Source organism: Chiloscyllium plagiosum, unplaced genomic scaffold (assembly GCF_037043375.1).
Source record: "Chiloscyllium plagiosum isolate Xiang-an unplaced genomic scaffold, Cpla_swu_hap1 HiC_scaffold_4, whole genome shotgun sequence".
Taxonomy (NCBI): domain Eukaryota; kingdom Metazoa; phylum Chordata; class Chondrichthyes; order Orectolobiformes; family Hemiscylliidae; genus Chiloscyllium; species Chiloscyllium plagiosum.
Window position 1 is genome coordinate 13,590,550 of NW_028270142.1, and position 124,562 is coordinate 13,715,111.

Here is a 124,562-nt window from a genome sequence, read left to right on the forward strand (position 1 = left end):
GGCTAGTACAATTGCAACACTTAAAAGGCATTTGGATGGGTATATGAATAGCAAGGGTTGGAGGGATATGGGCCAGGTGCTGGCAGGTGGGACTAGATTTGGGTAGAATATCTGGTCAGCATGGACGGGTTGGACCAAAGGGTCTGTTTCCATGCTGTACATCTCTATGATTCTAAGTCAATGTTTTGGGTATAACCCTTCTTCAGGATGGCAGTTTCCTTCCCTAATGAACCAGATGGATTTTTCTATCAATCATTAATTAATTCATGGTCATTATTAGACTCTTAATTTCACCATCTGCCATAGCAGGATTCAAGGTCCCTAGAACATTATCTGAATCTTTTGCCTCATGTGTTATTTTTAAAAATGTTGCTGATTTACTGCAAAGAAGAAGAACAATGGAAAAGGACAAAACATCCTCTGCCACCATTATTGACAGACAGTGGTACCTGTGTGAACAATATATTAGATGCATTGTAACAACTCACCAAAATTCTTCCGATAGCAACTTTCAAACCCCTGTCCTCTACCACCAAAAAGAACAAGGGCAGTCAAGGTATTGGTAACATCACTGTGCAAGTTCCCCTTCAAACCTGACTTGCATTACTTTTCCTTCACTGTCAGTGAGCTAAAATCTCTCAGGTGTATGTATCTGCACCACATGCATCTGCAGCAGTTCAAGTAGGTGGTTCACCACCAGCTTCTCAAGAGAAACTGCGGACTGGCCATAATTGCAGGCTTAGACAACTACACCAATATCCTGCAAAACAATTTTTTTTAAAAATGTGCTTCTATTATGTCTTTCACAATGCCACAAAGTGCATTTTAGCAAATGAAATAAAGCTATAACATGGAGAATTTAGTTTTGGTGTGATGAAGAAAGGTGAGCAATTTATATATATTAATAAAATTTTGCTTTTAAGAGTGAAGATTTTAAAATCGTGGCAGATGGGTGTTAGTCTATTTTTATGAAGGGGTTCAAAATTGACTGGGTAAGGCTTTCCACACCATAATCTTTAAACCAGTATGTAGCACTGAAGTACTAATGGAAGTTTGTGTGTACTACGGGGACTTATGATAGAAGAGGGAAAACATCGAAAGACATCAGATTCCCATTAACTTTAGAAGACTCAAATATTTATTTTATCTTAGAAAAACCTAGGGATCGAAGGCTGTATTAAGAGGTGTGAAAAGTCTATACTAGCAGCTCGCTGTATAAATGCAGAGATTCGGCAAGCATACAGCAAAGGCCTACTTTTGAGAGCAGTAATTAATGTTGGGTTGATGGTCTCACAGTTAATTTTTTAAAATCTTATATCCATTTATCAAAGGGCCAATTTCTGATGCTGGAAGCCTTGAATTGCTACAATCCATGTGGTTTAAGGATGGCCACAATGCTGTGAAGAAGGAAGTTCCTGGATTTTGTTGTTGCAACCAGGAAGGCATGTGGCTTGGAGAGGAATTAGCAGGTGGTGGTCCTACCCTATCCTTGTTCTTCTAACAGGCAAGGGTTTGGAAGATTGGAAGATGCTGTCAAAGGAGTTGTGGCAAGTTGCAGCAATGCATCTTGTGGCGCCTTTTGTTGCTGCTGTGCATCCTTGGTTCAGAATGTGAAGAATGCAGGTAGTGGATGGAATGCTAATTTTGCAGATTCTTTATCCTGGTTGGTGTCAGGTTTCTTTATAATGGAGAAAAGTTCAGTCGAGGGATTCACGAAGGAAATGGATTGTCAACTGAAAAAGAAGAATATGCAGAACTGTGGGGAAATAGTGTGGGCAACAGGTGAATTGCTGTTTCAGAGACAGAGCATAGTGGTCTCTCTCCGTGCTGTACCTACTTTCTGATGAAGTTGGTTTAACTGAACCTAAAACATGGGAATCTTAAGTCACATACTTTGAAGTTTTAGCTTTCACTGAATGATCTTGAACCGCTTTTAAGGGCTCTTTCATAAAAGTGAATCAAACTATCACTAATCCAATATCTGAAACTAACATTTTTCTTCACCTGTTTTAACAGACAATCTTTTGTAGAATAAGATTAAACATGTTGGAATTGGTGCAGCTTATACAGGCATCTAATTCTACAAGATATGAAATAGAGTCATAGAGATGTACAGCATGGAAACAGACCCTTTGGTCCAACCTGTCCATGCCGACCAGATATCCCAACCCAATCTAATCCCACCTGCCAGCACCCGGCCCATATCCCTCCAAACCCTTCCTCTTCATATACCCATCCAAATACCTTTTAAATGTTGCAATTGCACCAGCCTCCACCACTTCCTCTGGCAGCTCATTCCATACACGTACCATCCTCTGCGTGGAAAAGTTGCCCCTTAGGTCTCTTTTATATCTTTCCGCTCTCACCCTAAACCTATGCCCTCTAGTTCTGGACTCCCCAGCCCGAGGGAAAGGACTTTGCCTATTTACCCTATCCATGCCCCTCATAATTTTGTAAACCTCTATAAGGTCACCCCTCAATCCGACGTTCCAGGGAAAACAACCCCAGCCTGTTCAGCCTCTCCCTATAGCTCAAATCCTCCAACCCTGGCAGCATCCTTGTAAATCTTTTCTGACCCCTTTCAAATTTCACAACATCTTTCCGATAGGAAGGAGACCAGAATTGCATGCAATATTCCAACAGTGGCCTTACCAATGTCCTGTACAGCCGCAACATAACCTCCCAACTCCTGTACTGAATACTCTGACCAATAAAGGAAAGCATACCAAACGCCTTCTTCACTATCCTATCTACCTGCGACTCCACTTTCAAGGAGCTATGAACCTGCACTCCAAGGTCTCTTTGTTCAGCAACACTCCCTGGAACCTTACCATTAAGTGTATAAGTCCTGCTAAGATTTGCTTTCCCAAAATGCAGCACCTCGCATTTATCTGAATTAAACTCCATCTGCCACTTCTCAGCGCATTGGCCCATCTGGTCAAGATCCTGTTGTAATCTGAGGTAACCCTCTTCGCTGTCCATTACACCTCCAATTTTGGTGTCATCTGCAAACTTACAACTGTACCTCTTATGCTTGCATCCAAATCATTTATATAGATGACAAAAATTAGAGGCCCCAGCACCGATCCTTGTGGCACTCCACTGGTCACAGGCCTCCAGTTTGAAAAACAACCCTCCACTACCACCCTTCTACCTTTGAGCCAGTTCTGTATCCAAATGGCTAGTTCTCCCTGTATTCCATGAGATGTAACCTTGCTAACCAGTCTCCCATGGGGAACCTTGGCACTGGTTGCCTGGAATCAGGAGTACATCAGCAACAAAACTAAAGTCAACAATTCATGTACTTCACAGAGATCAGTAAAAAGGGAAAGTGATTTTACAAAGCACCTCCCCCTTAAAATATTTTGTTTGAACAATGATGTATCATGGATTGATTAGATTTAGTCTTGAGTACCCAGAAACAGTTCCTGGATAATGCTCAAATATGGAGATTTAATTTTTTTAAAAATTAGGTTGTCATTTTTGTACCCCAAAAGAACTTGCTGCCAGTGACAGCTATTTAAGCTTGCAGAGCAAGAATAAATACTGTAATAGTCAACATGGGCCAGCAACGTCAGATGAGAAGAAAGCTGAGGCAGAGGAGGGGGATATTTGGAATTTGTTTGCACACATGAATCATGGGCTTATTGTTGGTGAAAACCTGTCTCAAATCTCTCAACAATCATTAGGGAGTAGCTAGAGAAGTATCACAAGTTTCCTGAAGGAGAAATTTGTACAATTACAGCAATTAGGATAAGTAGGACTATATGGGGGGCTTGCTGAAAGGAAAATACAATTGATCTTTTCTTAAAAGTAACACACATTTTCCACTTTATTGCTTATTTCTTCAAAATCAAATAAATAAAATGTATTCATTTGTCAATATACCAACTTTTGCACACATTCTCAATAACTAATAGTATATCTTTTTTTAAAAAATGAATAACTAGCTTTATAATCTCAAATTCTACCCCTCAAAAAGTGGCTATACTGGATAGACCAGTTCAGTACAACATTTTTTACACTCTACAGTCCAAAAGGAAATATTTGGTGATAAATAAGCAACAGGTTGTTTGGCTAATCATCTTTGGGGTACTGAAGGCTGTTGCTTTCACAAGTAATATGCTGAGCTAGTTTGGCATTTCAGAATTTGGACCTTATTCTATATCAGTTTCATCTTCATAGTAAACCCAACAACTAAGACATCAAAAGCTCTGCACATTGCTTTCGCAGGTTTATTGAGATTCTCATCAGGTTATTCACAGTTTTAGCATTGAGTCATACAGCACAGAAACAGATCCTTTGGTTCAAACAGTCCATGCCGAACATAATTCCAAACTAAAGTAGTGCCACCTGCCTGCTCCTGGCTCACATCCTTCCAAATCTTTCCTATTCATGTATCCAGAGTTGAGTGTGTGTTGCTGGGAAAGCACAGCAGGTCAGGCAGCATCTGAGGAGAAGGAGAATTGACATTTCGGGCATAAGCCTTTCATCTGGAGTCCTGATGAAGGGTTTATGCCCAAAACGTCGATTCTCCTGCTCCTTGGATGCTGCTTGACCTGCTGTGCTTTTCCAGCACCACACTCCCAACTCTGATCTACAGCATCTGCAGTCCTCACTTTCTCCTTTTCATGTATCCATCTAAGTGTCTTTTCAATGTTGTATTTGTACCCACGTCCACTACTTCCTCAGGAAATTCATTACATACTTGAATCACCCTCTGCGTAAAAAATTGCCACATGTATTTTTTTAAATCTCTCTCGTTTCACCTAAAAGATGTGCCCCCAGTCTTGAAATTCCCCATATTAGAGAAAAGATAACTACCATCAACTCTATCCATTCCTCTCATTATTTTATAAACTTCTATCAGGTCACCTCTCAACTTCCTACACTCCACTGAAAAAAGTCTCAGCCTATCCAGCCTTTCTTTATAACTCAAACCTTTCATACCCTGCAATATCCTGGTAAATCTCTTCTGAACCCTTTCCAGCTTGATAATATCCTTCTTACAACTGAGAGACCTCACATAATCAAGCACCCACTAAGCATCTCAGAAGTACCAACTGCAAGATATGGAGCACAGCATATGAATGTAACAAAGAGCACGGCTGAATGCTGTACCCAGGAGAAGACACTACTCTATACATAATATCTATAGGTCAAAGATCAACCTCATTGAGCTGAAAGGACAATAGTGCCTGCTGGAGATCACAGCAGGTCAGAAAGCATCCATGGAGAGAGAGCAAGCTAACATTGAGAGTAGATGTCCCTTCATAGAAGTAATTTGTTCCTGTAAAGATTGACTGTTCATGTTATTGTCGGCCTGTGGAGCTGATAGAGCAGGTTTACCCATGCAGTGAAGTTGACTGTGACTTTGAGCTTAAGTATGAAAGATTTTAAAAATATTGACAGAATGGTTAATATTAAAACTACTTGCACCTGTATAACATCTTTAGTGGAGAGAAGGTCCTAAGGTGTTTCCCAAAGGTAAGTTTTTTTTTAATGATCAAACTATGACAGAAACATAGGAAGAAACTTTACCACAAGGAGGGATCCATGCTAGTGGCTAAGAAAACTGTCAAAACAAAAACTAGCTGGAACCTATCTCCCTCCAGATTTCTCAGAATTGTGTAGGCAGTCAATTAAGACATTTAAGACAGCAATAAAGATCAATTTTATATGTTTGACATCTGCTGCCAAATGGTACAGGGCTCACAAGCCACGTCTGCAGTGCAATAACATAAATCACGAGCAGTAACCTGTGAGCAGTGTGGGCACAAATCACCATCATTGCAGCAGTGTGAAAGGGAAAACCTACAATCAATGGGCCAGCCACAGTGTGCAGCTCCTCGAAGCAAGAGTATAAGGGGTTTGTAGAAAAAAACCGAAAGGAGAGTAGCACAGTGATAATATTGCTAGACTAGTAATCTAGAGGCCCACACTAAAAAGTTCTGGAGACATAGACCTAAATCCTACCGTGGTAGCTGGTGAAATGTGAATTCAGTTCATAAATCTGGAATATAAATCTAGTCTCAATTGTAAGGACTACATCTTTTAAATGTTTTAGTTTTTAAAAAACAATGGACTAAAATGAGGAAGAGCTCATATAAAACCACTGTTTGAAAGATCGGCTGCAGCTTTTAAAGCAAATAACATGACACCCATTGCCGGTCATATAAACAACTGCTTGGGTGAGCAGTAATCAAAGTTTCATTTCCACACATTTCAGAGAGTAGAGGGCTGTACTGACCACAGCTTTTGCTGGCGACAAGAAGTTGCCTTATTTAATGGAAGTAACAAGAGTGCTGAATGACTTCAATCTCATTATAGCCTATGTTCTCATACGTGGCCACGTGTTCTATATTGTCCACAGTAAGGTGGGTCACAAAGATGCAGGTTAATACCGTGACATCTACTAGACACCTCTGGTTATTATTGACCAGGCTGCCTTTCGAATGAAGTTGGCCTCTGGCTCTGTTCCAGTTTAAAGGGGCGAGTTGTGCATCTCTGTATCCAGGACACTAATCTTCACAGAAGCATTAGCTACAACATACAGAACACTGCAAGTGGATGCAGCAAAGAGTGTGGCTGAAGTGCTGTGTCCAGAAAAAGACACTACACTATACATAATATTTATACGCCATATCTATTGAGCTGTACGTAGTGTCTGCAAAGACACACTTTACCCATGCAGTGAAGGTGACCATGATTGAATTTAAATGTGTCCAGAACATCTTAAGGTTCAGTTTCAGACATCAGTGGGATTTCACAATCCACTGCCCAAAGTTTAGTCAAGCCCAGAGGGCTATAGGCAATTCCCTGGTGGCAGGATTGCCTCAGGTCCAAGGTATAACTTACTGTGCATTTATCATAATCAAAATTCCATTGGATCAATTAGGTACATTTGCTAATTGTAAGGGCTTCCACACATTTAACCAGCAGCTTATATGTGACTCTCCGAAAGAATCCTCCAGGTATATGTAAAGTTTCTGGAGAGCTGCTGCCATAATGCCTTTCTCTATTCGTGATCTCAAATGCTTCTGCTCTTTGTACATTCACATAACTTCAATAATGGCTTCTCAATGACAAGAGTTCCCACTGGATGATGACATCAGTGTGCAATCACAGAGGCACAGGAGAGGTTTGATATATTGTTTTGTCTGGCAGAGTCACAATTACAGCCAGACTGGAGTTTGATCAGACCTTCATCACTCGGTGGGAGGTGGACATGGAAGAGGGAACCGACAGTAAAGGCTGCCAAGGGACTGACACATAGAGGTTGTGTGCTGAGCATTCCACAACTTGCCACTTTAAAGAGAATGCAGCTTGTGCCAGAGTTGTTCCAACTTCATTGGAAAGGCAGCCTGGCAGAAAATAACCAGTGGCGTCCATGAGACACTGTGGTTATAACCTGCATAATGGAGAAGTCTGTGGAGCCTCATCTAGGTAGATTTCAATCAACTAGGTGAAAGGGAGGACTGCAGATGCTGTAGATTAGAGTCGAGAATGTGGTGCTGGAAAACCACAGCAAGTGAGGCAGCGTCTGAGGAGCAGGAAAGTCTATGTTTTGTGCAAAAGCCCTTCATCAGGAATGAGGCTTCACCAAGAGACATCACAATCACAAATGACTTGATGCAATCACTCGACCTTTTCGTACGTCACCACCACAAATGTTTAAGAATTTTGGGATTTGCTTTACCTTTAATTGCAAGACCAAAATGAATTGCAATTATAGACTGAGTTGAGAGAACCAATCGAAATGTTTATTAGACTTGATCAGTTGTAAGACCAGTCTAGGTAAAATAATGTTTTCACTAGTTTTACAGACTTATGTTTGAAATTAAACTCAAAACAAAAATTATGCTCAATAAAAGCAGTGGTTTTCAGTCAATCCACTGCAGAATACGATCTCTGGCTGAGTGGCCACATATCTCCATATTCTCTTCTGTTGACTGAAACGGTCCTTCCAAAATCAGCTTTATCATTTTGCACTGTAATATTGAGTCACAGTTTATTACCCTTGTCAGTCACTACCTCCATGTCTGTTCAGGCACATTGATATACTGACCTAGAGGCATTAACACAACATTCTCATCTTCTAAAGATGAGAGCTCGACCCAAACATAAACATATATACAGAGGTGCGTGCTGTCAATTCAATAATCACATCAATCAGGTAAAACAGAGTTTACCAGTCAAAAATTTCAAATTTCAAAGGGAGGTTTAACAATTCACCCTGATTTGTTGATTGTATTCCCATCTGGAGAGCATTGTTCTCTGTGGCAATTGTTTGACAACCTTGCTACTGACTTGTGGTGCTGTGATTGACCATACCTTTCTTTGAGTTGGTCTTTGAGAACTTTCCAAATCTTTTCTGGATCTTTCTGATCACCCATGGCAAGACTGAAAGAGTTAATTTTGCAAAGGCCAGCCTTACCAATGGCAAGCAACTGGTTAGAGCTCTTTGCTCGGGTTCACCTGCTTTGTAACATAGAACTATACAACATTTGTATTCAGCAAAGGTGTCACTGGATGTCAATCTATAATGAGGTTTCTGATATCCATAGTTCAGCCTTCAAAGCTCTGACATTTAAGACAATGTAAATTAGAAAAAAAACTCTTGTGTCGGTGAAAATGAAAAATGTTACTTCTTTGAGTGTAGGTGTAGGGATGTGACTTTGAGGTTATACGGGACACTGGTGAGGTCTCTTCTGCAGTATTGTGTGCAATTCTGATCATCCTGTTTATAGGAAGGATGTTTTAAACTGGAGAAGGTTCAAACATTTTTACCAGGATGTTGCTGGGAATAGAGGGTTTGAGTTATAAAAATAGGCTGGGACCTTTTTCACTGGTGTCTAAGAGGTTGAGAACTGACCTTGGAGGTTTATAAAATCATGAGAAGCATAGATAAGGTGAATAGCAAGGGTCTTTTCCCTAGGGTAGGGGAATTCAAAACTTGGGGACATATTTTTAAAGTGAGAGGGGAAAGTTTTAAAAAGGACTTGAGGGCCAATCTTTTTTTCGAAACACACACAGAGTGGTTCATATGTGGAATGAACTGCCAGAGGAAGTGGTGGATATAGGTAAAGTTACAATATTTAAAAGACATTTTGATAAGTACATGAATAGGAAAGGTCTTGAGGGATATAAGCCAAATGCAGGTAAGTGAGACGAATTTAGCTTGGGAACATCGTTTTCATGGACTGAAGGGTCTGTTGCCATATGTGTGACTCCATGACTCTATTAAGAACCAGTCTCTGTATCTGTTCAAAGAAATTGTCACATATCTAACACTGAGGAGAAAGTGAGGGCTGCAGATGCTAGAGATCAGAGCTGAAAATGTGTTGCTGGAAAAGCGCAGCAGGTCAGGCAGCACCCAAGGAACAGGAGAATCGACGTTTCGGGCATAAGCCCTTCTTCAGGAATGAAGGGCTTATGCCCGAAACGTCGATTCTCCTGTTCCTTGGATGCTGCCTGACCTGCTGCGCTTTTCCAGCAACACATTTTCAGCACATATCTAACACTGTCAGGAACAAAGCAAAATAGACTCCCAGCTCTCTGTAATACCTTACACTATGTCTCAGCTCAAAAGTGGACTGCAGCTATTTTAAATTTGTTTTTGGAGGTAATCATATAAATTTATCTTAAAGTACGTTACATTTTGATTTATCTAATCAAAAGCAAATTTATTTTGATTGCCTAGCAATTAATACTCTATTTTTAGATTTGTACAGCTATCTCTACTCAAAGAAACTGCAAAAGAATCCATAGAGTCATTGAGCACAGAAGAGACACTTTGACCCACTGAATCTGCACTGAACTATCTTCAATAATCCCACTTCCCAGCACTTGGCCCAACACCTTTAACGTTATGACATTTCAAGTGTCCATCCACATAATTTTAAAAGATTGAGTGTTTACTGCCCTCCTTGGCAGTACATTCCAGTGCATTTTCCTTTATCCAAACACAGTTTTGTCTAAAGTTTGTCTTCAAATAGTTTTCCAAATATCTACAACCAAGATTCTGGAGACATCTGTAGACAGCCATTGTTGCTATAACAGGGTGCCTCCAACAGGGTGATTTCACCTGATGTGGCAAAGCTTGTGTTAGCTTCCATAATGTAAGACACTGGTGTGAATATTGTGGTATTGAACAGTCCAGCAGGCATTTATTAAAACTAACAGTATATACAAACATTACATTGCTTCCCAACATAGTGCCTGGGCTAGTATTAAGCTAATTGGCTAAAACAGAGGAACAAGTATGATTAGATTAGATTCCCTACAGTGTGGAAACAGACCCTTCGGCCCAACCAGTCCACACTGACCCTCCGAAGAGTAACCCACCCAGTCCTATTTCCCTCTGACTATGCTGTACATCTCTATGATTCTATTATGGGCAATTTAATGTGGCCAATTCACCTGACCTGCACATCTTTGGACTGGGGGAGGATACCGGAGCACCCGGAGGAAACCAAGCAGACATGGGGAGAATGTGCAAATTCCACACAGACAGTCGACCGAGGCTGGAATTGAACATGGGACCCTGGTGCTGTGAGGCAGCAGTGCTAACCACTGAGCCACTGTGCCACCCTAAATATGCTTCAAGTAATTCAAGTTTAGTATGAGATCTTGATACTCTCTAGTCACATACTACAATGCAGTAATGATATCACAAGCATGTCTAGTGAAGGTATATTGACAATCAGACATAAGCACTTACTCACTCTAAACTTTGGTACTTTTGTTAATAACTTAGCACTTTTAAATTAACTTTAAACTAACCACTTATCTCAGTTAAAACAAAGTTGCATCTGTATTTATTTTAAAATTTAAAAGCTCTAATTAAAAGAAGGGTACATATAGAATCCCTACAGTGTGGAAGCAGGCCACTCAGCCCACTGAGTCCACACAACCCTACCAATCTGCACATGTTTGGACAGTGGAAGGAAACTGGAGCAAACCTATGCAGACATGGGGAGAATGTGAAAACTCCACAAAAATTGTCACCTGAAGGTGGAGACTGTGACGCAGCAGTGCTAACAACTCAATTACCATGCTGCTCTGATGATGAGCTGATAAAAATGAACTGTTAAAGAAATGGCAAGTGGTTATGACAATCCCCTTCTTGCAAAGGTCCCTGCTGGGAAATACACTGAATAGGCTAGATTCTTCGCCCTGCTTTAAGCGGGAACAGTCTAAAAGAGCGAGACAAAGTGGATGTAGAAATGTTGGTTTGACTGAATTGGGGATGGATGCTGATCTTGAACCGAGGGCAGAGTCTTAAGATGAAGAACAACCACTGAGGACTGAGATGAGATGGCATTCCTTCACTTTGGAATTCTCTTCCCAGGGATTAGGAAAGGTTAGTCATTGAATATGTTCAAGACAGAGATCAGTAGATTTCCAGCTACTATTTACATCAAGTGATAGAAGGGTTAGCGCAGGAAAACTGGATTAAAGTAGATGATCAGCCATGATTTGGAATGGTACATCAGGTTAAAGGGACTTATTGGTGGTCTCCTGTTCCTGTATTGCTAATTCCACATAGGAACAAAGCTGACATTTTCTATGGAAATAGATGTTTATAATCTGTGGTTGATTGCAACAAGATCAGGCAGGTGAATCTTACAGAATGAGTTCCTTGATTGGGACTGTTAACCTGTCCAAACAGGGAGCTCCTGCTCACAGACAGAAAGAGGTGTGTCAGATATTCTGACACTCAGGAGAGCTGGACCAGTGTCAGTGACTTTCCAAATGTAAATAAAGGGTGTTTTGGAAACGGGATATTGGCCTCCGTGGAATTATTTCAGAAATTACTGAAGGAGACTTCTGACTTGCTGTAAATGATGCATATTGCTGCCAAGGTAAGATTATGGAGGAAGTGCCAGTGAAATGGATTGCTTTGTTCTAGATAATATTGATCACCTTCAGCATTGCATGAGCTATATACATCATTGAATAAGATTCCATAAATCACGTCAGAGCAACTGGAAAATTTGTATGTAATGCTTTTACCAGATATTTGCATCACTCTTCATTTTTATCAACTATAATCCACACTGATGCCACCTACCTGATATCCAGTGTGTCCATTGCACTGCAATTCTGCAACAAGTTGTATGCACTCTTATTCTACAGCCAGGAAACACAGACATTGAGGATTGTTATAAGTTCAGTCTTTGCTTGGAATGGAGACACAGCACTTGAGAGGAGAAATCAATGTGGGATGGGAGCATGAGAAGAAAATTGAATATCATTGCTGCCTAAGCAAAAGAATTTATAATCACTTTTGTGGTGTTAACTTTTACATTTTTTTAGTGTAAGTGCTTCAAAGGATATCTGTGCTGGATGAAGGTATAGAAGTGAGAGATTGATGATTGCAAAATGAAACTAGCATGCCACAAACATTTCCTGCATCAGGTAAAAGTAGAACCAAGTGAGGACAGTCCCCCTAGGTTGGACAGAGGAGTGGACATTGGAGAAGTGCAAAATAGATAATCACGAGATTGAGAAAGGTGAGGAATGTGCCATGACTTCAGCCACAAGAGATAATTTGAGACTGTGGATAGGTCTCCTGCTCTGGGAGAGACAGAAGCCTGATTAGAGAAGTGAAAGAGGGAGTTGTGAGATAAATTAGCATGGATTTTTAGGGCAACCACATCTTCGAGATCACTGAAAAGGAAAGAAGATTGAATATGGAGTGATAGTTTGGAAATAGTGCAGGAGAATGGAATGTTTTTCTCATTTTGAGAAAGTGCTAATGGATAGTTTTTCGAAAGGAAAGCAACAATATCTTAGGAAATGATATTAGTATGGGTGTCAGGATAGGAATTTGAATGGTCAATAGCTCGCGAATGGAGTCAAGAGCAGGTAGTGTGTCTCATGGATGAGTTGAGCTAAGAGAACAACTGGAGACGCCAACCCAGGACTAGATGGGAGTCAAAGGAGGGAAGAGAATACCAGAGGCCGTTGAACATGTGGTATTACTATTAGAAGTTATGTAAGGGCTGGTTATGAACACGAGTAGGGCAGTTGATAAGATGGAGGGAAAAATTTAGTGAGAACAGGAAGGCAATAAATTCAGAAGGGGCAAAAGAGTGGAAATGGAGATTAAAATCATCAAGAATGCTCAGTGGAGAGGTTGATGGTGAACCTCTCAGTGAGAAACTTGGGATGACTTAGTAGACAATGAATATTTTAAAGGAGAAGCAGGAGACAAAAAGTTGAGGTGTTCAATGGAGGTGCAAGATGTTAGGGAGAATGTCAATGGAAGCAGAACATTCTCTGAAGGAATATAAAATATTTCTGATTTTTAATCTTAGATTTTGATTCCTTCTGATTTGCTTTAACACTGACATTCGACATTACTTCTTTGCATACAACAAAATATTCAGGATGTACCACAGCATTAGTGTATTCTTACTACACAGAAAAATTCTAAAGGGAGGACCTACCATCTGTGATTAACTAGCGAAATTATGGAAAGCGTTAGACTGGAGGAAAAAGCACAGTAAATGCACAAAACTGAATGACAGATCAGATTATTGGTTAGTACATAAAGAATGGCAGAAAGTGGCAAAGACTAATCTCGAGGAAGAAATTAAGACTGAGAGAAGCAATGCTAATACTGAAAGCAAAAGTTTCTACATTTGAAAATGAAAATAGCAAAGTGTGTGGGTGTTGGTCCAATGGAGAGAGAGAGGGAAGAGAGAAAAATAGGGTATTAATAAATAATGAAATGATAGTTAAAAATAATAAATATTTTGTTTTTGTCTTCACTATGGTTGGTGTAAAATACATTCCATTAATAGCTGTAAGTGAGGAAGCAGAAGGAAGAGAAGAACATAGCAAAATTCCAATCACAAATGAAATGGAATTATGCAAACAAATGGAGCTGTGGGCTCAGGTTCCTGTGTCCAAATACATTTCATCCTGGGGTCTTGAAAAAATTATTAATAACGTAGATGTATTGATATTAATTTTCCAACATTCCATAAATTCAAAGAGCCCATCAGACTGGGAACGAGAAATGCAATACCTTGTTTAAGAAGAAAGGGATGTAGCAAACAGCAGGTCAGTTAGCTTCATCTCTAAGTTGAGAAAATATTAGAACTGATTATTAAAAAGATTACAGCTATGCACATAGAGAAATTCAAGGTGGTCATAAAAAGCCAACATGGTTTCGTGGAAGGGAATCATTCTAAGTAACTTCTGAGAGATCTTTGAAGGAGTAACATTGTGAATTAAGGCTAGCCTGTAGAATGTACTATCTGAATTTCCAGAAGGCATTTGATAAATCAGAAAGATTATTGTGGAAAATAAAAGTCATAGTGTAAAAGGCAACATATTAACATGGATAGGATATTATTTTCTGCCTGCCAGCCAGCCAACCAGAGTATGCCTAAACGGTCCTTGATTGACAGAATGTGATGAAGTCCAACAGGAGACTTTGCTGTGGCCTCGAACTTTTACAATTTACATTAATGACTTGGATGAAGGGAGTGGAGTTATGGTAACTAAATTCACAAATTACATTAAGATAGCTAGGAAAGTATGTTGTTATAAAGAATACTTGAAGAAGCTGCAGATGATATAAATAGGTTGAGTGAGCGAGCAAAATCTGGTAAAATGAATATAACATGGGAAAATATGAAGTTGGTGATCTTGGAGGGAGAATAAAAGAATATTTCTTAAATGCAGAACTGCAGAATTCAGAACGCGGGGAACATAAGTGTTCTCATGCATGATTGACAGGTAGAGAACAATTTCTTTTCATTCATTCACAGGATGCAGGCATTGCTAGCTAGGCCAGTATATATTGCCCATGCCCAATTCCCCAGAGGGCACTTAAAAGTCAACCACATTGCCGTGGGTCTGGAGTTACATGTATACTAGACCAGGTAAGGATTGCAGTTTCCTTCCCTAAAGTATATTAGTGAACCAGGTGGGTTTTTGTGACAACCAATGATTGTTTCATGGCCATCACGAGACCCTGAATTCCAGATTTTTATTGATTTCAAATTCCACCATCTGAATTATGGAATTTAGATCCAGTTCCCTAGAACATTACCCAAGTTTCTGAATTAACAGTCTGCCAATAATACCACTAAGCCACCTTTCCTCATAATCAAGGCAAACTAGCAAGTCATATAAATGTGGATAGTAAGAGCATCCTTAATTATATAAAAGGAAAAAGGAGGCAAAATGAACATAGAACCCTTGGAGCGATATTGGGGATACAATGACAGGGATGCAGTTAGTAGCAGAGTTGAACTAATACAAAGTCCCATGTTCTTCAGGGCTTATGCCCGAAACGTCGATTCTCCTGTTCCTTGGATGCTGCCTGACCTGCTGCGCTTTTCCAGCAACACATTTTCAGCTCTGATCTCCAGCATCTGCAGCCCTCACTTTCTCCTCGTACTATGGATAGAGGCTTGGCTAACTTACAGAAGACAGAACTGGAGTAAAGGTGACATTTTCAGGATGGCAACCCGAAACTAGTGAAGGGTCAGAGAGCAGTGCTTGTGTTGCAATTAAAATAGCGATAAGGGCAAATTTCTTCTTTCAGAAATCAATCAATCTGTGGAATTCTTTCCTGCAGAAGGCTGCAGAGTCTAAGTCATAAAGTATATTCAAGGCTGAAGTAGATTTTTTTTATTTTTGGGAAAAAGTGGGGGGGGGGGGGGGGGGGTGAAAAGTGGAGTTAAGGATTATCTGATCAGCAATGATTTTATTGAATAGTTGAACTGACATATTAGGCCAAATAGTCTACTTCCGCTCCTACATTTTATGGCTAATAAGTAAAAGCGTTATATGCTTTGGTTATGCAGGACATTTGGGAGACCACATCTTGAACAGTGCATGCCATTTTCGTCTCCTTATTGAGGAAGGATATGAAATTCAGAGACAGGTCAGATGTGTTTTACCAGATTGACACTTGGAGTAAAGAGGGTGCCTTTATAAAACAGATTGAACAAGCTGGGCTTGTTTAGAGTTTAGATGAGTGAGGGGTGACTGGATTGAAGTGATAAGGTGGGTGTGGAAAAGATATTCCTCTTGTATATCAGTCCAGAAATAAGTGCCACTTAAAGTTTGCGGCCAATCTTCTCTGATATACTTTACTCCATTGCCTCAGAAAGCAAGAGATGGGAGGTCATTGAATATTATTGAGACAGAGACGGATAGATACTTGTTAATCTAAAGTGAAAGTGAGGACTGCAGATGCTAGAAATCAGAGTCTAGATTAGAGTGGTGCTAGAAAAGCACAGCAGGTCAGGCAGCATCCGAGGAGCAGGAAAATCAATGTTTTGGGCAAAAGCCCTTCATCAGGAATGGAACTAATCCAGGGGTAGATGGGAATGTGAAACCAACAGATCAGTTATGATTTACTGAATGGTAGAACAGGCTTGGTGTTGGTGTGTGGGGGAATGGTCAACATTTGCTTTTATTTTATGGACCTAAGTTAGTTCAACAGAAAATAGAGCAGTAATTGTCAAAAGCTTTGAGCACATTATTCTAAACTTAATCCAAGATTACATCAGAGCCTTAATTTCCTTTAAAGAAGTCCCCCCTTTTCCCCAGACATTCTTTCCCTATTAATCCTCAATACTATTATGTTACAGAAAATGAGATGAAAAAAGTAACTAATACAAAGTCCCATGTTATAAATATCTAGAGCATGGTTCATTTGTGCATGTGAATTTTAATTCCTAAAACTAAAAATTAATTGTTGAAAGTGGGATAAATAAAAATGGAGCACCTTGAAGTGTATTACATTTAAGTTTGGGGTTATGTTTTGTTAAGGGGATGACAGCTGGGAAGCTACAAATGGCCAAAATACTAAAATAATTCAGAAATAATCTGAACGGAAGGGATGAATCTATGAAATAGCAGGTGGGCTGGATACCTCATTCTGCAAAGCTTGAAGCAATGGGAGTTAGAGCTAAACTAGCTCGTTCCACAAACCTCCAAACATCAGATCAAGATCAGCTCAGAGCAGAATAAATCATCATGGTGATAGGTACACCTTAAGAAAATTTTCTGGTACTGATTTGCACATTTGCCAATAAGCGATATATCTGCAGTTTGGAGCTGGTGTGTTAAAGTAGAATGGACTTCAGACAATACAAGTGTTGCTGTTAGCAAACACGTAACAGGCAATTATGCCTCAGAAATGCCTCAGATAGGTGGGTCTATGGTGCAAAACAAAAAAAAAAGGACTGTCTACCAGTGGACTAAACTGAAGCTCTGCGTGCTATTGAACTTCAGGGCAGCTGAAACTGAAACTGAAACAAATCCGCAAGCAGTATTTGATAAGTTTGAGAAAAATTGGAGCTTACAGAAATTCGGTGGTAGCTCAGTGAAGCTACATAATTGACAAAAGCCTAAATTGTGCGAGTAATTGGATGCTTTGGAGCAGTTTCAGGAGTCTTCGGGCACTTGGTCTCAGTAGAAGAGACTGAGATACCAAAAGGGGAAAAATGTTATAAAGGCAAAATTAATGGCTCTTTAGTTGAACATGAGTACTTACTTTGACCCACTTCCAAATACAGATCTTCAGAAAATTAAGCAAGTGCAATTTGCTTTTGAATTAAATCACAGTTGCATCAATCAAAAAACACCTCAATTAATTAATTCAATACAATCTACTTCAATAAGGTGATCAGAACAAAACCAGTTTTTCTCAATTTGAAATAACAATTAATGTATCATACTATTATGTATATTCTTACATAAATAAACAGGCAAGATACCAGGTTATAGTTGATCTAGCATTATTTTCAAAGTGCATTCTGACTGGACATACTTGTACACATGAAGAACTCAGTATCTAAACAACCGTGTTAGCACTACCAAAGACAACAGCTTTGTGCTATTGTTAAAAAGGTATAAAACGTATTAAGTAAGATCTACAATAAATTTGCAATAACTGATGCAAAATAGTTTTAACCAGTGCAAAGCAAAAATGAGAAGTTCCTCAAAAGTTGCCATACCTCTTACGAGAATAAATTTTTTTGGGTGATTATAATATTCACTACACTTATTTTTCTAACAGTGAGTGTTGCCATCTAAGTCTTAATAAAACACACAAGACAAAGGCTACCATAGGGTTTTAATGTTAACTTTTATTATTTCAAAACAACTATGTTGCATGTCATTGTCCTTGCATTAGAAATAAACCAATTTTTTTTTAAGGGAACAGAACTTAGAGAGGATTATGAAAGTTGTCCCAATCGATTGGTGGTGAACGTGACCAGTTATAAAATACACAAGTGATTATTCATTGAATAACATGTTCACAGAAGAATTCTCATGACTGTGCATCACATTTCTTTCTTCCACTGAGTAAAAACTGCAAGTAACATTTACAGAAATGACAGCATAAAAAGGTGAATGAATGAAAATTAAACTGAAATCAGAAGATCAAGGAATATGCAATATGCAGGAACCAGAGAATGGTAGTAACAAAATTGAGGCTTCCCCACCCAGAATCACTCCTGTCCTGTGGTTTCCAATTCAACACTTCCTGATTTGAGGCCATTTCAAACAAGCCTCATCCAAATCCACACTTTTATTTCCAACAGGAGCAGCTGATCTGAGAGGACATGCAAGAACTCTCATTATTCCCTCCACCCAACCCTCAAGCACTACAATCTTAAGTGAGATGGGCTTGCTAAGAAGTGTGGGGATAGAACCTGGTAACTTCCTATCTGCATGGTGAAGTTTTGCACTGGGCACTGCATTTACCAACAGTTACAGTAAATATTTAAGTGAATTTTTAAAAAATGCATTTTCATCCTACTACTGATTACAGTGATTTTGTAGATCAGAACATCCTTTGGGAACAGAGTACGAGGTATGTTTGGGCAGTTATTTTGCACATGAAAAGTTTTAAATCTATTCGAACTCTCACATGGAACATTAAACAAACAACATTTTTAGAAATTTGTAGAAATCACTTCATGGAAAATGTTTCAGTCGTGTAGGTTGTAGTTCCTGGTCTACATGGAAGGATTTCCCTGGATCAAAATTTCATGTCCAAGAGACTTCCAACATTCTTTTCTTCTGAAGCTAATAACTCATCCTAAAACAGTACACAGTCATAAACAATGTTCTACTTCAGTAAAATCAATTCTGAATGCCCCGGTGGGCTACTCACATTTAAAACATAGCTTAGTCAAATATGATCTAGCAATGTCACATATCTCTTTATCAAGAGTAACTGAACAACAAGCAGGAATAGGAATCCTCTCTCTAACCGAAAGACATTTACTTCACAGCCATTTCAGTTTAGTGAGCATGTTGCTGGAACTTTGAGTTTTAATGATTTTTAAGGTTTAGCACAATGGAGTCACCTGGTCTGCTTAGCTGCTGACGGTTTAGATAATGGAAGGAACAAAGAACCCAATGCAGGGTGAATAAAATCTCAAGGCCAGAGATAACAAGAATGCACCTATAGATCCTTAAATCAGGAAGGCCATTTAAAAAAAAAATGCCTATATTGGCAACAATCTATGTTTTCTCACATCCAAACAAAACCAAGCAACAATAACACAAATTTCAACATAATATTGCAGCTATAAAAGCTAAAACAAGTAGAATTTTCACAGCCAGATTGAAGGATTAGGCCTCTGTTCTAGGTAAATTACTATTTAGATTTTCGCAAGCTTTTCAGCATTGGGGAACTTTGTCTGGCACTGTTCAGAACATACTAAATTTATAGAGCTCAAACATTCATCGAATTTTAAAAAGTTAATTAAATTCTCAGTAGATACCCTTCTTGGCAAAAAGCAGTCCATTACATTCTTCACTACTAGGCCAGGAAGAACTGGATGGGATGAAAAAAGGATTTCTGAAAATCTACCAGATTTCTATAAAGTGGCACGAACATTCTACATATGGCCTGCTCAGAGCATACTAAGAAATCCCCATTTAATGACACATTTACTAAAACGTTGTCAAAACTATGTTTAGAAGTGAAAACAATGCTTAGAAAATCCTTTGTAGTTTACTATGCTGTTATTCAGAAATAAATGTTATTATTTAAGTGCTCTATTGTATAAAACTAAGATTTATTTTTTCTTTCGCCAATTCATTGCCATGTATTTTTCCTCCACAGTATAACACTCAAAATATGGTACAATTAACAGTATACAAATTTTGACCCAGAGTGCCAAATTAACACCACAAACCATGAGATTATTTCCACCTCCAATGATATTAACAAATGGTAAATGCAGCATTTTGTTAAAACTTTTGCAAATGCAAGATCTGTACAAATATAAACTACATTCAGGCTACATCAAGTCAATTAGCTGGCATTTTGTTTTTTAAAAAAGATAAGCTGAGTCTAGTTAAAATTTAACACTGGTCCTGCAGAGATGTCAAATTATACACTTAAATGTCTGGACAATGCTTTAATATTGTATCTTAGATATTTAGAATTTGCTGAGATAAATTTCTCCCAAAATATTGCAGGCTGCACAGCCCATGTCCAAACATAATTGGAGAAATAATGTTTTGACTTAATAAACACAAATTGTGGTTTCACACAAATGCCATCTGAAAAAGTGGACATTTGTTGAGATGTTAAAACTCCCTTAATCTGTGATCAAGCAATCCTAATTTAAGAAAACTCTCAGCCAGTAGATGGATTTGCAAGCAATTAAACCTGAAGTGTTAGTTATGAGCCTTACCCCTAATATAACTTGACCATAATATGGCAAACAACAGGTAATATAGGCACTTCAGACTGAAGTACAGGACAGTATTTACAGACTTTGCCCAAAATAAATGAACTCAGAAGCGTGGCTGGCTATGCTCTGATTAATCAGCTAAATTTTGTTCATGGAAGTTGTTAGTGAATAGTTCATAGGGAAGTCAAAGTTACCGATCAATAAAACTAAAATAAAATGGAAAGCTAAATATATTTGGTTTTCTTTAATACCTTTACACAAAAAACACAATTTTGCATATTTGAGAAAGGGATAGTACAACTAATGATTTAACCCTGTAGTGGAGCTGCTGCATTACTGAAAATAATAATTATCTGACCATGTTGGTCTTATTTATCAGGCTACCATGAATAATAATATGGTTTCCAACTTCTCTAAGTTTTAAATTAGAAATTTAGAAAAAATGGTGGTGCAGGTATCAACAAATGTCAATTTGTGAATGCTACAAAGGCGACTCAGTACACAAAAGGTTAGATTTCTTACACAGATTAGCAGTCCTTTGGGGAAAAAGAATCATCACTCTGGTCTACCTCAGGTATCATCTTTGGAGGTTTCAACAGGTGCACCCTGAAATCATTTTCCACCCAGCTTTCAGCCCTAATTTTGCCATTAAGAATATATGCAATAGTGGTATAGAGTATTCAAGCCTCATATTTTTACAATTACTTTCAAATTCCAACCTACAGAATTTAATTTCATTCATAAATAATGGTATAACAAAGATTAGTTCTATCTTTTTCATAATGAGAAGCTATTAAACTGCAACACAGCAACATATATGTTAAACATCTTTAAGTAATATGTCAAAACATTAATTATATCCTTCAAGATGGATTGCAATTTTTAGAGCATGAAGAATTAAAGACAAGGTGTCAGATACATGTGAAATAATTTACAGGAGACAGTATTAGGACAAAACAACTTTTCATTCAAAATACATTTCATATCAGAAGCTTCAAGTATGACAACAAAAAATGTGACATTGGAGAAACAAAATGAATGTGAAACAATACATTATGGTTGCGTTCCAGTTTAAAACTGTCTTTTTGGGAAAATGGGAGAATGAGGCCCACACTGAAGGCTAGTCAATGACCCTGACAAATACCCATGAAGAAAATATTTTTCAAAAGGTAATTTGGCACAAGTAAAATAAATTAAATATAATTGAGACAATTGGTATTCAAAAATTTTAAGTTTTGGAATGCTTCATTGAATGAATTAAATTTGTTGTCACAGCAAAATATGCTACAAGTTTTTACATACCTTGCCACGTGACAGCAATGCATGAAACTTAGTACAATAATACAGTTGCAAATGTCAATTAAAATGGATCCCTTTGCTTTTATTGCACAGATTTCCTTTTGTTTTAAATCTCCAAGCATGCGCCAATAACCATTTATTGCACAACACAGGAGGGTTTCAAACCTTCTCACAAGGTATATCCTCACAGTAAACTAAACAACAGAGATGATTTATTGTTGAAATTACAAGATTTCTTCCTAAGTGCTGCATTAATACTGCTTAATAAATGAAATAGGGTCAGTTGCAGGAACTTAACCAGCTATCAGTATGTGCCCTGATATACACTAGTAGAAATGCAGTAAAGGAAGTAGTTTTCAGTGCCTGCAGGCAAGTCTGTGTTAAAGTTCAAAAATTGACTGATCAAAGTGCTTTTGGACTCAGCAGTACTTTTTCCTCTACCAGATTCCAAGAATCTGAACATCAACATGTGTCATCTGTAAAATAAAAAGAGGTCTGAATAAGAACATTGGTAGGATTATGGCATACACATCATTCTCAATTATTAAATCTGAACCAATTATAATAAAGTACAGTGATCCATTGTTCAGACTGTAAACTTTTCAATTCAACATAGTATTCACATTTGTCTTTTCATGCATTCTTCTAAAGAAATTTGCTTTAGCAATGAAAGATGACAGAAAAAAACTCAAGTACTGCAAATGCTGGACATTTGGTATGGTCTGGCAGCATCCAAAAAGAGAATTAAAAATAAACTCACCAGACAGGAATTGGTGTTTCAATTAAGTTTGATAAGCAATCACATCAACAAATACTCAGTATGTTATACTATGGAATCTACCGAATAGCTTTAAAGAAGTGTAAAAGCTTTCATCTTACACCATTAATAGAAGCTAAGGATGGATCATAAAATTAACAATAGGTTATCAGTGCTTCACTTTAGATTATGTTCTGCATTGCATAGGATCATTCAAACTCCGCCTCCACTCCCAACACCACCTGACAGCACATTCCCATGCAATCACAGAAGGTGCAACACTCGCCCATTTATCTTCTCCTTCCTCACCAGGGCTGTGCGCCACCTTTCAGGTGAAGCAGTGACTTAGTTGTGCTTCATTCAATTTAGATTACTGTGTTTACTGGTCACAATGCGATCTCCTCCATAACATGGAGATGAAACAGTCCGGGTGACTGCTTTGCATGTACCTATGTTCTGTCTGTAAAAATGATCCCAGGTTTCCAGTTGCCTGCCACTCCAATACAGTAGTGTTCCCATGACAACCTGTCTCAGGCTTGCTACACCACCTGTGCAAACTCGATGCAAGCTGGAGGAACAACATCCCGTTTTCTGCCAAGGTACCTTACAGCCTTCAGGATGCAATTTTGAATTTAACAATTTCAAAGCATGAACACCGCCCTTTCCTTGAATATTAGTTAACTGCTCAACCCTAAGTCCCGTTAACTACTTATAATCTCCATTATCACCTACCTAGCTTCTCTTTTACCCTGGCTTACAATCAACCATCTCTGTCGGAGTACCTTTCTTTCTCCCCTTCTCTCTTTGGGCTCCCTGTACCTACCAACACACTCCTTTGCTCCCTCACTCCTGCCACCCCTGTCACGAACACAAATACCGTTTTTGACCTGATTCTGAAGAAGCAGCACAGGATTTGAAGTGTTAACACTGTTTTCTCTTCAAGATGCTGGCAAATCTGCTGTGTTTCTCAAACAATTTCTGCTTTGGGCGATATGGTGGCTCAGTGGTTAGCACTGCTGCCTCACAGCACCAGGGTCCCAGGTTCGATTCCAGACTTGGGTTAACTGTCTGTGTGTAGTTTGCACATTCTCCCAGTGTCTGCATGGGTTTCCTCTGGGTGCTCCGGTTTCCTCCCACAGTCCAAAGATGTGCCGGTCAGGTGAATTGGCCATGCTAATTTGCTCATAGTGTTTAGTGCATTAGTCAGAGGGAAATGGGACTGGATGGGTTACTCTTCGGAGGGTTGGTGTGGACTTGTTGGACCGAAAGGCCTGTTTCCACACTGTAGGGAATCTAATCCAATTTAATCTCTTTATTTGTTACTATTCCTGGAGGGGGGGGGGGGGGGAAGAGAGAGAGAGAGAGAGAGAGAGAGAGAGAGAGAGAGAGAGAGAGCGAAGAGAAACAATAGCCTAGTGACATTATTATTAGACTAGTAATTCAGAGACCCAGTTATGCTCTGGGGTTCCATGGCAAACGATGGAATTTGAATTCAAAACAAATCTGGGAATTAAGAGTCTAATGCTGACCATGAAACTATTGTTGATTGTTCTAAAAATTCATCTGGTTCACTAATGTCCATTAGAGCAACTGCCAACCTTTAGCTTTCTTTTATTTCAGTTGTTGCTTTATTTTAAAAGTTCTAACTTCGTAATCATTATGGCAACCGAGAATGGTGATTTTTTACCCTTTTCACTGTACTCATTCCTATACTTGAGTAAACGTGACAATAAAATCTAATTCGAATTCTACACTCTATCTGAATTAGATTCCAGATTCACCAGCAATGTGGATGACTCTTATCTGCCCTCTGGGTAATTAGGGATGGGCAATAAAATGCTGGTCTTGCCGACGATATCCACATCGCATGAATGAATTTTAAAAAACTGAGCTAACTTGAGAAAAGGTAATAAGATCACTCATGCATTCTAAAAGAGCCATGTAATGTCCTTTTATAGAACATTTAAAATTCTTCATATTTTCCTTTTTGAGGTTTCTTTAAGATTACCAAAGGAAACAATGAGGTGCAATGCTTACAAGAACAATCAGAGGCATTAAAACCTTTCATGGGAAGAGATTGACAGCATGTTTCAAAGGGAAACATTGCCATTGGGAAACATTAATATATTCCAATGGCAATGCTTGGCTTTAGTTTTACTATTTTGCACTTAACTGTGGATGACATAAACCCACCAACTTACTTAGCAACTTATAATAAATACTAAATAAATATAATGCAATATGAAGAAAGTATCATGTAGAGCATACAAAAATGGTTCCACTTTTCTTTCTTTTACTGATCAAGGATTCAACTTGTTCTTAATTTATGTCAGTGCCTCCATAACTAACAAGCAAGCAGCACTTATTACTTCCAAACAGCCAATTCTTCTCATCTATGAAAATAGTTTCTCTGAACATCTCTCAAGCTGGTTGAGTTTTGAAATTGCAGTATGAATTGATAAAACAAACTACTGTTTTCCATGTGTCCATTAATTTTTTAATGAATAACCTTATTACAAACCAAACTCCTTCTCCCATACATCCAATAGAAAAATGAGCAGCATTTATACTGAGTTAAAGATGCAACCTTATTTGTCACTTGATCCAAAGTTACTCAATACTGTCAACTGCTTTAATTTCACAAAATCCAGTTAAAAGCACCTTAACCATCTATCCCAACCACGTTTCATTAATGTCTCAAACGTGATAGCTACTTCATAAGCTACACCTGAATGAGAATTTAGTACCAATATATTCAATTTTTTTCTACCCTCTCCTGATAATGTAGCAATCACACTGTATGGATCAGAAAGCAGAAAACTCACCATTAACAAAGGATAGTCACTGGGACAATTAATGGTCGACTCTAAAAAGCATTGCAGCAAAACCTAATGCACTGAGCACATTTGCAACATGTGCTTAACAAGAGTCTTTATGTCAGTGTGCCTGCTCCATATATTCCCATTCCTGTTCAAATTTCATAATTTCAGCTACTAAATCAGAAACACAGAACTTCATGTAAGCATTGTTAAATTTGTATTTATTATAGCTGAAAATTGAGAGAAAAACAAATGCTTCATCAATTAAAAACACATGATTTAAAATTAAGTCCAACTTTTACCTTCTTATTCAGACAAACATACTGGACAACGTCTAAAGTCATTGTACCTACCATGATACCACCATTTTGTTTTCTTTGGATTTTTATTACATGTCCTTACATAAAATGAATTATCAGGAGGCCGCCTCTGTAATAAAATAGACAAATTGATAATATTAACACTAATATCTGAAACTGCATTCCATCAGCCACAACCAACTACTGCAAGGATGTTATAACAGCAATGTTATAACAGCAATTTTCTACAATTGTTTTGCATAAGAAAGTGATAGGTGAATATTATTCAATCAGAGCTCCACACTGCTTTTAGCTAGGCAATCAGTTTGACTGTACGATATGGGTGGGATGGAACTATTTTGCGAAAGCATATCAAATGAAGTTTGCTGCTGTTCACATAGAATAAGTGAAATAATAACAATTACCAAAGCAAGGATAATTTTTTTTGGAAAAAGAGATAACTAATTTTGTTAATAGGGGAGTTTTCATTGGTTGAAACTTTATTGCTGGAACAGCACAGCAGGTCAGGCAGCATCCAGGGAACAGGAGATTCGACGTTTCGGGCACAGGCCCTTCTTCAGGAATGAGTAGAGAGTGTTCAGCAGGAGAAGATAAAAGGTAGGGAGGAGGGACTTGGAGGAGGGGAGTTGGAAATGTGATAGGTGGAAAGAGGTCAAGGTGAGGGTGATAGGTCGGAGTAGGATGGAGGCGGAGAGGTCAAGAAGAAGACTGCAGGTCAGGAAGGCGGTGCCGGGCTGGAAGGATCCGGCTGAGACAAGGTGGGGGGAGGGGGGATGAAGAAACTGGTGAAGTCCAAGTTCATCCCCTGCGGTTGGAGGGTTCCCAGTCGGAAGATAAGACGCTCCTCCTCCGACCGTCGGGTTGTTGTGGTTTGGCGGTGGATGAGTCCAATGACCTGCATATCCTCGGTGGAGTGGGAGGGGGAGTTGAAATGCTGTGCCACAGGTTGGTTGGGTTGGTTCGTCCGGGTGGCCCAGAGGTGCTCTCTGAATCGCTCCGCAAGTAGGCGGAGAAGGGCCTGTGCCCTTCCTGAAGAAGGGCCTGTGCCCGAAACGTCGAATCTCCTGTTCCCTGGATGCTGCCTGACCTGCTGTGCTGTTCCAGCAATAAAGTTTCAACTTTGATCTCCAGCATCTGCAGACCTCACTTTCTCCTCGAGTTTTCATTGGTTAATTATTTGATCTTTGAGAAGACTTTCAACAAACAAGGTTTTTAAAAAGAAAGACATATGCAATAGGACACATCCTACTGAAACAGGTGAGATATTATTCAGGAGGTTGGAAACAGAATAGTGATAATAGATGGGATATAATTAATACTATCCACCAGGGGTGGTGTATAGGGGCCTCAGCTTTTCACTATAGCTACAAATTTCTTAGATTAAAGAATATCAAGCTGTCAAAGTTTTTTGAAAACACAAAACTTGGTGGTGCAGCAAATATACAAAAGGGATTACAAAATTACAATGAGACATTGATGAATTAAATTAACAGACAAAACTGGCACATGGACTGGTGAGATTGATCTGTCCCCAAAAGTTGAAAATAACTTTAATGAATCAGCAACCTATTTAGCATGATATTCCCTCCACAAGAAGTTCAAGTTGCTAGTTCAAACAGCTTGTGGAAAATCATTCACTGCCTTTTTTATTTGATTTAAAATTCCAAATTCCAGCAAAACCTTTCAAGTCTGTGAAAAATTAAAGGATAACTGGCCTGGTGAAAAATTGATTTGTTACAAGCCTGTTTTGTACTTCATTGATCAATTCCCCATGCAGTGAGAAAGTGGAAGTACAAAGTATTCTGCTTTAAATCCAAGATGATCAGAATACTTTCTAAATATTTAGAAGCTGGGAACCATAGAAGACAGAGATTCAGCAGCCAAGTTCAGAAATCATTACTAGCTAGTAGACTAGGATAATGGAATGATAAATTTTGTCTCCAGAGGAACAGTGAAGGAAATAATGCTACAGCTAAATAAAGTTAGTAAGGGTTAGATCCTATTTAAAAGGCTATTCACCGCTAGACAACGCAATTCAAAAAGGATATAATGAACTTGGAGGAATATTCAGCAGAGAAAATACTGGGCCAAAAGGGCTAAACTGTGTTGAGAGTTTGCACAGTCTGAATATAAAGGATTGACAGTTGTTCAAATTCAAGTGTTTAAGATGACTAGAGGCATTTCAGGTTTTTTTTAAAATCCAGGACAGAAGTCTCCAGAGTTTGACTTTATGACAATACACACGAGATCGTTTCATCACTAACCTTCTCTTATTTTGCAAGTGGGGATCTACACTGATGATTGCATCTGCAAAGAGGCCTCATTGAACCAGTTGGGGAGGCTATTGGACATTTCAGCTCTGTGGGTGGACAGTTTTGCGCAACAACAGACTTTTGATTAGTTCAAGCAGGGCTAGTGGTTTGTTTTCTATGCAGGAGTAAACAACATAGTCACCTTTTGATTGTAGCCACTAGCCCAAAACCAGCTGTGTGTTTGGATACTACAGCAAAAATAGTAGCCATTGAATGAGAAAACATCTCTTCCTCCTTCTGAGACTGCAGAAATAAGAAGATGCCAAGCAGCTAGCTTCTCTCTTGGATTTCCTTCTTGAAAAGAAAAGGGGGAAGCCTTTTCAGAGATAATGATAGGTTGAATCCACACCTAGTTGATGAAAGGTTGAGAATTGGTAACTCCACAACTTTGGGTCATGCTCACACAGTCGAAAGGAACCAGAGAATACAGAAGGACTTCAATGATGCCAGTAATCTGCACTGGTGCCATAACTGTGCTTCAGCAACATTGGTTTTTGAGGCTTTTTTCTCTAACCGTATTAATTAGGTGTGGTCTTGGTTCTTTGTCTGGCTGTTTGTGTGTGGAATTTTCTTTTTAAAAAGGGGTATTGTTTAAATTATAAAGATTGATGCGCTAGTAATGAGTGGGATTTTCAGCTATCCGCTAAAAGTAAATCTGTTTGCAATAAATAGCGGTTTTCTTAAATGCTGAAAACTGACATTGGTTTTCTTTTAACCTGGGTTCAATCAAAAAAATTTGAACGACTCTGGGAATTGAGAAGCTTGATTACCAGTGCACTACCCCAGCACGCTGTGACAATAACCACCTCTATTAAAAGAATGTAACTATCTGTCTTTAATGTTAGTGAAATAACATCATAACAGCTTGAGATTAATCTTAAACTGATCTGGATGAGCCACCTAAATACTGTAACTACAACAGCATATCAAAGGTTGGGAATGCTGCTCATCTCCTAACTCACTAAGGCATACAAAGTACATATAACGAGCATGATGGGCTACTACCTGCAAATTCCCTTCCAAGGTGCACACGATCCTTACTCGGAACTATACTGCCATTCCTTCAACGCACTGCGTCAAAAACCTAGAGTTACTTTCATAACAAAATTGTGTATAAATGTATGTCACATTGTCTGCAGGCTAAGGCCTGTTCACCACTGCCTTCAGGACAATTAAGCATGGGCAATAAATGTTGAAGAGTGGGGTGCTGGAAAAGCACTGCTGATCAGGCAGTATCAGAGAAGCAGGAGAATTGATGTTTTGGGAATAAGGAATGAAGGGCTGGTGTCCAAAACATCAAATCTCCTGCTCCTCAGATGCTGCATGACTGGCTATGTTTTTCCAACACCTTACTCTTCAACTCGAATCTCCAACATCTGCAGTCTCCCAGTTGAATATAGCCTTACTGCAAAGCCTCTTCCAAGGATGCCTACCTTGAAGTTCTCCTTCTCCCTCTACAAAAATCTGAGTCGCGCTCTCACTGCACCCCCAGGTCATTTCCTCTGCCTTGAAGCTCTTCAGCCATGCCCTGAAGCAGACTCCCCACCACAGCTACATCTCCTTCCTCAGCGCCTGTCTATTGAGCCAACTGATAGGATTCCTGATAAAGGGCTTCTGCCCAAAACTTTGATTCTCCTGCTCCTTGGATGCTGCCTGACTGGCTGTATTTTTTTCCAGCACCACACTCTTCGTCTCTGATCTCCAGCATCTGCAGTCCTCACTTTCTCCATGGGCAATAAATGCCTGCCTTGACAGTGACATTTGCATCGCATGAACAAATATAAGTGATATACTTCCTTTCTTTACAGAGGTCTCCAGATTTTGATTTCATGACAATAGATCTAAGGTATTACTCTTTTCTGGGCAAAAGAGGCAAAACTGTCCATAATCCTGGTAACTGAAAGGTGCAGTTTTTTTTTTAAATAACATCAATACTAATTCTAATTAAACCAGAACCCCTCTACTGATCTTTAGAAAATTGAGCATTCTTATTTTAGACCTTTTACTGCCCATACCCTCACAGATGCCTTTATTACTTCCAGCTTTCACAATTTCAAATTTGCAGATTCCATTCTTTCACTGTCTATAAAATGTGATTTGTCCAAAGTCAGGATTTTCTACACAAAAACCAACTTGCCCATCACTCCATCCTAAGTAGTGCATATTAAGGGAAGATAAATATGTTATCATTTTACCAGACCATAGGGCTGCTTTTCCACTAGAGAAAATCAGACAGCTGGTGGTGGTTTAATCTGAGAGTCACAATGGGAATTGAAACAATGCTATTGGCATCAGTAGGCCTCAAAACAGAAATCCAGCCAACTGAGCTGGACATTAACTCTCCATGTCCCAAAACTATCTGTCTTAAATTCCTCCTTTACTTGCTTTATTCTCATATTCCCAGCATCTCCAGATATACCATACTCCTTTGCATCTTGTACATTTCTCCCACTCTAGTGACAATGCCTTCAGTATCCTTACATCTGTGGCTCACTCCCTAAATTTCTCTACCATTTTCATTAACATACCTTTGACGAAGACTTATGTCTGCTTAATCTTTATGCCAGAGAGGCACTGAAATGTTCTCTATGTTAAAAATGCTACTTCAATAAGAGTTGTTTATTTTGCTGATTCTGGTCCCTTGCTGCACAACTGCCTGATGAAAGAGCAGCGCTCCGAAAGCTAGTGCTTCCAATTAAACCTGTTGGACTATAACCTGGTGTTGAGAGATTTTTAACTTGGGAAAATACAGTCTTGAAAGACACCATGTTCAGCTTCTGATCAGTGTAGGATTAGTTAATTTCAGCAGGTTAATAGAACAAGTGCAACAATCAGCTTTAAGAGCCAGTTGGAGAAAAGTTTTAGGTAGTTCATAATTTCTGCTCACTTTCTAGCACTGCCTCACAATATGCCAGTTGAGGCTGAATGAGTGTATCAAGTTCTGGACACTCCACCTTAGGAAGAATGAGATGAAGGTAGCGAGGGTGCAGAAAAAGTTCACAAGAATGGTTACAGGGATGAGCATCTGGATCTGCTCTTCTTGGAAAAGGCTGAGAGGGGTTTTGATAGAGATATTCAAAATTATGGGGAATCTGGAAACAGTATTTCAGAAGAAACTGCTCCCTTTAATGGGAATATCAAGAATAAAAGGGCATTAATACAGGGCTATTGCTATAACGAGAAGGCAGGCAGAGAATTGCACAAGGTGATTTGCTTTTTCAGACAAAAGCAAATGCAACAGGCTAAATTACTATAACCTATAAATAAGTTGTCAACTTCAAAACTGGTGCCTGACTGTTGTCCCTTTTATTTCTGGACTCTTAATTATGACAAACATCAATTGTGAAACAGTTGACCAAATGATGTTTAAAGTTCATGTGCATCATATCATCACCATTACCTTCATCAATGCCACAGCAAAAACAAACTCCAATACACACCTTAAATATGATGAATTCTGTGTTACTTTCCTTACTCAATCAACATTTGCCAAATGACATTTAACTTTGTAACCTGCAGCAAGGTTAAATGGACTGGCCTGTATTTGCTAGCCTTATTTTCGCACCCTTTTCTGTGCAATTCTCCAGCTTCGTTCAGATGCAACACATTCAGCTTGCTCAGATCCATTTTTCTCTAGAATTCTTCCGGATGCCAGGAGTTCTCAAGTTTTCCCAGCTGTTCGTTCTCTCTCCCTCTTCACTTCATCCACTCTCCAGACACATACTCATCCTTCCATTTCTATACTCACTTCAGCATGATCGAATAAGTAACTCTAAGATGACTATCTTTTTGGTTCAGTTCATTAGTTTCTTACCTAGCTCCTTAAAGTCTTCTGACCATGCCAATAGTACTGACTTGGACTGTTATCACTGGCTATTCACCCTTCTTCTCAAGGTGCCCTGCAGTCACTTAGTTACCACCTTGGGCCTGGCAGCAGGAAAGTAACATACCATACTGTATTCACAACTGATTTTCCAATCTTACTGTAACTACTTCTCTCCCTTCTCCCATACAGCTGAGCCAGTTATGGTACCATCGGCCTTGTACTGGCTGCATTCCATAAATAAGCTATCACTTGTATTCAGAACTGAAAACTAGTTGGAGAGCAAGATGCACCTACAGGGATCTCCTGCACAACCGGCCTGGTTCTCAATGTCTTGCAGCTACTAGCTCCCTCTTCACCTGCAAACCCTGAGCTGCAGAGCGACCACATCAATAAACATGCTATCCACACACTCAACCCCACAGCTGCTGCTCAACCTCAAAACTCCAGTGCTCCAGTTGTCGCTACAACTGACATTTCCTGCATTCATCATTATCCAGAAGAGAAGCTTCTCAAGTTCCACTGTGGATGAGGATGCACACTTCATGGGTCCTAGTTGCTCATGCATGGCACTATTTATTAACTAAGTAAAACTAAAAGATTTACCAGTTACTCACCAATCAGCTGCTTTTCTACTAAACTAATTTTATTTCATTATTTAGAAACTAACGGAAATATTTTTTAACATAACTCTTAATTACCTAAAGTCTTAGATTAATTAGTTGGAACATTCAGGGCATTTTAGTGTCACTATCCTTTGTTATTTAATTATAACTTTACCATTGGATCTGATTAATTGAGTATTGATTGTAATTAAATTATGAACGGTATAATCGGCTTCACCACCATTGTATCTGTAAAGCTAAAAATCAATAAATTTAGGCTTACTTCATGCTTGATTAATCTAGATAAGTTCGCTTCAGTTCTCGCAAAGCTTGGTCTCTCATAGTTGTCTCTCAACTCCTGCTCTTTTAAAAATCCAAGCTCTCAGTTTCCACACTTCACAAAATTCCAGTTAAAATATTTGACATTTAAAGTTGCTAGCTTCACTTAGTCCCCCAGGGTAGGAAGGGGAAAAAAGAAACAGTCACCACCCAATCACTAACTAGCTTTCCTCTGATGTCACACTTCAATGTTTTTCATCCTTTCAAACTTGCACATGCATTATCTCCCAATGACTTCCTCTCACCCCAGCAGACTCTTCTCAGGTTCATTCTCATAGATACAATAGAAACTACAATAGTGACCCTCAAACTGGAAGTGCAGAAACAAGCTTATCTCATCTAATTTCTTCATTGTTCAAGCAGAATTTGTTATTCCTGAGATCTTTTCACAGGCACAAAGACTCTCAAATTCCTCATCAAAACAGAAACTCTTCAACATAGTAAGCCACTTTTTCATGGAGACAGCATTGCAACTAACAAATCCTTATTCATCTGACATTGTCATTCTCTAAAAGAGGTTAAGAGAGGCAATGATCAGAATTCAACAAAGCAACAAGGGAAAGGTAAAATAACTGTCAAAGAAATGTATTGCTTAAAATTGCAAACAAGATTGAAGACACACTTACATGAACATTACTGTTACTAACGGCTATGTCCTTAAAGTTGATATTTTCATTTTATGGAAATACCTGAGGAAAACTGAACATTTCAACTTTGAAGTTAATTTCATATATTTGTAAGGGTGAACTATGTGTTTTTGACCTAGGGGTATCCAATATTTGACAAGGCAAGATTTTTGCTTTAGCTTGGTATTCTGCAAGATGTACGGGCAAGATTATAGAACAGGATATGTAACAAAATGTACTGTCCTCACTAACGTTCCCCAATCTTTTGAATATATTTAGTCCCTGCTGAGTGCAGCTGTTTTTTGTCTTGCTCAGGTTGCCATTACTGTTGTGCAATCTCTTCAATATTGTGTGTTGGCAATGAGTAGCACATGAAGCCTGATCCTCGCTCCCCACTATCCATTTCCAAGACAGAATCCTGGCTACTTTATTTACCCCAAATCTAATAGCACTGACACCACATGTAACATATCAATGAACAACCCTGGTATACTCTGGAGAGTAAATCAGTGATTATCTGTAGCGTTTTAGCACTCACACCATTCAACTGCTGAGCTACTTCAGGAGTTAATCTGATATTTTTAAACACTGCAAAATTTGAAGTTTCACACTGTTAAATATTCATCACAATTGTGGACTGCAAGCATTTTGATGGTGGGTAATGGCTTCAATCATTTTACCAAATTCTAAAACTTACATTCACTATATACAAGATTGGATTCAAATTGTTTTGTAACTGGAGAACTCTCAACAAATAATCAATGAAATCCAGAACTTTTCTTGTATCTTCTAAATCTGATTGTATCAATCGATGGCATACGATAGGAATAATAAAAAGGCAGCACTGAATTTAGCCTATCTATGGAACATTAAGGGGAGAATTTGGTGCTAGTTGTGGACATTCACCCATCCCAAGCATTTCCAAAACACATTCTGATCTACTTAATGCTTCCAGTTACAAAACAAGAACATTAACATATTTAGAAGAGTAAATACATAATAGACTCCTTGACAAGAGAAAGTGAATCTTTTAATTATAGAAAATAATAGGCTAAACACCAAATCTTCCACCAAAATTTCCCTCTGAATGCTAAGGAAAATATTTTGTACTATTTGAGATTCTACAAAGAAAATGTTTTTCAGATTAAGATATCATAATACCTTAAATAATGCTCACACAGAACTCCACATGAAATTGACTCAACAGATATTTCTGGGCCCTGATTTGTAAAAAAAACTCAATGGACATTAGAACAGAGCGTCTGCTGACAGTAAAGTTGCTTGAAGCCCTACTTGGTCATTAAAAGCAAGACACTGCTATAATGTTTAGACTAAATGAATTGATAACATTCTCCTCAAAATAAAAACAATTGATGTTATTGTTGCCAAACTAATAAAGGCAGTGATAGGATCAGGCCAAGAGTAGCTTACCAATCTTATTGTCAACTTAAATTATTTAACTAGAGCCTGCTGGTGCTCTGAAACCATATCAAATCATCTCTCCACTTTATAGTTTGCGCTTCCAACCTGCTTACAGCCCTCACACAACCCTTGTAATTGATGCCAATAAAACAATAACTCATTTCTCATCAAACCTAAGTTTAAGTAAAGAAACTTTTGGGATTCAAATATAAATTAGCTAAGTAATCTGATCAGACAAAAGTGAGGACTGCAGATGCTGGAGATCAGAGTCAAGATTAGAGTGGTGCTGGAAAAGCTCAGCAGGTCAGGCAGCATCCGAGGAGCAGGAAAATCGATGTTTTGGGCAGGAGCCCATCATCAGGAATGAGGCTGGGAGCCTTCAGGGTGGAGAGATAAATGGGAGGGTGATGGGACTGGAGAGGAGGTAGCTAGGAGTGCAATAGGAGGATGGAGGTGGAGATAAAGGTGATAGGTCAGAGAGGAGGGTAGAGCGGATAGCTGGGAAGGGAGATTGGCAGATAGGACAGGTCATGAGAATGGTGCTGAGGTGGAAGGTTGGAACTGGGGTAAGGTGGGGGAAGGGAAAAAGAGGAAACTGGTAAAGTCCAGTTGAGTTATCAGTAAACTGATAACTCAACCATCAGGAAGCAGATCGCATAACCTATGAGTGAATCGTTTGAAATTCTTAGGAAAATTTTAAATGACTTATTATGTACTTTGGTCACAGCAATGAATTCCCAAATCCCAGGTTTTAATCTGCCATTCTAAATCAATTACTAGCAACTATACTTAGTGTGTCAATGCATTTTCCTGACCTCCTTCACAAGGAGGACAATCTAAAAAATATTATCCATGAGAACCAAGTCAATATGCAGCATATTTTCAAACTGAATTTTTAAGTAAACATCATATATGCAAACAAAAATACTTCAAATTATAGAGAATGTCTCATTTTTCTTTCTCTATTCTAATTAAATAAAAAATCCAGACTCTTAAGACGCAAAAACAGCTTGCTTGATAAATTATAGCTTTGACTCTAACCTTGGATTACCTTTTCTTTGCAACTGGAAAGCATACTGATGATGCTAAGACAGACTGATTGCACAGAGAGAGCTGGAGACCAGTCTTCTGTCAAAATGGAGAGGCAAATATGTCCATTGCTGTAAACATGAGGATGAACTGGAATATTATCACCAGTGAAAATAACCTAAAAAAAAAGGGGAAAAATTTCAGTATTGCACAATATTAAGTAATATTTTTGACTAAACTTTATTGCCTGAATGTGTCTATTTTCGCTATTACAAAATTGTCACAGTTTCAGTTTTATTACTCTGTCTATAAACATTTTATAAATTTTTTGATGCAGATTGTACTGCAATTCAGCCCTTTGGGTTGATTAAAACATTGCAATAACTTTGAAGAAGCAAACCATTGGCCATCAGAGTACAAAGCTGAAAATGTGTTGCTGGAAAAACGCAGGTCGTCAGGCAGCATCCAAGGAGCAGGAGAATCGACGTTTCGGGCATGAGCCCTTCTTCAGGAATCAGGACTCCGATATTCACCAGAGTACAAAGTCAGTATTAACAAAATTTACAGTTGTCACTGTTATTACAGCTCTTGATAGATTGCTGGAAAACAAATTTTTGTTTAATTTTTGAACTGGAGACAGAAAAAAAGTGTACACATGGCAAAGCTACAAAGCATACTGACTGTGTTTCATGCTTTGCTGTTATTTCACTTCACAGATTGTGTGATTGGATTGTCATAACAGGGATAATGATCTCAATCTTATGCTGACTTGTCATAAATCAGTACTTCATGCAGCAAAACCTTTACAACTCCCCAAAAAGCAATAGACTGAATTATGTAAAACTGTTAGATAAGCCAAAGTGAACCAATATGAAAAAGTTAATAACTTAAATAATGGCAACAGTTCAACATATAATTGGATTTACTACGATTGGGCTCAACAATAGTTAAATGATCTAAAAAGAATATTTTTCTTTTCATTTAATGACAATTGCACTTCATTTAATAGTATAAAAGGAAATCAAACCTTTGCTACAGGATATGTTCAGTATTTTAGCGCAATGTAGACAATTAATTACTGTTCTAAAGTTTATGCGAGTGTTAACATATTATTTGCCCATTGATCAATACTATAATTAAAAACTTGTTTCTTCATTTGGTTACTATTATATCTACACACACACATACTCACACACATATGCGAGAGAACACCTATATTTAGCTATTTCGAGCAAATGGATATATATCAGACCAAAATTTACAGCACTATAATTGACTTCTTCAGAACCCTGACCATCTACATTGTGATAACATTTGTAAAGAAAGAAAGTGGATGATCACACAATTATGCATTTCAGAAAATAGCCCAGAACCAAAAGAAACTCTAGGCAATTAATTCTGAGTCAAAACAATTATGTTTTTACAGCAGCAATGCCCAAAGGCAGTTTTCTTATAAGAGGAAAGATAAAAGTTCACTAATTTTTAAATGAAAAATCAAATGCTGTCCTTAAAGATTTTATTTTGTTCTAATTACTCCACTTCTCCATTTAAAGAAAATAATCATCAGTAAATGTACCAATATTTTTCTATAAATATCAACTGCATGATAAATTACAAAGCAAATATTGCAGACAAAGACAACAAAGCAACTTATTCCTTCATAGCAATGTTTGAGTCACAATATTTCTGTACTGGTAGAATTTGCACTAAAGGCAGCGAGTCTGTATCACCAGGAGTGAAAGTACCCTAAGCCAAATAGGTCTGAAAACTAGTAGCCAAAGACACAAAAAACTGAAAGCGTTTTTGTGAAAAAGAATCAAGTATTAAAGTATTTTTATTATCTGTATGGAAATGCAAATGCTTCAAATGGGCAAAACAGAAATGCTTCAATGGGTGAAATTAGTAGACCTTAAATACACAAAAACATTATTTTGCCCTTCAAGTTCTATTATTGTCAGGACAGTAGAAAAATATGTTGGTATTAAATTAAAGTGACCTCAGCATTCCAGCATTCAATGCTGTGTAATACAGGATGAAATCCATATGAACACCAGAACATGATCTTTCTAGATTATGTACTTGTGAAGCAAAACAAGAGATTAAAGTCTGGTTTCACAAACCAATTTTCAATTGGGTCCCATTTTAACTTGTCACCCAGTTCTCAAGGCCAGTTAGGTACAAGGAGACAAATGCTGGCCTTGCCACAAACACCCACACTGAATGACTGAATATTTCTTAAAAAATAAATGAAACACCATTACAAGTAAACAGCAGCAGCAGAGTAACATTCAGCACATAATTAAAAGTTCACATATTATAGGTCAATATTCATTAATATCATACAAGTAAGAAAGTCTTTTAAAGTACTTCAAATGTATTCATGTAGCTTTCAGCCATGCTGTCCATACTTTCTCTTAGAAGATTCAATGAAACCCTTCTCCCCTTTAATGTGTCCACACACTCCCATTGTAATCAGCCCCTTTCTCCAACCATGTACGTGCTCTGTTTCCCAAATTTTATTGGCCCAAATCAAAGGACACTTATAACAATAGATGAACAAGGAAAAGTCAACAAATTTATCAATACTTTGTTGACACTTGGGTTGGGGAGAGTCAGGTATTTCTGAGTCAGGCTTCTCGGGGTCTGGGATCACTGTAATTGGGTGTGTGTACAAGTTTGGTTCAGTTTAACAGTTACCCAGGTATTAAACTAGATTTAATTGTCCAACTGTCTCTGTGCAACTATTAACTGCAGCAGAATCCTCTGAATTCAGATTTAAAAATGGAGCATTCAAACACTGGTGGAATTGCCCAACAGAATCTTCAATTTCGCAGGCAATTTCCTCAGAATTTGCTGCTTACGGGATTCCATAGAGTCGCAATATTCAACTTTAGTTTGCATTGCAGAAAAAACCATGTGGCCAGTTGAAAATACAGGCCATTTTTTCCACAGTATCAGTTAAAGCTGCTGCTTGCAGATGTTCTACTAAATTATCATCCTTCATTACCCTCTTTAGTTCTTGTTAAACTCTATTTTTATGCTTTTGAAAGTTTGTTCCCAATTGCCAAAATGTTGCTCAATTCATCGAAGACTTGCTTTTAGAAGATCCATGATGGTTTCCATTGATATATTCACGCATTCTATCATTGGATTACATTCTAAGAGATTTATCATATCTGACTGATTTGTCTATAGTCATTGAATATGTATATTTTTCCAGTCTTAAAGATACTGCAATAGCTCTTTTTCACTTAATGGTATAATTTGTCAATTTAAGGAAGTTTGAAACTCCATTGAAATATATATTATGCACAGTTTTTGTACTGTCTTGCAAGCTGCTACAAAAGCATACAAAGAACAGCATTATAATAAAAGCAAAGAAACACAGATGCTGGAAATCTGAAACAAAAAGAGAGCTGGAAAAACTCAGTCTGACAAAATCTGTAGAGTGTAGTATGGAGTTAACACTATGTCCAGTGACTCTGTCAGAACTGAAAACAGCTGGAAAAGAGGAAGCTATTTACGCTGAGGACTTTTTTTTGCAGGAGCAGGGACGGTGTACATACAGCACATGGAGATTGTGTCCAGAGAAGGGGTACAAAACGGATAGACTAATGGTTGAAAATTCATTAGCAGAGCTTGGAGCAATCTATCCAAAACAGGACCTAAGGGTGTGGGAGGAGGATAATGAACACAGAGGAGGATGTTCACATTCTGAAATTGTTAAACTGAATGTTGAGCCCTGAAAGCTTACAGTACTAGGTGGATGATGAGGTGTTGCGCGCTAGACTACTAAATGCATCATCCTGTTAGGATGCCATGAGAGGGTGCTTTTAATTGTTTTAAGTTGGGCACTATAACTAAAAGATTTTAACATGAGCTGTTCTTTCCATTAAATTATCCAACTCATTGCAATGTATATTGCAACTGTTTTCAGTGCTAAGTTAATTCTCTGTAACAACATAGCATGTGGCACATCTAATGTACCAAAACACACAAACTTACTCAGGGTATTTATTGAGTTAGAAAGAGACACGAGCAAACAACCTAATCTCTATAGTTCCAAGTACCACTGTTAGCAAAAATAACATTTTCTTTAATGGCACTTTGTTATGGTATTAGCAACTTTGCATTTTGAACAAGGGGTAGCAAGCTCCCCCCCAGTCTTTAATGTGAACATTGTCAAGTTCTAGCCACCAGGATACATGAACATCAACTGGCCACAAAAAGACATGACCCACTCTCACTAGTATCCTTATATATAGATGAGTAAGGACACCACTTCGACGGGAACAATACATCTATCCTAAGATAAGCCAAAGAGAGATACATGTGAGAATTCCGAAAAGCAGGGCAATCCAACCGAAACTCTATCAACAAACATATTGACTTAGATCTCAATTACTACCCCCTGAGAAAAATAACTGGAAATGACGTCACCACGGGAATTGGCGTCACCAACCCAAAGAAATCTAAACACAAATAGAAAGTGGGCCCTACCACCAGTGCTTCATCCGGAGGCTCACTGATGATGTAACCTAGTATGGTGACGAAATGTCGAAAAATGAACCTTGCAGCTCAGCGAACAAACCTACATCCACTGTGCAGTTCTACTTGAAGCATGGCAATGTCTTTCAACTACTTCCAGCAGCTTTCCCTGGATAATACGCCATTTGAGATTTCAGAAAATAGGACCTGGCCAGGGAGATGCTTTTCAATAATCTGGACGGTGTCCAGTCCATCGTAATTGATTCTGCATAAGTTTGACCTGAATGCTTGTACAGATGGCTTCAAGGAGGACAACAACTTTGGTGGTCATTCCACTGAATCTGGAAAATGTAGGCAAAGCATTGCTAGTTAAATTTTTCTAGAAGTCTGTGGGTCATTGATCCATAGTCAGGGTCTCACAAAAGGATAAGTGATGACAAATGCTCTCCACATTAGGACTTGTGGAAATCTTTGTTGTCAAACAATTGCTGCTGCAATTTGTAGAAGGTTGAGCTGATGCAATGAATCAGGTGTTTGGGCTTGACTGAATTGGAAGACCTTTCCATTTAGGTTATATTTAACACACACTTCAGTGAGCAGTTAATTGCTGATGAAGTAAATAATTGTCAGGTAGACTGCAAATTGAACGGAGGCTATCACCCAGCTTTGCTTGACACTACTCCAAATTCTGAAGCAGTCTGTTCAGATTTCCTACTCAAGGCAGTTGTCATTATCATGAAACAGTTGCAGGACTGAGGAATTTTCTTGAACATCCATATCTCAAAATAGTGACAGTTTATCCATGAAGACACAACATGATTTCAGTCCAAATGTCTTAATGGTAAGACAGAGTGCATCACAATCGGAAAGAATACCTTGATCTCATTACATTCAGTCCCACGTGCCCAAAGACCTGAAGTTTGAGAATCAACCTGATCACATCACTTGAAGACCCTTGGCAAAAAATTGTGATCCTGAGTAGACTTCTTGCTTGATGAGAGGATCAATCCAACATATATATGTATTATATATACATATAGTGAATTTGGAATAATAAATTATGATAACAGCCTCTTCACTTACGAAGAAATACTCTTTTTGATGTATACCACTAACTTTTCTCTGGTGCTTCAAAGGTGAACCACTGTTAACTGATCTATGACCAATTATTTTACATTAGGTCAATTAAGTCAATCTGATTTTTAGAATTCACTCAAAACTAATCATTTGAGGAAGTAATTGTAACTTCATTTATTGTTTCCTCAAGACTAGATGAATCCCATTTTATTAGTCTAATTCAAAATTCAGAGACCAATGGTTCTTTGACCAGAAATAAGGCTTTTAGAAATCCTGCAGTCTCCAGTCTGTTGTCAACCTGTTGAGCAGGGACCACTACTTTTTTGATCATGTTGCTCAGTATCCTAAGTATTCAATATTGGTCAGCCAGTACCAACATTCAGAATAGCAAATATCATGATAAATAGTTAATTCAGTAGGCCAGCTAGCCTACTGTCAATTACACACAGGGATGGACTCCAGGAAATAAAACTGTTCCGAATAAACAATTGTAATGTGTTTCAATATCAGGTCGAGCATGATAAGCTGAATGATAGCTTGCATAGAACTGAAGAGTGTGGTAGGAATCTGGAACTCACTGCCTGTAAGGATGGGGCAGGCAGAAATCTTTTTAACATTTAAGTATTTAGATGTACATCGGCTATACCAAGGCATATAAAACTAGCGGCAATTGCTAGAAAATGGGATTAGAATAGTTAGGTGGTGGTTTTTGACTAGTACAGACTTTATTGGCCAAAGGGCCTTCTTCTACGCTGTAGACCTCAATGACTCAAAGCTATTTTCATTAGCTTTCAACTGAAGTTAGAGTCATAGAGCCATAGATCATGGAAGAAGCTTGCAGTCCAAATCATTCATGCTAACCAGATATTCTAAATTAATCCAGTCCCATTTGTCAATTTTGGCCCATATCCCTCTAAACTCTTCCTATGCATATATCCATCCAAGTGCCTTCTAAATGTTGAATTGTAACTACCTCCACTTTTCCTTTGGCAGCTCGTTCTATACGTGCACCACCCTGTGCATGAAAAAGTTGCCCCTCTGGCGCTTTTTAAAATATTTCCCCCCTTCACCTGAAACCTGTCTTCTCGTTTTGGACTCCCCCACCTAATCCATGCCCCTCACGATTTTATAAACCTCTATAAGATCACCCCTTAGCCTCCAACACTCCTGTGAAAAGAGTCCAAGCCTCTCCATTTAGCTCAAACCTTGCAGTCCTGGCAACGTCCTTGTAAATCTTTCCTGCACCCTCTCAAGTTTAATAACGTGTTTCCTATACAAGGTTGACCATAATTGTACACAATATTCTAAAACTGACCTCACCAATGTACAATGCAAACATGACATCCCAAGTCCTATACTCAAATGTTATGACCAGTGAAGGCAAAAGTGCTAAACACTTTTTTCACCATCCTGTCTACCTGGGACTCCACTGGGTCTTTTTGTTCGGCAACATTCTCCAGGGCCCTACGATTCATTGTACAAGTCCTGCCCTGGTTTGCCTTACCAAAATGAAACATCTCATACTTATCTAAATTAAACACTATTCTGCCACTCCTTGGCCCATCAGATCAACGTCCCATTGTAATCTCAGATAACTCTCTTCACTGTCCACTACACCACCAACTTTGGTGTCATCTGCAAACTTACTAACCATTCCTCCTATATTCAAATCCAAGTCATTTATATAAATGATGAATTGTGGTCCAAGTTCTGATCCTTGTGGCACACCACTCGAGTCCAGAAAACAACTCTCCACCACCACACTGTCTCCTACCTTCACGCCAATTTTGTATCCAATTGGCTAGATCTACTGGATCCTATGCAACCCAACTTTATTAACCAGTCTACCATGCATAACTTTGCCCAATGCTTTACTGAAGTCCATATAGACAATTATATCGCTCTTCCTTCATCAATCTACTTTCTCATTTCAAACAAAAACCTCAATCAAGATAGTGAGACATGATTTCCCAAACAGAAATCCAAGTTGACTATCTCTAATCAGCCCTTGCCTTTCCAAATGCATGTAAATCCTGTTCTTCAGAATTCCCTTCAACAACGTACCCACCACTGATGTAGGGCTCACTGTAAGCTTTTTCTTACAGCCTTTCTTAAATAATGGCACATTAATCAACCTCTAGTCTTTTGGCACCTTACCTGTGGCTCTCAAATGATACAAATATCCCAGCAAGGGGCCCAGAAATCTCTTCCCTAACTTCCCATAAAGTTGTGGGAAACACCTAATTGAGTCATGGAGACTTATCCAACTTTATGCATTTTAAGGACCCTTCTGTAATATGAACTCTTTTCAAGACATCACTATTTATTTCCCCAAGTTCCCTTCTATGTTCTTCTCCACAGTAAATACTGATGCAAAAGACTTGCTTAATATCTCAGCCATCTCCTCTGGTGTCACACATGGATGGCCACGTTGACCTTTAAGAGGTACTCTTCTGTCCCTGTTTACTCCTTTGGCCTTAATATATTTATAAAATCTCTTTCGATTCTCCTTAACTCTATTTGCCAAAGCTATCTCATGTCCCCTTTATGCCCTCCTGAGTTCCTTAAGTATACACCTACTGCCCTTATTCTCTTCTAGGGATTCACTCGATCCCAGTTGTCTACACCTGATATATGCCTCCTCCATTTTCTTGACCGGAGTCTCAATTTGCCAAGTCATCCAGCACTCCCCACACCTATCAGCCTTCCCCTTCACACCAACAGGAATACACCATCTCTGAATTCTCGTTATCTCATTCTTAAAGACGTTCCTCTTCCCAACCGTCCTTTTACCTGCTAATAGACTCAAATGTTGAAAGTTCCCGTCTAATACTATCAAAATTGGCCTTACTCCAATTTAGAATTTTAACTTTTTTGATCAGTTCTATCCTTTTCCATAACTATTTCAAAATTAATAGAATTATAATCACTTGCTTTAAAGTGCTCCCCCACTGACACCTCAGTCACTTGCCTTGTCTTATTTCACAACAGAAGGTCAAGTACTGCTCCTTCTCTATCAGATACGTCCACTTATTGAATAAGAGAGTTTTCATGAACATATTTAAATTTCTAGATGAGAGTGGTGCTGGAAAAGCACAGCAGGTCAGGCAGCATCCGAGGAGCAGGAAAATCGACGTTTCAGGCAAAAATCCTTCATCAGGAATAGAGGTAGGGTGCCTGCAGAGTGGAGAGATAAATGAGAGGAGGGTGGGGGTGGAGAGAAAGTAGCATAGAGTTCAATAGGTGAATGGGGGTGGGAATGGAGGTGATCGGTCAGAGAGGAGGTGGAGTGGATAGGTGGAAAGGAAGATAGGCAGGTAGGACAGGTCATTAGGGCGGTGCCGAGCTGGAAGGTTTGAGCTGGGGTGAGGTGGGGAAGGGGAAATGAGGAAACTGGTGAAATCCACATTTGATGCCATGGGGTTGAAGTGTTCCGAGGCGGAAGATAAGGCATCCTTCCTCCAGACGTCGGGTGGTGAGGGAGCAGCGGTGGAGGCGGCCCAGGACCTGCATGTCCTCAGCAGAGTGTGAGGGGGAGTTGAAATGTTGGGCCACAGGGCGGTGGGGTTGATTGTTGCGGGTGTCCCGGAGATGTTCCCTAAAGCGCACTGCAAGAAGGCGTCCAGTCTCCCCAAAGTAGAGGAGACCTCATTGGGAGTAACGGATACAATAAATGATATTGGTGGATGTGCAGATAAAACATTGATGGATGTGGAAGGCTCCTTTGGGGCCTTGGATGAGGGTGAGGGAGGAGTATGGGCGTAGGTTTTGCAATTCCTGTGGTGGCAGGGGAGGGTGTCAAGAAGGGAGGGTGGGTTGTTGGGGAGCGTGGACCTGACCAGGTCTTTGCGGAAAGCGGAAACGGGTGTGGAGGGAAATATATCCCTGGTGGTGGGGTCCGTTTGGAGGTGGCGGAAACATCATCGGATGATGTGGTTTATGCGAAAGTTGGTAGGATGGAAGGTGAGCACCGGAGGGGGGGTTCTGTCCTTGTTACGGTTGGAGGGTTGGGGTTTGAGGGCGGAATGTGGACGAGATGCATTGGAGGGCATCTTTAACCATGTGGGAAGGGAAATTGCAGTCTGTAAAGGAGATGGCCATCTGATGTATTCTGTGGTGGAACTGGTCCTCCTGGGAGCAGATACAGTGGAGAAATTGGGAATATGGGATGGCATTTTTGCAGGAGGTAGGGTGGGAAGAGGTGTAATCCAGGTAGCTGTGGGAGTCGGTGGGTTTGTAAAAAAATGTCAGTGTCAAGTCGGTTGTCATTAATGGAGATGGAGAGGTCCAGGAAGGGGAGGGAGGTGTCAGAGATGTTCCAGATGAATTTAAGGTCGGGGTGGAATGTGTTGGTGAAGTTGATGAATTGTTCAACCTCCCTGCGGGAGCACGAGGTGGCGCTGATGCAGTCATCGATGTAGCGGAGGAAGAGATGGGGAGTGGTGCCGGTGTAACTATGGAAGATGGACTGTTCTACGTAGCCAACAAAGAGACAGGCATTGCTGGGGCCCAAATGGGTGCCCATGGCTACCCCTTTGGTCTATAGGAAGTGAATTCCTCCCAATCCAAGCCCTTAACACTATGACAGTCCCAGTCTGTGTTTGGAAAGTTAAAATCCCTACCATTACAACCCTATTTTTCTTATAGATATCAGAGATCTCCTTGCATATTTGCTTTTCAATTTCCCGCTGCCTATTGGATAGCCTATAATACAATCCCAACAAGGTGATCGCCCTGTCTTATTTTTAAGTTCTACCAATATAACTTCACTGGACGATCTCCCAGGAATATCTTCCCTATGTACCGCCATAATGTTCACCCTAACCAAACATTTAACTTGATCAAGAGTATATTGGGTCAACCTGTAGAAATGGATGATAAAACATGAGATTATATCAGTTTCCACATGGGTCTTATTTTGAATTTTCACATTATTTTATTCTAATTTTACCTGTTTTCTATTGAATAAACATTCCCTTACAGAAATAAATATTACCGCCATCAGGTTCCGTGTACTTACCTGAGGTGAATCAAAAGGGTAACGACCACTGAATTTGAAGAGAAGTTGAAATTTCTCTCCTTCGTATAATGTGCCTGGTGCTCCTTCCATGTCTACAATCCATCTGGAAAACATAAAATAAATTATGTAGTTTATCCAAGAGTCATGCTCTTGGGTACACTAATATTGATCATTGCAATGAGCCATCCAAATATATTACGTTTAGAAATGCACTTTTACTGCAACTGTCTCGACAGTATGACCCTCCTATGACTCAACTAAGTACAGGAGGTAATTTATATTATACATGAATGTCAATCTGAAGTGGTCTACATATTGTAAAACCCATTCACTGAATCACAAAAGTGTTGCTGTGCAGAAGGTGGCCATTCAGTCCATCATAACTGCACTGCTTCATTAAATGAAGCATCATTACCTCATGCCAAACTCCTGCTTTACCCACAACGTCACAGATTATCTTTATCCAAATAATCATCCAATGCCCACTTGAGTGCTCCATTTGAACCTGCATACACTGTACTTCCAGGCATTAGATTCCTTACCCTAATTACTCTGAGTGAGAAGGTGGTTTTTCCTCACTTCATCCTGGTGTCTTTTGTAGATCGATTTACATTTATGCCCTCTTGTTTCTGATCCTTTTAATGAGTGGGAACAGTTTTTCCCTACTCTATCCAATCCACTAACTATAATAAAAAAAAATTCTTAGATTTCATAGCCACCTTCTCTTCAAGGAGAATGGCTTCAAATTCTTCAATCTATCTTGACACCTGTAGTTCCTCATCCGTTCTTGTAAACTGCTTCTGCATTCTCTCCAATGTGTTTACATTTTTCCAATAATGTGGTGCCCAGAACTGTACACAATATTCTCGCTGAGGTCTTATAAGTGTTTTGTATGAGTACAACATTGTGCCTTTGCTGTTGCACTCTATGCTTTTGTTAATAAAGGCAATAATACTGGAAGCTTTACTTTCCTTTCTACTGGTCATACCAGTTTCAATAATCTGTGCACATATACACCTAGGTCACTCTGCTCCTGCACCACCACCACCCATTCCCCTCCCCCTCAAACTTAAAACTATATCCACTATTTAGACCTTAAGACATAGGAGCAGAAGTAGTTCATTCAACCCATCAAGTCAGCTCCATCATTCAATGATGATCATAACTGATCTGATACGCCTCAACTCAACTTTACTACCTTTCCCAACAACTCTTGATCCCCTAACTGATTAAAAACCTACCCCAGCCTTGAAAATTCTTAATTGCTCAGCTTATGCCGCTCTAAATGGTAGAGAATTCCACAGAATCCTAAGAAATTCCTCCTCAATTCTGCCTTCAATGGGCGACTTTCTATTCTGAGTCATGCCCTCTGGTCTCAGCCTCTCCCATGAACAAAAAGACCCTCACTGCAACTACCCTGTTCGAATCAAAAAGAGAAATTGCTGGAGAAACTTAGCAGATCTGGCAGTATCTGAGGGGAGAAAACAGAGCAGTTCTAAATAACTTTGTTTTCTCCCGGTCAATTTCTGTTTTTGTTTCAGATTTCCAACATTCACAGTTCTTTGCTTCATTACTCAAAATCTTGCATGTTTCTGTAAGGTCACCTCCCAGTCTTTTAAACTTCAATGAGTACAAGCACAACCTACTCAACATTTCAGGAGAAAATATTATGTTGCCTTTCAATGTTCTTCCTACCAAAATGCACCACCTCTCACTTCTCTGTCCTGAAACCCATGTGCCACCAATCTGCCTACTCCGCCAACGTGTACTTATTCGTCTGGAGTTCTATACCATCCTTCTCACAGTTTGCAATTCTCCCAGGTTCTGCGTCACCTGCAAACTTTGAAACTGCCCTCTGCACATTAAGACCTAGATCATTAACATATATAAGGTAAAGCAAGAGTCTCAATACCAACTCTGAGGGAACTCCACCACAAACTCATTCAGCCAAAAAAAATCCGTTGATCATTACTCTATTTCCTATCACTCAGCCAATTTGTATCCATGGTGTTACTGACTCTCTTATTCCATGACCTATAACTTTCCTCATGTCTGATGTGCGGCCACTTTTAACAGACATCTTCTGAAAGTCCATGTACACCATATCAACGACACTGCCCTCACGGAGTCTGTTAACTTGTCAAAAAAATTCCAGCAAGTTAGTTTAACATTAATTCCCCTTCAGTAATCCATGCGGTCTCTTCCTAATCAATCCATATTTTTCATGTAACTAATAATTCTATCCTGACTAGGAATTTCCCCAACATTGAACTCAAGCTGATTGGTCTACAATTGCTGGGCAAATCTCTATGACTTGTCTTAAACAAGGCTGCAATGTTTGCAATTTTCCAGTCTCTGGACCCTAGTGAAGACTGAAAGATTGCGACAGGTACCCCTTCCAATTCCACACTCACTTGCTACAAAATCCTTGGATGCACCTCATTCAGTCCTGGTGCCTTGTCAAATTTAAGCACCAACAATCTATCCAACAAGTCTTTCCTATCAATTTTGAACTTCTGTTGATCGAGTCCCATCCTCTGGAACCGTGGCTTGGGTAGTATCTCTCTGGTAAAGACAGATGCAAAATATTCATTTAACCCCTCAGCTATAAACCCCTATTGCCAGGTGTAAATGCCTTTTCTCATTCATTCGTGGCCTTATTCCTCTTTTTACCACCCTTTTACTATTTGTATGGCCATAGGAGGCTTTAGGGCCTTCTTCATGTCAGTTGTTAGCCTTTTATCATGGTTTTGCTTTGTTTCGCCAGGGTTTTTTTTTGCATCTCCCCTCTGAAGCTTCAATATTACACTTGGTTCTCAATTTTATTTTCTAACTGAGATTTATTATAAGCCACATTATTTCTTCTTAACCTTTACTTCTACCTCAGGAAGCTCTAGATATGCCTGTAGCTTTCCCATTGGAAGAAATATACTTAGACTGTAACCAAACCATCTCTGCTTTGAAAGTAGCCCATTGTTCAGTTACTGTTTTGCCTGCCAACCTCTCAATCCAGTCAATCCTGCCCAACTCTGTTCTTGCCCCACTGAAGCCTGTTCTCTGCCAACTCATTTTTCTAGCTCTAGCTTGTTGCATTTCATTCTCCACCATCTTCCTGAATCTTATCCCCAACTCTCACTTGATCCACTTAACCCCCTAATTTGCAAGAACCAGGTCCAACAAAGCAATTCAATTTTCATCCCACTGATTTGGTCTGCAATCCCTGCATAGCTAAACAATTCACACTGTACAGGCTCACAGGCCTGCTGATCACAGGATTTCTCAGAACTAACAGCTGACCCATGTTCTGCCTCAGCAGATTTAAAACATTCAGGCTTACAGTATTCAGATCACAGACTTGTGCTTGGTTCCTATATCCCCACTTGGAGTAAGGCACGATGCCAACATCATCCCTTAATGACATGAAATGTGCACTAGACTGCGATGGCCATCACAATCTAGCCTAATCCTGCCTTATGTTGTGCATGTATGTTTGCTTCAACAAAAGTCATTAATGGCAGCATTTTTACATTTCCAGCTGAAATCTGCCAGCAGGGCAAGCTAAACTTAGAACATGGCTCATCGACATGGCTCAGAAAATCAAAATATTGATTTGCAGAAGTTCAAAGGATACTTGATATAATTCAGACTGTTTGATAATATTTTACATTCGAGTAATTTCACAAAGCCAATCAGTTTTGCCAATGGCATAAAAGGGTGGTTGCCTGCATGTATACCCTGCTATGTCAGCTGTCTGCCACATACACCAGTCTATTTTAGATGGCAGAAAACACTTTCAAAACCACTACAATTGTGCTAAACCATTATTTATTTTTCCAAGCAATTATAATTCCAGAAACAGAAATGAAATGAACTGCAGAGGAAGCCATTTGAATAATCAAGTCAGTTGATTCTTTCAAAGAACAATCCCTTCCCCCAACGCTTACCCCACATTCCTACAATTTCTTCTCTTTCAGGATTTAGCCAATTCCCTTTTGAAGGCTACAACTGAATTTGTATCCACTACCTTATCAGGCAGCGCATGCCAATATTAACTATGTTCAAACAGTTTTTTTTTAATCCTACTGACTCTGATTCTTTCACCAATCCTACGTATGTTTGTCCTCTGGTTATCAACCATCCAGGCATTGGAAACAGTTTCTCTTTTTTACTCAAAATACTTGTTAATTTTAATCATATCTAATTTCCTCAGCTTCTTTTTTCTAAACAGGAAAACAGATACTCTTCGGGCTATCCAGGCTTACATTTGAAACACTGACCAAAGTAGTCAGGCCCTTGTTCTAAGTGTGGTATGCAGAATTGGACACAATATTCTAACTAGGAGTACTTTACAATGATAATAGAATAACTTATTGAATTTGGTGTTCCATAAACAGAAACATAAAGCCTACAATTAACTGTATAGCCAAGTTTAAAAGTTTGTGGTCAAGCAACTTTCTGCTCTTCTACTATATTTCAAATTATGCCACTCAGTTTGTACTGTTTCTCCTCATTCTTTGCAAAATTTATCACCTCATACACTTCCACATAAAATTTAACCTGCCATGCGACCACCCATCTCCAGATAATGCCCAGAGTTTTCTTCCGTAAAGCCACACCACGGCCAAGTTTTGCGTCACTTGCAAGTTTCAATATTGTTTGCAGTATCTTCAAGACAAACATAGGTCAAAAATGCAATGGCCATGGTACTGAACTGTGGCAGACATTGAAAAGCACACTGCAGAGTCCAAAAACAAATCCAGAGAACACAGAACAGTACAGCACAGGAATAGGCCTTTTGATTGATGATAGTGCCAATCTAAACTAATCCCATCTGCTTGCATTTGCCCTGTATCTGTCAATGCCCTACCTGTTGAGTCCAAACGTTGCTATCATATGTACATTTATCACCTCCCTGGCAGTGCGTTCCAGGCACCTACCTACCACCCAAAAAAAAACTTGTCTTGCACATCTCCTTTAGAGTTTAACCCTCTCACATTAAACCTATGCCCGTTAGCATCTGACATTTCCACCCTGGGAAAAAAAAGACTCCAACTATCTACTCAAATCATTCCTGTCAATGTTATACACTTGTATAAGGTCAACCCTCAGCCTCTGATAATCCAACAAAAACAATCCAAGTTTGTCCAACCTCTCCTTTGGCTAATACATTCCAATCCAGGCGACATCCTGGTCAACCTCTTTTGCCCTTCTCCAAAGACTCAATTTCTTTCCTATTAAGCTTAAGGTGAAGGAACCCTTTTGATTGAATTTACTCTACAATTTGAGAGGGAGAAGACAGAATCAGATAAAATGGTACTTCGGTTGAATAAAGGCAACTACAGAGGCATGAGGGAGGAGCTGGGTAGAATTGACTCGGAGAGGAGCCTAGCAGGAAAGACAGTGGAACAGCAATGGCAGGAGTTTGTGGGAGTAATTCAGGGGACACAGCAGAGATTCATCCCAAGGAAAAGGAAGCTTGGTACAAGGAGGATAACCATGGCTGACTAGGGAAGTCAAGGATAGTATAAAAGCATATAATGTGGCAAAGGGCAGTGGGAAACCAGAGGATTGGCAAACTTACAAAGACCAACAGAAGGCAACAACAAAAAAAAGGAGGGAGAAGATTAAATATTAAGTTAAGTTAGCCAGTAATATAAAGGAAGACGGCAAGAGTTTCTTTAGATATATAAAGGGCAAAAGAGAGGCAAAAGTGGACATTGGACTGCTGGAAAGTGATGCCGGAGAGATGGCGATGGGGAACAAGAAAATGGCTGAGGAACTAAGGAATTACTTTGTGTCAGTCTTTGCAATGGAAGACTCGAGTAATATCCGAAAAATTCAAGAGACAGACCTGAGTATGGTGGCCACCACCAAGGAGAAGGTGCTAGAAAAACTGATAAATTACCTGAACCGGACGGACTAGACCCTAGAATTCAAAGGGAGACAGCTGAAGAGATAGTGGAGGCGTTAGTGGTGATCTTTCAGCAATTGCTAGGATCAGGGAGAGTTCCAGAGGACTGGTAAATCACTAACATGACACCCCTATTTAAAAAGCGAGAAAGGCAAAAGATGGAAAATTACAGACTGATTAGCCTAACCTAAGTCATGGGTAAGATCCTGGAATCAATCCACTGTGAAGGATGTGCTTTCTGAATACTTGGAAGTGTACAGTAAAATAGGACAAAGTCAGCATGGCTTCATTAAAGGGAGATCATGCCTGACAAATCTGAGTAAGCAATGAATAGGGTAGACTAAGGACAGCCAATGGATGTTATCTACCTGGACTTCAAGAAGGCCTTTGACAAAGTGCCAGACAGGAGGCTATTGAGTATGATTAGGGCCCATGGTGCCAGAGGCAAGGTACTAGCATGGATAGAAGCTTGGCTGTCTAACAAAAAGCAGAGAGTGAGGATAAAAGGGTCCTTCTCAGGACAGCAGCCAGTGACAAGTAGTTCCACAAAGCTCAGTTTTGGGACCACAACGTTTCACATTAATGATCTAGATGAAGGAACTGAGGACATTCCGGCTAAGTTTGCAGATGAAACAACGATAGGTAGAGGGACAGGTGGCTGCAGAAGGATTTGGATATGTACGGAGAATCAGCAAAAATGGCAGATGGAGTACAACGTGTGAAAGTGTAAAGTCATGCACTTTGGTTGGAAGAATGGAGGCATGAACTATTTTCTAAATGGGGAGAAAATTTAGAAGTTTGAAGTGCAAAGAGACTTGGGACTTCGAGTCCAGGATTCTCTCAAGGTAAATTTTAAGGTTCAGTTTGTTGTTAGAAAGACAAATACAATAATGGCATTTATTTTGAGAGAACTTGAATATAAAAGCAAGGATGTACTTCTGAGGCTCTATAAGGCTCTGGTTGGACAACATTTGGAGTATTATGTGCAGTTTTGGGCCCCATATCTCAGGAAGGATGTACTGGCCCTGGAGCATATTCAGAGGAGGTTCACGAGAATGGTCCCAGGGATGAAAAGCTTAATATATGAGGAAATTTTAAGGACTCTGGGTTTATACTCTATGGAGTTTAGAAGTATGAGGGGAGATCCCTTATACAGAATACTGGACAGAGTAGATGTTGAGAAGATATTTCCATTGGTAGGAGAAACTAAGACCAGAGGGCATAGCCTTAGAGTAAAGGGAAGACCTGTAAAACGGAGAAAAGGAGAAACTTCTCCAGCCAGATAGTGGTGAATCGACAGAATTTATTGCCAGAGAAGGCTGTGGAGGCCAGGTCATTGAGTATATTTAAGACAGAGACAGATAGGTTCTTGAGTATCATGGGGATCAAGGGTTACAAGGAGAAAGCTGGAAAATGGGGATGAGAAACTTATCAGCCATAACTGAATGGCAGAGCAGACTCAATGGGCTGAATGGTCTAATTTCAGCTCCTAAGTCTTATGGTCTTATTGTGTAGCAATCAGAACTGCATACAATACTCCAAATGGGGCCTCACTCAACTTTTATACAGCTGCAACATGATTTATCAAGTAATGATCCTTGCGGAACACCACCGGTCACAAATCTCCAGTTAGAAAAACCTCTCCATTACTACCCTCCATCGTCTAATTTACCAACTCACCATGGATACCAAATGACAATCTCCTGGACCAGTGTACAGGAACTGTCAAATGCTTTAGTAAATATCCACACAGATTACAAACACATCAACCATCTTCATCCTTTCCTCAAAAAACTCAAGCAAATTTGAGACAAGACCACACTGCACAAAGCCATGCTGACTATCACAATCAGTCCATTCTTCTCTAAATGCAAAGAAATCCTGTTCCTAAGAATCTTCTCACATAACTCGCTCTTCCAACACCTCCCCCCGCAATGCAACACTCACTTGCCTTTAATTTCCTGGATTTTCCCTGCTGCACTTCTTGAACAAAGAAACAACATTGAACATTTTCCAGTTTTCTGGGACCTTATGTATGGCTAAAGAGGATACAAGATCTCTGTCAGAGACTTGGAACACTGTACTGTGAAACTGGAACCACTTGAACGTCCTGATTCAATTATCTTACAGTATGAATCCCCATTCATTTGGTAATGACAAGCTACTTGCAGAACATTGGAAGATTTAAAAAACTTCTTTCCAGCTAATAACTAGATTGTAAAAGGATATAAGTTATGAATATGCTGTATGGTGACACACAAAGTAAACCAGACAGACGTACATATCTCCTAGGAGATAGTGAGAATTGAAGATGCTGGAGAGTCAGAGTAGATAAAGAGTGGAGCTAGAAAAAGCACAGTGGTCAAACAGCATCAGAGGAGAAGGGGAGGCGACATTTCAGCTCAGAACCTTGCATCAGGACTGGAGGAGGGAACAGAGATGCAAAATTAATAAAAGGAGGGGGCTGGGGGAAAGGTGGGTGGGATGGCGATAGATGGATGTAGGTAGGTGGTTAGTGGGAAGGAAGTTGGATAGGTAGGGTCAGGCTAAGGGGGCAGGGTGGACAGGGAAGGCTGGGACTGGGAGATTTGGAAGCTGGTGAATTCTGTTAAGATCGTATAGTTGTAAGCTCCTGAGGCAGATGAGAAATTGTTTTTCCTCCAGTTTGCATGTAGCCTTGTGTTGACGGTGGAGGCAGCCTGGCTTGGACATGTCATCTAGGAGGGGGAGTTGAAATGGATGGCAACCGGAAAGTGGGGTTGAAGAAAGAATGTGGCCCATCAAGGTTCCCTGAAGTGGTTCCGAGTTTGCGCTCAGTCTCTCCGATGTAGAGGAGATTGCACTGAAAGCAATGGATGCAATAAATCAGGTTAGAGAAAATGAACATGATGGGAAATTGCAGTCCTTGAAGTAGAAGGACATCTGGGATGTCCTGGGGTGGAACTGCTCATCCTGGGAGCAGATACAGCGGAGGCGGAGGAATTGGGAGTATGAGATCGTATTTTTGCCCCAGGGAGTTGGCTTGGCTTGGCACCTCCAGTGGGTTTGTAACGGATCCTATAAATATACTACGTATTATGTATTTTTCACAACTGGACAAGAAGATGGGATTTACTTATCTGAACAACCGTCCTTAGCTATAGTGCAATAAGCAACAATGGACTTTAATAGCACTGAGGCAAGGATAGCAGGCCTTTGTTGGAAGAGACGACAGTGAGAACTGCAGATGCTGGAGATCAGAGTTGAAAAGTGTAGTGCTGGAAAAGCACAGCAGATCAAGTGAGCATCCGAGGAGCATTCCTGATGAAGGGCTTATGCCCGAAATGTCAACTCTCCTGCTCCTCAGATGCTGCTTGACCTGCTGTGCTTTTCCAGCACCACACTTTTCGACTCAGATTTCCAGCATCTGCAACCCTCACTTACTCCTAGTTGTTGTAACCTTACTGCAAAGAATCTTCCAAGGAAGCCCACATGAAAGACATTCTCCTCCTCCCTCTACAAGGATCTCAGTGAGTCTCTCTTTCACTGCACCACCTCCCTCTCCAGGTCTTCTCTGCCCTGAAGCAGACCTGCTACTACAGCCACATCTCCTTCCTCAACAATCCTGAAGGGCTTATGCCCGAAGCATCGACTCTCCTGCTTCTTGACCCACTGTGCTTTTCCAGTGCCACACTTTTTGACTTGGGTAGAAAAGTAATGGGATCCAGTAAATGCATTTTAAAATAAGTCTCAATGAAATAGTAAAAATACAGCCAATTAATGCTATCTTTTGAAATCATGGAAATACCAAATTTTTGAATACATTCCATTTTAATTTATTTTCCAAGGTCAAGGAATCCACAGATATTGCTCAGAACCAATGTGTTAAATATAATGTGAGCCTTAAACAGCAGGTATTAGTATTTTATGTCAGTGTTACTTTTAAAATAATGACTTTAATGTGTAACTTTTTTTATTCATTTACAGGATAAGGGAGTCACTGCCTTGGCATCAGTTATTGTCCGTCCCTAATTGCCTGGAGGACAGTTAAGAGTCAACCACATTGCTGTGGGTCAGGAGTGACATGTAGACCAGATCAGGTAAGTTTGGCAGTTTCCTTCCCTCAAGGACATTAGTGAGCCAGATGGGTTTTTCTGACAATCTGCAATGGATTCATGGCAATCATTTGACTCCTAATTCCAGAATTTGATCCCAGGTCTCCAGACATTATCACTGTACTGTTAATCCAGAGGTAATATCACTAGGCTATCACCTCCCCTGTGAAGCCTTGGAGCAAAGATCTTGACTGGCAGCTTTGGGAGCTCTGGATTTAGTACCTCCAGCTTGTGAGTGCAATCTCGTGTTTTCAGTTACTTGTCATTTTAACTGAGTGCCTCATTTCCATACTGACTGTGGTATCATACAGCATTCCAAGAAAGGTTAATGTAAACTTAAGAAACAGAATCTAATTTATTAAACACTAACAGTCTTCCTGACTCATGACAGTTCAGCAATTTCAGATCAACTTTTGTCTCCATATTCCCAGACCACAGCTGATTAATACCATTTATACCTTCTCTTTATAGCATCATGATTTTCCTCAGTCAGAATCGGTGTGGACTTGTTGGGCCAAAGGGCCTGTTTCCTCACTGTAGGGAATCTAATCTAATCTAATAAGTGTTGTCTTTCAGATGACAAACTAAACTCAGGGTCTGCCTGCTTTCTCAAGGTTAAAGACCCCACAGCACCATTTTAAATAAGAACAGGGGAATTTTGCCCAATATTTATTCCTCAATCAACGTTACATAAAGGTTATCTGGTCATTACCAAATTGCTGTTTGCCGGAGTTTGCTGTACTTGACGTGCTGTGTTCCCACAATAATTGCACTTCAAGTACTTGCCCGAAAGGTACTTTTGGAAGTCAAGTAGTCTTAAAGACACCATGTATCACATTTCTTTCTCATTTATGAAAACATATTATTGCTTTTAGCAACTTGCTGTAACTCAGAGCAAGTTTCCCATTTTTTTTAGAACTAGTATGTTTGTTATTTGCACTAGGCTAGGAACAGAAAATGAAAATGAAGCCGTTCAAATGTTATTCATTCAGAGCAGAACTGTCACAAGCCTTTTACGTAAACAGATATCAAAAATATATTAATATATTAAATATATTAAATATATTAAAAATCCAAAAGACCTGGAAATCAAACAAAAACGGAAATTGCTGGAAAAAGTCAGCAGATCTGGCAGCATTTATGGAGAGAAATCAGAGTTAACATTTTGGGTCCAGTGACCCTCCTTCAGAACTAATGTTAGCTTAGAAAAGATTATGCAGAACACAGGGTGGGGGAATGGGGTAAGGAGTAAAAGATAGGTGGGGAGAGAGAGAAGGACAGTTGGACAAATAAGGGGGACTAGAAAGGGAGTTGGAGGATGGGAAGGGAGCTTATTTGAAATTGGAGATTTCAATGTTGAGTTCTCTGGGCTGCAGGCTGCCCAGGCAGAAGATGAGGTGTTGTTCCTCCAATTTGTAGTGTGATTCACTGTGGCAATGGAAGAGGCCGAGGATGGTCATGTCAGAGAGGGGAAGGAGAATTGAAACGGACAGTTACTGGGAGGTCAGGTCAGCCCTTGCCGGCCCGACTGAGGCGCTCAGCAAAACGAACCCTTAGTTCACATTTGGTCTCACTGATGTAAAGAAGACCACATCAGGAGCACCAGATACAGTAAACAAGGTTGGAGGAGAGGCATTGGGACCTCTGTCTCACTTGGTAGGACTAGTTGCTGCCCTGGATGGAGGCGAGAGGGGTGGTGTGCTGGCAAATTTTGCATCTTTTAGGGTTGCAAGGGAAGGTACAGGGGTTTTTTGGGGGGGGGGGGGGGTATGTTGTTCTTGGTGGTGGGGTCTAGTTGGAGTTGGTGGACTTGTTCAAGGATGATGCATTGGATGCAGAGACTGGTGTGGTGGAAGCTGAGGACAAGGGGGATGCTGTCTTCAATGTGTTTTGTGGGGGAGGGGGGAGGCGGGGAGTACTTAACAGTAGTGAAGTGGGGAATGGAGAAGGTAGAGGGCTGTCTGGATGACAGAGATGGGAAAAGCACATTGTTCAACATAGGTGGGCATCTGGGATGCTTAGGAGTGGAATATCACCTGATCTGAGCAGATGCGACGGAGATGGAGGAACTGGAAAAATGGGATGGAATTCATGCAGGATACTGGGGGGAGGAGGTGTAGTCCAGGTAGTCTGGGAGGAGGTGTAGTCCGGGAGGAGGTGTAGTCCAGGGGGTCTATGGATTTATAGTAAACGTCTATCCATAGACTGTCACTGGAGATGGAATCAATAGCTGCTAATGGGGACTATTTGTGGCTAACAATGGATTGTGTGCAATAGTAGACGATGTGATAAGGTTTGGCGTGTGGGGATTAGGGTAAGGACATGGAAGAAAATGCCTCAAGCCCTAATATTGATCTCAATTTTGAGTCCAGAAAACTGCAGAGTTCCCAAATGAAAAATGAGGTGCTTGAGCACTGCAGCAAGCCTGAGACAGAGATATTGGCCAGGAAACAAGGTGGCATGTTGAAGTAGCAAACAATTGGAAACTTTCGGTTATCATCCTCCAAGGTACACTTCGGGACAAGCAACAAAGCAAAGTGGCCAAGCAGGGGCTGAAAGCCGAGTTTAGTACCCATGAGGATTGGCCTCAACCGGGATCTTGGCTCATATCACAATACAAGTGACCCCACTACACTATACACACTTTCACATGCACACACACACACGTTTATGGGTTGAATATGTATTTGCAGAATTATATTTGCACATACATTCTATTTTGCTCGAAAGATGCACAATCTGCAGGCAATCAATACGTGTAATATTTTGTAAATTCCACTTTGGAAACGGAACTAGTCTGACTCAGTGCCCACACCCTCAGTACCGACCCTCTGACAGTGCGGCGCTCCCTCAGCGCCGACCCTCCGACAGTGCAACACCCCCTCAGCCCCGACCCGCCGACGCTCCCTCAGGACTGACCATCCGACAGTGTGACACTCCCTCAGCACCGACCCTCTGACAGTGTGGCACTCCCTCCTTTCACCCTCCGACAGTGCCACTTTCCCTCTGACAGTGCGACGCTCCCTCAGCACTGACCCTCTGACAGTGTGGTGCTCCCTTAATGCTGACCCTCCAACAGTGCTGCCCTCACTCAGCACTCACCCTCTGAAAGTGTGGCACCTCCTCAGCACTCATCTTCCAACAGTGTGGTAGTCCCTCAGCACTGACCCTCCAACAATACAGCGCTCCCTCAGCGCTGACCCCTGACAGTGTGGTGCTCCGTCAGCACTGACTCACCAATAGTGCGCGCTCCCTCAGCGCTGACCCTCCGACAGTGCAACGCTTCTTTGCGGGTCAGTACTGAACTGCTAAAGTTTCATCTCCCGTAGAATGGAAAGAAAGAACAATTACATTGCTGAAAGAGGCCATTTACTGTTCTGTCTGTCTCTCTGACAGAGCAGTTCACCTTTTTTGCATTCTCCCATCTTCTCCCCAAAACCCTGCACATTCTTCCTTTTCAGAGAAAGGTGAAGTTCTGTTTGGAGTGCCTTGACTGAAAATCTGCCTCCACTAAATATTCTGGTGATTCACTTCACATCCTAACCCCTCAGTGCTTGGAAGCATTTTCCACCTTAATTATGCACACTCCTTTCGATCCTTTTACCAATTGGAATAGTTTCTTCTACGTACTCCTCTGTTAAATACTTCACCCTTCACTCTTGTTGTGGGGGAAATCACCAGCCTCGGAGTCAGAGTCGGGGTTCAACGACAGAGTTTATTGTACAAGGAAATACCGGAGCTCCAGGAAGACAAAGACACCAACAGCACAGTGGTCAGCTGCGAGTCTTCTCTCAACCTCAGTTTTCCCTGGAGAATCGGAGGCTGAGGGGTGACCTTATAAAAGTTAACAAAATTATGAGGGGCATGGATAGGATAAATAGACAAAGTCTTTTCCCTTGGGTCGGGGAGTCCAGAACTCGAGGGCATAGGTTTAGGGTGAGAGGGGAAAGATATAAAAGAGACCTAAGGGGCAACTTTTTCACGCAGAGGGTGGTACGTGTATGGAATGAGCTGCCAGAGGATGTGGTGGAGGCTGGTACAACTGCAACATTTAAGAGGCATTTGGATGGGTATACGAATAGGAAGGGTTTGGAGGGATATGGGCCGGGTGCTGGCAGGTGGGACTAGATTGGGTTGGGATATCTGGTCGGCATGTACAGGTTGGACCGAAGGGTCTGTTTCCATGCTGTACATCTCTATGACTCAAAATTGTGATATATACAGACTCTGACCTCACACCTTTAATGCATTGTCTGAGCTGAGATGTCACCTTTTGTTATAAAACCTTAAGTTATCTCGAGAAGATGACTTAAAAGTAGTTATGGGATTTACATATTACTGAATCGAAACTTAACAACCCATTCTAAAAAGATGAAAGACTTAACAATCCAGGTTTGTTTAATATATCATTTCAATTTCATGACGCTGTTACCTTTTGCTATATACTCTGTGTTTTATGATCTTATTCTTCACAACCACCTGAAGGAGAAGTGCTCCGAAAGCTAGTGCTTCCAAATAAACCTGTTGGACTATGACCGAGGACAAGGGGACCTTATTGCTATTGTGGGAGGGAAGAGAGGGCTGAATGTGGGATATGGCTCACAACTGGCTGAGGGCCCTGTCTAATATGGTGCTGGGGAATCCTCAGTTGAGGAAGGTGGTAAACATTTCAGGGATCCTCTTGTTAAAGCTGGCGTCATCAAAACAGTTGGATGGAGATGGAGGAACTGAAGAGAATGGAATAGAATCTTTACAGGAAGCATGGTGTGAGGATGTATAGTCAAGGTAAATATTGACCAACCTATCCCCAGAAATGGCAATAGAGGTGTTGAGGAAGGGAAGGGAGGAGTCAAAGATGGATCAGGTGAAGGTGACAGCAGGGTAGAAATTGGAAGTGAAATCCATAAACTTTTCCAATTCCGGATAAGACAGGAAAACAGAATGGTACTGTTCCACATACCCCACAATGACGCATAACTGGGCCCATACGGGTACCCCATGGCCACCCATTTGACCTAAAGTGACAGTTGTTCAAAGAGAAGTTGTTTACAGTGAGGACAAGCTTGACCCAGCTGAGGTGGGTGCTGGTGAAAAAAAAATAGAGTCGTAGAGATGTACAGCACGGGAACAGACCCTTCGGTCCAACTTGTCCATGCTGACGAGACATCTCAACCCAATCTAATCCCATTTGCCAGCACTTGGCCCATACCCCTCTAAACTCTTCCTATTCATGTACCCATCTAGATGCCTTTTAAATGTTCTAATTGTACTAACCTCTGGCAGCTCATTCCATACACACACCACCCTCTGTGTGAAAAAGTTGCCCCTTAGGTCCCTTTTATATTTTTCCCCTCTCACCCTAAACCTATGCCCTCTAGTTCTGGACTCCCCCACCCCAGAGAAAAGACTGTCTAGTTATCCTATCCATGCCCCTCAAGATTTTATAAACTCTATGAGATTAACCCTCAGCCTTTGACGCTCCAAGGATAACAGCCCCAGCCTATTCAACCTCTCCCTATAGCTCAAATCCTCCAAACCTACAACATCCTTGTAAGTCTTTTCTGAACCCTTTCAAGTTTCACAACATCCTTTCAATAGGAGGGAGACCAGAATTGCACACAATATTCCAACAGTGGCCTAACCAATGTCCTGTATAACCCGAACACGACCTCCCAACTCCTGTACTCAATACTCTGACCAATAAAGAAAAGCATACCAAACACCTTCTTCACTATCTTATCTACTTGCGACTCAACTTTCAAGGAGCTATGAACCTGCACTCCAAGGTCTCTTGGTTCAGCAACACTCCCTGGGACCTTACCATTAAGTGTATAAATCATGCTCTGATTTGCTTTTCCAAAATGCAGCATCTTGCATTTATCTAAATTAAACTCCAGCTGCCACTTCTCAGCCTATTAGCCCATCTAATCAAGACCCCATTGTAATCGAAGGTAACCTTCTTCGCTGTCCACTACACTTCCAATTTTGGTGTCATCTGCAAACTTACTAACTATACCTCCTATGTTCATATCCAAATCATTTGTATAAATGATGAAAAGTATTGGACCCAGCACTGACCCTTATGGCATTCCACTGGTCACAGGGCCTCCAGTCTGAAAAACAACCTTCCACCACCACCCTCTCTCTTCTACCTTCAAGCCAGCTCTATATCCAAAGGGCTAGTTCTCCCAGTATTCCATGAGGTCTAACCTTGCTAACCATTCTCCCATGGGGAACCTTGTCAAACACCTTACTGATGTCCATAGAGATCACGTCTACTGCTCTATCCTCATCAATCCTCTTTGTTACTTTTTCAAAAAACTCAATCAAGTTTGTGCGACATGATTTCCCAAGCACAAAGCCATGTTGACTATCCCTAATCGGTCTTTGTTTTTCCAAATACATGTAAATCCTGTCCCTCAGGATTCCCTCCAACAACTTGGTTATAAGGCTGACCGGTCAAGAGTTCCCTGGCTTGTCCTTACTACCTTTCTTAAATAATGGTACCATGTTAAATAATGGTACCTCCTGTGACTATCGATGATACAAGTATCTCAGCATGGGGCTCAGCAATCACTTCCCTCGCTTCCCACAGAGTTCTCAGGTACACCTGATCAGGTCCTGGGGATTTATCCACTTTTGTGCATTTCAAGACATCCAGCACTTCCTCTTCTGTAATATTGATATTTTTCCAAGATGTCACCATCTATTTCCCCACATTCTATATATTTAACCTCCATTTGCAGCATTTTATGGCAGAGACTTGTGTTGGTTGTTTAGAGTTTAAAAATTAAGTTACTTTAAAAAAAATGTTTTACATAGGTTTATAGCTGCCAGAGATTTTCATCTGAACTGAATTCAAACCAAATGCAAAGTCCTAACTGATCCTAGCCTCAAGGTAAAGCCCAGCTTGGATGCCCTTCTTCAGAAAGACCATAATGCTGGACTTTTATTTCTTTATTTTTCTAACTTATACCTAAGCTATTGTACCTAGGTATCTTTGTATCTAAGGCGGCGCTGGAAATAGTGACTATGTATACTTTTCACTTTACTCTCATATCCATGTACTTGAGTACATGACAATAAATGAAATTGTAACTTTCTATTTCATTTTTATCTAATTCTAATTTATTGATCATAGCTTGCCTCTTTCCATTTCCTCCACCTTCCCCTGAACTTTGTCCTCACCACACCATCCCTGTTTTCTCATATCTTGACAACCCCCAAAGCATCTACCCACTCCATCTCAAAACAGATTCAGAACAGGTTCTATTTAATTAATTCATGGGATGTGGGCATTGTTAGCTAAGCAAGCATTTATTGCTATTCCTCTCAAGGAGGTGATGGTGACCTGCGTTCTTGAACCACTGCAGTCCATGTGGTGCTGATACACCTGAGAACTGTTAGGGAGGGAATTTGACCTTGCAACAGAAAAGAATCAGCTATGTGGCTCCAAGTCAGAATGATGCGAGACTTGGAGGGAACTTGCAGAGAGTCATATTCCTATGCTTTTGTCTGCCCTTGTCCTTCTGGGTGGTATATACAACGGGAGCCTTGGTAAGTTGATGTATATAAAGGTGAAACAAGATGGTTGCTGAGATTCTACAGTAAAAGGCAGATTTAAATTAACATAGCATTTGTTATGATTAAAAAAACAGGGCACAATGTTTAAGTTTGAGAGAATAAGTCTTGAGTAAGTTGATATCTTGCCTATTATTCCAAGTGTAATCTTCCAGAACTGAAAAATGTGAAAGATAAAAGAGGATTTAAGTACAAATGGAAACAAAAGCAATACAGATTAAATGACAACAGAAACAATGGTACAAAGCAAAAGAAAATGGTAATGAAACAAAGTTGAACTACTCCATAGGAACAGAGTGTTGGACTTAACTTTTGTAAAGTCCTGGAGTCAGGGGCAAAATCAGAGACAAAAATACAACTATCTAAGCTACTGTTGACTCTTTGTTACAAATTTGTTTTCCACAATTTCTTGAACGATATTGGTAGATAGGAAATTAGGAGATTTAATATTGCTATTCAATGAATGAGGGAGAGTCACAAAGCAGGAAAATAGGTTGATATCAGCAGTGGGTAAAATGCTGCAATTTATTAAGAAATTTTGAAGAGGCTTGACAGACAAAGCTCATTTCTCCAGACACAGGCTCAGGAACAACAGTTGATTACTTAGGCTTGACATAAAGAGAAACCTCTTCACTCAAAAAATGACGAATCTCTAGAATTCTCTATCCCAGTTACGCATGCTCCATTGTTTAGAATTCAAAGTATCTGGAACCCAAATATGTCAGAGGAAATGGGGGCAGAAAACCAACTAGCACACAGGAACAGATTTACAGGTCAGAGATGAGTCCTTTCTTTTGGACTTTACTTCTGCATTTCAAGAGTTAAATTGTTAAATAAATTGTTGATGTTTGAGGTTTTAAGGTGGTCAAATCTCCTGGTTTGGATGAGTTGCAACCTCAGCTGTGTGGAAGACAAAGGAGAAAATTACAGGACACTGAACCAAATTTTTAAATTGTCTTTGGCCACAGGGAAGGCGCCAGAGAACTGGAGGACATACTTTGGGTATGGGGACACATTGGTTCCACTTTGCAAAAAGGATGGTAGAGATAAACCAGGGAACTGTTGAGCAGTAGGCAATCTATTGAAGAAAATAGTGAAGGAAAAAATTAATCTCAAATCTAGAAAGGCAAAGTTTGATCAGAGATAATCAGCATGGCTTTGTCAGAGGAAGATCATGCCCAAAAAAGTCTGGTGGAATTTTGAAATGATAGGAGATAGAGGATGGTGATAGAAGGATGAGTGTGTGTCTAGAGTCTGGTGTGCATTAATATAACACAAGGTTCAGTGCTGGGTTTGTATCCTTTGTGATATTCATAAATAATGTAGGTGAGAATTTGGCGGGGAGGCAGGGGAGTCTAGATGATAAGTACATTTGTAGATTGGCCAGATAGGTGACATTGAGGATGAAGGGATTAGATTACAGGTGGACATAAACAGATTGGTCTGATGGCTAGATCAATGGCAGATGGAATTTAACCGTGATAGATGTGAAGTCAGTACTTCAGAAAAAAGAAAAAGGCAAGACAGTACTCCATAAATGGCGAGACACTCGGAAGCTTGGAGGAACAGACGAAATTTTGTGGTGCTTGTGCACGGATCCCTGAAGGTTACAGAGTTCTGAAGAAGGGTCACTGGACCCGAAATGTTAACTCTGCTTTCTCTCTACTGATGCTACCATACCTACTGAGGTTTTCCAATAATTTGGTTTTGTTCCTGAAGGTGACAGGACAGGTTAATAGGATAGTTAGGTGGCATACAGGACACTTGCCTTCACTTATGGCATAGATTGTAAGACCAGGGAGTTCATGTTGGAACGTAATCAGACCACAGCTGAAGTACATATCACACTGCAGAAAGAATGTGATGGCCAAAGGAGATTCATTAGAATGTTGACCGGGAGAGAGCATTTCAGCGCTGAAGAGAAACTGGATAACCTTGGGTTGATTTGTTTGGAGCACAGAAGGTTTTGAGTTCAGGGATGGAGGGTGGATGTTGACATATTATGAGGGGCATGATGAATAGAAAGCAGCTGTTCCCCTTAGTTGAAGGGTCAATAATTTTAAAAGTGAAAGCCAAGAGATTTAGAGGGGATTTGAGAAAAGATGGTAGAGACCTGGGAGGATAGTTGAGGCAGGAAACCTCAAACTTTAAAAAAATATTTTGCTGGACACATGAAGTGGGTCAACTCCAGCTGGCAGTATCTTTTAGCTGTTACAGCTTCGATGGGCCAAAGGGCCTCAACTGCACTGTGTAATTCCAGGATTTAACTGCTCCTGTGCACAAAGATTCCAAGATATAGAGCATAATAAATGTGCTTTAAAACTTATGACATATGGCTCTACAGGATATGTAATCAGGCACAGGCAAGATAACAGAGGGGAAAATCCAATTATGTGAATTGAACATGGACACAGGAAAAGTCGCAGCTTTGCTGATAATACCAAATCTGCAGGAAAGGGTAACTTGAGAGGACAAATACACAGGTTAGTGGATGTCATGATTCAACTTATGGCAAAGTCATTGTGGGCGTTATAGAGTCATAGAGATGTACAAAGTTTGTGCGAAGATTTGTAGCTCGGGTGCTCGTTGCTGTGGTTCTGTTCGCCGAGCTGGAAGTTTTTGTTGCAAACGTTTCGTCCCCTGGCTAGGCGACATCATCAGTGCTTGGGAGCCTCCTGCGAAGCGCTTCTTTGATGTTTCCTCCAGTGTTTATAGTGGTCTGTCCCTGCCGCTTCCGGTTGTCAGTTTCAGCTGTCCGCTGTAGTGGTTGGTATATTGGGTCCAGGTCGATGTGTTTGTTGATGGAGTTTGTGGATGAATGCCATGCCTCTAGGAATTCCCTGGCTGTTCTCTGTCTGGCTTGCCCTATGATAGTAGTGTTGTCCCAGTCGAATTCATGTTGCTTGTTGTCTGCGTGTGTGGCTACTAAGGATAGCTGGTCGTGTCGTTTCGTGGCTAGTTGATGTTCATGTATGCGGATTGTTAGCTGTCTTCCTGTTTGTCCTATATCGACCTGGACCCAATATACCAACCACTACAGCGGACAGCTGAAACTGACAACCGGAAGCGGCAGGGACAGACCACTGTAAACACTGGAGGAAACATCAAAGAAGCGCTTCACAGGAGGCTCCCAAGCACTGATGATGTCGCCTAGCCAGGGGACGAAACGTTTGCAACAAAAACTTCCAGCTCGGCGAACAGAACTACAGAGATGTACAGCATGGAAACAGACCCTTCGGTCCAACCCGTCCATGCCAACCAGGTATCACAACACAATCTAGTCCCACCTACCAGCACCCAGCGCATATCCCTCCAAACCCTTCCTATTCATATACCCATCCAAATGCCTTTTAAACATTGCAATTGTACCAGCCTCCACCATTTCCTCTGGCAGCTCATTCCATACACGCACCATCCTCTGCATGAAAAAGTTGCCCTGTAGGTCTCTTTTATATCTTCCCCCTCTCACCCTAAACCTATGCCCTCTAGTTCTGGACTCCTCCACCCCAGGGAAAAGACCTATGTACCCTATCCATGCCCCTCATAATTTTGTACACCTCTATAAGGTCTCCCCTCAGCTTCCAACGCTCCAGGGAATACAACCCCAGCCTGTTCAGCCTCTCCCTATAGCTCAAATCCTCCAACCCTGGCAACATCCTTGTAAATCTTCTCTGAACCCTTTCATGTTTCACAACATCTTTCCAATAGGGAGGAGACCAGAATTGCAAGCAATATTCCAACAGTAGCCTAACCAATATCCTGTACAGCCACAATATGACCTCCCAATTCCTGCACTCTATACTCTGACCAATAAAGGAAAGCATACCAAACGGAGTGTGCATTTTTTTACATATGCATATGGGGTCAGGTGCAGGGAGAGGAGAGAGAATAAAATTAGGCACTCTAACTCTATCAATAAAACTCAATCAAAAAGGACAAAGGAATCTAGCAAAATTTCAAAATAAGTAAATAAGACTGTGTTATATATTGAAGTGTGCTGGAAATAATGCTGACATTCTACAAGTACTGATTAGGTCACCATTAAATTATTCACACTGTTCTGGTCACCCTGTCACAGAAAGGTTTTAACAGCCATGTGAAACATCTCAATGATGAAACTAGAATAAGTAGTTATAGTTATGAACACAGGTGTTAAAATTTGAATACTGAAGTATTGAAAGTCAAGAAGTTACATATATATGTACAAACTAGATAGATGAATGAACAAGAAGTTAGCCACTCCAACGCAAGTCTGCTCTGTCATTAAATAAGATCATGGTTGATTGTTTTTGCATTTTGAATTCAATTTTCCCATTTACCCCTAACAACTGTTGATCCCCTTCCTTGCAAGAATCTATGTTTACCTTAAAAGAATTTGATGATCCCACATCAGTCCCCTTTTGAGCAGGGAATTCCACAGACGCGCAACACTCACATCTGTACTAAATGGCAACCCTTAAATTTTTAAACAGACCCTCAGTTATGGATTGCTCCACAAGCAGAAACATATTTTCCACATCTACCTTGTCAAGACCAATCAGAATCTTATATATTTCAATCAATCACCCCTCACTCTTCCAAATTCTAGTGGAAATAAGCCCAGTTTGTCCAACTAAGATTTCCAATATTTTGAAAGGATTTAAAAACCTCACAAAAGACAAGGATTGTTTTCACCAGTTGTGCGCTCACTAATGCATTCGTGACAAATTATTAGTCTAAAGATCATTTAGAACATAGAACAGTACAGCACAGTACAAGCTCTTCGGGCCTCAATGTTCTGTTGGCCTTTTATCCGCCTCTAAGACTAACCTACAAACCCTTCATTGTACTATCTTCCATGTGGCTAAGAGTTGCTTAAATGTCCCGAATGTATTTGACTCTACCACCACTGCTGGTAGTGCATTCCACACACCCACCACACTCTGTGTAACGAACTTACCTTTGACATCATCCCTTAATCTTCCTCCAACTACCTGGAAATTATGCCTTCTCATGATAGCCATTTCCACCATGAGAAAAAGTCTCTGGCTATGCACTCTATCTATGCCTTTCTTCATCTTGTACACCTCTGTCAAGTCACCCCTCATCCTTCTCAGCACCAATGAGAAACATCCTAGCTCCCTCAACCTTTCTACATAAGGCATGCCCTCCATTCCAGGCAGTATCCTGGCAAGTCTCCTCTGCACCCTCTCTAAAGCTTCCACATCTTTCCTATAATGAGGCAACCACAATATTCCGAGTGTGGTCTAACCAGGGCTCTGTAGAGCTGCAGCATAACCTCGCAGCTCTTAAACTCAATCCCCTTGCTAATGAAAGCCAATACACCATACACCTTAACAACCCTGTTAACCTGGGTGGCAACTTTGAGGGATCGATGGACATGGACTCCAAGATCCCTCTGTTCCTCCATACTGCCAAGAATTCTGTCTTTATCCCTGTATTTTGTATTCAAATTCGACCTTCCAAAATGAATCACATTTTTCCAGTTTGAACTCCATCTGCCATTTATCAACCCAGTTCTGCATTCTGTCAATGCCCCGTTGCAACCTACAACAGCTCTCCACACTATCCACCACTCCACCAACCTTCATGTAATAGGCAAACTTACTAATCCACTCTCCCACTTCCTCATTCAGGTCATTTTAAAAAAAAATCACAAAGAGCTGAGGTCCCAGAATCAAACCCTGCAGACCAAGCTCCAGGCTGAATACTTTCCAGCTAACACCACCCTCTGTCTATGGGCCAGCCAATTCTATATCCAGACAGCCCAATTTCCCTGTATCCCATGCCTCCTCACTTTCTGAATGAGCCTACCATAGGAACTTTATCAAACACATTGCTAAAATCCATGTACACCACATCCATTGCTCTACCTTCATCAACGTGTTTTGTCACATTCTCAAATTCAAAAAAGTTTGTGACGCATGACCTGCCCCTCACAAAGCTATTCTGTTTATCTCTAATCAAACTATTTTCCAAGTAATCATAAATCCTGTCTCAGAATCCTCTCCAATACATCCTCCTCTTAACCTCAATCTGTTCAAGCATATCAGTCTGTTTTACGCTGTCCTCAAACGTCAATATTGAAGCAAAGTATTAAGAACCTCTCCTCCGACTCCAGGCGCAAGTTCCCTCCACTATACCTGATTGGCTCTACTCTCACTCTGGCCATCCTCTTGTTCCTTACACAAGTGTAGAATGCCTTAGGGTTTCTTAATCCTATCTGCTAAAGTTTTTTCATGCCCCCTTCTAGCTCTCCCAAGCCCATTCTTCAGTTTCTTCCTGGCTACCATGTAACCCTCTAAAGCCCTGTCTGATCCTTGCCTCCTCAACCTTAAGTAAGGTATCATCTTCCTCTGGACTAGATGTTCCATTTCCCTTGTCTCAGTTGGACAAATCTGTCCAAGTGCTTCCTAAACAATCTCCACACTTCTGTCGTGCATTTCCCAGAGGACATCTGTTCCCAATTTAGGTGCCCCAATTCCTGCCTAATATCACTATAACTCCTCCTCCCCCTATTAAATACTTTCCCATACCGTCTGCACCTATCCCTCTCCATGACTATAGTAAAGGTCAGGGAGTTCTGATCACCATCATTGAAATGCTCTTCCATTGAGATCTGACACCTGGCATGGTTCGTTGCTGAATACCAAATCCAATATGGCTTCCCCTCTAGTCGGCCAATCTATATATTGAGTGAGGAACCCCTCCTGGACACACCTGACAAAAATTGCTCCATCCAAACTGTTTGAACTGAGGAAGTTCCAATCAATATTAGGAAAGTTAAAGTCACCCATGACAACAACCCTACTACTTCTGCACCTTTCCAAAATCTGCCTCCCAATCTGCTCTTCTGTCTCTTTCGCTCTGTGTGTGTGTGTGTGTGTGTGTGTGGGGGGGGGGGGGGGGGGGGGAGAGGAGGAGAAGGGGGGGTGGTCTGTAGAAAACTCCCAATAAAGTGATTGATCCTTTCTGTTTCTGACTTTCCCCCGTAGTGACCCTGTAGACAAACCCTCCTCGAAAACCTCCCTTTCTGAAGCTGTGATACTATCCCTGATTAGCAATGCCACTCTTCCACCTCTTTTACCTCCCCAACTGTTCTTTTTGAAACATCTAAACCCTGGAACATCCAACAACCTTTCCTGCCCATGATATCCAAGTCTCCATAATAGCCACAACATCATAGTTCCAAGTACTGATCCATGCTCTAAGTTCATCACCCTTATTCCTGACACTTCTTGCATTAAAATACACACACCCTTGACCTATCACACTGACCACACCTTTGCCCTATCACATGCCTATCCCTCCTTGCAAACACTCTGCACACAGTACCTGGCTGTTCATTATCTACTCCATCATCTGATCCATAGCTCAGGTTCTCACCCCCATGCCAATTTAGTTTAACCCCTCCTGAAGAGCTCTAGCAAACCTCCCACCCTGAATATTGGTGCCCCTCCAGTTCAGGTGCAATCCATCCTGCCTCTACAGATCCCACCTTCCCCAGAGGGTATCCCAATGATCCACATACCTGAAGCCCTCCCTTCTTCACCAGCCCTGTAGCCACATGTTCATCTGAACTCACTCTCTATTCCTAGCCTCACAAGGGTCATGAGAACATTAAATGTTTTACGACAATTAGATATGGCACCATAGATAAATATCAACAAAACAGTAGAACCCAACAATAGTAGCTATGGTATAATCCCTAGAAGTGCCCAAAAGCTGAGAAAATTTCTTCCACTCTGCATTAGAAAACTAAGATTACTGACTTTCATTGTCACCACAAACTCCATTTCCTACTAAATAAAATAATCTCTTATGAACAGTTGCTGGAGGCTGAATCACTCCAGCCCAGGCAACATCCTGGTGAATCTCTTTAACCTTCCATAGGACAATCACATCCTTTCAATAGCATGGCAACCAGAACTGTATACGTACACCAGCTGCAACATGACTAATGTTATACATAGATCCCTCATAACCTTTTTTTTATTCAATGCCTTGTATAATAAAGGCAAGTATCCCAAATAAATCTTGACATGGAAGTGTGAGCAGGTGTCTGTTGACTTCAGCTTGCTCTGAAGGACTTTGATGCTGGATATCAGTAACCAACATCTCAGGGTATGTTCCATTGACACAACCACATGCACACCATGTCCTCTGTTATATGCCAGCTTCTAAGAAACTTCATAGCACTTCACTGATCCATGAGCAGTTCATTTCTACATTTCAATGCTGCAGCTCAGGCTGCATGGTGGCCATCATTGTACTGCAGTTGCAAGGACCAATTGCACTCAGAGTCTGGCACCTAGCTTGTAGACTGGATCAGGTTGCATTTTTGGCCTGTTCACTTGTTTTCTCACTCACTTTGAGCTGACCTGAATGCTCACAGTATCCATACTTTGCCTTTTTGCACTTTGCCCCTCAGCCAGAGATATCAGGATCTCAATGCTGATGTATTACCACACCATTTAGTGCAAGCACAATGCTAGGAGGCTTGGCATGGTTGGCAGCAGACCCCAGTAAAGTCAGGGAAATAGCCTTCAGTCAGTGGCTCCCAGCTCAGTAAGTGAAATGCAGCCCTCGATTCCTGTTCAGACCCTTAGACAAGATGTTGGTGAGGCCTCTTCTGGAGTGTTGTGTGCAGTTCTGGTCACCCTGCTATATGAAGGATATTATTAAACTGGAGAGGGTTCAAGGAAGATTTACCAGGAATGAAGAGTTTGAATTATAAAAATAAGCTGGATAGAGTCATAGAATCATACAGCAAGGAAACAGACCCTTCGGTCCAAGTAATTCACGCCAACCACATTCCCAAACTAAACTAGTCCCACTTGGGCATTTTTCACTGGAGTATAGTAAATTGAGGGGTGGCTGTATAGAGGTTTATAAAATCATGAGGAGCTTAGATAAGGTGAATAGCAAGGATCTTTCCCTAGAGTTCAAAATTAGGGTGCATATCTTTAAGGTGAGAGAAGAAAGATTTAAAAACGGACATGAGGGGTAACATCTTTTACACGAAGTGTGGTTCCTATGTGGAACGAACCACCAGAGGAAGTGGTGGATGCAGGTACAATGACAACATTTAAAAAGAGAGAGAGAGAGACATACACACACACACTAGGAGCTGTCAAGGAGTCAAAGGATTTGGGTGTACATGTACACAAATTATGAAAAGCCTCACAGTACAAGAAAAAAATTAAAATGACAAATGGACTGTTGGCATCAAACTTCAGGAAAGATGAATCAGTCTTAGAAGTCATACTAAGCAAGTTAATCAAAGTGACAAAAGGTTTAAAGAGAGTTAAATTCAACACACTTTGCATTAATTCATTAATAGGCTCATGATTCATTAGAGAACCAAACTAAATACAGAGAGTACAATGAGAACTGAAAAAGGAACCAAAAGAATACAGAGTACATATAAATAGTCTAACAGCTAGAAGGTCTTCTGTATGGGCAGACTGAAGGAGGAACCAAAAGGGACAATATTTTGTGGAGTCAGATGATTTGGCTCAGGGAATAAATGAACACATCACCTGTCTTCACAAAAGAAAAGGTTGCTGCCATTGTGACAGCAAAGAAAGAAAAAAGTCGTATTCTTGTCTGGCAACTGAGGATACATCATCAAAACATACAGGGTAGATAACCACACATACTTGACAGGGTAGATAAGGAAAGTTGTTACTCTTTGTGGGAGTGTCCAAAAGGCATGATCTCAAGAAAAAGGTGTTGTAAATGTCTTTTATTGGAGGATAGTGAAACTGGGGAATTCTTTACCAGAAAGGGCTGTTTAGACTAGGTCATTAAATACCATAGAATTCCCACAGTATTGAAGCAGGCCATTGAGCCTATTCAGTCCACACCATCCCTCTGAAGAGCATTCCCACCCAGACCCACCCCCTCTACCCTATCCTGTAACCTTGCATTTCCCATCAGCTAATCCACCTAGCCTTCTTATCCCGGGACAAGATGGGCAATTTAGCATGGTCGATCCACCTGACCAGCACATCTCTCGACTGTGGAAGGGAACCAGAGTAAACGCATGCAGACATGGAGAGAATGTGCAAACTCCCCATAGACAGTCACCAGAGGGTAGAATCGAACCGGTGTCCCTGGCGCCGTGAGGCAGCAGTGCTAACCACTGCATTTAATGGTTGCAGATTCTTGATTAATTGTAATATAATAACATTGTTTACTGCAGAAACACAACTGGTTCAAATATATAAATCTATTTGCTAATAAATTTAACTAAACAAAAAACAGAGCTTAGTGTTTACTATTAATTCAACATCATCTGTCTCCAACAGAACAAGATCTTAACTTTCAGATTACAAATGTTTGCACCATACTTCAACAAAGTTTCTTAATAAACAGGATTATGGATTCAATTTCCTTTTTAATCACAGTGTTGTAATTAACTGAATTAAATGGAGTACACATTCTATAAAATCTACGTAATGCTATATATTGCAAGCAATCATTTGTTGGACAAATTTTCTCAAGTTTTTTTTAAAGAAAGAAATTACTCCATTGCATCATTCTGCAAGATATTTCACAAACAAATCCAACTCATTACATACGGTAAATATGAAATTGAAACTGGTCAGACTTTAGAAGCACTAAGTAAAATAAATGCGTTCACAGGCACAAAGACATCACCAAGTTATTGCACTGATTATATATGATTCAAAACCATTTGATACAGTGAAAAATTAAACAATGAAGAGACTGATGAATATCAGGAGCCAAAACTTTTCAGAGCTACTGTTGTTAATAGTCAGACATTGTGATCTCTCCAAGTCAAGATAAACAAATGCAACATGTAAACTATATTTTTGCATATGAGACAACATTAGTTATACTGCAAAAACATTGACAGTTTATAACCACTTAACAATCATCACATTAAACAGCTAGTGTCAGTCATTTTGCTTCAGTCATAGAGATGTACAGCATGGAAACAGACCCTTCATTCCAACCCGACCAACACAATCTAGTCCCACCTGCCAGCACCCGGCCCATATCCCTCCAAACCCTTCCTATTCATATACCCATCCAAATGCCTCTAAAATGTTGCAATTGTACCAGCCTCCACCACTTCCTCTGGCAGCTCATTCCATACACGTACCACCCTCTGTGTGAAAATGTTGCCCCTTAGGTCTCTTTTATATCTTTCCCCTTTCACCCTAAACCTATGCCCTATAATTCTATTATTTAACTGAGTGCACAAATCCTGTCCATATCGTGATAACTACACAGTAATGATACTAGAAAATAATACTTTAGTAAAATTGCCAAGTATTTACCAGCCTTATATCTGCTTTTTGCATTTTAAAATTGACATTAAAAATATTTAAGTACATACTGCGTTATTGAATTTTGTACACTCTTATCATCCAGAGGGAAAAGACTTTGCCTATTTACCCGATCCATGCCCCTCAATTTTGTAAACCTCTAGAAGGTCACCACTCAGCCTCCGACGCTCCAGGGAAAACAGCCCCAGCTTGTTCAGCCTCTCCCTATAGCTCAAATCCTCCAACCCTGGCAACATCCTTGTAAATCTTTTCTGAACCCTTTCAAGTTTCACAACATCTTTCCGATAGGAAAGAGACCAGAAATGCACGCAATATTCCAACAGTGGCCTAACCAATGTCCTGTACAACTGCAACATGACCTCCCAACTCCTGTACTCAATATTCTGACCAATAAAGAAAAGCATACCAAATGCCTTCTTCACTATCCTATCTGCCTGCAACTCCACTTTCAAGGAGCTATGAATCTGCACTCCAAAGTCTCTTTGTTCAGCAACAATCCCTAGCACCTTATCCTTAAGTGTATAAGTCCTGCTAAGATTTGCTTTCCCAAAATGCAGCACCCCACATTTATCTGAACTAAACTCCACCTGTCACTTCTCAGCTCATTGGCCCATCTGGTCAAGATCCTGTTGTGATCAGAGGTAACCCTCTTCGCTGTCCACTACACCTCCAATTTTGGTGTCATCTGCAAACTTACTAACTGTACCTCTTATGCTCACATCCAAATCATTTACATAAATGACAAAAAGTAGAAGACCCAGCACCATCCCTCCAATATATTCAGACAAAATCCACCATGTTTTAGTATGGTCCTCCAATTTCCAGTAATCTATTCAAAACTATCATTCATAAAACAGTTATTATTGAATAAACTTAGCTTTTATGATGAGCTATGTGCTTTTATTATATAAACCTCAAAAAACTCCTTCACAGGATATATATCTAGCAAATTCCATAAATATACACTGTACAATCATACTGATTCAACTTATTTACAAACGGTGATTAGTCCAGTGAGTATTTTATGACCTGAAATACACCTTCTCAAAACTAATACAATACAACTTATTTAACTGAGTGCACAAATCCTGTCCATATCGTGATAACTACACAGTAATGATACTAGAAAATAATACTTTAGTAAAATTGCCAAGTATTTACCAGCCTTATATCTGCTTTTTGCATTTTAAAATTGACATTAAAAATATTTAAGTACATACTGCGTTATTGAATTTTGTACACTCTTCTCATTTAAAGTCATCCCTGGGGGTGGGTCATTTTGCAAAGCCATTAGCTCCTTCTGTAACCTTTTCTATTAAAGGAAACAGCATAGTTAGAAAATATGCATTACTCTAATATTAGGCAACTGGGGTATAATTATCCAAATTATGATTAACCCCACTTCTGTGAAGGCTCACTTCCAATTGATTTTCACTTTAAAATTAACATATTTGAAAGCACTTGTGTAAAAATTCTAAAAGTGTAAAATGTTTACCTAGTTTCATACCTTCCTAAATGAATACTGTAGTCACAAACTCAGCTAATCTATACAATTGCCGGGCTAGTGCAAGCTTTACATGCAGTATAATGTGCACGAAAAAATGCAGTAACTTAGTTAATCACACTTGTCAAGTGTGTGGATAGCTATTAATAATAAAAGGCAGCAGGCCTTTGTTTTAAAGAACTGATGCAAGTTTTACCACGGAGGATGCGAACACAAATGAGGTGCTAGTCCACATGTTGTGCATTCACAAGTTGTCAGGTATAAGTTTGCTGGTTCGGAGGATGCCTTCACTTGATACCCGACAGGATAATCACGCGTCGGGACGAGGAAGTGGGAAAGAGGAGCAAAGTTAAGGTCCTGAAATTGAAGCAGCGCAACCGAAGTCGTAATAACAAACGCCGGTGGCAGAGGTGTCTCCTGAAGCCCGCTTGCTGTTCCTGCGGTGGGCCTCGACAGGTGTCGCTGGCACCTGTAACCTTCACAGGGCGCGATGGTGCTGCTGCCATCACCTGGACGGCAAGAAACAAGGGACAGGCGGAGAGATGGAGCCCCTACACCACCTCCCCACTCCTCCAGACACCCCCCACCTCCCTCTCCCCCCCTCTCCCCAGGGATCACCGGCCGACACCTCGCTCCGTTAGGAGTCCGCCCACAGCCCTCTGCACTTCCCACCGCCCGCGGTTTCAGAAGCCGCTTGTCTGTGAAAACGTACACAAACAACCGCGGGCCGCTCCACCTCGCCATCCACCCCCCAACCCAGGCAAGCCCCGCGGAGAAGACGGATGCAGATGCTGAGGAGTCTCAGGGGGCGGCTCTTCCCTCGGCCGCGGGTAGGAGCCGACGCGCTGGCCCGGGCGGGAAGGACACAAGGCTCCGGTGAAGCACCGCCGGACTCATCAGGCACTCACCTGCATTGACGCCATGATGGAAACCCCCTTACCCACCACCACCCCCCTCCCCGTGCCAGAGACACCGCTCAACGGGATTGCGTCATGGCGTACGGGGGACGCGCACGCATAGTTTCCGTCTCCCCCGTCACGTGGGCACGGCGTGCGCGCTCCCTGGACGTGAGACCGTTGGTAACCTCTCCTCGACCTGCGATGTTGGTCGGACAGCCTCAAAAGACGAAATAAGAGGACGGCCTGCGGACACTGGAAGTCTGACATTGCTGCAAAACATGATGTGGAGGTGCCGGTGTGGACAAAGTTATCAATCACCCAACACCAGGTTATAGTCCCATAGCCTTATTTGGAAGCACTAGCTTTCGGCTTTTGGTTGTAGAAAATAAGAATCAGTCTGAACATTGGGGCACAGACAGCCTCATACAGGGCACCTCACACCTTCTGTGCATTATCTGGGCCAACTTATTGTTAAAGTTCACTTGAGAATGTAACTTTGAGAAAGTTCTTGGATTTACAAATGAAAGAACTGAAACCAACATGCCCATTCTAAAAGATGAAACACTTAACAAACAATCAAAGTCTTTTTCAATATAAACCTTCAGTTACATCACACTGTAGACTTTTGTTATAAATTCTCTGTCCTACAATCTTATACTCCACAACCGCCTTGATGAAGGAGCAGTGCTCCGAAAGCTAGTGCTTCCAAGTAAACCTGTTGGACTATAACCTGGTGTTGTATTATTTTTAACATTGCTGCAGAAAGGTAGCAGATCTGGCAGAGAGAAAGCTGAGTTAATGTTTCAGGTTCTAGTGACCCTCCTTCAGAACTGATGCTAGCTTGGAAAAGGGCTCCATCTCCACCCATCGCGTACTCCTTCACCCATCCACTCCTTGTCTTCAACATACATACCACTACCTTATCCCATGGTAGTCCATTGGCCAGTCTTCTCTAAATTGTCTATTGTGAAGGAAATGTTTCATTAAATGTCCTGACCTAGTTGTAAGCACTTTGGACAGCATTTAAGAGCATTGTACTGTGGGCAGCTGTGAGGTTCAGTAGCACTTATGCCTGATTTCACATTTGGAAGACATTCTTGGTGGAAGTGGTCAATGTTCAAAGTTGGTCATTTACTACAGAAACACCTCAACAGAATGAACATCAAAGGTATTTTTGATCTTAAAGTACACAAAATGTAATGAAATCGGTTCATAACTGACCAGCCGATCTGAGATCTTTTCCATTCTATGGAATGAATTTTCCCATAGCTGAGTCATTCAGGAGTGGGATCGAGTTGAGTCAGCTGGTACTAGCACATTTCAGGAATTCTGGTGCAATGTTGCCATATTGCGTTGCTTTGCCATATTTCAGGCTCCAGAATGCTTTCTCAAGTTCTGTGATCTTGTGAGAATCAGGACTTAACTGTTCTGTATATTGCTAATGTTGATTTTTAAGTTCTTGAGAGATGATGTATTTTATATTCTTTTCCACTGATGTCCTCACTGCAAGAAAGAGATGATTGGTAACTTACTTCAGGATGATTACTGAGAAATGTAGCTAATTTGTCGCTTACAGCCTGCAGGCAAAGTACATGCACCAGGGTATTATCTCTCAGAAATAAGGATATGATAAAAGTAACACAACATCAATGTGATTCACAATTAACCCTTCTCCCTTTGAACTTGCAAGCAGGTCTTCACCTCAACATCCTTGACATAGCTGAGGGAGTTCAACATGTGAAATAACATGGCATGAGATCAACTGGTCCGTGAACAAGCCATTGTTTACCAACAGGTAAAGGGTGAACAAAGAAGAAGATTTATTTGGGCTTTCTAGTCTCCTGATGGAATGTAAAAGAAGAAAGGCAATTAGATTACATTACATTACAGTGTGGAAACAGGCCCTTTGGCCCAACAAGTCCACACTGACCCGCCGAAGCGTAACCCACCCATTTACCCCTTACCTAACACTATGGGCAATTTAGCACAGCCAATTTACCTGACCTGCACATCTTTTGGACTGTGGGAGGAAACCGGAGCACCCAGAGGAAACCCACGCAGACACGGGGAGAACGTGCAAACTCCACACAGTCAGTCGCCTGAGGCGGGGATTGAACCCGGGTCTCTGGCGCTGTGAGGCAGCAGTGCTAACCACTGTGCCACTGTTGCCGCCCACAAATCTTGATAGATTCTATGTTGGTAGAAGAGAATTGTTTCATTCTGCCAGCAAAAGAAGCAGTCTACAATTTGACAGGAGTGGTAGAAATGTTTTCTACTCCTTTCATAATCAAAGAACCTTCATAAGACAACAATCAACGATGTTTTCCAGAAGAAGCAAATACTGAGCCATACAATTCACTTGAGCTCAATGATGAATCTTTTAACGGAAGTTGTTCAGAGATAAAACAGCCCACAGGACAAATTGATACAGCAGATTTAAAATTGATGCTGTATGATGAAATTAATCAGTCACCAAAGTATGTTCAACTTAACACTTTTATCATTGTCATATTTTGTGACACTCGTGTAATGTTAGGATACAGCGGTGAACCTTTCTGCTAATTAAACCAAACACCCAGAAAAGCTCACCTCGCCTTGTATCTGTTAAAATTTGAGTGACAGAGAACTTCCGAATTTCACTGTTTAAAGAAAAATAATGTCAATTTATTCCTTAACTCTAAAAGCGAGCATTAAATAACAACTATTCACTACTCTTAGCCCCCTTTCTCTGAATTGCTTGTTATCTGCCTCCAACTCTCTAACAATATGCTGTTCCAATAAAAACCCGTATTACAATTATATTAACTTAATTTCAAAACCACCCAGTAGCTGTCGTCTCTGTGTCCTTCTTTCAGCTGAAGATCTCCCTGGGTCGTCTTCTGTCTTTTACTGCAAAGATGTTTCATATGAAAAAAAGATACCTTTGAGAGAGAATATTTTGAATGGCAGTATTTCTCGATGACAGTTACTCTTTGTCTAACTTTCAAAACGCCTGCTTTTTTTAATACCCCAAACGTCAGATCATCTTATTGGTTCGAGGTTGGCAAAAACAATAAATTCAAACTTGATTGGGTTTTAGTATCCTGGAGCATGGGTTTTAGTATCCTGGAGCATAATTTAAACAGATTGGCTAAATTTGAATTGTTGTCAAAACAGCAACCAATTCATATATCTATTTCACAGCCAAATGTTACATATTTTCAATTTTCCCATACGCTGCTAGCTAGTCATATGACAGGTGCTTGTAAGCTCTCAGTGCAAAACAGCAGTCACTCTTTATTAAAGGTATACTCTGTTAAAGGTATAGTACACACCTTCAACTTCATAACACCTTCCCCCTTAAGAAAAAAAATGAACCATCATAATGAAAAGTTTTTTTTCTAAGTCTGAACCCTATTACAGTGAAATAAATATTATATTAACCTTAAGTTCATATTAACTTTGGTACATATAACTATGGTATCTGTTTATTCTTTTTATCTATAGTTTATCTGTTAAATCTACGATAAAGCATCTGCTATCACATTTTACGATTAGCAACATGTATAATTTGTAAAAAATCTGTAACATGAGACTCCAATGAAATAATCTCATATGCTTGTCCTTAAGGCATGTAAGAGGATTGTGATCAATGTACAAAACTCTCTCTGGACACATTATTTGTCACATAAATACTAAAATGTTGGAAGGCTAACACCAAACTCAAATAATTCCGTTTCAATGGTAAAGTATTTTCTCTGGTAGGTGTTGAGTTTCTTTGATGGTAGCCAATTGGTCGTTCAATTCCATCATCATCTCCCTGTAGCAATACAGCTCCAACTCCTACATTGCTAGCATCAATTGCAACTTTGAGGGTTTCAAAAAATTTGGTGTAGCCAAAACAGGTACGATTGTTAATACTGCTTTTAAATTGTCAAATGCCTCTGGCATTGTTCTGTCCACCGAAATATTGAGTTCTTCAGTAAATCCGTCAGTGGTGCCGCTATGCTGCTGAAGTTTGGAACAAACTTCTGGTAAAATCTGCTTAGTCCCAAAAATCGAAGCACCTCTTTCTTTGAAGTTGGTCATGGAAATTCCTCAATGGCCTTTGTCTTTGCATTCCTTGGGGTCAACTTTCCATGACTGATGTTATGTCCCAAGAACGTCACCTCGGCCTTCACAAATTCTATTTTCTTTAATTTTATTACCATTTTTGCTTCTCTTAATTGTTCAAAGAGCTCTGCATACCATGTAATGTTTTCACGATGCACTAATGATCACATCATCATCCAGACAGCAAAGTTTGTTAACCCAGCCACAACTCTATTCATGAATCTTTAGAATGTGGCTGGTGTGTACTTCATTCCAAAAGACATCACTTTGAATTGATATAGCCTATTTGAAGTTACAAATGCAGAAACTTCTTTCGCTTTCTCTGATAAAGGTACTTGCCAATAACCACATGGTAAGTCCAACTTTGCGATGTAACTGGCTTGTCTAACGTTCTGTTTGCCGTCCTCCAATCTTGGTATTGGGTATGAGTCCGATTTTGTAACAGCATTGACCTTCCGATAGTCCACACAAAATTGTTGAGTCTGAACAGGTTTGGGAACTAATACGAACTCCACTCACTCTGACTCATTTCGATAATATCTTCGTTGAGTGTTGCATCCAATTCTTTCTGGACCTGTGTGGCTTTGAAAGGATTAAGCCTGTAGAGAGTGTTTTATCGGAACAGCATTTGCTACTTCTAACTCATGCACAATAGTATTAGTCCTCCTCATCTTATTCCTGCATATGTCCTTGGACTACTGTAACAACTATTTCACAAGGGTTCTTTGCTCCTGAGACAGATAGTTCACTAATGTATTGTGGTGGCAAGGTGGCTCAGTGGTTAGCACTGCTGCCTCACAGCGCCAGGGACCCAGGTTCAATTCCTGCCTCAGGCAACTGTCTGTGTGGAGTTTGCACATTCTCCCCATGTCTGCATGTGTTTCCTCCCATAATCCAAAGATGTGCAGATCAGGTGAATTGGCCATGCTAAATTTCCCATAGTGTTAGGGGCATTATTCAGGGGTAAATATAGAGTCTGGGTGGGTTACTCTTCGGAGGGTTTTTGTGGACTTGTTGGGCCAAAGAGCCTGTTTCTGTACTGTAGGGAAACATCTAATCATCCCACTCCTCAAGGACTAACTCATAGTTTAACGTATTTAGAGGTACATCAAACTCCATAACATCTGGATTTGATTCCTCAGTGCTGTAACTAACACCTATTTCTCCAGTTCCTTGTATTATAATAAGGTTTAACATATTGACATGACATACCTGATACAGTTTTTTCCTATCCGGCATCTATACCAGAGAGGTTACCTGACTCAACTTTTTCTCAATTTGATAAGGACCACTAAAACTGGCTTTGAAGGGATCTCCTACCACTGGTGACAACACTAATAAGTCATCCCCAGGGAAAACATCTGAATTTCTGAGTTTTTATCTGCCACCTGCTTCATTCTATGCTGTGCCCTCTTCAGGTGCTGTTTAGCCAAGTTGCTTACCCAATTTAATCTCTCCCTCTCCTCAGATACATAAGAGATGTTTGACTTCTGTCTTGTCAATTTGTCTTTAATTAATTTCAAAGGCCCTCCCACTTCATGTCCGAATATTAACTCAAAGGGAGTAAACTGAGTTTGGAGCATCTCTATTGGCAAGCAATACAAATGGGATATTATCCCAATCATTCAGGTAATCCTGACAGTACGCTCTTAACATGATCTTCAGGATCTGATGCCACCTTTCCAAAGGTCCCACCTGCTAGATCAAGAACAAACTGAATTACTGGAACTGAAACTCTGTCAATCACTGCCATTGTTACTTCCCCGGTCTTGATTTAGCACTCTAACCTGACCTTACATAGGGGAATGCTAAATTTCTGTCCATCTATCCCACAAATTACCATTCTCTCGGGTAACAGGTCAGAAAGAGTGCAAAACCGTTCATCTTTTACTATTAGAGACTGATTAGATCCTTAGCTCTCCAAATTCTTTCCCTTCTCCCCCTGTTCTTTCTGAGTAAACTTCGCCCACCGAGGCTAAGTCTTTATAGAGATCAGGTACTAACTCCATACCCAGCCCCTGCCTAGGCTGTGCACTCTGCTGCAGCTCCTCAGCTTTTCTGGAGGTTTCCTTTAAAACTTTCACTAATGCCACTGGTTTAGCCTCTAATACCACATCCTCTCCCACAGTACCTTTCTTTAGCGACCAGCACTGTGATTATACATGTCCCACGTGGAAACACCTGAGACCTTTCACCTCCTTTTCATCCTCTTGGACTTTTTTCATCTGTGGTAAACAATTGCCAGTGTTCTCTATTCTTTGTTTTGTAGTGTAGGATCTCCCCTTCTCCCAATTTCTATCCCTCACATGATGAAATTCTTGCCAGAACATAAACTTTGCCTTATGCGCCAATGCATATTCATCTGCCATCTCTGTTGCTGTCCTCACTTGAACTTCCTGTTCATCCACATGAATTCTGATCATCTCTGGAAGTGAGTTTTAAAAACTCCAGCAGAATAATCACTCTTAGAGCCTCATAGGTCTTATCTATTTTTAAGGCCCGCATCCATCTATCAAATTACTATGTTTAATTCTTTTGAACTCAACATAAGCCTGACCTGGTTCCTTCTTTATTTTTCTGAAACACTGTCTTTATGCTTCTGGTACCAATTCAAAATAACCCTCAAAATAGCCTGTTTGACATCTGCATAATCTCTTGACCCCTCATCTAATAGCACTGCAAATACCTCATTAGCTCTGCCTACCAGCTTAGTCTGAACTGACATTACCCACAAGTTCTCTGGTCACTATCTGTCTTGCTAATTTTTCAAATGAAATAAAGAAGACTTTGACATATTTCTCATCGAAATGTGTCAATGTTTCAACATATTTGTATATATCACCACCTTCTCTCTTCATTTCCATTCTGTTAACTTGACTTTCCTGACTAATTTGCAACTTCTAAAGTTCAAATTCTCTCTCCCTTTCTCCTTTCTTTTCTCTCTTCAATCAGCTAAGAACCTTCTCTTTCTTTCCTTTTTTCCCTCTCTTTTTCTTCTTTCTCTCTTTCTCTCATTTTCTTCTCTCATGGCTCTTCTCTCTCTTTCCATATCTTCTAACTCCATTTTCCTCAATTGTAATTTAAGTTTTTCTAACTCTACTGCACTTGTCTGTTTCTCTAACACACCTAAGTGCCTGACTAATTCCCTTACAATTTCAGCTTTACTTTTTCCCTAGTTAGACCCAATTCTAACCTATTTGCTAATTCTAAATGTATATATCACTGCCTTCTCTCTTCATTTCCATCCTGTTAATTTGACTTTCCTGACTAATTTGAAACTTCTAAAGTTCAAATTCTTTCTCCCTTTCTCTTTATCCTCTCTCTCTTTGCTCAGCTAAGAACTTCTCTTTCTTTCCTTTTTCTCTCTCTTCTCTCTTTCTTCTCTCTGTCTTTCCCTCCTTTTCTTCTCTCATGGCTCTTCTTTCCCTTTCTTTATCTTCCATCTCCATTTTCCTCAATTGTAATTTAAGATTTTTTCAACTCTACTGCACTTGTCTGTTCCTCTGACACACCTAAATGCCTGACTAACTCCCTTTACAACTTCAGCTTTACTTTTGTCCCTGGTTAGATCCTAAATTCTAAATGTATGTCCTTCTTCTGTCTTTCTAAACTTTCTTGGCAAATTTGGGAATCATCTTCAAACCCCAGAGCATCTTTAGCTATTTGAAATGCCATTTCTCTCACTTTTAATTTAACCAAGCACAAGTAACCGAAATTAAACAAATTTACCAACGTTTTATTCAAAGGTCTAGGACACTAACCAGTAAGTGTTTAAATCTGCTGGGATCATGTTTACCCTAAATCTGTTCAAATCTGTCCAAATCTCTGACTGGATCTGTCTAAACATGTCCAAATCATGGCCCAAGCCCCCAAACTGTTACAACACGGCAGTGAACCCTTCTGCTAATTAAACCAAACCCCCAGAAAAGCTGACCTCGCCTTGTAATCTGTTAAAACATATGAGTGACAGAGAACTCCCAAATTCCACTATTTAAAGAAAAATAATGTCAATTTATTCCTTAATTCTAAAAGTGAATATTTAGCAAAAACTATTCACAACTCTAAGACCCTTTTTCTCTTAACTGCTCGTTATCAGCCTCCAACTCTAACAATATCCTGTTCCAATAAAAAAAACCTGCATTAAAATTACATCAACTTAATTTCAAAACCACCCAGCGGCTGTGACCTCCAGTGTCCTTCTTCTTTCAGCTGAAGATTTGCCTGGGTCATATTCTATCTCTTACTGCAAAGATGTTTCACATGAGAAAAAGGTATCTTTGATAGAGGGTGGTTTGAATGGCAGTCTTTCTCGATGGCAGTTATTCTCTGTCTAACTTTCAAAATGCCTGTTTTTTTTATACCCCAAACATCAGATCGTCTCATTGGTTCGAGGTTGGCAAAAACAATAAGTTCAAACTCGATTGGGTTTTAGTATCCTGGGGCATAATTTAAACACATTGGCTAAATTTGAATTGTTGTCAAAACATCAACCAACTATTTTACAGCCAAACGCTACATATTTTCAATTTTTCAGTACAGTCTGAGACTGCTAGCTAGTCACAGATATCAGTGTGAAACAGCATTCACTCTCTCTTAAAGGTACAGTACGCACCTTCAACTTCATAACAGTATTTCTCTCATTTACTAATGCCAGCAATTAGTCTGTGGCAATATCCTTTCCTTTCAGTCAAATGACGGTCAGTTCAAACTCCACCAGATCTTTGAACATATTATCTAAGATGCCACTTCAGTATTGAACTTTGGAGCAAATGGCTAGTCTTAATTTCATTCACTCCAGGTAAACCTGCTGGAGCTTCATTCACCTTGTGGGAGCAGCCCAAAAATCACCTGTATTAAATTTCCCAGCAGTCATCCTGAACTACGTTGCCAGTCATCTTTGTAAATTCTGTTGTTCTCCTGTGGAAAATAAATCTTCCAGCATTTTATTGCTTATCATGGTTTCTATTTCTATTCAATTGAATAGCTTTTTCCAAAGTTAAATATCAGGAACATGGGAACGGGAGTAGGTTATTCAGGCTCTCGAGCCTGTTCTGCCATTCAATGAGATCATAGCTGATCTGTGACCTAACTCTATATACCTGTTTTGGCCTAAATCCCTGAGTACTGTTGCTTAACAAAAATATATCTTTCCAAGATTTAAAATGAACAACTTATCTCGCATCCACTACCATTTTTAGAAGAAGCTTCTAAACATCTACCACCCATTGAGTAGGAATGTTGCTTCCTAACATCTTTCCTAAACAATCTGGCCCTAATTCTCAGACTATATCCAAGTTCTAGAATCCCTAACCAATGGAAATAGTTTATCTTTATCTACATTGTCTTTTTCTGTTAATATCTTGAAGATTTTGATCATATCAGCCCTTAACTTTCTAAATCCCAGAGAAAACAGGCATAATTTGCCTTATAACTTAACTCCTTAAGTCCAGACATCATTCTTGTAAACCACCTTTTTACTCCCTGCAAGGCCAATATGTCCTTCCTGAGGTGTGGTGTGGTGTGGTGTAGTGTGGTGTAGTGTGGTGTAGTGTGGTGTAGTGTGGTGTAGTGTGGTGTCCACATCAGCTCACAGTACTTCAAGAGGATGTAACAAGAATTTTGTATAACTGCAGCATAATTGCTGCATCCTTATATTCCAGTCCTCTATTTGTAGGACAGAAATCTATTGGCTTTCTTGATTATTGTCTGCACCTGTTATGGCATTTTACAGATCTATTCACCTGAACCCACTAATCTCTTTGGATATCGATTGCATTTAACTTCTAACCATTTAGAAAGTACTCTGATCTATCCATTTCCAGTCCAAAATGGATTCTTTGGACTATAATAAATCTGACAAAAACTCATCAATAATTCCAACTACAGTCCTGTTTCTTATGAATCCTGATTTCAAAGCTCCATAGTCAGTTTCCCACTAAACTGTCATGATCATGAAAGAAATTATCCACAGACTCTTTGAATGCTTAACTTTTCAGTTCAGTCTTGCCCTTTCAAGATTTTTGTTTGTTCTCATATTAAAATATTTATTAAGAAGTATTAGAACTTCAAAACAATCTATGCCTTCTTTATAGCTTCTTTATACAGCAGCTGAATGTCCTGTGGAATACATAGAACATAGAACATAGAACATAGAAGAATACAGCGCAGTACAGGCCCTTGGGCCCTCGATGTTGCGCCGATCCAAGCCCACCTAAACTACACTAACCCACTATCCTCCATATACCTATCTAATGCCCTCTTAAATGCCCATAAAGAGGGAGAGTCCACCACTGTTACTGGCAGGGCATTCCATGAACTAACGACTCGCTGAGTGAAGAACCTACCCCTAACATCAGTCCTATATCTACCCCCCCTTAATTTAAAGCTATGCCCCCTTGTAATACCCGACTCAATACGTGGGAAAAGGTTAATACTGTCGACCCTATCTAACCCCCTAATCATCTTGTACACCTCAATCAAGTCACCCCTAAACCTTCTTTTCTCTAGTGAAAACAGCCCCAAGTGCCTCAGTCTTTCCTCATACGATTTTCCTTCCATACCAGGCAACATCCTGGTAAACCTCCTCTGCACCCGTTCCAATGCCTCCACATCCTTCCTATAGTATGGCGACCAAAACTGCACACAATATTCCAGATGCGGCCGTACCAGAGTCTTATACAACTGCATCATGACCTCAGGACTCCGGAACTCAATTCCTCTACCAATAAAAGCCAGTACGCCATATGCCTTCCTCACCGCACTATTTACCTGGGTGGCAACTTTCAGAGATCTGTGTACATGGACACCAAGATCCCTCTGCTCATCCACACTACCAAGTATCCGACCATTAGCCCAGTACCCCATCCTTTTGTTATTCTTCCCAAAGTGAATCACCTCGCACTTAGCTACATTGAATTCCATCTGCCACCTTTCTGCCCAGCTCTGCAGCTTCTCTATATCCTGCTGTAACCTGCCACATGCTTCCTCACTGTCAACAACTCCTCCGACTTTCGTATCATAAATACAATAGTGTATTTATTTGTTCAGCTTAAGATTTAGTATTTAATCTTGAACTAATCATCTCTCCTAAGAAGTGGCTTCTAAAAAATACTTAATCTTGTATTCTGGTTTGACCAATCTGTAAACTTTTATCTTTGATTCTTATGCTAATGCTTCTTAATATGGTTATTTATTCATATTAACTTAAAGCTGTCTTAAATCTGGCATGAGTCGTTTTACGGAAATTCTATTTATTTTTACTAAAACATCCAGAACACTGAAGTTATTGTCCTAATGGTTTATTCAGTACTAAGCTATACTGACTGAACCGGAACATATTTAGAAATTCAACATTAATGCATGCTAACTTTTGAAGAGATTGTTTTTGTAAAGGCATCAATGGAAAGTGTTACTCAGAACTGAATCTGAAGAGTCCTAATATCTACAATGCATTGCAAAAATTTACATTTCCTTTCGACATTTTTTTTAAACAATAGAATCTTCACTGTACAACCAGTTGCAGACAATGAATGTGAAGGTATCAATCACAGAGCCATTCAGAACGGAGAGAGCCATATGCAAATACTCTCGTTAACCTCCTGTGCAACCATGTCACATTCTTCTGAAAACATGCCTGTGAGTTTTAAACAAAATACAGTTAATGACTAACCAGGAAATTTATAAAGTTTAGCATAATTTTCATGTTCACAACTCTACTTATAAAGACAAATATTCCATACACATTTTGAACAGTGTTGCCACCTTATAGAGCTACTTTCAAAGAAGCATAGCTGTAAACTCCCAGCTCATTCTGTTTCTGTACTCACTTTAAAATTGTTGTGTTTTCTTCATATTGAAAATCATTTACAATGAAAATGTTTGCAACCCTGAAGAAGTTTTCCCATCATAATGTGCAATCATTCTATTAACATTTATTACAGAAGTCTAAAACCTTCTTTTACTTATAAAGTAAAATGAATATCAATGATCCTACCATTAGGAATCTTGGATTCTCCATAGTGAGTGAATGCTCCATATAATGTTATCTAGAGTTTATCTTACTGCCCACAATCCAGTCTTACCACAGCAGGTTCTGGATGATGATTGTAACAATAAGACCTCCTTTATATGTGAACTGGATACTATATACACATACTACCAAACATGAACTTCTTCAGTCTACTGAAGCTAGATTGATATTTTAAGATGAAATGATGAGTATACACAAACTAGTTTGTTTTACAATTGTTAAGCAGATTATATTTATAAATTAGAGTACAGCTTAAACAAAGAATCCCTCAGCTCAAATAGGCAACTCAAAATCATGACACCAAGTATTAAAAATAATTACATGCTTCTCCTGCAATATCATCTGAAAACAGCAACAATTTTCACAAGTACATTGCTTACACATCATCCTCACCACCACCTTTCTACTCCTCCTTTGTAGCTAAATTGTCAGACTGCTTGTCTGACATTCCATATTTGATTAGCATACATTTCCTCCAACGTAATATTAGAAAGACTGAAGCCATTGTTTTTGCTGCCCAGTTCAAAATATATTCCCTAGCCACTAATTCCGTCCCTCTCCCTAGTAACTGTCTGAGGTTAAACCAGACTATTTGTATCTTGCTGTCATATTTGACCCTGAGCTGAAGATCCAACCACATATTTACACCATTGCTAAATCTGCCAATTTCTATCTTCATAATATTGTCTGAATATGTCTTAGATTACTGTAGTATAATGATTTCTGGACAGATCCCGCAAACAATAAAATAAATGAAAATTCATCTTGAATGCTAAATATTTCAAAGGACCAAAGGCTTATCAGCAGTTGTGCGCCTTTCATATTGAAACACTTTTAAATAAAGCATCCCAGGTAGCTGTACATTTATCAAGCTTTAATAGGCAAAGAAAATAATGAAGAAAATTTTTGAAGTCAAAATGTTTCAGATGAAAATCAATATAAACTTTCAGTGAAATACTGCCAAATCCTAGGGACCCCTTCCACTGTTAACAAAACCCAGTGCTAATTGGTGTTACTAAATGGTAAGATTCCTTTGATATTAGTTCATGTTGTCTACAATTTATTTGTGCATTCAGGGATTTAGAGAAGGTCAGAGATAAGATGATAAGAATCAAAGTTATTGATTTACAGCTTTCATGAAAAAAATGAATGAGGCACAGAACTTTACCTTAAAAATTCCAGCAAAAATCGCAGAATACCACACAATTGCAATCTTGTTTGTTCAATTACAGTAAAACAGAGGTGCTTATAATCCCATGTGTATTACATGACATGCCGTCTTGACTGAATATGGTAATTCAATATTATATATAAACTACCATAGTTTACTCGATCAATATTTAAGAAGCATTGTCATCTCTAAAACTCAAATATTGTTCAAACCTTCTTTTACTCACAATGAAATAGGAACTCCATCTCTGTATTTCCTGATACGATTTTCAGCTCATGCACTTTTAAGGGGACAAATCGCAGGTTGTAAAATAGACGTACAGATTTTCTACTGCTATGTATTTAATCTAAATTCTCAAACAATTTACAATTCGATTTCTATATACAAATTTATCTATTTTATTGATTTATTTTTAGGAATGTTCAACTTATTCCAAACAGTATCAAAAATATAGCAATAATACTATACTCTCCATCACATTCTTGTAAAACAACATCTCATTTGACTTACATATTTAATAAAATAAGGGAGATCAATACAATTTGTACTTTGAGTTTGTTACTCTTCAAACATCATTGCTTAAAGCATAACATATTGCAGAAAAATGAATTAAAAGGTATAAAAGTGGGAACAAAGCCAATAATTTGTGGCTGGTTATTCTGAATTCAGGATGAGCCAAATATTTGCAAGTATCTTCTAATCTACAGAGAAAAATTAACCTCCTAATTGACCTCATGATGGACCTTGTAAGTTCAATGCAGTGAAAGAATAGGCTAACTATACATAGTTTCATTATGGTGGTAGAATAGTATATTCTGTGGAACTATAACCATCATGCCACTGTAACTGATATTCGTTGATATCAATTAATGACTGATACTCCTAGGAATCAGAGTCATTCTGCAAAATGCTGATATAAGCTCGGGACTTCAGAACTGTCTTCAGTCTGGCATTGGTAAAGGCTTAGGATCTCATCACTCCATACACCAGTAGAAATGAAATTAAGAAAAAGTCTGAGACAAAGTGATTGACAATATGTTTTTGGTACAAAGAACAAGGAGAGACAGGATATGATCAACAGTATTATAAAGAATGTGCAGGAGTAGAGAGACCTGTGCATATATTATTAAAGATGGCAGGATAGGTAGTGAGAGCTGTTAATAAAGCTGTTTCTATTATTCAAGGTTTAATTTATAGGGAATGAAGTTTAAGGACAACGGGCTTATGCTGAACTGAAACAATGCACTAGTTTGATCTCATTTGGAGTATTTTGTACACTTCTGGGCTCCACGCTTTAGGAAATATGTGCACAGATTATTGAAAATGCAGAAGAGGTATTACAAGAATGGTTCCAGTGTTTAGAAACTTCATTTATGAGGATAGTTGCAGAAGTTGGGACTGTTTTGCTTGGAGAGGAGAAGGTTAAGAGGAAATTTGAAAGAAGTTTTCAAAATCACAACTGGCCTGGACTAAGTGGATAGGGAGAAACTATTCCTACTCCGAAAAGGATTGATAAAAAGGGGCACAGGTTTAAAGTGTTTGATAAAAATCAAATGTAAGGTGAAAAAAACTTTTTCACACAGTGGGTAGTTAGGGGATACAATGTGGTACCTGGATCTATGATGGAGGCTGGTTCAACTGAGGCATTCATGAGGCCATTGGATGATTATTTGACTAGAAACAATGTCCATTATTTTGGGGGTAAGGCAGGAGATTGACAATAAGTCAAAGTGCTCAGAGAGCTGGTGCAGACATGACAAACCAAATGGTCTTTGCATCACAACAATTCTGATTCTGTGAAAGCAGACTAGCATCTAAGTTACCACAAGCAATGTTGTGATGGATCTGCTAATATGGGACTGAGGCACTTTTAATGATTCTAGAGTATAACTGGCATTGAAGGAAACATATTCAATTCAGTATGGGAAGGAATAACAAACATTTTGAGTTGGGGGAGGGAAGAGGTCATAGAGATGTACAGCACGGAAACAGATCTTTCGGTCCAACTCGCCCATGCCAACTAGATATCCTAAATAAATCTTGTCCCATTTGCCATCATTCTAAATCCTTTTTTGTTCATATATCCATCCAGATGCCTTTTAAATCTTTCCCTTCTCACCTTAAACCTATGCCCCCTAGTTTTGGACTCCCCTACCCTGGGAAAAGACCTTGTCTATTTACTCCATCCATGCCCCTCATGACTTTATAAATGTCTGTAAGGTCACCCCTTAGCATCTCACATTCTCAGGAAAATAGCCCCAGCCTATTCAGCCTCTCTCCATAGTTCAACCCCTCCAACCCTGGCAACATCCTTGTAAATCTTTTCTGAGCCCTGTCAAATTTCACTACATGCTTCCTACATGGGACCAGAATTGCATGCAGTGTTCCAAAAGTAGCCTAACCAATGTCCTGTATAGCCATGAAGGGAAGGATTTCATTTGCATAGTGTCTATTCCAGCACTATTCAAGCTTACACCAATGGCAGTAATGTAGGCATAGTCTATTGCTGTTCTTCATTGATATCAATCACTGATACCCTTGGGAATCAAAGTCACTCTGTGTAGTATCAATAAAAGCTCAGGATTTAAGACTACCTTCAGTCTGAATAAGGATTCAGACTGGCATTAATAAAGGACTAGGAAGTGATCACTTCTTACCACCAATAGAAATGAAAGAAAACTGGAACATTAAGGGGCTTCTCTCAGAGAAAAATACTCTTCCTGTTTGAAGACAAAATATATACTTTAAGTTCATACAGGATAGAAATAGATGACTGAAATATGTAATTAGAGGAAATCACAAAGCAGCTTTTTTTCTATTCTCATTAAATGTCTAAAGATGTGGATCTTCTGACTGATGTCATTGAACGATGACCAAAAGCAGAATCTCTGACTGATTTTTCCCTCCTTTATCAAAATAACCTCTGTTGAATTGCTGCCTTGTTCTTGTTATATTCAGCAGAAATCAGCCAGATAGGCACATAGCATGAATTGAATCTGGAATCTCCTGGAGAATCAGAGAACAGTTACAACATGGGAGTTAATCAAAGCATTGTGTCTCTGCAATGGCTACTCAGCTAGTCTCATTCCTCCAGCTTTTCTCTGTAGTTGTATATGTTCTTAAAACAAACTTTAGATTTAATTTTAATCTTTGGATAATTGTACAACTACCTTTTGAAAGCCACACTCGGTCAGCCAGTTCACTCCTGTTACCAACCTCTTATTATGTAAAGGTGTTTTTCCTCATGCAACTTCTGGTTCTACTGCCTATCACCTTAAACCAGTGCCTCTGGTTCTTGACCCTTCTGCCACCAGGAACAGTTTTGCTCTACCTAACCTGTAAATTTTTTCTGAACGCTTTCATATTTCACAGCATCCTTCCTAGAGCAGGGAGAGCAGAATTGCATACAGTATTCCAAAAGTGACATAACAGCCACGAAGGAAAGGATTTCATTTGCAAAGTGTGTATTCTGGCACCATTCAAGCTTACATCGATGGCAGTAGGCGTGGGTCATACTCTAGTTTCCTCATCATTGTTCCTCCCATGTACGGCTTGTTGAAGGGAATTGAGCTCTTACTTTAGTGCTGTAAATGTGTGTAAGTTTTCATGACATACATCTCAAGGTTGCCTGCCCTACCAGAATGATCAGATGTCTACTGGATTTGTTGAAAATCTCATGGAAGATAATAAAAGCAATCAGGGATGTTTTAAAACTGCAATTCTATGTGATTCCATAATTTTAGTTACCCAGCCAGCCAATTGCAGGCAGCATACCAATGAAATGTGATGTGGTGACAGACTGACTGTAACCAATGCAGCTTTACCACACATATGTAGTGTTTAGATACACCACTGTTGCTGCTGCTGCCATGGATTGATCTTAGCAAGTAAAGTCAACATAGTACCAGAGGACCACAGGGCTGCTTTCTCATCAGAAACAGCCAACCAGTGATGAGTTTAATCTGAGTGTTAAAATGCCTCTGGTGAGCGGCAAGGTTGAGAAGGTATGGTAACCTTGACTTTGGCATGACAGAGTGAACAAAGGGGTCAGGGGAGTTAGTTAACAAGGGCGATTGTGGGTATTTTCAGTTGCTTCTACCTGCCTGAAAAATTCAAGTGTCAGCTAGAGCTGAAAGAAAGCTCCCAGATTTGCGATAGGAAGCAGCGGCGCCTGCTGGGCAAGAAAATCTAATCCATTGAATATAACAACTAAAACAACTAGAAACAATGACAACTTTCCATTGAGAGTTAATTCAAATCCAAGCTAGCCAGATGCTGTTTCACTAAAGCATGTGATGTAAGCAGGGCAATGCACTGTTACATTGCATGTATTGTTTGGGCTATAGGACTAACTGACAGACGAATGATGAATGAATGGAACGATATCAGCTATGTTTCTATTTCCCCTTTTGTGTGTTGTTCATTCAATTTTACGTTAAAACATAGGCATGAGTGGACTAAGTGCACTCCTTACACCCCTTACACTAAAATAAGAAAAAGGTGGTTTTGATTTGCACACATTTGAAAATGAGATGTCAAAGGTTAATTAGAGATGTCACTATGGTCGAAGAAAAAAATTCTTGGCTTAGTTTCATGGTTATTGTCAACTCAAGAATATCCTTGAATGCCAATGTTTCTTATTGTTGAAATTTTGCATAAATAATTAAGTTAAAATTTTCTCTGTATACCCAATAGATACTATGCAATCACTTGGAGATAGTAAGGACTGCAGATGCAAGAAGGTCAGAGTCAATAAAAAGCACAGCAGGTCCAGCAGCATCAGAAGAGCAGGAGAGTCAATGTTTTGGGCAGGACCCTTCATCAGGACTGGGGAGGGGGAAGAGGGCTGAGAAATAAATAGAGGGAGTGAGGATAGGGCTGAGGGATAGGTAGGTGGGATGGTGCTAGGTGGATGCATGTAGGAAGTGAATGGGAAGTGGGAAGAATGGAGTGGATAGGTGGGAAGGAAAATGGACAGGTTAGGACAAAGGGGCAGGGTGAAGAGGGAGGGCTGGGCCTGGGATGAGGTAGGGGATGGGGAGATTTAGAAGCTGGTGAATTCTATGTTGAGGCCATAATGTTGCAAGCTCCCAAGGTGGAAGATGAGGTATTTTTCCTCCAGTTTGTGGACGGTCTTGTTTTGATGTTGGAGGAGGCCCAGGATGGGCATGTCATTAAGGGAGTGGGAGGTGGAGTTGAAATGGCTGGCAACCAGGAGTAGGGTTGACTCAAGCATGTGGACCATAGATGATCCTTTAACTAGTCACCGAATTTGCACAAGGTCTCTCCGAGGTAGAGAAGACCACATTGGGAACAATGGATGCAGTAAATCAGGTTAGAGGAATTGCAGGTCATCTCTCCTGCTCTTCTGATGCTGCTTGGGATGATTCTTTGAAACCTTGGACAGAGGTAAGGTTGAAGGTGTGGGTGCAGGTGTTGCACCTGCGGCCGCAGGGAAGGGTGCCAGGTGTGGAGGAGGGGGTTGGTGTGGACATAACAAGGGAATTGCAGAGGGAATGATGCATACATAAAGCAGCTAGGGGTGGGGAAGGAAATATATTTTTGGTGGTGGGATCAGATTGTAGGTGGTGAAAATGGCAGAGGATGATGCGTTGAATTTGGAGATCAGTGGGGTTGCACCCTTCCCGCTGACAAATCTCATTCACCTCCTACCTGCATCCACCTATCGTCATCCCAACTACCTTTCCCCAGTCCCAAGCCCCTCCCTTTATTTATTTCTCAACCTCCTTCCCAATCCTGATGAAAGGTCCTGCCCAAAATGTCATCTCTCCTGCTCTTCTGATGCTGTTTGACCTGTTGTGCGTTTTCCAGCTCCACATTTTATTGACTATGCAATCATTTAACTTGGAAAGATCCTTTTTATTAAGCTCTAACATTTCTCATTTTCTGAGTACAGGTGCACTGTACGCCAGGTTAGCACTACAAGCTCCTATTTCTTATGTAATTGTACTGTGAACTGGGCACTGAATGAACTAATAAACATGTGAAACATAACAACAAAATCAAGATGTGTAAATTTTCACTACCTATCTTATGTGGGTCACCAGGATTCTACACCTCTACAAAAGCAGCTCTGGGATTAAGGGCAAATGGACTTCTGCAGAGAATGTAATTTTTTTTGTAAACCTTTTGTAAGCATTTCAAGTGGTGAAATAGTGCTACAGATGTTATATGATTTTCCACTATGTGAAATAAATTCCATGGCACATTAATTTTGACTGCATCACTTAACAGGACAAAAGAGGCTTATGGTAACATTGTCTATATTAAAGTATGTTTGCTGTGTCCACTTTGAAAAGTTAATCAGAGTTGATTCCTAATTTCAATTTGATTACATTTTACATACAATGGATAACTGAAATCTGCTCAAACTTTGTTATTATATCAAATAAATAGCTAATGAGCCAATTACTGTTATAACTCAGCTTTTACATAAATACTTATGCTTTTCTTTTAAGTGACAAAAAAATCCCATGTGCGTTGGATTATTAGCTGAGATCTGGTAAAGGTTTCTTGAGTGTAGAAACTATTTGGAGTTATACTGTGATAAACATTTAAAACTTATTTCTAGAAAGACAAATTCATCAGTAAGTAAATACCGTTGAGTTAAAACTTCAAACATGGTTGCCAACCTGTTAAACATATTGACAGTTCACACTTTAAAAATAGTTACCATGCAATGCAATATTAAAGAAGTGACACAATTGGACTACTATAGAAATGACTATTTAAATAAGTTTAGTTTAGATAGTGCCCGAATTCTGAAATATTATGCATTGCAATATTCGAACATGTAAACCCACCATTTAGAATGTGTTTCTAGGCAATCTAGGTAAACAGAGAAGATTAAAGACTATGTAAAAAAAATTCTTTTTCCTGACCAAGGAAATGAAACTGTGACTGTAAACAAAGACGTAAAGAGATGATATTGCAAGGTATTGTTATGAGCTATTATTAGATTAACATATCTCTTCTTGTAAAACCAGTTCCACTGTACCATCCTGTGCTGATCTAGTTATATTCTTAAGTGTTGTGCACAGTCAGGTTTTGTTTCAAAGTCTTGCAGCATTGCATAATTCACACATATGCCTGGCACCACTTTAGAGTGGGAACAGATACTGCTTGGTAACAGGGCTTACTTTACTTAATTTGTGAGTGGGATCTGGGCGTCACTAGCTGCCCTTGAACCGAGTGGCTTGCTAGGCTATTTAGAGGGCAGTTGAGAGTCAACTGCATTGCTGTGGATCTGGAGTCATATGTAGGCCAGACCAGGTAAGGATGTCTTCACCTTTTCCCACTTCACTACCCTGCCTCTGCCTCTCCCTTTATCTGCAGCTCCCCTATCACCCACTCCCAGTCCTGCAGAAGGGTTACACCCGAAACATTGACTTCTGCACCTCCTGATGCTACCTGACTTGCTGTGTTTTTCTGCCCTCCTGCCTGTCTACTTTGGATTCCAGCATCTGCAGTTTTTTTGTCTCAGACCAGGTAAGGATGGCAGATTTCCTTCCCTGAAGGACATTCGTGAGTCAGATGGGTTTTTTGACAATCAGAAATTGTCAGCAATAATTTCATGGTCAAACGTAGATTTTTAATTCCAGAATTTTTAAATTAAATTCAAATTCCGCCATCTGTTGTGGCTGGATTCGAATATTAGCTGAGTTTTTGGATTAGTAGTCTAGCGATATACCTATTGGCCATCATCTCCTCCTAATTATAGAAATTGTATTATATACTAAATTATATAAAATATAGTAAATCAAAGGATATTTGTTACAATTACTTTACAAATCACGCAGAATGATGTAACACTTTTTCTACTGGTGATATTTGTTATAGACCAGACCAAACCCCCCCCCACCCCCCCTCAAATATATCAAAGAGATAACCCAGACGATAACTTTTATCTTATTTAAGGTGCTGTATACCAGCTGTAATTCAATTGGTCACACTACTCAGTTTTAAACAATAAACACTTCATACACTATAATTGGAAAATTTACCAGAATAAGAGATTATTTAACTACTGCACAGTAACTGTTCCAATATTGTAACATCCCATAAACACACCCTTGGCAAAGGCAAAACCAGAGAAACAGATTGTCTCACAAGTGATTCTGACAGCAGAAAAAGAATCCATGTTTTTAGCTGTCGTAGAGACAGAGAGAGAGAGACAGAGAGATTTAGCAGCTTCCACAACCAGCATCAAAACCCCAACAACTACTGAAATCTAAACTAAAACCCAGGTTCTGTGGGAACTTGACTCCACTCATTCATGCGGCTTTTATTGTTCCAACTTTAAAAAAAACCCAAGGTCTCACTTTATTGACTTGGAACAGATTACTTGGTACCTCTAGGCATGAGTGAGGACTGCAGAGTTTAGACCAGAGTGGTGCTGGAAAAGCACAGCAGGTCAGGCAGCATCCGAGGAGCAGGAAAATCGACGTTTCAGGCAAAAGCCCTTCATCAGGAATCTACTCGGTACCTCTGTCTCAACGTTTCTTCATTAAAAAGAGGATAAAATACACCTCTTAAAGCCATAGTATCATAACACACTCCTTTAAAAAAAAATCAATATACAAAGGTGGCTTCATTTTAAAAATCCTTTAGTCTTACATTATTGGTACACTACAATACATATACATCGCATTGACTCTACGCATGCAAACATTCACTACTACTGTCCATTTCAATTTGTCTCTTCTGTCACTGAACATCTTCATCTTCCTTCATCAAATTTGTGGCAAAACGTTGCCAATTCCGGTCTCTTGTCCTACCATGAATATAATTTTCAAATTAAATGGCTGTAACAATAAATTCCAGCTAAACAGTCTGGTATTTCTTTCTTTAAATTTTTCCAAAAACATTAAGGTGTTATGATCAATATATATAACTATTTCAGACACATTAGTGGCAATATGTATGCTGAAATGTTGCAATGCCAACACCAAACTCAAGATCTCCTTCTCAATTGTGGAATATTTTTGTTGATGAACATTCAACTTTCTGGAAAAAATAATCAATAGGCCTTTCTACCTTCTCATCATCTTCTCGCAAGAGTACAGTCCCAACACCCAAATGCCTTTGGATATTCCACTATCCATTGACATTTCCAGCACTTCTTAAATAAGTCAGTCAGTGGAGCAACCATGCAGCTAAAATGGTATGAATTTTTGATAAAATTCAGTCCCAAGAATTGAAGTACCTCCCTCTTCGTCAGTGGCATGGGAAACGCTCAAATAACCTTTTCTTTTATATCCTATGGGGCCATCTATTCATGTTCAATGATATGGGCTAGGAATGTGACTTGGGCTTTTGCGAACACTCTTAGCCAGGTTTATCACCAAGCCTGCCTCCCGAAGTCGATTGAACAATTTTGATAGATGCTCCAAATATTCCTTCCATGTGTGACAAATAATCACCAGATCGTCTATGTGCATTCACAATTGGATAATCCTGCAATAACTTTATTGGTTAGTCTTTGAAATATAGTTGGTGAATTTTTCATACCAAATGGCATAACTTTAAACTAGTAAAACCTATCTGGTGTTATGAAAGCTGAAATTTCCTACACTCTCTCAGATAAAGGTACCTGCTGTATCCTTTGAGTAAATCAAGCTTTGAAATATAAGTTGCTTGTCCAACCTTCTCAATACAGTCTTCCAGCTGTGGAATAGGATATCAATCAGATTTCGTAACAAAACTAGAGATTGCTGGCGAAGCCAATCAGGTCAGATAGCATTTGTGGAGAGAAATCAGTGTTAATGTTTTGGGTTCAGTGACCCTTCTTCAGAACTGATGGTAGCTAGGAAAATGTCAGTTTATATGTCAGGGTGGCACAGTGGTTCAGTGGTTAGCACTGCTGCCTCACAGCACCAGGGTCCCAGGTTCAATTCCAGCCTCGGGCAACTGTCTGTGTGGAGTTTGCACATTCTCTCCGAGTCTGTGTGGGTTTCCTCCAGGTTCTCTGGTTTCCTCCCACAGTCCAAAGATGTGCAGGTCAGGTGAATTGGCCATGTTAAATTGCCCATAGTGTTAGGTGCATTAGTCAGAGGGAAATGGGTCTGGGTGGGTTACTCTTCGGAGGGTCGGTGTGGACTTGGTGGGTCAAAGGGCCTGTTTCCACACTGTAGGGAATCTAAAAATATTCAGAAAATAGGGTGGGGGTAAGGAGTAAACGATAGGTGGGGATAGAGCCCAAAGACAGTGAAGAACAATTGGACAGTCAAAGGAGTGGATAATGATCTGACTAGGAGGGTGAATTGCTAATGATGGAGACTGTTAGTAGTTAATAATGGGTTATGTGTAGTAGCAAACTATGTGATAACAAGGCCTGGTGTGTGAGGGTTGGGGTAAGGACATGGGAAAACTCAAGTCCGAAAGTCATTGAACTCACTATTGAGTCTGGAAAGTTGCAGAGTCCCCAAGCAGAAAATGAGGTGATGTTCTTCCAACTTGCGCTGAGCTTCACTGGAGCACTGCAGCCAGCCTGAGACTTGGCCAGAGAACATAGTGGTGTGTTGAAGTGGCAGGCAACTGGAAGTCCAGGATCCTTTTTGCAGACAGAATGCAGCTGTTCTGCAAAGCATTTTGTTCTGAGGAAGGGCACTCAACTCAAATCGTTAATTCTGATTTCTCTCCACAGATGCTGCCAGATCAGATGAGATTTTCCAGCAATCTCTATATTTGTTTCTGATTTACAGCATCCGCAGTTCTTTCCACTTTTGATCAGATTTCATAACTGCATTGACTTTGTAGTAATGAACATCTACTCGTTGGGTACCATCTGGTTTTGGCACCATCACTACGGGTGAGCTCCATTCGCTGCAACTCATTTATGTTGTCTCTGAGCATGCATCAATCTCTTTTTGAATCTGTGCCAGTTTTAGATGGTTAAATCTATAAGGATGCTGCTTAATTGGAACAGTATTTCCTATCTCTACATTATGCTAGTACTTCCCAGCTTATTCCCACATATCTCTCCTTGTGGTTTAATAATTCTTTCAGGTCGGGGGGATCTAAGATGGCGGTGACCTGAGAAGATCACACTGCAGAGCTTCGCATCGCAGCAGGAGCAGGACGGTCCTTTAACCCACCCAACCCAGGTAATCAGGATTTCTTGGGGTGTTGGAAAGATTCTGGAGCCCCAAGAAACATTTAAGAATTGACTTACCTGTATTTTCAGCTGTCCAGAAATGCCTTAAAAGGGAGGAGGAGCCTGCAGCTCAGCCTGCAGCAGCCTCAGAGCAGATTACTCTCCAGGACCTGGTGAACCAGCTCTCGAAATCTCGCGAGATTGGGGAAACAGATTGAGGAGAAGCTGGCTCCAGTCTCTCTCATGCTGCAGAAGTATGAGCAGTAGCTGGGAGACCTGAAGAAGAGGACGAATGAGGTGGAGCACAGGGTCACAGTGGTGGAAGCTGATGCCAGTTCATTCAAGGAAGAGATCCAAGCCCTGAAGACGCAGGTTCATAATTTGCGTGACCAAGTGGATGATCTTGAAAACAGGGGCAGGAGAAAAACATTCGGATCATCGGTCTGCCTGAGGGTAAAGAAGGTGAGCGGCCTGCGGAATTTGTTGAAGATTGGCTTCCGAAATTCCTTGACTTGGAGACTGGCATGAGAGGATTGAAGATAGAGAGGGCTCACCGGGTTTCAGCACGGAGGTCGGGTCTGGGTAAACGCCCTCGTCCTTTCCTGGTGCGGTTCCATCATTACTGGGATAAGGAGAGAGTTGGAGGCTTCCAGACTCCAGAGGAAGGATCCAAAGGCCCTAATTTACGAGGGGTCTAAGATCATGTTTTTTCAGGACTTTTCAGTGGCGGTGATCCAGAAACGAAAATCGTATGATGGTGCCAAGAGAAGATTGAAGGAGCTTGGGATTCAGTACTCCCTGAAATATCCGGCAGTGCTTCCGATCACCTTAGTGGATCCATGCATCTCTTTGACACATCAGAGAAGGCAAGAGACTTTGTGGACAAACTAACCTAAGTTAAACAATTGTAGTATGTATAAATATTATTGCTTGGCTATGCGTAATTATTCTGTAAAAGAAATGGAGGAAATCCGGTTGGAGCTTTGTTTTTTCCCTTTTTTTTAACTCCAATGATAATAATTTGGTTCAAACTATGTCTGGCGGTGGTTAAGATGTACATTTTAAATTTCTAAGTTAGGACATACCGAAGGATGGGTGGGTGTTTATTCCCCCTTTTTTTAATAAAAGAATTTTTTTTATTCATATTGATATTCTATGGGGTGTTATTCTTTTTAGCTTGTGCTACCGATGCGGCTCTAGCTGGGAGAAATGAAGGTGGTTGAGATGGTTAGATACCTATGTATGGGCAGTTCGGGACGGGTAGTTGCCCCATCCGGGCAGGGGGTGAGTTCCCCTATTCAGCGCTATTAGCACTTTATATGTTGGTTTGTTTTCTGGTTTTTGTTGTTTTTTTATTTTTAATAATTTTGTATGTTTGTTAAATGTAGTGGTTTTAGTTTATGTAGTTTTTATATTTGGTGGATCATGCGACACTAAGGCTCAGCAATTTGTGGTTTGGGTTCCTCCTCTCTGGAATTTAAATGTAATTGCAGAAGATTATGACTAATGATTTGATTAAATGGTGTACCTGAAATATCAAGGGAAGTCACTCACCAATTAAGAGGAAGAAGGTACTCTTGAGTCTTAGAAAGGAGAAGGTGGATATTGCTTTGTTACAGGAGACACATTTGGATGACAAGCAGCATCTGAAATTACAGCAGAATGGCTTTGACCGAGTTTATTTTTCATCATTTAATACCAGAAGTAGGGGAGTGGCTATATTGGTTAGGAAAAATCTCTCATTTAAATTGTTGGAATGTGTTAAAGACACTTACGGGAGGATTGTAATTCTTAAAGCCTTGATAAATGGGGAAGAATATGGCATTTTAAATGTTTATTGTCCCCCAGCTCATCCTCTTAAATTCTTGGTAGATGCTTTTTCTAAACTGATAAGTCTCAAGTCTCGGCACATCATTATAGGGGGAGATTTTAACTGCCTCATGGACCCCACAGTAGACAGGTTGCCTAAAGGTCCCTCAATACCCTCTGCACAAACTAAACAGTTAGTGGGTTTGTGTGGGGAATTAGGGTTGGTGGACGTCTGGAGGTGTCTTCACCCTACAGGTAGGGATTTCACGTTTTTCTCCAATCCGCACAGATGTCACATGAGGATTGATTATTTTCTGATCCCTGCGGTAACCCTGAATCTGGTGGCATCCTGTACGATTGGTAATGTTGCCATCTCTGATCATGCTCCAGTGTACCTCATGGTTAAAATTAAGGATATTACGGTGGATTCAAGGTACTGGCGAATGGACCCCTTTATTCTCATGGACAGCAAGTTTGTGGAGTATTTCTCTAGGGAATTTCGGGCATTCCTAGACATCAACATAGGCTCAGTTGATAGCTCATCTGTTCTCTGGGAAACTGCCAAAGCTTATGCCAGAGGGTTAGTTATTTCATATTCCACAAGTAGGAAGCGGCAGAAGGGTGAGCAGCAACGTCTCCTTGAAGCATGGTTGAAGGCAGCCGAGAAGGCCTACTTTGACAGACCCTCGTTGGTCAAACTACAGAGGATTACAGCACTGCGGTCTGCACTAAATTCCGTGCTCACACAGACGGCAAAGAAGGAGCTGGCTTTTGCAAAGCAAAGGTTATACGAGCATGGTGACAAGCCAGGCAAATACTTAGCACACCTTGCCAGAAAGAGAAGTGGCCCACAAACCATTACAGCGATTAGGGAAGGGTCTGGGAACTTAACATGTGATTTTAAAAAGATTAATGTGGCGTTCCAGAGATTCTACTCTAAGTTATATCAGTCTGAGAATTGTGAGGAGGGGCAGGCCAAAATGGAATCCCTTTTTAGAGATCTGAAGCTCCCGGGTGTGACTCCCGAACAACAGTCCTTTCTCAATGCCCCATTATCAGAGCAAGAAGTGCAGGAAGCTGTGAGGCAGCTTCAGAGTGGAAAGGCGCCCGGTCCTGATGGACTTCCCAGTGAATTCTATAAGGAATTTATAAGTATACTGTCAGGCCCGATGCTGAATATGTTTAATGATTCAAACAGTCATGTTTGTCTCCCACCGTCTCTGAGCGAGGCCAATATTTCACTTATCCTTAAAAAAGGGAAGGATCCGGAAGACTGTGCTTCATACAGGCCCATCGTGCTCTTAAATGTGGACTTTAAGATCCTTTCTAAGGCTCTTACGTTAAGGCTGGAGACTGTGTTACCCTCTATTATTAAAGAGGATTAGGCAGGCTTCATAAACGGTTGCAGATCCTCCAATAACGTTAGGAGGCTGCTTAACGTAATTCAAGCATGCCAACAGCAGTCAATACAGGGATTGGTGATTTCTTTAGATGCAGAGAAGGCATTTGACCGAGTTGAGTGGCCGTACCTTTTCTATACTCTCAACCGGTTTGGTCTGGGTGAAGTTTTCATAAGATGGGTAAAGGTTCTCTACAGTGTACCTCTCGCGGCGGTCATTACCAACGGGGTACGATTAAGTAATTTTTATATTTCTATAAATCCCCTTTCACTATTACTTTTTACATTGGTGATTGAACCGTTTGCAGAGGCCATTCGTGGGGATCTCAATTTATCAGCTCCAGAAGTGGGGTCAAACTTACATAAGATCTCGCTGTATGCAGACGATGTTCTAATTTACTTGACAAATCCAGCAGTTTCTGTGCCTTGCCTGATACAATGCCTTCATGTGTTTGGCGCTTTTTCAGGGTATAAGATTAATTTTGCTAAATCAGAGGCTATGCCTATGGGTGGTCTTACGAAAGAGTTGGCTCTTGAGTGTGACTATAGATTCCCATTTAGGTGGTCACAGGGAGATTTTTGTGTATTTGGGCATATTCATTACTCCAGTTCTGGATTGGCTGTTCAAAGCCAATTTTACTCAATTATTTGAAAAAATTAAACAAGATCTCCAAAGATGGGAGGCACTTCCAGTCTCATGGTTGGGTCGGATAGCGCTTATTAAGATGAATATTCTCCCTTGTGTGCTCTACCCTATATGGATGCTCCCCCTGATTTTCAATAAACAAACACTCAGGAGACTGAACAGTTGGTTCAGCTCCTTTATCTGGCACCGTAAACGGCCCCTCATTAAATTAGCCAAACTGCAGTTGCCTCACAGATTGGGGGGAGTAGACCTTCCGGACATTAAAAATACCAATTAAGCTCGCTTTTGACCTCCATAAATGATTGGGTTTGTGGGGACCCTCTTTCAATATGGCTAGATATCAAAGCCTCCCAGGCAAGGTGCCCCCTTACCAGTTTGCTGTTTTTGGACAAGGTGAAGACAGTTAGGGAATATTGCCATAACCCAATAGTCATCAATACTGTTAAAGCATGGAGGGCAATTTGGCAGAGGGAAGGTAATATTGGCAAAAAGTCTTTGTTTACACCTTTAGTGGGTATGCCGAGTTTTCAACCAGGTATGATAGATTCAGGATTTAAACATTGGGCAGCTAGGGTTATATCTTGCATGGGTGATTTATTTGAGGGAGATGTAATGATGTCCTTCGATCAGTTAGTACGGAAGTACAAATTACCTAATAGAGACCTCTTTCGTTTTTTTCAAGTTAGCGATTTTATTCAAAAAAGGACCACACTTTTGACTGATCCCTACAATCTGACATAGAAAGAGGGGTACTAAGGGCTAAGAGTACACTCTCTGTCAGTACTCTATATCACCAATTGGGGGGTGCCACCTCAGATGAGTCTGATCAACTCTGCAAGATGTGGGAAAGAGAGCTGGGTGTTGAAGTTTCTTCAAAGGCATGGGAGGATATTTGGGAGAATGCAAGGAAGATATCAATTTGCAACAGGACCCATGCTTTACAGTTGAAGATTCTCCACAGGTTCCATTTAGCCCCAGACTTTTTGTCAAAATTTAAACCAGAGGTATCTTCAGCATGCCCAAGTGCAAAGTCTGTACGGGTACTCTTACCCATTGTCTTTGGTCTTGTGAGAGAGGTTTTTTTTTTCACCTGGACAGTCTCAGATTCCTCCCTCCCCTTCCTCGACCTTTCTATTTCTATCTCAGGTGACCGAATCAACACGGACATCTACTACAAACCGACCGACTCCCACAGCTACCTGGACTACACCTCCTCCCATCCTGCCCCCTGTAAAAACGCCATCCCATTCTCCCAATTCCTTCGACTCCGCCGCATCTGCTCCCAGGAGGACCAGTTCCAAAAACGCACAACCCAGATGGCCTCCTTCTTCAAGGACCGCAATTTCCCCCCCGACGTGGTCGACGATGCCCTCCACCGCATCTCTTCCACTTCCCGCTCCTCCGCCCTTGAACCCCGCCCCTCCAACCGCCACCAGGACAGAACCCCACTGGTACTCACCTACCACCCCACCAATCTCCATGTACAGCGCATCATCCGCCGTCATTTCCGCTACCTCCAAACGGACCCCACCACCAAGGATATATTTCCCTCCCCTCCCCTATCAGCATTCCGTAAAGACCACTCCCTCCGTGACTCCCTCGTCAGATCCACACCCCCCACCAACCCAACCTCCACTCCTGGCACCTTCCCCTGCAACCGCAGGAGGTGCAAGACTTGCGCCCACACCTCCCCCCTCACCTCCCTCCAAGGCCCCAAAGGAAACTTCCATATCCGCCACAGATTCACCTGCACCTCCACACATATCATCTATTGCATCCTCTGCACCCGATGTGGCCTCCTCTATATTGGGGAGACAGGCCGCCTACTTGCGGAGCGTTTCAGAGAACACCTCTGGGACACCCGGACCAACCAACCCAACCACCCTGTAGCTCAACATTTCAATTCCCCCTCCCACTCCACCAAGGATATGCAGGTCTTTGGACTCCTGCATCGTCAGACCACAACAAAACGACGGTTGGAGGAAGAACGCCTCATCTTCCGGCTAGGAACCCTCCAACCACAAGGGATGAACTCGGATTTCACCAGTTTCCTCATTTCCCCTCCCCCCACCCTGTCTCAGTCAAATCCATCAAATTCAGCACCGCCTTCCTAACCTGAGATCTTCTTCCCGACCTCTCCGCCCCCACCCCAGTCTGACCTATCACCCTCACCTTGACCTCTTTCCACCTATCACATTTCCGACGCCCCTCCCCCAAGTCCCTCCTCCCTACCTTTTATCTTAGCCTGCTGGACAAACTTTCCTCATTCCTGAAGAAGAGCTTATGCCCGAAACGTCGATTCTCCTGTTCCCTGGATGCTGCCTGACCTGCTGTGCTTTTCCAGCAACACATTTCCAGGCCTTTGGTCTTGTGACAGGCTTCCAACATATTGGAGCGCTGTGGTGGGTGCAATGGAGAGGATTTTAGGTGTAGGGGTGGAGAAGGACCCTATTTTGCTCCTTTTGGGCCTACCCATTGTATTTCCTGCAGACTCGCATAAGGCAAAATTTTTCAATATTCTTACATTCTGTGCAAGGAAGAATATCTTGCTAGGTTGGATATCGGAAAACCCCCCAGGCCTGCCGGGTTGGCAAAAGATTGTTATGGAGCATATTCCCCTGGATTTTCTCACAAATATGGTACACCACAAAACTGAGAATTTTTACAAGACATGGCAACCCTTTTTGAAATACCTGGACACAGATTTATCTGCCACACTAACAAGGGCTTTTATATAGCCGTAATGATTATGTTTCATGAATCCAATATCCAGGGAGGAGGAGCTGTGATGTATGCGTGTTTTGTTTGGCTGGGCTGAGTTATTACTATTTATTTCTTATGATGTGAAGATGCCGGTGTTGGACTGGGGTGTACAAAGTTAAAAATCACACAACACCAGGTTATAGTCCAACAGGTTTAATTGGAAGCACACTAGCTTTCGGAGTGACGCTCTTTCATCAGAATTTATTTGTTTGTTGTTAGGTATTTATTTAGTTAGTTAAATAGCTAGTTTAGTTTTTTTTAAATTTTATACTTCTCTATATATGTTTATACATTCGTATAGGAGGGTGGGTTGGGGAATTTTTTTTATTATTTGGGGTTAGTTTTGTACTATTTTTGTACTGTTTTGAATTGCATTGTTTTGTACTTGTAATATTTAAAAATCCATTTTTTCTTAATAAAAATATATTATATATAAAAAAATTCTTTCAGGTCATTTCAATTTTCCTCTGGAAGGTAATAATTTATCCCAATTTTTGAGAATTTCCTCATTGTCTAATTTAATTTGAGGAATGTAAAACTGAGATTCATGTGAACTTGGTTCTTCATTCTGTGTTGTAATGAGTAACACATTCTACTTTTGCTTTCCTTCCTATCAAAACATCGTTTACACATATTCACATGACACACTCTGTGAGATTTCTTTCTATTTGGCGTTCTTATCAAATAATTCACCTCACTCAATTTCCTTTTGATTTGATAAGGTTCACAAAAACTTGCTTTTAAAGATGCACCTACCAGTGGGAGTAATACTAACACTTTATCTCTTTTAGTGAAACTACGAATTTTTGATTTCTTGTCTGCCTTCCTGTTTCATCATATGCTGTGCTACTTTTAAAAGTTCTGTTTAATCTTTCCCTAAAATTTGACATATAATCCAAACATGTGGTCTCTGAACTCTGAATTACCAATTTCTCTTTAATTAATTTCAGTGGTCCTCTTGCCTCATGTCTGAAAACCAATTCATATGGACTGAATTTAGTTGATTCATTGGGTGCATTCCAAATTGCAAAAAGTACAAATGAAATTCCTTTATCCCAATCCTTTGGATAATCTTAACTATAAGCCCTCAACTTTAAAGTTTGATGTCACTGTTCTAATGCTCCTTGTGATTCTGGATGGTACACAGTTGATTTGGATTGTTTTAGTCCTGTGCCAATAATAACTTCCTTGAATAATTTTGACGTAAAATTTGACTATTGATCTGATTGTATTTCTGTGGGTAGTCCGTATCTTGCAAACAGTTTGGGTAACTCTTCTACAATCCCTTTAGCTGTGATAATGCATAATGGAATGGCCTCTCAAAATCTGGCAGAAATATCCATTATGGTTCCACAAATTTTTGTTTAGATAGGGATCCTACACAATCAATTAAGATTCTTGTAAAAAGGTGCTTCAAATGCTGGAATAGGTATTAATGGTGCTGGTTTTAACACTGCCTGGTTTTCCTATTATCTGTCATGTATATGTCTTGTAAAATTTAACCAACATCTCTGTGAGTCCAGGGCTAAAAATACTTTTGTATTTTGGCTTGAATTTTCCTTATTCCCAAATGACTTCCTAATGATTCTTCGTGTGCTATTCACAACATCTTCTTTCTATAACCCACCAGTAATGCAACTTGATGAACTTCTGTCTATTTTTCACCTGCCTGAGTGTGTTGTGGTTTCAAATCTCCTCATTTGGACTTCTTTTTTAAGACAGTAACATTCTGGGATATACTCAGATTCTTCTTTGCGTGCTTTTGATACAACTGCTTTATTTTTTCATCTTTCTACTGCAGTTCAATTAACCACTCTGAACTAAAAATATCCATTTTGTCCTTCACCTGTTCTTGGTTTTTCCCAAACCTCCTGTTTTAAACCGTGGCTTTGTGTCCTTGCTACCACACAGTCAGGAAATATCCTCGGATACACTTCCTTAATATATTGGTTGCCTGATTTTCCATTGGCTTTTCAACCACAGTAGGCATCTTTACCACCTGTGATCCAGCTGTATTTCTGGAATTTCTCTATTACTCCTACCACCACTTCACCACGTTTCACCAGAGTCTCCAACCTCACCTAACACAATGGAATGCTACTCTTCTCACCATGAATTCCACATATTATTATTCTTTCTGACATTACTCCTTCCAAAGGACATACCTACTATCTACTATATCAAAGATTGACTTGCTCCTGTATCTCTTAAAATTTTAATTTCTTTACCTACTCCTCCTGGTAAACATGTGTAAACCTTACCCACACAGATAAATTCTTTAAAGAGATCTGGTACTTTCTTATTAACCAACCCCTGACCAGGCTGTACATTCATTTGCAGTTCTTTAGCTTCTACTTGGATCTCTATTACCACTTTAATAAACCCCATTGGCTTATTTTATTTTCCCTTGTCCATCTTCTCTGTCTTTTTCTAAAACCATCAACATTATGACTTCATGTGGGCAGACTTTATTGCAGTGCAAACACCTGAGCTTTTTTACTTCTCTCCCGCTTCATGGGTTTCCCTTTTTCCCTGTGGTCAACTATCTTTCCTATTTTCAATGAGATCTCCTTTTCCATTAATACTTCAGGATTTCTCTTTTCCCCAGTTTCTATCCCTCAGACTGAAATTGTTGTCGGAATCAAAACTTTTGACTTATAAACTAACTCATAATCATCTGCCACTTCTGCTGCTAATCTTGCAGTTTTGACCTTCTCCTCTTCTACACGGGTTCTCACTTCTTCAGGAAATGAATTTTTGAATTCCTCCAAAATAACAATCTCTCTAATAGCATCATATGTCTGATCTACTTTCAATTCCCTTGTCCAGTATCAAAGTTACTTTGTTTGATCCATTCAAACTCTATATGTTCGATTGGTGCCCTCCTTAGATTCTTAAATGTTGTCTGCAGGCACTGGTTCATATGCATTTAAGATGGCTTTTTTCACCTCACCATACTCCCCAGATACTTCCACTGGTAGCAACCACCTGATGAAGGAGCAGCGCTCCAAAAGCTGGTGCTTTCAAATAAACCTGTTGGACTATAACCTGGTGTTGTGTGATTTTTTAACTTTGTCCACCCCAGTTCAACATCGTAATTCAAACTGTTTCATTTCCTTTTCTCTTTCCTTTTCCCTCGCCAATGCCTCTGATTCAAGCTGTTTCATTTGCAATTGAATTTTAGCCAACTAAAGAGATGGGGTTGTATCAAGGTTTTATTTTTATAAAACATACTAATATGTGGGATTTGAACTCTCGTGTTCCAGATTTCAGATATAGGCCTCTGGGTTAATAACATAACCATTACACTATCATATTTAAAAACAGGCTCCTCCTTAAGAATGAATGATGTCTACTTGAGTACTGCAGTGCACTCAGGCAAAGTTAATGTTTTCTCATTTCCATTTTAATTTGCAATAGTTTCCAGTGAATAAGACCATAAGAAATAAGAGTGGAAGTAAGGCCATTCGGCCCATTGAGTCCACTCCGCCATTCAATCATGGCTGATGGGCATTTCAACACTACTGACCCGCACTTTCCCTGTATCCCTTAATTCCTTGTGAGATTAAGAATTTATCAGTCTCTGCCTTGAAGACATTTAATGTCCTGGCCGCCACTGCGCTCCATGGCAATGAATTCCACAGGCCCATCATTCTCTGGCTTAAGAAGTGTATCCTCATTTCTGTTCTAAATTGACCCCCTCTAATTCTAAGGCTGTGCCCACAAGTCCTAGTATCCCCACCTGATGGAAACAAATTCCCAGCGTCCACCCTTTCTCCAGAATTCAGAATGCATCATTAAGTTACACGGACCGAATTTTTCCCTTCTGTTTAAAATTGTATGCTTTTGAAATTGGATTATCAGAAATTTCAAACAAAAATTATAATATCATCAACAAGATTTTTTATGACAGAAAATATGAGTAGGTTCAAGAATATGGATAAGAGAATGACAATTATAGAAGAGCTGAAATTCAAACAAGTGGAAACCATAGGAACATAATCTGAGTGCAATATAATACTGTAAACAAGTAAACCATAATTCTCCTGCAATGAAACTGCAATAGGATCCTCATCGTTACATTTGGTTTTCATTCCAAGCAATAATGGGAAGTGACCATTTTACAGCAACTTAGAAGTTTGTAAACAGCAAAAAAAAATTTTATCAACATGGAGCAAAGATACTAGTTGTATGACAGTAATGATGGTAACTTGAGTGTGATTTTAGTATTGTATGTTGGTGGGTTGGAATCTCTATTAGAATTATTAAAGAAAACACAATACAAGGTAACACAAAGTAAACTGAATTAATTGAAAAAAAACAATACTTTGAAAGTTCTGAGACCAATATGCTTTTTTTTTGCATCAGTCTTTTTATATTGTTCAGAGTGCAACCTATCACTATCCTTTCACTTTAATGTTAACATAGACTCATAGAGGTAAACAGCACAGAAACAGGCCCTTTAGCACAACTCATTCATGCTGACAAGGTTTCCTAAGCTAAACTAGTCCCACTTGCCTGTGTTTGGTCCGTATCCCTCTAACCCTTTCCTATCCACGTACCTGTCCAAATGTCTTTTACATGTTGTAACTGTATCCACCTCTACCACTTCCTCGACCTGCCCGTTTCATTTCTAATATTAAACATAATCAATTTTAAACACAAGTTCAATAGCAATGTCAGTAAATTTATGAGAGGGAGCATTGGTTCTACCAAATCTATTTCTTCCACAGCTCCTGCAATTTTATCTCTACCTTGCACTCCCAATCCCCTCTCCACATTCTTGAAGATAAATCTAACAAGTAATAGTAGATCTCAATTTCCTTTGATTCCTTCCCTTTTATAAAAAAAAGAGACTGTTCAAGTTTGGTTGTTATGATGAGGATTTGAGCAAGGATGGGGAATGTCAGCATTAAAACTCTTAGGATCGAAAAACAGGGAAAGGAAAGGAAAAAGCAAGGGCTTGACAAAGTTGGGAATGCCCAGTAATGGTTTTCGAAAACTGGGAATGGAATGTATAAAGATGTGTGTGTAGACATTCTCAAAACAGAAGACTAAAATGCCCACATGAAATAACATTTTCTTTTCTTCCATGTGCTGCTAAGTGACCTCCTGTGCATTTTTAGCAGTTTTTATTTCAGCTCTCCAGCATGTAGTTTTTTTTGGTGTAGTAAATAAATAGCTTCATTAGTTTTCTTACCATCAGCAAAACTGGTGATAATCACAATAAGTATTATTGCTTTCAAAATTGCATTTGTTTTGAAAGAAAACTGAAATGAGCATTAGGAAAAACAATAAAACTTAGCTTTCCTAATACATCCTTTTTTTGATTTGCATTCATTTCCATGGAATGGGGCTTTACTACACCACAGTAACAAAACTCTGACCTAGCTGCTTTTTTAGCATCTTCCAAAAGCATTTGCACTTTGGACCTGAGAGCTCCTGCCAGTCTTGGCACTGCCTCCAAACCAATACTTAAAAAAGAAACTTGTCATGTCATGTCACGTGAGCACTCGCATAGACCCTGACATTTATTTCCATTTACTTACGACTGAAACATACGATGGAAATACAGGCCAAACAAAACACCATCTACATCCAGCATCGAATTAGTGTTACACTAATCAATAAATATATCTTGCACTGACAAAACTGACCCTGTAAAATGGGAAAGCAAGGGTTAGGGGTAATAGAAAGTACATTAGAAGGAACAAGTACAATTTCCTATTCCTATGTGTTTTATTTTTTTCTTCCCACAATGTTAGTAATTTAATACTACATTCCTTATCCACGAGCTAAATTGAGATGATTATTAAAGGCTTCATTTGATGTAAATATAACCCTTTTTCAATAAAAACTCAAATTAGAAACAGACATTTTCAGTTTGTTTTAATTTAATAACTGATACTATTTTTCTTAAATACATTTGTTAACTCAAATATAAATTTTACATGAATACATTTTCTGCAATTAATCCTCTTGGTTTTTGCCCCAAATTGTTTTCAAAACTTCATGGCTGAATATTAAAAGCATTTTCTCTATGTTTCATGAACTGGAAGTGGGTCAATCTGGATAGCTTGTAGTGCTCCATGCAGCTGAGCTCTGTCTTGCATAAGCAAAGAATCCTCCTGCACCTCCCAGCCCCAATGACTGGTTCAAGTAGCAGAACCAAATCATCAGCAGCTCTATCATCTACTCTGTCATGGCTCCAGTAGAAGTTTGAGCAGCACTGTACTGTGTTCTGCATCAGTTAGAGTATTGTGCAATTGTGCCATCAGCCTTGGGCGCAGTTAGGCACCTGGACCCTCAAACACATCAAATACATGCTTCAGAAATTTTGACAGCTGCCTGGGAGCAGGTATATACCTCAAAGAAGTGAAACTAGTGATCACAGATCACTTGTACTTTAAAGGAATGGAACTCTTTCCTAATGATGGCCTCCCCAATGTGGTGATATTGTTGATGTCTATTTTGCTCCACAAATCCGGATAGTCACATAGCAGATTGTCATTGCATAGTTTAAAGTAGGTAATTATGAATTTACAAAGCTTGATGAATGTTGATGTCCTGTAATAACGTGTGAATGGATTACAGAAACTGATTATCATATTGTTCATTATTATGTGTGGATGGGAAGAGATTAAGGCAGAAGGATTCTTCCTTAAGTAAATGGGGGATTCACATACCTATGCTAATATGGAGGGGAGGTAAGACAATGGGAGCGGGAGGCATTTTTACAGGGTTGTGGCCAGGGCCATCAGTCTTGTCTGGAAAAGGCAAATTCCTCTGTCTGGGGTTAGGGGGGAATCCACATGTGTGGCTCCAACAGGTTCTATTTCTAAAGATACAGTCAGCCTCCCCCCTATTGAGGTGTTCTGTCTGTAAGAGTACAGGTCTTCAGTTAATACTGCAGTAAATCCTTTGGCAGGGGAATGCTTAACCCTTGAGTCCCCAATGTGTCCTGAAAGAGAAGCAAAGTATGTCCCTCTGTGGAATTTTAACTTCCTCATTCCCTCCTTTTGATCATTTGATGATCAACCAGGTCCCCTCAGAGCCCATTGTGAAAACATTTGGACACCAGTGGCCATGAGCACCGGAGCACTAAAATATAGGAGATCACAATTACTATTGTACTTCTGATATATGCCAGCAGGCCTCCATATTATCCAAGAATGCCCCTAGTGACCATCCTCCCAGGCCATCGCTGAATCTCATCGATAGTTTGGAGAGCCTGGATTTCCTGCGAGAGGTCAGTGATGTAGGTGCAACATTCTGCCCCCAACAATAGCACAGGTATCACCCTCCTTGGCTAGCAGGAAATCCAGGGCCAAATGATTCTGGAGGGCCACAGTCCTAACTGCAAGTAGCTCTGCATTAATTTCATTTAGGACACTAGCTGTATCATTAGCGACCCTTTCTCATACAGTCCTGAGCTGGCTAAGTTCTTGGGAGCATAAATAGATTCCTGTCAGGGGGGAGAACATTCCCACCCAGGTGAGGAACCTGGCGAGAGACCTTCTGGATGTCAGGTATGAGGGCAGGTTGCCCAAAACCCGGAATGTGAGGTACAACATACCCCATGGAGCACAACCCTTCCCAATCTGAGGGAAGCCAGGGGTAGGCTTTCAACCCGCAAATTAAGTATGTGCCGTTGTTAGCTGTCAGGGTGGAAACAACGCCCCCTCACAGCCTGGGAGCAGGATTATTCCAGAGGTCACCTGAAGTTTGTTGGGGATGGTGGACCAACCAAATATAAAGTACCCTTATTCTGTTAAGTTCCTAATAGGTTCGACCCAGGGGATGGTAGAGGAGCATTCACTCATTCCCACATTTAGTGGCCTTCCCTTCCCGCCTGAAACAATTGGTGTAGTCGATGGTGTTGCTGAGAACTACGGGGGGGGGGGGGGGGGGAGAAGGGCTTATGCAATTGGTTGTAATTAGGGATACCAGTCCCTGAATGAGGTCAGGTTATACCCTGCCAACTGCCACTCTTGTGCGTCATCGGTGTTAGCAAGGTCACCGAGAAGGCTTCAACGCAGTAGTCATTCGGCCAGTTTGTGCCATCGAAAAGGTACAGGCCACAAAGGGATTCCTCCCACTGAGTGGGGGGGGCATGTGGGCACAAGAGCTGCTCTTGCTAAAAGGGGTAACCCTCATGTGGAACAGGGTTAGAGGGAGGACCTTCAACCAACTTAGGCCTGTTTCCTGTTTCAGCTTTGCCAGCTTCTTGTTTAGGGTACCGTTTGCCTGTTCCACCACTTCAGCTGCCTTTCAGTGATGACTGCAGTGGAATTGTTGTTTTATTGCTAGTTCCCTGCATATCCCCTGGGTTATTTTGGCCATGAAGTGCGGCCCATTATCTGAGCTAATAGTCTCCGGGGGTCCATATCGGGGAATGATTTCCCTCAACAGTATTTTCACTACCGTTGCAGCCATATTGTCCATCGTTGGGATTGCCTCAATCCATCTGCTGAAGACATCTATTATTACCAAACAGTACTTAGAACACTGTACTCTGGGTAGTTCTATAAAATCTAATTGTAAATAAGTAAAAGTCCTACCAGGCAACAGGGTTTTTCCGGAACTGCAAGGCATTCCCTTTCCAGCATTTGTCTTTTTGTGGATGAAGCATGCTTTGGCTCGTTTCTCAGCCATTGTTTTGGGAATCAGGGTGCCACCAGGTTTATAGCAAAATGCTGACCACTCCCTCCTTGCCTAGGTGTGGTCAGTTATGTACATAATCCACCAAGATTGGTAAAAGCAAAGGAGGAACGCAGACCTGTCCCACAGTTTGATATGAACATCAAAGGTGCATCCCATCAGTGACCCACAGTCTGTGTTCCTCTGCAGGGACATCCCCCTGTAAGTGACATATCTCACCCAGGTCTGGCATACCTGGCCTCATACTTATTGTAACAAGGAGTTGCTGTGAGCTCAACAGGACCAGGTAAGTGGGGTGTAAGGCTGCCTGCTTGGCGGCGGCATCTACTTGTGCATTGCCCTTGGAGACTCTGTCAGCGGCACCAGTGTGAGCTGAACATTTGATCACTACTAGGGTGGACGGTAACTGTGAGGCCTGCAAAAGATTATGCACAAAAACAGCGTAACTAATGGGTTGCCCCATGGAAGTTAAAAATCCCCTCTGCTCCCATTAGGCGCCGTGGTCGTGGGCAATGCTGAAAGCATAGCGAGAGTCCATATAAATATTGGTCAATTTCCCTTCTGCCAGGATGCAAGCCCGTGAGGGCAAACAATTCAACCTTCTGTGCTGACAGTGGAGTCTCAAAGCCTGCACGTTTGATCATTTCAGAATCCGTAGCAATCGCGTATCCAGAGCATCGCTGACCTGTGGGTGAAATAAAGGAGCTGCCACCCACATAAAAAGTGAAGTCCGCGTGTTCAAGTGGCAGGTCTGTGGTTTTCCGCTCCCAATGGAATTCATCAGTACTGGCTGAAGGTGCATTGTGATCGTGGGGCAGCTGAACAAACTCAGTTTTTGTGTGACCTTTACAGCGTGACTTGGGGTCATTCTGGCCGTCCCAGTAATAAATAAGGGCTCTCCTCATCTGTGTCCTGGTGTTCTCAGACCAATCCACGTTCTATGTGCGTACCTAATAGGTCCGTGACACTCGAGGTGTCCTCTTTGAATCTGTCACTTAAATCATCCTAAGTGTGGACTGGTCCCTTTCTGTCACCCTTGCCCATTTGTTCCTGCCACTTAGTAACTTCTTCTGGTGACAAGATCATACAACAGAGGGCAAACAGATCTCAGGCTGTTGCATTGTCCATTTGAATTGTGCACAGGACATATTGGGCAAGTTTATCTTTACGATCTAGAGCCTGATTCATTATCAGGATCATCTCCTGGGGTTTCCAGGGGGCATAGACCCAGATAATTGCTGGCTCATCTTCCTCATCTACCTCGGGGTTCAGTAGCTGTCTTATGGGGAGCATAATTTTGAGGGGGGTGGGGTGACATGGAGATGGTGAACTCCAGTGCAAAGGTAACAGGGTGCTGCTGGTTTCCTACAGCGCATCTTAACCCGATCGCTTATGCCCAAACGTCGATTCTCCTTCTCCTTTGATGCAGCCTGACCTGCTGTGCTTTTCCAGCAACACATTTTTAAGCTCTGATCCCCAGCATCTGCAGTCCTCACTTTCTCCTAGAGTTTCTCAGATCTCGGGTACAGTGGGGGAGGGGGGGAGGGAACAGACACATAGGTGGCTCAATGGGAGGCACCGGTGCACTAGGGTATCATTCCCTCCTTCCTCAAACAGGGTTGGTATGCCAGACCTGAGCTCAGGATCCCGAGAAGTGCTTAGGTTCTCTCTACAGCTTTGCTGCTTTAGCCCCTCTTGTTTATCTTATTCAGCTTTAGCCTCTTTATGCTGTTTCTCTTGTTCCCTTTTTCTCTAACATATCATTAATACATCCAATTTCAACATCTAAGATATGTCTTGCCTCCAGTACTGCCTGCTGTCCAGAAATAGTAGTGTGAAGAATCTCATCAATTAGATTTGTCCTACTCCTAGACAAGCTTATTCAGTAAAAATAAAAGTGGCTACTGCACAAAACGTTATTCAACCTCCTGTTTCAGTGCCAGTGCTTTGCATGAGGAACACAAAGTCTCAGTTTCTATTAATGGTTCCTCACTTGCTATGCTACCGACATGTTTCCTCATATTGCCATAACTTCTGAGGCCAATTGCACATTAATCAATGCAGCCATGCTTTAAAGTAACCATGAGGCAATGACAACAATCACTGACAATATGGAAAGGTAAAAAGCCTTGTCAATTAATTAATTAATCAACTGTGATAATACAGTTCAGGATAGTACAAATTGTTTTAAAATATTGAGTTATAAGCACTTTTAATGAGAGATGAAAACTGAACAAATGACTAGACATCGCACTGTGAAATAAAAAGAACGAACAAACAGATTTCAAAGTCACAGATATGATTCAAATTGGCTTAATGCTGTATATATGAAATTGTAGCAGGATTGTTCAATTACATGCATATCCCGCTCAATTGACAAACCCCAAGTTTTTTCCTATCAAGTAGGAGTTTTGTTAAGAGTCTTCAATATAAACTGGAAATTCATTTAATCAAAACCCACTGCTATAATGTAGAGTGTGCACAGTTTCCAATTTTGAACTCCACTATAATTATCTGGTTCTCTTCTTTCAATTTAAATCCCGAATTTGTTTTTTTTTCCAAGCAATTCTGATCAGTCATTGCTCATTTATAGTGTCCTAGGCTGTGAAATGACTGCAGCAGCACTAATAAAAGTCTTGTCAAGATGCCTCATATGCACAAATAATGACTAACCCAAAGACACAGATATTTATAACAGTATCGTAACCTTTGTTACATAATTTTTTTTTGCAAGGTAATGTTGAACTGACACTTCAATTCTCAGTGAGGAAGGGAAATTGACATAGAATAAAGCTATGAATGGCACTTCATACTGATAAAGGAGATGCAGCAGTCTTAAAATTAAGTGGAGGTAAATGAGTCTGAAACAAAGATTCAATTCAACCAGTATCATTTTCTGAAAACAATATTGTTGGTTTGGAATATCCAGATCCACCTTTACACTCTGTTTTACAATTTTTAAATTAAACTATATAAAGTTCACCATAATTCCTCCATTTAATGAACAAATGTTAGTCTGAGATGATTTTCCTCAATGTTAGGTTTAGTTTTTTTTGTTAAGCATGTCCCCGGGGGCAGTCTTTCTCTGACATTTTAGAGTTTCAGCCCAGTGTTCTGTAAGCAAACAAACCAGAAACAAAGAACAAACAATAACACAAAACCCACACAGACATGACTAAATACTGGCAGCCTGGTCAATTGTTTTAATGTGATTGCAATTAAAAGTGCTAAGTCATAGTTTTGGAATCAATTCACCATTCAAATGAATTCTTTCACCACACATACCATCACAATCACTCAAGAATTCAAATTGGATATCCTTTAATTTATTTATGAAAATTCAGCAAAATCTCTCAGAGGGGCCTACAACCCCTATAACCATTTTCCTGATCAGGTATTTTCTCACAGATTGTCCCCCTTCCCAACTAAGTAGAGGGACTGTCCCATTTTAACTTATGACTCCTTGCTCTGCTGTAAACAATTTCCACCGGCCATATCAATACTGTAGGGTGAGAAATTTACCGAAACTGCCCTCTTTCCCTATTATACATTAATTTCCACTGGCCATATCTGAAAGTGGCAGCTCCTTAAACCAAATCTGTCAGGTAATGATGAACACTTCCCTGACCGGAGTCCCCAGTCCTGATCTTTTTCCTGCAGGAACAATACAGAGTAGCCAATACCACCGTGCAGCAATTCAGAGCAATCTGACTAAACTTTCCTACCTTACAAGCTGGGACCAGGTGGTTTGCTCGACCTCTTCAAAGTACCAGTTCCATTGGGTGAGAGACAGATTTAAAATACCCCGGGGTGCCCTTACTGGTCTGTTCTGTTCAATTTAGATTTTCATGTCACTTACTCAGCCCAGTGAGACATTCCCTATGTTGAGATCTGAGTCACGGTACCGAATGTTGATGTCTATTTTGTTCCACAACTCCAGATGACAGAAGTTTACTGTACAACAGCAGTAGCATTATTATCAGACAGCCACCGAGATATTCAGTGTCTCTAAAGTAGCTGAGTGTCTACTTGCAGTGACTCTTCTTCTCGAACCTCTGCCTTACACAGAGACAGTATATTTTATAGGAATTAGACAAAGGCATACCAGTCACATAGGCGATTGTCATTGCATAGTTTAAAGTAGGTAATTATAAATTTACCAAGCTTGATGAATGTCGATGTCCTGTGATAGTGTTTGAATGGATTACAGAAACCGATTATCATATTGTTCATGATTATATGTGGATGGGAAGAGATTAAGGCAGGATTCTTCCTTAAGTAAATGAGAGATTCACATACCTATGCTAATATGGAGGGGAAGAAAGACAATGGAAGCGGGAGGCATTTTAACAGGGTTGTGGCCAGGGCTATCAGTCTTGTCTGGAAAAAGCAAATTCATCTGTCTGGGGTTACGGAGAAATCCACATGTCTGGCACCAATAGGTTCTATTTCTAAAGATACAGGCAGCCTGCCCCCTACTGAGATGTTGTCTGTATTGTAAGAGGCCTTCAGTTGATAGTGCAGTAAGTCCTTTGGCAGGGGAATGTTTAACCCTTCCCCAATATGTCCTGAAAGAGAAGCAAAGTATGGAACTGGCCCCTCTGTGGCATTTTAACTTTCTCAATATTTTGGGCAGCACGGTGGCACAGTGGTTAGCACTGCTGCCTCACAGCACCAGAGACCTGGGTTCAATTCCCACCTCAGGCAACTGTCCGTGTGGAGTTTGCACATTCTCCCCGTGTCTGGGTGGGTTTCCTCCGGGTGCTCCGGTTTCCTCCCACAGTCCAAAAATGTGCAGGTTAGGTGAATTGGCCATGCTAAATTGCCCATAGTGTTAGGTGGAGGGGTAAATGTAGGGGAATTGGTCTGGGCGGGTTGCTCTTTGGAGGATCGGTGTGGACTTGTTGGGCCGAAGGGCCTGCTTCCACACTGTAAAGTAATCTAATCTAATATGGCCCTCTTAATGTGGCATATGTGCAGTCAATGGCCCCCTGCATCCAGGGGAAGCCAGTTGTATTCCAGAATCCTGTTGCCTGGGTTGCAGCAAACAAACCAAAACATCCTTGCACAGGTGCCACATGTCACTATCCTGATGCATTTGCGGGTACACGATGGAGAGATCTCACACGTTCACTCATCACTCCCTGGATGGAGACAGTCACAGAAAAGTTCAAGATGGATGTCAGCTCCGTAGCCACCAGGAGAGAATAGCTCTCCAATCCTGCACATCTCAGGTCCCAATGCAGCCGCTGGCAGTGTGCTATCAGAGTGTACTGGGACATACAGAGCCTGCATCGACACTGTGCCTCGCTTAGCCCAAAATGGACTCAAAGGGGAAAGGTTCCTGGCTGCTCCTGTGGCCCTGACACATCCTGAGGGGCCCTGCACCTATGAACTCTGCCTGAGCTGGGTGCTCCTTGGTAGCTGGCTACTGCACCTCCTTCTCCTCTGTCTTCCTTTGCCTTCTTAACAAGGCAGCCCCTGAAACATTTCACCTGAAGCTGGATTCATGAATCATGTTTTCATGATAGGTCCCTGCCAGCATAAGGAAAAGAGCAGGTTCTTAGCTCAAAGGTCTGTGCTAGAATACCCTTCATGCACTCCTTGATCCATTGAGACATGCCATTACTTGTAGAGGTGCTGCTCTAGTTGAGTGACTGACGCCTAACAGTATGTTGAGATTGTTCTATACACCTTGAACCCTTACCATCCCAACCCTAATATCAACCATAGAAGTTATTGTTTAAATTTGGCGGCAATAAAATCTGCTTCACTGAGGTCTCTGTATGCAAATTGCAAGGATCAGTGACATGACAATCAGCATTTGGACCACAGATATTTTCACTGAATATACATTTCATGTGAAATACAATATGATTGCAAAATAATCCCCCCCCCCACCCCAACTTTTTTAAGTACAGGATTGATGACTTTGCCCTTCAATGCCCTCCAGTCCAGCAGAAGGGGAGCTTGTGCTTTTGACTATCAATGTAGCACTTAAATTCCACTCACCAGTGGCATTGGCTCAGGGATTTTCTAATTGCATCTTGCTTCTTGCAAACAGTGTGAGATTTCATGGAACACAGCTCAACATGGACAACCTGCTGCATCAGAACTCAATGTGGTTACCAGGTACCTCCTCAGAGACTCCACATACCCTTTATCTCATACTAGTGGCTAATGGATTTCCACTGATCACCCCTATCAAGTTGAACTCCACCTTTAACTTGCCTCTTTGACCATTCAGCCTCAATCTACATTTAAGGCTGCCGACCACAGTCCTGTATGCTCTACCCCTGAAGGCCACGGTATTGGTTACTGCCAGTAACACCCCTCCTATAGTCTTCACATTCTCCCTTTGTGTACTACTCTTCCTCTTCCCCTCTGTCACCATCCTTGTCCCACCTCAACATATGCTTCTGCTTTACCCAAGCCATGAATTATCCCACCTATTACCACAGAGCACGACTCCCCAACCCTCCAGTTCCCCCTTTAGCTTTCTCCACCAGTCAACTTACAGACTCTCAGCAATGACTAATGTCCGACCCTAGACCTTGCTCGCTGACCGTAGTCCACTCCATAGTCAGACATACCCTCTGCTCGGGATTGTCCCAAGATGGCTGATTGTAGTTAAGCTCTTGCACTTCATGCAGACTCCAGCCTTCACCGATGGTAACGACACCTCCCGAGTGACAGCAACCTCCTTTGATTTGACAGTAGGAAGTCCCCTTTATATGTTGATACAAAGTCATTTGGTTGGAAAATCACAGTGTGTTTGCCATGCAGGCAGCCTGGACAAGTTGTTGGTGTGAGATTAATATCAAGGATTGATCACTCCTGATGATCAGCTTGACTGTGTGTGCACGCACTAAGCAGCAAGTCACTATGGTAATACAGTGAGCATTCAGGCTTTGGCTGAAGCTCCATGCCA

The 124,562-nt window shown here is 40.5% G+C and overlaps 1 protein-coding gene across 4 annotated transcripts; it reads right to left on the reverse strand.

Annotated features, from left to right (window-relative positions):
* Positions 1-18,108: 18,108 nt before the first annotated feature.
* On the reverse strand, positions 18,109-78,028 carry ube2wb (ubiquitin conjugating enzyme E2 Wb). Of its 4 annotated transcripts, none has more exons than XM_043689164.2 (7): positions 77,955-78,028; positions 76,763-76,854; positions 46,636-46,738; positions 36,073-36,228; positions 28,349-28,555; positions 25,928-26,003; positions 18,109-22,474 (listed from the first exon to the last, which is right to left on the reverse strand). In XM_043689164.2, the coding sequence occupies exons 1-7, from the start codon at positions 77,967-77,969 to the stop codon at positions 22,461-22,463; spliced, it is 663 nt and encodes a 220-aa protein (XP_043545099.1). In that variant the 5' UTR covers positions 77,970-78,028; the 3' UTR covers positions 18,109-22,460. The 4 variants fall into 4 exon arrangements, with proteins under 4 accessions (XP_043545099.1, XP_087842098.1, XP_043545098.1 ...); XM_087985972.1 differs by having other exon boundaries at positions 28,349-28,500; positions 36,063-36,228; positions 77,955-78,025; XM_043689163.2 differs by lacking the exon at positions 77,955-78,028 and adding an exon at positions 77,243-77,502.
* Between the last annotated feature and the right edge of the window lie 46,534 nt (positions 78,029-124,562).

Coding starts and splice junctions, on each gene's coding strand:
- ube2wb (XM_043689163.2), bottom strand. CDS start 77,290: ATGCACAACATGTGGACTAGCACCTCATTTGTGTTCGCATCCTCCGTG. Junction 28,556..36,072: donor TTTCCAGTTGCAAAGAAAAG/GTAATCCAAGGT, acceptor TTCATCAACTAG/GTGTGGATTCAACCTATCAT. Junction 26,004..28,348: donor CTAGTGGCTACAATCAAAAG/GTGACTATGTTG, acceptor ATTTTATTACAG/AGGCGGCCTCCTGATAATTC.